The following is a 109,813-nucleotide window of genomic DNA, read 5'->3' on the forward strand; positions in this document are numbered from 1 at the left end:
GTTGTGGTTTCCCAGACCTGGGGCATGTGTCGCTGCCAGAGCCCCCGTGCCAACACAGGGCCAGGGTTGTGCCCTGCTGGGGTGGTCTGGAAGAGGCCAGATGCCCCAGGTGCTCCCAAGACCACCCTATGGTGTCCATAATTCCCTGTCATTCAGCCTGTAAATCCCACCTCTCCTTGCAGCAGGTGATCTCTGCTGTCCCCCAGCCTGAAGATAAGACAGACAAGGCCTGTTATCCTTGTGTAAATTTAATGGGTCAAGTACCAATGCAGATACCTTAAGATCTGCAGATACCTTAGTATCTGCTTGCTTCACCTCCACATAAGAGTGTGTGTTGATTTGCTTGCTATTCATATATATATGTATATAGTTGCTTATATATTATATATAGTTACGCTGTTCAGACTTTGTCTTTCTAAAATTGGTTTCTACCAGTGGTACACAGGTCTTTGTATCCCCAGTAAGTTCTGGTAAGTAAATGTAAACTAAGCTTTAGTTGCACAAGGTGCCTCCTCTGGTTTAACAACATTACATTTAAAAAAGTCCTTTATGAAATGTATGCTAATTTTCTTATAAGTGTCTTTTTTTATTGACATCATATTGACTTTGTTGTTTGGGGCGGTGGTTGCCACTCAGATTTGTGCCTCTGCCACTAAAACAGCAATTTTTGCTGCAAAATTACAACTCAGCATTAAGGATCTTCCCTGGTCCCCGGTGCTGATCCCCGTGGAATGGGGTAGGTGTGTAACAAGGACCAGATCCATCACGGATGGGATTTCCCTTTCTGTGGGAGGGATACAGTAAGAGGAGGCATCACTCGAAAGAGAGAAGCAGGGGACACCCCGAGCTGGTCCAGAATCCCTCAGCCCATCTGCCCCAAGGCAGCACCAAGAAGGATGGGGTAGCACGGCCAAAAGTGACAGCTTCCAGGCTGCCAGGGGACAAGGATCTCCCCTGCAACACGTCCCCAAGGAGCTGGATCCTGCCAGCCCATCTTTGCGGCACGGCACTGCAGGAGAGCGGCTGAGCTGGCCGTGTCTTTGCAGATAACCCACTCCTGACTGGCTGAGACCAAACAGGAGAGGGAAAAAACCCGGTTTGGGAGGACTTAACACTCCTGAAATGGGGTTGTTGGCAAGTCTGTGCACTGCAGCGCTGAGAGCAGCAGCAGGAAGTGTGGCTGCATGTGAAAACAAGCAGATTTGAAACAGCGTTCACTCCAAGGGATTACACAAATAATACCCCAGTGACAATGGAGCTATTTACACAGTTGACACGATGAAGAAAACATCTCCTTTTATCTACTTATGGTGGTTAGCGGGTTCGTCTCTCTGCAGCCTCTGTTGCTACTTGCTGCTTCCCTCGACGCTTCTCTCTGGTGCTGCTGCTCCAGCTCTCTTTACAAAGCTGTTTATTTGAGGAGGGCGCGGGCTCCGTGCCAGGGAAGGGCAGCTGCGAAGGCGCACAATGAGCAGCCTGAGAGATGCCTGAGCCTGTGCGTGTTGGCTGCCAAAGACTTTTTGGCCAACGACATGGCTCTCCTTCAGCCCACACCACGCAAAGGTGAATACACCGCTGGGGGTTTGTGATGTGGTGGCAACCCCATCGGCGGTTGTCCGTGCTGGGGAAGTAACCCTCACCATCCGCAGGTTGGTGTGTCTGGCGTGCGCCTACGCTCCCGGTCCAAGCTGTCCTCTGGGTGTTTTCTTGGGGACAGAACCAGTGGTTTGCTCCCCGTGGGAACCAGAGGGTGAGCGGACAGCCATGTGGTGTGGATGGTTGGGGTCCCAGAGCCCGGGAATGAAGCACAGCACACACCATGTCGTTGTGTCCCAGCGCACTTCCATTTTGCAGGGGCCAAGGGGGAGATTTTTATATTAGCAAGTGAGAAATTGTCTGCGATCCCACCATGGGGATGAAGGGACTGTCCCCAGCAAGTATGCGAATCATGTCTGTCTTCTCAGTAGCAGTGCTATGAAAGGACCCGAGAGAACACATGACCCTATCCTCTCTATGTGTCTTTCTCTTTATTTTTTTTTATTATTTTTTATTTTTTTTAGTATTCTTCTGCTTTCTTTTTAGATAGCTTCTTAGAAAGCTAGGGACTTTTGCTGACTTTGCATAAGAAGTGTGTCTGAAGACATGGCTTTACAGCATCTAAGGCAGCATCAGCATCCAAATCCAACATCTGCCGAATTGTGATGGCAGAGCAGAAGGTGCTCCAGTGCCAGCCTGTGCCTCAGCCCTGGCACAGCAGGACCTTATTCACAGAAAAAGAGTTAGTTCAGTGTCCATGCAGCCCAGCTAGGACCAGCATCAAAGACGTACTTTTACGATGGGATCCACTGCAGCATTTGCCAGTTCAAAGCCACCAAAACAGCCATAAGAGGCAGAGGCTTTTGGTCACTACAGGTCTGGACAATTTGAATAAAATTTATTACGCTAAATTTAAGCCATCTGAAAACTAGAGATCAAGGCTAAACTAGTAATTTTGGGTTCCTCTATAGACAATTTGTGGTTACCTCCAGAAAGCAGTTTAGGTAGGCTCTGAGACTTCTAGGCTGATTTGTCCTTTCAAGGTGCCATTCTCCATCGCCTGAAGTGGAAGCCCAAACGCCTTAGAAATCGTAGGCTAGACAGCTAATTTTAAATAGCCAAAGGTAGATAAAATGAGCTCCAGTGACTTTCAGTAGTGACTGGTACGGCCAAATGAAAGGTAAAAAGTTCAGCTGCCCATGCACCGAACCACAGAGTCTCTCTTGTGCAGTTAATTTTGTCTGAGGTTAAAGACAACCTTTCTGAATTGACTTCCCTGCTGCAATCATCTCCCATTATCTTAAAAGGCCTCTTTCTGGGAGAATTTTTTGTGCTTTACTCTTGATTTTAAATTAAGCCAAAGAGAAAAAGAAATGGTTAGCAAGCATCAAAATAAAATAATAATAGTAAAAAGACTTCACGGTTATTCCACCAAACATCCATGAAGTCAAGACGGATTTTGCTAAAGCATCTTCTGGTCCTTCCAGCTTCTGAAAGGATCCATTGAGAGCTCTGTGATACGCAATGACCTCCCCACTCCCACTGCCTGGCTTGGGGTCCTGGAGCCAGTTATAGGTTGCATTAGGGGGTTGTAAACATAAAGAAGTGCTACTCTTTCAGCTACTAGAGACAAAAATACTGGGTCTTATGACTTCCTGCCAATAGAAAGGCACATGTGTTTTCTATCTGCTGATAAAGAATCCAGTGATACCGAGCTTTGCTGGAGGAACGTCTGTGTTTTTTACTGGACACATAAAACCTTTCCTTCACGAACCGAGATTCATTTCGTATCCAATATGTAATTCCACCAGTCTGCAGAGAGTTCTTCTGCGGCTGGCTAAATATTTCTCATATATTTTTCAATTCGAAAAGACAGATCAAGAAATGGAAAACCCTCCTCCCCACCCCACTCCCCAGCCGACTGCGGGCACTTAGGGGAACTGTGGGTATGGGGGAAGAAAGAAATGTGCTCGCATACAGAGTTGTGGAGCAGCACATGGAGAATCCTGATGTAGGTGAGCTAAGAAAGCATGGATTAAAAGGAATCAAAGAGTGTAACCATGGCTGGCTGGATAGAGAGAGAAGAAAGTCTCCATCTGTAAAGACGGAGTGACTTGAGGTAGAGAAAAGGAGCTGAAGCCCACCCTGTTCTTTGTGCACATGCAGAGTTGCCCTGAAGGGAACAGCTGGAGACGGCTCGTGGGGAAGAGGACAGGCTATTTAGAAGAGAGCTGCTCAGAGGGACGTGAACAGATATATGTGTCGGGAAGTAATTTAGGCTGGAGCCATTGCTGGGGTAGAGTCATTATAAATTGGGATAAGAGATGGAGACCAATATGTGAAATCCGTGCTCCAAATGGGAGTGACTAAACTGAAGCAGTGATGCGATGAGGACATGACTAACAACGTAGGATGGACCCAAACCACAGACCTTATGCCTGGATTCAGAGCTGAATTTATCCAAGTGCCATGGCAGTGAGAGCCAGCCAGTACAAAGGCTGGATACAAATGAAAATTTCCAGAGTTTGGACCCAGAAATTTGGGCTTGGATTCTCTTTACTGAAAATGACATTTATTACGATAAATAGCTGTTGATTCTCCAAAAGCGTGAAGCTGAATTCTGTTCCCACTGCTTGCATGTTTACCTGGAACGAAGCTGAATACCTGAATTTGAAGCACAGCTCAAGAAATCCCACAGGAAAAGAAAACTTTCAGTAAGAACCAGAAATATGCAGGAAGCACAGCTTCTTTGACAGAAACGGGCTCTTTCATCACGAATCCCATCCAAAACCCCAACATGCAAAGACAAGTGGATATGGGCAGAGACTCTTCCGCACTGAAATGGAGTTCATCTCGGGGTCAGTACTTAAAATGGTGAAAAGGTGGAGGAAGAGGCACCCCGTTTTATCTAGAGTTTTTATCCTTTAATGCCTACCTTGCATCTTGTATTTTAAGAGCCAGATAAGTGAAGAACATCCCCTATGGCTGCTTATATATATTGAGTTACAGCTCATTATGTGGAGGTGAGGAGCTGGTAGCCTACAGCACTTTCAGGCTCTACATACCATAGTGGTGAATGAATTAGGTGGTCTCTTCCTGTGATTCACCAACCCTTAGGCATACTGTCATGAAGGAACAGGAGGAGAGATTATTTAGGTAAATAGTGGATACCGTTTTAATTAAGGAGACGTCCATGCTGAGGCATCCCGATCGAGATTTGAGTCTCCTCCTCGCAGCTCAAAGAAATTTGATAATCGGGAATTTGGCTTTGAAAGCAGCCCCCTACGTTTCGCTGAGTGTCTATAAAGAACGGCAGTCCTCGGCGTAACCAGGCAGAGATTGATTCATCTCATCGCTCATTACTTTTATTGCCAACTTCATAGCCTTTGATTGCACAATGTAAAAGTGATAACAACACTGCAGGGCAGCAGAATGACTCATCAGGCATTACTGCTTGCTGTTAGCAAAGTCTTTTCTATTTACCTAGGTGCTTATGCGGCCTTCATCTCCATGGTGTTTGAGTGCTTCCCAAACAAATAAACCCCCGTCTCTATCCCTGCTCCCTCTGCAGACCCAGCTGGAGCCCAGGGATGCCTTGCAGCAGCCTGGGGAGCTGTGGGGTGAGCTGGGACCCACTGCCGTGCCCCAGGGTGCTGAGATTTGTACACCACAAGGCATGTCCCGTCCCCACCAGACCCTGGCGTCTCATCAATGCGCTCCCCCAGCAGAGAGGTAAACATCCAAAAGACACGGTGCCTGTTGGTGGCACTCACAAACATAAATAAAGACTCCTTAGATTTTTTTTTTTAGATAAATAAAACTTGATGCGCTCAAAAAATTCCTTCCTTGGCACAGATTTCGCAAGGTGGAAGGGAGCCAAGCTCAGCTCCTGGCTCACCGGACAGTAGGTATGCCTTGCACCTTGTCCCAGGATAACAGCAGAGAGAGCAGTGCATTTGCCAGAAGCGTGGGTCTTGGGGGAAAACTGAGGGTGGCAGCGAATGGGACAGATAAACACAAATCTCCTCTACATGTGGATCGTGACTGCTCCAGGATGTGGCTCAGAGCAGGTCTGGAGTGGGACCAGAGAGCCCACACACCCCACAGCAGGGCTGCCAGAGGGGCAGGTATTAGACATGTTTAACTTGAGATTGTACTATTTTAAGATGCAAATTTTCCCAAAGGCCACAGCTGAAAAAGGACTCAACCTGCTATTCTAGTTTATTTTTCATAAAAGGCAGATTTTATCCTTCATTTAAAAATGCACAATATTTCTATACTGTCATTATCTTCATACCTATGTGGCACGGATTAATAAGTTTCTAACCAAATTTTGTACCTCCCCAGACTCTAGCCTTTGCACAGGACTAGAACCGTGTCTGACCTTGTGATGGACTGGAGGAATCTCACAAGGTTGGTCTCAGCATGGGGTCCCATTTGAGTCCTTGTGGGCAACGGGATGTGCAGGATCCCATAGACCTGCACAAGGACCGATGTCACCCAACTGTGCTGCTGCAGAGCCACCAGCGGATTCCTGCTCCCTTCCCACTCCAGACATCAAAGGAAAACGTAGATTCTTCGTCTGCAGGAACAAGATGATCCTGAGATGTCCAGGCCCTGCGCAGAGGCAGTACGCTACCCAAAATTATAAAGCACGGGGAAACAACTGTTTTGGTTTGGTTTTATGAGAAAATTGAGTTTGAGGTTATGGGAATTCCGTAAGGGACAATGTCTCACAGTAGTAAAAGATTATAAAACTGAATTACAGTTCAAACCAGTAAGTGTTACATTATGCACGGAGACACGGAGACTGTAAAGCTTAACAATACACCAAAGCCGCCAACGCTGGAGCAAGGCGAAGGGCCTCCTTTTACAATCCGGTTTAATAGCGCCTGACACAGAATGACTAATAATGTTAAGCAACACAGAGCGGACCATAAAACGCTGCTATATGTAACATTTATTATCCCATGTGCTAATCTTCATATCACATTATTTCCTCCAATAATGGTGATATCGCGCCAACTGCCCCTTCGTTTGAGCTCATTATTTTTTGGGCTCCCTTCCTCCACCAGGACCGTGGCTCGGGCTAACAATGCCCTCCGGGTCCGAAGGGGAAGCAGAGCGTTCCCGTACAGCCACAGCAGGGGAAGTCTTTTTTCGGCCCATCTGACTGGCCCTTTCCTGCAGTTGTCTCTGATTTCTCCCTCACGCCGTTACGAGGTGGTATGAGAGATTTCCATATAATAGCACAAAGAAATCCCTCATTATCACGAGTCTTTCCGGCACTGACCACTGCTCTGTTTTGGCCCCCTGTTACATGTTTTTCTCCTTGTTCTCACTTGCCCATCAGCCAGATTCCCACATTTGCATCTCTCTTGGTGCAATCTCTGCTCTAACACTGTACAACATGTTACTGCTCTTAACTACGAGTTCTTACCTTCTACAAATTAAAAAAAAAAAAAAGCCTCTTGTCATTATTTTGTCACACTGTCAGATTCCACTAAATAACTAATTCACGACAATAAACCTCCTGGTTGCCATTAAAGGCAGGCTGCCAAGCAGTTCAGATGCAATCTTGCGTTATGCTGCTTTTATAAAGGTTTCCCAAACCCGAATGTGAATAGACTTGGGCTTTGTGACTTAAAGCAAAACATTTGCTTAATTTTATATTAAAAAATATTACTACCCGGAGCTGGAAGTACAAATGTAATGATTTGGGGCTCTTATGCCAGCACAAACAAACTTTTTGTGCAGTTCATACGCAAACCCAAACGTCTTTTAGCCTGCATGGACTACATTAAAACAACATCACCCCAGTCCTTCTTTGTGTCTCCCCATCTCCCTCTGTGTGTCCCCCACTGTCTGGCCTTACGTTTCAGCTCTTGGCACAGGATCTATTATTTTTTTTTTTTGTTGGTGTTGGTTTGGGTTGGGCTTAGCTTTTTGTTTGTTTGTTTAATTATTATTTTTGGTGATTTGTGCAGCACCTAGCCCAACAAGGAAGGGGAACGATTTGAATTTGGCATTTGAGACTGCAGTGGGTGCAAGCATCTTCCCTGCAGCCCATGCCAGGGAAACAAGGCCCAGGGCAGGAGGATGGGGTAACGCTGATAAGGCAGAGGGAGGGGAGCAGGGCCCGTGGCGAGGTCTGAGCAGCCTGAAGTCCCCGGTGGGCTGAAGGTGCTGAAGTGGTTTGAAGCAGCATCAGCATCAGCGTGCAACCTGTGTGTTGGGAAGTTTCGTTTCGGTGAGCTCAGAGTGTGTAAAACCATCCCTCACGTGTCCGTGCACTCTTGTTTATGGCTTTCATCACAACACCATCCTACTGACCAAGAAGGAATAGTTTAGCAAGCTTTTTCTCCCACTTGTGTATTAACCAATACATTGACTCATGGATCCCTGTTCTGTCCGTCTAATGACAAAACTCCACGAGTCTTTGCAGATTTCATGCAATAAATGTGGCAGCCATTAACTTTCCCTCCTGTTGGGCACTTGAGAAGATAAAAATCACCCCCTCCTGCTGTAAATTTCTGCTATAAATCCACAGATGCAATTGCACACAATCTAATTTCTGGCTCCTGGGCCCACATTCATCCTTGTCCAACTATTCCTCTTGACTGAGCTGATTAGATTACAGACAAGGGCAGGCTCTCCAAATGCAAGGTCATGTAGCTTAAATTAAATCTAAAGGAGCTACGGTAATATATATAATAGAACTTGGACATCTTTACTATTAAAGAGGTGCGAAAAAGGCACTCAGCTGGCTCCACTTTGGGGTCATTTGGCCTTGAGAAGTGTGGGTGGCTTGGTCCTCCTTTGGAAATCCCCCGGGACTTAGTTCCCAGATATGCTCGTACTCTGATCGTTCCCAGAAAACAGGTTTCCGGAGCCATTTGGTGTATCTGCAGGTACTGTATATCCTGCAGGCGACACGCTGTCCTCACCACTGTCCTTGGCCATCAGAGCGGGAGGTAACGGGGTGGATACTGCAGTAATGGTGCCTCCCATGGTGGCTCCTGGGAGCGTAGCTCCCGCTGCAGCTCGCTGTGCACACATCTGGAGTGCAGGGTACAGCACAGTGTGTGACAGCGCCCCGGACGCAGAGCAAGTAAGCCTGGGCTGAAATCCAGATGCTTCGTTCATACACGGAGGTTTTTGTCTGCTGCAAAGCAGGTTTAAAACCTGTGCTATCTTAAAAGGCTTGCTAGCCTGGTGTATCATGCAGTTATTTCATCTTGCAAACAAAGCAGCTTGTGATTTTCTGGCTATTGTTTTTTGTTTTTTTTTTTTTTTTCTTTTAGAACAAATGGATGATGGAGTTGCACAATATGTGACACACGCTGCTTATTTACCAGGAACATAAAAGGCCCCTGTTTCCCAACACGCAGCGTGAACTGAACATGCTTCTGTGCTCAGAGTTCCCAGCCTTGGTCTGGCCAGCCAGCAGCCCAGGAGCGCTTCCTTGCCACTGCTTCTCTGGCTCTTCCTCACCCCAGTGTTTCTGCTCTTCCTCCTCACTCCACTGCATTCAGCCTCACCCAGCAAAGCATTTTCACCAGGAGCCCATCGATATTGTCATACAATATTGTCATTGTTAACAAGCACTGGGAAAAAAAAAAAGAAAAAAAGAGAGAGAGAGAGATTTCATTCATTACAATGAGACTAAAGTGATTTGGCAGAACTAGAGCAGAGTTTGAACTGAAAGGCCAACCTGCCAAAGCAAGGAGAACAGGGGCAAGAGTGGTATGGAAAGGGTAGCTAAGTTGCATTTTTCTAAGCTGATCTATCCACAGAGCCAGGAGAAGCAATTCCTAAAGCAGAACAAATGTTGAATGCTGGTGCATTTCTGAAACATACCATCATCGGCTTACAGCTCAAAAAAAAAGAACTGTTCTGGGTATTTAACTGGGAGCAACCAAAATTCTAGAGCAGGATGTGAAATCCTGCCTCCAGGTAGGAACTCATGCCAAATGAGAGCTGGGCTGCTGCACAAGGAGTAGAGTAGGAGCTGTAACTGTGTCTTCGCTAAAATAAATGGCATTAGCACTGGACCAGCAGCCCTGCCAGGCACCGTGGCCCAGCCACCACAGCTGAGCTGTGCATGGGGTGTTGGGGACAGCTGCTGCCACTATTTATCTGGCAGGCATGCCAGAGTTGCTCGGCCTGGTGGGGTACTGGTGTAATCAGGAGGAGGGATGGTTTTCTGAAGTCCTCTGATACCGCCCTGGAGTGGGGAGACTCCAGCCATGGAGCCCCAGGTTACAGGTGCCTTTTCTTCTCTTTCGCCTCTCTTTTGACACCAGTTATGGATCATGCTCAAGGTTTTAAAGTCACAAAACTCACAGAGGAATGTTTCTGGGTCATCCTTCACACTCTGGCCAGTCACATCAATGAAAATCCCGAGCAAAAGCCATCTTTTCGTTTGTTCCAAGTGTAAAGGTCAGCCTGGATGAGGCTAGGGAGACAGCACAACACACACTGCCAAAAGGAGAGAGAGATTCAACCCCAGTGGTTCATGCACAGGTGGCTTTTTTAAATTATTATTTATACCCTTCATGGGATAAAATGAAGATGCACATCTTGGGAACAGCTGGCGGCTGCTGATGCATTGCTTAATGCCACGTCTCCACTACCACATCTTGCCAGCTCCGGCCCAGCCAGCTCGACTCCCACCACATAGATGCAACTTAAACCAGCATCAAAGTCCTGCACCAGACAAGCTCTGTGTGTCTGGGCAGATAGGCCCTGAATAGCCCCATTCAGTTTCCGAGAATGCTAAAAGTTCATCCAAAATATGCCTTTTATCACACACCAAACGCATCCGTGTGAGCATTTGCTGGCAGGAGTCTGACTGCTGGCATCCCCGTGGATGCAGGATCACAGTGTCACAGAGTGGTTGAGGTGGGAAGGGACCTCTGGATCCACCTGGTCCAAGCCCTGCTCAGGCAGGGACACCCAGAGCGGGTTGCTCAGCACTGTGCCCAGACAGCCATGGCAGAAATGATGGAGATGCCCCTGCTCAGGACACACTGGCTAATCTTTATGTCCACATAACGTGATCTGTGGTGCAGGGTCCCTGGTGTCGGGTCTGGCACAATATTCTCAGGCTACCTTGAGTAGAAAAGCTGATTCAGCTACTGGTGTAATTAAAAGAAAAGGGCAAAAGTGTTCCCTCTGTGTGCATTAACTGTTTCCATCGATGGGCTGGCAGGATTTCAGCTGCTTCGCTACATGGGAACAGCCTTTGGAGCTCATGCCCCTGCCTGTCACGGGGTAACGCACCCCTGATGTGGAGAGCAGAGGAGTCCAAGCTCCTCTCTTTGGTCACGGTCCTGTTAAACGAAGCAAACCTCCGTGGCAATCGAAGGGAAGAGAGCAGTGAGTGCAAGGACCAGCAGAAACACCTTGGAGCTGGGCCGGAGCAGGTCCTGGAGGCTTCACGGGGGAAACCCAGCGGGGTCTTAGCACAGCCTCAGGAGGGGAGGCTGGGGACAAGGGAAGGGCACCAAGCACCAAGGGACTGAGCCCTCCAAGCTCTCCAAAAACCAACCCCCAGAGCCAGGCAGGCTGCGTGGGCATGTCTTGGTCTGGGAAATCCCAAGCCACGATCTGACAGCCCATGCCACCAGCCCGGATCAGGCACTAAGTGTGCACAACCCGCACAGCTTGACAAAATGCAGCCCAGCTCCAGTAGATCCCTGCTGAGATCGTGCCGATGGAAACGGGCTCAGAAACATTCCCGTTTGCAGCCCTAAATCCTCGATCAGCTGCAAAGCAAACAGTTTGGTCTCTCAGGCCAGGCAGTTCCCGTCGTGCCACAGCTCCTCCTGTTTCTGCCAACCCCTAGCACCCACCCAGCTTGACTCGGGTTAAGGCTGGTGGGACAGGACAGGTCCTTTCCACATAAATCTTAGACCTGGCTTGAGCCCGCCGTGAAACGGTGGTGATTTATGGGGGATTAACAGATCAGAGTGGAAGAATGTAAAGAGGTTTAGGCTCCGTAAGTGGGACGCTTAGAGCTGGGTCACGGAGAATTTGATTCAGACTCAGGACTCTTGCATGGTGTGCAATAAAAAGGAGAAGGGGGAAGCATGCCTTTCACGTGCCCCTTATAGCATGGAAAGACCTTCTTCTGTGTTGTAGTCTGAAGAAAATTACTCAGGCAAGCTTCTGTGTGACGCTGTTTCTTAGTTCCTAAAGGCCTCATAAATGTAACACTAAAGGTGCGCTTATTTTTGGTTTGTTTTTATTGTTTTAGTTGTACTCTCACAACAGGTGGGGGGATAGGATGGTAGGGAAGGTAGAAAAGTCAGGAGGTGGTGAGTTTATGAGAAATTAAGGGTAGTGCAGTCAAGAAAGGGTTAACAGCTCATTTCTATGGGGATGAAAACTGAGCCCCCCCGCCAAAAAAAAAAAAAAAAAGAACTAGGAAAAGTGTGTCTTTTCACTCAGGAGAGGGGAGCGAGGATCAACCTCCCCATGCCTCGCTTGGATTTTTCTCTCGTTTGCAACTGTGATTCCTGCGGCGCAGCCAGCAAGCGCCGGCCGCTCGCCGAAGCTCAGAGCTTAAATCCCAATCCCCAGGCTCAAAAATCATCATCTCCTCGCTGTGCTGCCCAGCAGCTGCCTTCTGCTGCTGGCTCAGCCTCCCGCAGCCCCCCGGGCACGTCGCAGGCCCCGCACAGCCGCAAGGCCGCGGCCTGCCCTCCCTCGGTGCGTGGCGGGGAGGGCAAGGGAGGACATCAGCCCGGCAACCAAACCCCGAGCTCCAGAAGGCCGGGAGAATAATTACCGATGGGCTAGCTCCCGTAAAGTTGTTGGGGATGATGCAAGCTGGTGCAAAAGAATATACGTGTCAGAAGTCCTGACAAAGCCAGTGGTCTTACAGGGGTTGCTCATGTGAACTCGATTACGCCGAGCTAGGCCCTACTTATTGTGTAACATTTACGTACCGTGCTGCCCCGTATTAGAATACTCTATTTATCCAACTAGGGATGAATATTTCTTATGTGTTTCGCAATAAAACTTCAAAACACTGACAGACAGTTCTCTTCCAGAATTACACCTTTTTTTTTTCTTTTTTTTTTCTTTTTTTTTTTTCCGTAAGGCCAAAATTCCCTTTAATTTCACCAACTACAAGACAGAAGAAGAGCAATTAAGTTCAACCATGCACACTTTTTAATGTGGTTTCAGGGGGTTCTTTAATGTTGGTAAGTTAGCAGATAAGCCATGCATCCACCCATCCACTTAATTACAGGCCTGCTACCTCCAGTCGCTCTGTTTTTTAATTTAATTTGCTGCCCAGTTAGAATCTGAAGAAACCTTTGCCATAACACGCCTACCACCCGCATCTTCTACCGCCTTAACTACAAACTTCCAGAATGAGCACTTCTTTACCTACTTGCAGACACTGCAAGTAGGTTTATTTTATAGCACTTCCTTCAACTTCCTTCATCCTTACCAAGAAACAGCAGTGCTGTATCCTGAACTCCGAGCAGAGGCATATATGTTATGTCAGAGGGTTAAATGATTACATGTCCCCTCCATTAAATATCATCAGTACCGACAGCGGTGATCAGGGATTCTCACTTGACTTTGCCTCCAGGTGCACAGTGCAAGACCCTTTCAGAAGCCCAAGTCCTCATGGCTGGGGTGGGACTGAGGAACCCTGAACATCTCAGCCTGGACAACTTGATCCAGGTTCATGTTCATCTGAAATTAGGGAGAAAGCCCAGGGAAGGCTTGGGAGAGCCAAGCAGAGAAACCCATCTTCCTGGCAGCAGGCCCCACGGCTGCCTGAGCAGGGCAGCACTTCTATTTCCAGTTGCTCTATTAATTGCAAATTGTTCAGACAAGCTTTATGGGCCAGTGGTTTTTCAAGCCATCCTTTAGTGATACAGCGACGTGTGTTTGAATGATAATCTTCCACTCACTGTGGACTTTTAGCAAGGTTTCTTAAGGGGATGTTAGCAAAAGCTTGAGGTTGGTGTGATGCAGGGTGACACATTCATCATGGAGATGCAAAGGTCTGTCACTGCAGTGTAGCTTTTTGTGTCAACTGAAGAAGACAACCGTTGCGTGGATATTAGAAAAGAAACAGACTCAATTATGCACAGGGCTCCTCTGGTCACGCTCTCTGTCACTGCAAAAATTGTCAGGGATCACATATCCGACCCAGAGGGCAGCAGCTACAACTTGTTAAAATGTATTTCACTTTACCCAAAAGAATATTATTAATATTAGTATAAGTCATTAAAGAATGATGGGGCTGGAATGAGGTGTCTGAAAGAGCTGAGCAACGGACTCTCCGCAGCGATACCTTGTGCAGAAAGCTGCATTTCTGCCAGCGCACGGGGAATTTCTGCTATTTCGCACCACTGTCAGCAGAGTCAGAGCAAAGCTGAGAAAGGTCTGCGAATATCTGGCTGACGAGAGGCAGTCATGAAGGGTTTTTTTTCCCTCCTGCATCAGCAGCTCCTGGGGCACTAATGCAAAATGAAATGAAAAACCCATCCGGGGAAATCCAAACAGCTTGGTGCTTCAGACTTTGAGTCTGCACCTGTACAAACCTTGAAGCAGCATCACTGCAGCTTGTACTTGGTCCACTGGGTCTGGGCGTAGAGCAGGAAGGATTAGGCACAGAACTGGATCCAGCAAACAGCAACGTAAACCTCAATTTGCCTGAAGAGGGGACAGGGTGGGAGATGCTGCAAGCCATGTGAGATGCTGCTGTGACAAACTTCAGCTGGTGTCACTGCTGGGACGTGCAGAAGGGACTTGGGGAAGGGCTTTCATACCTTCACGGGTCATGCTCCATCTGGGAACAACCTCACTGCTGGGTCCTGGGGTGGGAGAGGAGGAAGCTCTTCAGATATGGCCCTGCGGGCACATATTCCAGAGGGGGCAGAGAGGTGCCCTGCATTGGGAAAGGTGCACGGTGACACCAATCTGAGAGAGGGCAGAGTCGTCCTATCCCTGGCCCTCTTGCTGATGCTGGAAAATCTTGTCACCTCCCAGGTGAGTTTCCAACATGGTGCACATTTGGGCCTGACCGTCAGGAGCCAAAGCCATTTGTGTGCCTGGCACCCCCATGCACAGGGCCTTACGTGCCCTGCAAGGTGCCTGGATGGGACCAGTCAGAGGCAGACAGACAGACAGACACGTGGAACCGACCAGGATCTCAGGTCCTATGGCCTCAGCTTGGTCTCACCAGGAATGTAGTTAGCGACCTCAGACCGTATCACTGCAGTTTCTATTTGCCAGAAACCCTTTCACTTTCAGGCTTTCCCTGCCACTGAACACGTGCTTCTTCTCACCCAGGCTGTGAAAGGGGCAATGTTGATATTCCCCTCCAGAGATGACTGTGAGGCACACCTAAGATTTCGGGGGTATTTGGGTGCCCAACACCTTCTGAAGACTTATGCAAGGTCCATAGGAAATATGTGGTGGGACACACAGAGACTTGGAACAGCAAAACCCGATCCAGGTCAGGGTTGCAATGACCAGCCCTGCTCTGCACGCTGGCTCTCTGCTAACAGATGCAACGCCTGCAAGGTTTAATTAACTAGTATCTGTAAAGACCCTTGAAAGAAAGTTTCTCTAGATGTCAATAGTCCCAAATTGGTCCCATACTTGCTTGTCAGGGCGACAACTATGGTAACACGAGTGTGTTTGCTCTGCACTTCATGAACAGAGCCTTGGCTCCAGCTTGGGATCAGGGTCCTACTGCAATGTAAATACAGAAGAGTAATGATTACCAGGAGAGGGGCTCTTGAAAGACTCCATCCCTCACCGCAGGGATGTTTGACAGCCAGTGACTCAATGTTCTGTCTTTCATAACTGTAATGACTCACAGCCCTAGGATGGAGAATGAGTGCAAGACAGGGTGTACCATTGTTCAGAGCCCATCAGAATAAGCAAGGTCATTTTCAGCATTTAAAAGAAATTGGCAACCCTTTGGATTAATTTTCGGGGAAAAAAAACTGCACAGGAAAATCAAAATAATAATGATGAGTAAATCTTTAGAGGTTAAAGTTCACAAGGAGATGCAAACCCGAATCTTATAACCACAAGCAAGACAGAGCAGGAGCTTGACTTTGATACCATTTGCTGAGCTATAAATCAAGATTAATCCCATGTGGATTTATAATGGGGTAAGTCTGGCATAAGTGCATCTGTGTACCTTCTGCATTGCCTGACGCTACCAGGATCAGAGAGACTTCCTCACCACCGTGCGGCCTTACAACTTAGAGACACATCTTAGGATAAGTAAATTATCTCTGTACATGTAGGAAGGATGGCTTAAACACAAAGTGCAACTAGCATCAGCTGTAACGCACCCTGGAGCATGTCCCAAACAATCTGCAGCTACTCAAATCAGATCGCAAGGTTAAAGTTTGTGACAGCTGATGTGATACACTTTGGAGGTTGTATTTAAAAACAGCATGTGTAATGACGTGTGTGTAATCATCTCTAGATGAGAACCTGGAGGCAGATCTTTCATTGTCATGAGCTGGTGAAAAGCCACAGGTTTCCAGTTTACCTTAGCTGAGGACACAGACAGTAGCCTCCACCAGACTACAACTAACTCCGGGCCTTAGCTTTTATAAGGTAGGTAAACTAAGCACTATGCTAACTGCTGAGCAAGTGGACTGTGATTTTGACCGTGATTTTTACTGTCTTCCTAAAACAGAAACGCACCTAGATGGTGGCTGAGTTTCTCAGAAGTGCTAAGAATAGCCCAGGAGGTACCGGGTACTCAGTGCATCTCAAAGTCAGACCATTCACACGGTGACATTACAGATCAGAGCCTCTTCAGTGGGATCATTTCCAGAATTCTCACCTGATGGACAACATTTCTGAAGTTCAGTGGTAGCTCACATGCAAAAACAGTTTTACTCATGGACGTTGCCTAAAAAAACAGCCTCGTCTCCTTCTGTTGCAGTGTTTCTGCACAGCGTTTGGTTTCTCTTTCCGAGGATAAGTTGCACCAGAATGAGTAAATGATCCAGCTTGGCTGATTGACAACTGGGCAATGTTTGTGTCCTTCCCACAGGACATGCGATACTCCCTCCCCATCAGGGAAGCCATTCCAGATGGCGTTTCAGCCAGTGGCATCACCAGATCAGTTTTCCAGATCACAGAGAAGCTGTTCCTTCATGTTGGTGTCATGTGGCCTGATCCTGCTAGCCTTGCTCAGGCAAAATGCCACTGATGGATGCTCCACAAGGTTTGGGCTCTTCAGAGAAAAGAGAATGCTTTGGAGTACGATGACAAATGCCAAGGGGCACATGCCAGGTATAGCTTTCCAGCCTTGCTGGGAGAGCAGCATGCCCAAAGGAGTTTGTAACTGTGACGGGCAACCCCCACTGAGACCTCTGCCACTGGAGAAGGCTTGTTCGACCTCCCACTTACCCTGATACCTCAGAGACAAGGCTAGAAAAAAACATGAGATGTAGTTTAGATGGCCACTGATTAAGCACGATGCCTTTTAGGGTTCCCTGGTGCTGCCCGCAGGACAGCGAGCCCTGCGTGCTGCCCTTTGAGAGAGGAAATAACACCTTCAGACTTCAAACAAGAAGAACGAGGGGCAAGTTCGACATTTGATTCCTGGTGGTAGGCATTACCTAGGCAAATATTTGTGAAAGATAGCCCTGTCTCTTTGAACAAGGAAGGGAAGCAGAGGGGCAGGTGCTGGCCCAAGGTCAGCCAGACAATCGGCGGCAGACCCGGAGACCTTCGGGTCCCTACCCAGCCCCCTTGCTCCATCCAGACAATGCCAAGACCCAACAGCTTCATGCCTGGATTTGAATGTGATCTCTTTTCCTTTCTCTCTTTGCTCGGGCCTTGCTTTGAAAACCTGGATGTTCTTCCAATTTCCTGAGGTGTTTATAATTTCCTTTTATTGTAGTGAGCACTGCTTTTGTATGTAGTTGCTTAGGACATTGAATCCAAAACATTTGAGATCTAGGAATAATGTCAAGCTTCAAAATGTTTAATCAGCAAGTCTTCCTTCTTGCCAACTGACAATGCCGTGAAGCTGATATGGTCCTTTTCTGTGGGCAACCTGAAGTCCTCAGTGGTCTAAAAAGACTGGCATACAAAGAAGCATTTCTTCAAGGCCAGAAGTTGTTTCTCCATAACATATGGGGTAGCTTGCTGGGATTTCTGAGACACGATGCTCTACCCACAGTACAAGGAATGGGTCAAAATACCTAGAAAGAGCATTGACTTGTTTCCCACTCCCCAGAAGAGAGAAGGAAGCAAACTAACATTTGGATGAAGGCAAAAGCAAGCCAGATTTTTCCCATGGATCAGTTATGGCTGTAGGTCTAACATGACTCAACAAAATTTTAGCTGAAAGCTGTGGGATTTTCCACTGAATTCTCTGTGCTTTGCATAGCTCAAAGCCTGGAAGGACCAAAATGGTACCAACCTGATATAAACACTTCACAACCCCACTGGGGAGGTTTTACTTCTGTTTTTTACAGTCTTTCCTTAGTGGGAACCAGGTGCTCCGCTAACAGTACAGAAACCTCATAAAATCCCACATCAAGCCTCGGTTATCTAAATACGAGAAACAGCTCCTGCTCCGCGATACTTTCTGATCGACATCTCACCTGAAGCCTGCAGATAATTTGCTATAAGACGCTCTCAGCTCTTTACACCGGCCGCCCACTCTCCCTGCCCACTCCCTGGCGCACCGGAGCAGTGCTCAGCAGAGAGCAAGAGAGCTCCCTTCTGCAGAGAGGAGCTTCCAGAAACTGCTTTTTCCAAAATAACTGCTGCTCGGCACAGCCCTCCTTTTCCCAGATTTTTCCTCAGAGCCCTCTTATTTTTTGATCTGACATGCAGAATGTCTGCAGTGCTGGGGCATGATCATACCTTCATGGCTCATACACATTCCCACGTCATCCTCGGGGGGTTGCTGTGTCCTTGGTGGGCTCACTGTGTCTCCTGCATGAACCAGGAGGCTCCTCGTGGTCTAGAGCATATCCAAATGCTGCTGGCAATGCTGGCACCTCTCCGGGCTCCATGCCTGCCCACCACCAAGGGAGAGCTGAGCTCAGGTCTCTGCACACCCAGAGGCTGTGAGCCAGAGCTTCACCCGTGTTCAGCTTCAGCCTGGGGCTGCCAGGTGCTCTCCTGCTCCTCCAGTGCAGGCAGCAGTTCTTCCCGAGTTGCATTTCTTCCTGAATCTTAGCTTAGATTTGGTCTCTTCGTACTTACTGCTGACATCTGTGCCTTTGCTGACTGTCTGTCACTTGAAACCAATTAAAATAACCGGCACGGTGTTTCCAGTGTTTCTATCCTTTCAGGGGGGCGGATTTCTACACAGGACAGGGATTTCTTTTTAAAATAATTTGTGCTTGCATTTTTGACTGACATGGGGGAAATCCTTTCTTGCGCAAGAAGTTGGGGTTTTGAAGCAAGAGTGCCCAGCTTTGGCATTGAAAGGCCTTTTGGGAGCAGAAAGCTTTGCAGCACTTCCCGAAGAGAATCAGCCTCTGAACTCATTTGGAGAGGTTTGTCAGTGGACAGTGCCACCACCAGCACCCCACTGAACCCACCTCAGCACACAGCAGCAGAGTGTGTTGAATGGGTCTGCCAGCACCTAATGGGCCCTGCTCACAAAGTAGGGTGGACATGTTGCTGGTGGCCTCCTAGGGCCATTAGCCATCTGGAATGAGCCCTAAAGTCACCACTGGTAAGGTCTGTGGGTGGTCCCAATACAGCCAGAATAGCGAATAATGATGAGACCGTTACACAAGGCAATCAGGATCCATCCAAACAAAATACGTGTTAATAAAGCCTGATTTGTGTTTGCCTGTGCCCGGAGTAAAGCTAAGATGATTTAGAGCCAGAGCTGAAGAGCATCTCCCGAAGCCCATAGCAAGAGGGTTTGCATGACCTTCGGATATTTAAACAGGAGCATGATGATTCCAATAAGGAAGGTGATTCCACCTCTTCACACGGATTTGATGAGACCAAAACCATAAAACTATATTCCAGTTAATTGTCAACTTTTTAAAAGGGCTTTTGAAAAATCGTAGAGGCAGCAGAAAATACTCACCCAAACAATGCAAGGGTAAGGAGAAACTCCTGCAGCGAGAATTATGTGAGTGTCAGGCTGTTCAGTTTATCAGAAAGAAAGCTAAGCATGGGAAAGACCCCTTGCCAGGAGAAATGGAGGGTCCTGGCTGGCCGTTGTGCTCAGCACGAAAAGGCACAAAAAGCCAGGAACCTCCACCCAGGCAAACGAAACAGAAATCATAACAAGCCAGGCATGCTATACCCCGTTATAAGTAACCGGCCTCAATAAGCAGCAGCAAGGTAATTACTCAGTGGCCCAGGACACGCAAATGACTAAACTTAAAAAAAAAAAAAAAAAGCTAGATGAGCTTTAAGGCCAATTAGCTGACCTTCACCTCCAAACATGATATTGGGGATTGCTTTGTTCAGTGATAGGCACTGCTGCACAGAGCAGGGTCCGGATGGGGCCCGGAGGAATAGCACACCACATCTGAGACCCACAGCTCTCCTCCTCCTCCTCCTCCCTGTCCTGCAGACACAAACAGCACAGCTAGAGAAGCAGTAAGCAAAGCCTTTTCTTTTCTCTTTTTCTCACAAAACAGCACCAAATGTATTTTATATCAAGTAGCTGAAGGTGTTGCCTACCTGGCAAGCGGCCGCGTTTCTCATGCTGTGGTGGAAAAGGTCCTCAGCAGTGAGAGCAGCAGAATGGGTTTCTGCTGTCCCGTCATGGGACAGCCATGGGGAGCTCAGCATCCTGACCTTGCTCATACACCCTGCGCTGCTCTTCTTCCTTCATCACGTTAACGACGCTCTGAAGCAATTTCTGAGCAGCAATCAGCACCTAAATGTAGACGGGGTTGTCAGTGACCTGAATCACGCAAACAGGAGCTGGGGGACCTTTCACTGGAGAAAAAACTGGTTCTGAGCTCGCACCCTGCATCTCAGCTGGGAGTTAAAACCCAAGGGCAAAAGCAGCTCCGACACCAGTTTGGGGAGGTCTTGCACCAATTACTCTAAGATTTTCCTGTGTTCCTGTGTGTAATTTCATACTGTCAACCTGGGAGATTTCCAAGCTCTCAAACAAGTATTATTTCCAGTGTTTGCTGTGCAGTGCACACTGATGAAAAATCTAGCACAGGCAAGTAAAACATCTGAAACAGCTAAATTCTGCCTGCCTATGTGATCAAGCAAGGTAGCCCCTGTTTGACTGAAGCTGGCAGCAATAAGCAGTGCATATTTTCCTCTCAAGGCTTAGGAGGACAACCTTTAAAGAAATATCTAAAAGTTGATAGAACTTGGAGTTCACACACCTAGAGCAGATTTTGCTGTCATATCTCACAGGAAACTGATTTCAGAGAGGGCCACAGTCAATATTAACTGCAGGCAATATTTCAGACTGGGCTTACTTGTATGCCTTTTCCCTTACGTGAGCCATCTGTGGAAGGAGATGGGCTTCTCTTGCTCTCTAAACCCTGGAAGGAAATGTATGGCTGAATGACAGCAAAGCAGGGATCCAGATTCATTATTTATTTTTTTTCTTTCAACATGGAGGGATTTATATCCGTATTTTTAGCTGGGGCTATCACACAAAGAAAAAGCCAGTGAGGGAGCTGGGGTCTGCACCAGGGCCTTGTGTAAACTGCAAGATGGTGGCACTGGTGGTTTCTACTTGGTCTGTTCTTCAAGTTCCTTTCATAACGTCTCGTGGCACAAAGCAGGGACAGTTTTTGTGGGTGGGCTTACCAGATTTCAGCTTTCTTCTTTCACTTTGGTGACATGGTCCTATTTGCATCTTCCCTGCTTACCTCCGGTTCCTTGGCACTACCTGTTTGTTAGACTTAAGCAAGATGAAGGCTGCTGTGAGATACGAGGGCAAAGGGAGATGGAAGACCATGGGGTGGCCTCACACCTTTCCCTGGCCAAAGTCTCGCTCGCGAACCCTTCCTTGCCAAGCGGCTCAGTGTGGGGTGGTGGCCTTGTCACCAGGGATATGGAAGCTCTCCTCCTTCCCTCTCACCGGGGCAGTCTCCAGGCTGAGCTGTGTAGTTTAGTGGTGCCAACAAGGCCATAGGACCCTTCAGCCTGTGTCTTCAGCAAGCTAAAACTGGGAGCAGAAAAGGCTGTAGGTGGCTATTAAAGACAGGCAAGTCCAGTAACTGCTGAAATGAAAGCACTTGTCTGTTTCTTGTTTCGTATTCCTCGCTAAGAACTGGTATTTGCTGAAGCAGAACTAGTAAAACGAATGTTCTTTCGGTCCCACCCTTGTCCCCATGTGTCGTCCGCTGTATTACCACTACTTAGAGCCAACAGACACACGCCATTCTGGCTGGAGCAGAGGGCCGCAGTGCGAGGAGCAGAGGAACAGCCTGCTTGTGTGGCACCATCCTTACCAGCAGGCTGAGGGGTTTCGGAGAAGCAAGAGGGGAAGTAAGCGCCTCTCGTCCATGACCGTGCACCAGCACAAGGCAGTGAGTCAGCCAGAGCGATCCCCACACCTCCATGGCAGCGTGGCTCCTGCCCTCGCCCCGGGGCTGTGAGCTCGGCCCTTCATCTTGATTCGTGCCCGTGGTCACCGCAGGCCGCTGCGGCACAGAGCCTGGACCGGACGGTCCGAAGCGGCCGGACAGGAGGGTAACCGCTTCTCTCCTCAGGTGCCAGCATGTCTTCACCACACCAGCTCGTTAGACTCCCAGGCTTGGGATATCCCTTTGACTTATCAGGCATTTGGTACAGACAAACTACTGGCTGAGGAGGCTTAGAAATGAACTTTTCTCATGGTGGATTCTTCCTAGCAGGCTGTCTTACGCCTTCCCCTGAAGGAGCTTAAGTTTCTTTCCTCACCTGTGCCACAGTCACAGAGTGGGGGAGCCTGAATGTTCATGAAGATGACAAGAGTGAGTGTCCAGGGTGATGCTAATGGCCCAAAGCCCCTCTGACCTCAACAACCACTTGGGCTACATGAGCAGACTGCCATGCCAGCTCCTGTGCCTCTTGGCCACTGGCACCTCGCCTCTGTCCTGAGGGATTCACAGGAAGCTAATGGGGGGCCCAAGAGCACCATCTCCATCAGAGTATGTAGGATGAGGCACCCAGACACCCGCAGAAGATCAAAGCAGGGATTCCCCAAAGACCTTTGTTGTGCTTCCCACCACCGCTGCTGGACCACTCTGCGTTCATCCCACACAGAGGAAGAACGCACCAACCTCAAACCATATTCCAAACATTCCGCCAATTAAATAGCTTTAAAAGCAGCAGTAATAGCTAAGCACTAAGCACCAGATCCTCTGTGATGATTTAGCTGAAGGAATACCAGACATGTAACGGGATCTCTAGCTGCAGTCTACAAAAACATTGGCAGTGTGCGCTAAGATCCTCAGTTTATGTTCTCAGGTTGCCATAACATAATACACTCTTTTCAGTAGCACAGAGATAAAAACTTGTTTGTGGGAGTTGTTATTCCTATTTAGCTTTGCACACTGGCGATCCAGCCAAGTGGGAAAGCACAGGGCTGCAGGCAGTCTTAATTTCTTGAGCCAAACCTGAACTCTATAAACCCAGACTTGGACTGGCAGTGTTTATGTAGGACGGCATGTGGTCCTTCTGCTCTGGTATGCAAGGTAAGCATCAGGACTTCTCAGCTCTGTAGAGAGGAAATAGGAAATACTTTAAATGTATGCATCTTTACTTTCATTTCCTTTATTTTTCGGAGTATTATATGCAGCCACAAATCTTTATATTTGTTACAGCCTGCTACTGCTAGCAGAGAGACACAGGCTTTCAATGCTCTCAAAAAGTTTCTTGAAGGTTTGTTTTTTATTTTTTTTTCTAATTTTTCTAATGGTTTTCTCTTGCAGGCAAAATTTCAGCTTGTATCTGCAATGGGTTCACATGGCCTCAGAACTGCATCTTGCCTTCTGTCCGTGTCTCACTCAGCCCCACAACTGTAACGTTAGGGTAAATACCCCGAGGTCAACACAGCTAATTACTTTTGGTAGAACTGGGATCAATATCTGTCCTTCATATGCACTTTCCACTCTCTGTTGAAGAATTCTTTATGGGCTGCCAGGGTCTCTTCGCTGGTGGGCTGGCTTTAAAATGTTTCTCTTCTTGGTAGTAAACTGCCTTTTCCAATGTTTCCTCTGGTAATATCTAGATTTTGTAGGCCACCTTCATAGGTGGTCTAATTTAGGCCAGATGCACACACTTGTTAATGTGTCCGTGATGATATATAAAAGTTCTACATTTAGAAATGCCTAATAAGGTAGTTCAGTAGTAAAAATTAAGAAGAAAAATAAAGAAAAATAAAGTTCTGTTATACAAGTGCATGTGACACCAGTGAAAGTTTAGCTAAGAAAAAGGTGGCTTTGGTGACTGCTGAAACCAGCATCAGGTCTTAGGTGCAACCAGCTAGTGGGAAGTCACCCTGAGAGAAAATAGCCTCAAACACGGATGCCCAGTTCAGCTCTGTAGAAACTCAGAGAAGCTTTAAGCTGAGACCTGGGCTCACCAAATCACTCCAGATTTCGTTGTCATATTTATTGGGATAGCATCTCAGGAGACATAGAGAAACAGGCTGATGAATCCTACTTGAAGCATGCCAACTATAAACTTAAAATTCCCTTTCATATAAGCCATTGGTGACCACAAGAAAATACTGCAGCTGATGAAATACAGTAGTCTTGTTGAGTCTACATCCTCTTGAGATGCTGGACCAAGTCTGGACACATTGCCAGGAAGGACAGAATTTGTGAGTGCTGGTTTGCAAGCTCAAATTTGTGTACCTGTTGAGCTTAGCTACCTAACGAGACCCATCCACTCCAAGTGGCAGTAGGTATGAAACTGAATTGACTGCATACTTCAGCAAGGCTTTGTTCTTGGTTGCACTGCAGTAACTCTGGAATACCTCTACGATGCCCTTGGTGTAACTGAGACTGATTGTTAGGAATGGGATTAGATTCTGCAGGGTTGGGATGGTCACGGATTGCCCCAGACAAAATGGAAATCTTTGAAAACACCCGTAAATGACTACCTGATTTCTCATAAAGCTGGGAACCACTGCAGTAGACTTTCAGAGACATCCAGCTGGAGGATGTCCATCCCGAATTACCTGTTCTGGACAGCAGAACTATCCCACTGCTGCACCTGTTCTGCAAAGGTGTCCTCATGGTGGCAAGGAGAGCAGCTGTTCATAAAATGCACGAAACTCTTTAAACAGCAAATGCTTCCCAAGCTGCAGCCACCTCAGCCCCCAGTGCACATACATGGAAGGGGATACCAGAACTCAGACTTGCTCCAGGACTACCTTAAAGTCTTGGAAAATTTAAGCTGCCCTTGATAGCATAAAGGTTATGGTGAGTGTATCTGAAAAAAAAAAAAAGGCAGAAAAAAGGCAGAACATGGGATTATAGCCCATTTTAGTACTTTTATTATTTTCCTTTAAAAGTCAAAATGACTGCAAACCAAACTCCAGGTAAGAATGTCCAAGGGTTTGCAATATTTGAAATTCCCCAAAACTTTGCCAATTACTTCTTTCCTTCTAAAGCCAGGAAAAATACATCACCCGCCTTGAAGTGACTTTTTCTTACCCTACCCCACCTCAAATGGGGCAGTCCAAACATATACCTGGAATAAAGCAAGTAACTGGCTTACAAGTAGAACTTTTTTCTAGCCACTGCTCTATCAGTACCAGTGGGGAGCTAGAAATAAAACCAGAATAAACCCATGAACTTCACTCAGCTTTCTCAGCTAAACCAAACCAAAGGGTGAAAGCATCACCTGCCTGGCTATTCCACAGGGACCCGCTGCGCAAACCTCCCTGAGCTCTCAGCGTATTCCTTTTTCTTAAAGTGGTCTTCAGCTGCTGCAGATTGGTGCAGCACTATCCTAATTCACCCCAGATGGAGATCTCCCTTTTCTTTCCTTTCTCCTGTCCCTTCACCACAAATTTTAACCAAGCCCAGACTCCTGGAGCCTCTGGCACCACTCCTGCAAGCCTGCAGAATTTACAATATTCAGAAGCTGCAGTAAACAGAGTCTGAAGATAGCGATGCTCGCTGCTGATCCAGCGAGGATTCACAGTACAGTAGGAGCCTTATGGTAAAAGCATGTGAGCAGAAGCAGATGACTGTAATGGCACTGCATCACTACACTGTTTTCTCACATTCAGACTGTGATTTGTAAAATACCCAGCTGCCCAGCTGGCTCACAGGACCAAAAATACTCAAAAATACAATTTCAGGATTTTAAAACAAACTATGGATTGTCTGCATTACTTTAACCTTTTGTTGTTGTTGTTCCCTGCTTATTATTCTCAATTGCAATAATAATCCTTATGTCTTATACCTTTTTTGCTGCCATTTTCCTTCTCCTTTTAGTAATTTACTGCACATACAGTACATGTTGGTTTTGGGTTTGTTTGTTTTTGTTTTTAACCTATGTTCTTTGTCAAATTAAACTTGGTATCAATGCCTCAACTTCAGTGATTTTGCTGGCTGGGAGCTGAGATGATGTAGGGACGTAGTAGAATACCGATATTTTGTATTCTTTCTATCCCCCCACTTCCATAATCCTACATGTTACTCAAACTACCTTACCAAAGCACTGGTATGCCTCCTGTCCTCCTAAAAACTGAGCGTATGCCAGAAGTCCAGCCTCTTTTGTGACGGTCCTTTTCACATGTTTTAGCACAGAGCTGTAAATTCAAGCAGGGCTCTGGTCTAACACTGATTTAATTACGATAACACCACTTGCTCTCACAACGCGCTGCATTTCCACAGGGCTGTTAAGCAATGATTAACTCGGCGTGGAGTCAGAGTAAAGCAGCTAGGTAGGCGCTTGCTGTGACTACCCAAACGCGCAGCAGTGATGCCGAGCGAGATGTGGCAGCAAAGCATCCCTAGGAGAAGTTCTTCACAGGAGTGGGGACTTCATGAAGACATCAGGCGCCTTTGGCCCAGCAGGAAACAAGAAACAAAACAAAAAACTAGCAGCAGTGCTGAGACCAGCACCAAGCACCCCGACCACAGCCACTGTCTCTTACATACGTGGTGGTAAGGTTTCCATTGTGGATCTGGGCACGGTGTGCTCTGGAAATGACTATTTTCACAGTGTGGGAGGGTGTTAGCAGCCAGATCACGAAGGTGGGAGAGTTTGCAACAGAAAAATGTGGCAGGTCACTTGGAACTGTGTCTTCTGTGTGTTGGTCTTACAGAAGAAAAGGAACCAGACCGCTCTCATTGAAAAGGAAAAGAAAAGCTACAGGATAGGGAAGGGCAGTTTATGTTTTTTTCTACTTCTGTCAGGATAATGGCATATAAAATATTATAACAGGATATAACTTACTAGTGTTGAAATTACAAGTTCGGTTGGTAAAGGCCATAGTGCTCATCTGAGAGATTCCCAGAGAGCATCTGAATTGCTTATACGTGCCGTTTTGACTCAGACACAATGGGAAACACAGCACAGCACATGGTTGAACATGCGTTAAATGACAGCAACGACAAGGTTCAAATGTAAGTTTAACTGTGGAAGCTCATCAGGAGGATTCCATAAGGTCCTACACCTTTGTCTTGAACTCGTGTTATTTAACATATTTAACCATGACCCAGAAAGAAAATATATTTAATGAAGTTCATCGTATAAATATAGAAGAAACAGCAACTAAGAAGGCCAGCACATCACTGACAGAGTAAATACCTAACAACAAAAACAAGTGGTTCCACCTATGGGCAGGGGGATGCTATGGGGAACAACGACTAAGACCACAGATGAATAAATAAAAAGTTGTAGCCAAAAGCAAATGAAGCCAAAGTGATTGAACAAACACAGAAATGCTGAGCTGGAGTCCAGAGATTATACTGTCTCTGGCTTGACTGTCAGCTTTGGTGACCACATTTTAGGAGGAATTTCATATGATTGGAGAGTGTTCAGAAAAAAACTCTGAGGACGACCAAAAGAATTGGTTGAAGACTTGAGGTTAGATCTTTCCAGGCTACAGGAAAAGGGATTAAGCAGGGCCTTGATGATACCTGGTAAGTTCCTCCCATGCAGGAACAGGGACAATAAAGGGTTCACTGTTCTCAGGGACAAAAACCTCCAATGTGCTCTAATGTCTGTGAACTGACATTTGACAAACTCGGAGTAGAAAGAAGACGAATTTTAATAGTGAAAGGATTAATCATTGGAACTACTCACAAATTGCTACGGAGAATTCTCTGTCAAAGGCTAATTTAAAGTCATGGTTCTTGCTTTTTGCTAAAAGTCATGCCCTATTTTTGGTTGATTCATGGGCATCACAGCTTTACAGACTCTGGCTTCAATGAGTGGTCAGAGCTTGCAGTAAGACCTGTGTTACGCAGGAGATCAGATTCTTGATATTCTTTCTAAGCTTCACAGTCTCTTAATCGACAAACCCAGCAGATGACTGTCATCCAATTATGTGAGCACTGGGGTTTGTAGGTGTAACCTGAACTGCAGCTAACGACAAGGTAAGGCTTGGCTGATCAGTAATAACTCCCTTCTTTCTCAAAGCACTTAAAAAACATGGAGAGCTAGAAATTCAATGGATTCAGTGAATTACAGTGGGATTTTTAGGATAAATATCTATTTCTAAGGTGGGATAAATTTCAGCTTTCATCGTCTGAAAGTTAGCAATGGGGTTCAGTTGCAGAATCGGGTACGTGCACAAGCGTGTCTGCCATGTAAGGGGCACACATGAGTCGGGTATCCCAATTCCTCCACAGCCCCCTGAGATGCTGCTTTCAGGCAATCTGATCCCGACTTAGTACTCAGTGTAAGTTAGTTGTCCAGGTTCTCTGGATCTCTGATGAAGACTGACAAGTACATTTGGAAGGTGATCAATCCCACCTGCTTTAGACAACTCTCATAGGACCACTTCTCTTATAGTACACCAGCTTCACGATGTGCTATTGGCTCAATCTAATCTTGATTCAAAAAAAAAAAAAAGTTGATTACAAAACCTCTTGTACAACTCTATTTTGCTCACTTTCTATCTGCTTTTTCTTCTCCGAGAGCCTGCTTCACATTGAGAGAACAAATTCCTGAAGTCTAGCAATTGGCCAAGAAGTCAAATATGAGTTGACATTTGCAACTTTTACCTTCAACAGGATGGGAATAAATTGCTGAGTTCATGCAAATGGCTCCAGGCATGTTATAAAGGAGGTATGAGAAGGGGAAACTGTTCAACAAAGGGCAAGCATTTGGGGAAATATTCATTTCTGTGGTTAAACCAAAGCCCACACTCAAATGCAAGGAGGTACAAGAAATATTCCTTTAGCAAAAAAAGGGAAAAGGAGCCCTTTGGTGGAATTCTTCCTCTCCCAATGATGCTTGGATGGGCTGACCACAGTCTCCCTGCTCAGCACAGCCAGCACTCTGCCACGTCACACACCTTTGGGCCCCAGCACCAGGTCCCCATGGTCATGACTGAAAAGAGCACCATGGATCCAGGATAACCTTGCTTGTTCACACATGTGGGATTCGTATGCAGTGCTTTACCTTCGTGAACAGAGACCACCTGGTGCCCCAGCTGCTGCTGAGCAGTTTCAGCATCACCTTGACAAGGGAATACCAGAGGACGTGCTCTTGACAACGCTGCTCTGGCCCAGGAGCCACCCAGCTTCGCCGGCCAGACCCCCAGCCAGGTCTGAGCTGGGTGTGCTGCGTGGATTCACCACTGAAGCCCTCGTTAACTCACTGCAGAGAGCAGACATGCCCTGTGCATTCAATCCTGGCCCTAGCAGACGGAAATAACACTGAGAGCAGCTTCATGGCCACCAGCCAAGAGTTATATCATTCAGTTCTTTTTAATAGGAAATGTATGTATGTCTTCATTTGCTTGCTGACGTCCAAGCTTTTAGAGCTCCTCACTTCATTTGTAAGCTTTCTCCTCAACTTTAAAAATTAGATGTTCCCTTAAAACACAATCCTTGATATTAATGCAGAATTACATGGCTCCGGGAGCTGAGGCTTTAAGGCAGCAGATAGTACAACTTTAATCAATAAAATTTTGAGCCGTCTCCCACACAGCCATTGGTGTTGATTTGGAGGAAGGACAAAGAGAAGCGGACCCACAGTCCTAAACCCAGACATGGGCTCATGTGCAAACTGCAGATCTGATGTTCTCTGTCACCTCACAACCTAATGCTATGTTGAATCTGTTTTGACTTTAGAAACTTCTAAAGATCTTAAACGTGCATGCTAGCAGCCTCCCATTAGAAACGGCAGCATTTGCACTAGTCATTTTGCTAAGTGTTACGTGCTTGCCTACGTACCTGAAACACATACGCATGTTTATGAAAGAGAAAAGAGAGAAATGAAATTTCCCTCCTGCTCTGTTGGCTGCAACTAGCTTTTCATGATGAGCAAAATAAGGTCTTGATAAAGTACAAAATGCAGTGATCAGGGCTCTGATAATCTGTATGCTGAAAGCAGCACACAAAGCTAAAAATACAGAACGGGAAAAACCAGTGATCTCAGCACAGCAACTGCCAGTAGGTGAACTAATGAAGCAGACACAAGATGAACGTCAGTTCTGCAGTCCCAAAGCCTGCAGTCCAATGCGCTCAGCTGGCAGTGAGGGGCAAGCACAAGGGCTTTATTGACACAAATACTTCATAGCATGGGCTATGAATGACAAAGCAAGGTCTGGATCCACAGTCTCTTGAAGTATGTGGAAACCCTTGGCTAAGACACTAACCAGTTGATGCAAGGCACCCTAAAAGGGGCCAATACTGCCTTATGCACCTCAACTCTGATACCAATTTTGCACATCTTCCATCCACAAGAGGAAATCTCTTCAGCTATTCAGTTGGACTGGATAATGTCAACATCAGACATTTCTTATTTAGCCCCTTCTGTGTAGTGCTAAATCTTTGTTTCCATAAGGTTGACTGCACAGGACTAAAAAATAAAAAAAAATAAAAAAAATACACCAATAATGAATTGTAAACATCTCTAAAAATCATCTGAAGGAGGTTTTCTGGAGCTAAAATGCTCATTACTTTAAAGCCTGCTAGGTCTCAATTTGCCAGTCAAAGAAGATGCTGGTGGTCCCATAAGAAAGCTGAGAATTTTGCTTTACCATTCATATAAAATTCCTTTTTTCAGTCCTGCACGGTCACACAATAATCGGACCTCAAACTCGCTTTTGGCCCAGGACACAATACTGTCTAGCCTGCATTTCTATGGGTAATTATAGGGGGGGTGGGAAAGGAATTTCCCACCGGGGGAAAGGAGGGAAGCAGTTCTGCGGCAGGTTGACTTCACTTCAAGGAACAGCGGCTGCTGGCAGCCACGGGGAGGTTTTGGAGCGCCCTGAAGAGATGGATTAGTGCGGCGGAGGTGGTCAAAGGTGCACGATCCATTTGTCAGGATCACTGCCCCGGATTGTGTGTGTGCGTGCATGTACATGTGCTTTTATGCGTGTATATAATGTCATACATTCACGTTGCTGGTTAAAAGGATCATTGCTATCTAGCCAAATATTTCATAATTTTTTATGGTCTGCTTAGCCTTGGATCGGCTGATACATTGACTTGAACCAGTAAGTGCTGTATAATAGATTGCAGACCTCTGTGAAAAACCACTATCAGTGTTTCAGCAGCGCACTATGCATGTGTCAGAGAAGTGCACTGTCAGCAGGATAGAGCCTGGGCGTCTGTCCACATTTTCCTTACTTTTAAAAGAGCCATTGACCTTCCAGAGGCCTTGATCGAAGTGGGATGAATAAAAACTAGGTTAGGCATTGTAGGTCTTGGTGCAGCTTCTTTCATTATGCATAGAATGGATTGTATGTCCATTGGTGGACATAGAAACTGAGCTTTAGCACTTCTTGGGCACTTAGCATGAATTCATACACAAACTCTGCAATCATGATGCAAGGAGCAAGACGCTGTGGTGGTTTCACAGACGGGCAGCTCAGCTCCATCAGTGAGCTCCCATCTCTCACTGCCCCTCCTCAAAAGAACAGGGGGAGAAAATACAATGAAAAAAGGCTTGAGCTAAGGATAGGGAGATCACTCCCCAGTTACCATCACGGGCAAAACAGACTCAGAATAACAGAGGTTAAGGTAATTTATTGCCTTTTACTCACAGACTAGAGCAGATAGAACTGAAAGCAACCTAAAAACACCATCCCCCCCATCCACTTTCTTCCACCTCCCCCCTCCACAGCAGCTCTTCAGGAACTGCTCCCACACGGCTCCGTACCACGGGGTCCATCCCCCAGGAGCAAACTGCTCCAGCACGGGTCCCCCACGGGCGGCAGCTCCCCCCAGACCCCCTGCTCCTGCGTGGGCTCCTCTCCACGGGCTGCAGCTCCGGCCCGGGGCCTGCTCCTGCGGGGGCTCTCCATGGGCCGCAGCCTCCTCCAGGCCACATCCACCTGCTCCACCGGGGGCTCCTCCACGGGCTGCAGCGTGGAGATCTGCTCCGTGTGGGACCCGTGGGCTGCAGGGGGACAGCCTGCTCCACCAGGGGCCTCTCCACGGGCCGCAGGGGAACTTGTGCTGCGTGCCTGGAGCACCTCCTGCCCTCCTGCTGCACTCACCTTGGGGGCTGCAGGGCTGCTTCTCTCTCAGCTCTCACCCCTCTCTCCCAGCTGCTGTAGCACAGCAGATTTCCCCTTCCTTCAATCTGCTCTCCCAGAGGCCCAACCAGTATCTCTCGTGGCTCGGCTCTGGCCAGCTTTGGTGGGTCCCTTTTGGAGCAGGTTGGAGCTGGCTCTGATCTGACCTGGGGCAGCTGCTGGACTCTGCTCACAGAGGCCACCCCTGCAGCCCTACCCTACCACCAAAACCTTCCCAACTGAACCTGATACAAGAGCACCTTGTATGACAAGCTTCCAGAAAATGATCTGGAAAACTACAATACATACAAGGCAAAAAATAAAAATATTTTTTTTTTTAAAAAAACAAAACCTTCCAAAGCACAAAAGCCAGCCCACATACCCAGATTGTTTTTCGTTTTAGTTCCTGCTCTCTCTGCTCTCCTGCAGCCTCCTTGTGTGAAGGTATGGGCAGAATGTGCCTGCTGCTACATTTTGGGTGTGTTTAGAGCCAACGTGTTTACAGAAGATATAAAAAGCACTGGGTGCAGGGGAGGAAGAGGCAGAAATAAATGGAACACGGAGTCTGAGGAGATGCAAAGTAAACTTAGAGGGACTCTAGAGACCTGGTGTTGGGGGCTTCTTCCAAACATTGGGAATTTGGCTGGTTGAGAGCCATCAAAAAACATGTTACTGGCATTACTGAGGGACATGGCATAAAATGTGAGGAAGGAAAAACAAGCATGAAACACTCCTTGTGGGCCTGGTCTGAAGTCCCCCAGAATTAGCGGAAATCCTTTTACTGATTTCATTGACTTTTGGATTAGGTTGTCAAGGCTGGAAGAAAGGCTGCAAAACTGGTAACTAAATTCGGGTTGATACATTGCTGTGGACCACCCTGAACTTCCCCAAGTGTTCCATGTATCTGCCCAAGTTGCAATGGCTCAGAAATCACTAGGGCTGCTCGCCACTATAAATCCTGCTCCTTGGCTGGCCATGGCAACTGGTTCTAGCTACGTCGGTGAGTTGGGAAGTACCAGACCTTGAATGTCTTGCTTCTTGTTCCCATATCTTGCATCTGGGATCTACCGCCTGTTTGTTCTCACGGGATCATCATCTCCACCTGGATTTCTGCCTGGGGAGGAGGCACAACCACCCCGCACTCCTATGGTAACCTTTCATGCTCCTAAGGTGGCCTTTCCTCAACGCCTGGTTCAGAGCAGCGACCCACACAGGGACCAGAAGCAGGGGATGGCCACCTTGCATCCTCATCAACACCTTCTGAGGTGCATGGGCTCCGCAGAGGAACAGTAGCAGAGAGAGAAATCTGCAAATGATGTAAAATGATGTATTGCTGCCAAAACGGATGGGATTTACAGACTTTTAAAGGAGGCAGCCCATCCTCACAGAGCACCTAGGACAAGGGATGCCTGGCTTTGGAGGAGCTCAGCGTGTTGATGAAGTACAGATGATAAATGCTGACTTCGGAGCTTGCTAACAAAGCTGGATGCACAGCAGCAGGCACAGACCTCACCACACTGCAGGGCTCACGTCATGCTTCCATCAGGAGGCCTGAAAGCACTTCGGGAGGATTTGCCCCACTCACGAATGGGGAAACTATGGCAGGTGTGGGACAGTGGCAGCTCGTAGCCACCCAGAAGGCTGGCCAGCACAAGGAGCATCTTTTAGCCTTCTGCTAAAAGATGGGGTAGCAAAAATAGGCTTTCCTAAAGGGAGCATCCCATCCACCTAGGGCTTTCCTCCTAGGTCTAGTACTACAGATTAACGTACATCCTCCTTGCTCACTGTATCCCATCACAGAACAGAAATATTCCTTTTCAAAGGCCATTAGAGGCAGAGTCTGCCTCAATAAAATGTAAAAGCATTGCCACAGGCGCAGCAAGAGCTGCTCAGGAAGCATCAAAATTACCTGCAGCCACCCAGGGATGAGCTCAACGTGCTACTGACATGAAAGCACCCAGTCTGGGTATGGTGCCAGTCACACACAACTGCAAGGAACAGCTATTTAGAAACCCAAAGTCATGTTACAGGTATTGTACTGTTCATTTTTTTGTGCGTTTTCTTCTAAAGCACTCTCTATAAGGATATGACAAGAAGACAATAAAGAAAGGAAGATGATCAGAGGTAGAGTTTTTCACAGGTAAAATCATAGGTAACTTGGTCGGCAATGAGTGATCTACAGTATAGGTTCCCCAGGTGCTTTTTTTCCAGTTATCATCAAAACCAATGTTTCCCGTGTTCTCATGGGCCAGGTACCACTCTGAAATGGTTTCTGTTTTTCCAGCAGTATCTGTATCACACGCTGGGCTTTGCTTACCGTTCAAGCAGCAAAGGAAATTTGTTGAAACAAAGAAGATGACATTATTCAAAGGAATTTATTTGCACAATGGCTTAAATGGCCTGTGCAACTTTGAGATAGCATTATGTCAACAAACTTAGCAGGATTAAAAATCATAAAACTGTTTTATTGATAAGTACACAACCTGCAATTAGCGGAACAACTGCAATTACTAGCAAATATAAACAGCCTCCACCTCAGGATATTGCTTCCAAGCTCGGGTAGACGTGCAAAGAGTGTTATTTCTTTTCCTGCAGAAGTGGCAAGGGCATGATAACATTACTTTGTCCTAAACAAGGAAAAAAGATCAAAATCTCAAAAAAAAAAAAGTATAAATATGAGCAATTAATTCATATTGGCTTAATGGAAAATGGAAAATTATTTCTTTAATACTGATCATAATTATGTTTATGCAAATTGTATTAGCATAACTACATTTTTCATCCAGATGGTGGAGAAATTTGATGGGACTGTACTGAATAACATGGAAGATGTTCCAAAGACTGGACTTAGCTAAAGAAAAAATCCTGATTTCAGGGTGTGCCTTGACAGGTCAACTTGGAAAAGCATCTCAAAACTCAACTTAGACCCAAATATTTGGGATTCTTGGAGTGCATTTCCTCTCCATAGCTTGAGTTGAATGCAACAAATGTCCATTGACATGAGAGCTAGCTGTTTAGACACCATTAAACTCTGCAGAAATAGGCCCCACCAAAGGGCAATGTATCCAACCTATGCAGGTGAGTTGTACCCTCAAACTGTCTGCTTCTCCCCACTGATGTGAAAGGAGCTCTGCTACCTGTCCATGTGCAGATGTCACCTTTGGGGTGTCTCTTCTGTCCCCATTCCCGGCACACAACAGTTAGCTGTGGTTTGTCAGCCAGTAGCTGCAGATTTTGAAAGTCATACAATATGTTCCAAATCAACAGCTCATTTGAAAGGGAAAATCCAACTTTCCGATTCCAAATACATCAACCATTTGAAAATGTCTCTTGTTGCTTTTGAGAAAATATAGAAGATCACAACCATTTTCTGTGAAAAGGGGGAGAAGAAGGAGGAAACATGGTTATAAGAACCTCGATCGGATCTAGTACTGTGTGCTAAGGAAAATTCCCCTTGAGAAAAGGGGAAAATGTCTCATGTGCCACGGGCACCGGCAGGCCTCCTGCACCGCCGTCGCCTCGCCCATCCTCAGCAGAGGCTGCCTCCCTGCTCCTGCTTCCCTCCTTGGCTCTTCCACCCTTCTCCAGGATTATTCTCCTCTCTGCCCTGTCCTCGGGCTCCTACGATTGCCCTCTCTCCAGCCTTAACCATTACTTTGGTGCGCGCTCCCCATTCTGCCCTTCTTGGGTGTTGCCACCTCCTGCTACCAAGCCCGGTGCTTGAACAGAGCCAGCGGAAGCCTCTCCCAGTGATGGGATACTGGGCATGCTGGGCAGCCTCTCTGCACCACTGTGTCAGTGCACACCTGTTTCTGTATGAGCACTGGGCCCTGGTGTATGAGATGGGGGCCCTGGTACCCACCCAGATACGATACTGGAGAACCATACAGGATATGGTTACGTGCAAACCTCAGAAACGAAATCAAGAGGTATTTTGGCACTGCCTTCTGTAGGGCAGGACTAAGCTTGTTGAGATTGAGCTGCTTTAACTCCATTTTCTTCAAATTCTGTTTTTGATTCCAGTCTATATTCAGGGTGTAAAACTATGACAGTCAGACCTGAAGAGAAGACTGGGTATGTGCAAACTGGCTGTGCCTCAGGGCAGTGCACTTCCAGCAGCCGAGGGTGGCAAGGATTAAAGCGATGCAAGGAACCCCTCCATCTTGCACAGCTTTTATTTCCTTTTCTGCCTGACCGGGAGGGTGCAACTTGCTCTTTTTCAGTAAAACACACTCAAAGGTAGGCTAGCCTTTCCTTGCGGAGCGCTCGTCTTCCTCCCCCACACCCCTAACCCCTGCCGAACTGGATGAACTGGATACCTTCCCAAGATACACCCCAACTTTTAAGCGCAGTACTGCTGACATGGTCTAATTCGTGTCTCCGTTCTGAGTACAGTGACACAAACTCTCCTTACTCCTACAAGCATGGACATTATGAGCTTGCCCGAGCTGCCCCACAAACCGCAAAGTCTGTGCCACCGAGAGGACCTGGGCAGACGTTTCTCTGGAGGCCATGAGCTGATGTGATCACTGCAGGACACCGATTTGGTCTTTTGTTTTTTATATTTACGATTTCCACTAGGATCACAAGCAGTTTAGGACACGTTTTTCAGAGGAGGATGGGGTCTGCAGACTAGTACGGATGTAAGGGTGAGAGAAGAGTGAGCAGGGAAGAGCAGGGAAGGTCTTTCAGCTAATGGATGCAGTGAGTCCGGGGATGCGATCAGTGGGCCACTGGGAGGGGAAGATGGGAAGATGTGTTCATGGCTGAGAAACCAAAGGGGGACCAAGGGGCTGTGGCATGCAGCCTCTGTTTGCAGTATGGTCTTGGTGCCCTTTACTGGGAGAAGGTGGTCAGTCTCCATTGGTGTAGGAACCAAATGACTCAAAACTCAAGAGTTTGAGTCAACAGGGGAGCAAAGAGCTGCTCCAAAGCACTCACCTCTCTTCTCTTGCCAGGGAGCCCTGCTTTGCTTTCCTCCTCAGAGACCCTTATCTTCTGCACCCAGAACTCCCCGAGGACAGGACTGCAGCACCAAAATCCACAAGGTCCTGCACAGGATTCGGTCTCTAGACAGTCAAACATAAAAGAGCGATTTTTGGTCACGTAGCCTCAGTATTAACTTACTCAACTGAAGTGAAAAGAAATTGGGTCATATTTTGAGGAGAATAGGATCTGTGTGTAAATAATAGCTCTGAAAATTCAATTTATTTTTTTTAGCTTTCGCTATATTTGATCTGTGACAGTCCAGAACCCAGACTGACCTTCAAAACAAACATGTTGCAGATTTACAACAAACAAGTGGCTGTACTTTTTCACTCAACACGAAATTAAGTTGGGGGACTCGGTGGCACGAGATGTTGTGAAGGCCAAAAGTGTAGACAAATTCATAGAGGACAAATCTGCTGAGAACTGCTGAAAGTAATGTTCTGCACGTAACTTCCAGGCCAGGAAGATCTCAGACTGCCCTTGAGGAGACAATTTGCATCTTTCCTTAATCGCCTGTTATTGACCAGTGTGCGCCGGGTCTGAGCTGGGTGGACTTCTGCTCCGGCTGCAGAAAGCCGTGCTTCCCTCCCTGGGCATCCATGAACATAAAGTCTTTTTCTGCGACATACATTACACAGCAGAGCCACGCTTTAAGGTCAGACGTTGTTTGCTTGTTCTGAAGGGATATTTGTTTGCCTGGGTTTTGGTTGGCTTTGTTTTGAAGAGCGATGCGGTTAAATAAAGAAAGGAGCAGGCTGGACTCTTGCATTATTCATCAGTTAGGCAATCCCAAACAAAAGCCAGGTTGGCATTAGCAGGAGCTTCATGCGTTACTTGTTCCTCAAGGAGATCTGCTCCAACAGCATTAATTGGTAGCTTCCACACCAGCAGTCCGTGTCTCCGTCTCCGTCTTTCCCAGGGTATGACAACACAGCAGTCGCTGGCGGCTGTTGCAGCGACCATCCAGCGTGTGCCACATCACCTCTCCCACGGGCTCGAAGCGGGATACAGGAGCAGCGGGCCAGCCAGCCCATGCTTGGCCTTAAAGCCTGTGCTAGACTGCAAGAAAAGGGAGAAGAAGGCGAGATGAACAGGTGAAATTTTAGTAGGACGCTAGATTCACTAGGGTGTATTTTCTTGTCGCTTATAGTGGCACGCAGCAAGACTTAGGGGAACGTGGAGAGACAGGAGAGAGCCCAGCAGAGAGCGCGTGGGGCCAAGGGAGATGTGCTCAGATGTCCCTGCTGGCTTGCGGATGGGTGATGCACCCTGGGGTGACTCATCCTAACGCTACTTTGGTGGATCCCCTTTGTTGTCAGGGCAGCAGCATCAGCACAAAACAAGGCTTCACACAGCAGGGATTTCAGCAGCCGGGGAGCTGGGTTTCCACTCAAATCACCCTCTGTTTGCCACGGTCTTTGCTGCGAAGAATAAAGAAGGCTGCAGCATGAATTGAACTTTTAAACCCAGGCTGTTCAAGTGGGTTCGCGATGAGGACCTTCTTTGCTTAATTAAAAATGAAAGGCTCTTTACAGCATTAAGCTACCCTTTGATACAGTTAAAAATGTAAGAAGGGAAACAAACCAGAGTCTTAGCTGGGGTTTAGAGATGCAGTTGTTTCACCTCAGTGGAGCACAAGTTGTTTACAAAACTGATGCCTACAATAGGAACAAAGCACCCGCACATAAAGCAAGAAAACCCCGTTTACCTGCGGGGAGAACTGGTAAGAGGATGCCCGAGTTAAAATCCTTGGTTCAGCAGGGCGTACTGAAATGAGTTATTTTGTGCTGCTTTCTGTTGATTTAAAATGAGATGACACAGAGACAGATTAGCTAAAACCACAGACATTATAAATTGCAATTTGGCCTCAAAAGCTGAAATGCTTTGATCTGTGACTCAGTTGGGGCCAAACTGAAGAGCATTTAGAGAGGGGGAAACATGTACAAGGGAAAAAAGAGCTTGGACATAAACAGCATTTTCTCAAATTACAGTAGCTGACCTGAATAAGTCTTTACCATTATTTTCATCAGAGTTTAATCGTGTCCACCAGGAGAGGTGCCCAGCAGCATCTGCACCCGGAGGTTCCTGTAAGGCAAAACATGACAGCCTGCAGGATGTTCATCAACCGCAAGTCTAGAAAGTGTTTCTTGCTTGCTGCCCAGTTTGGGGCTCATATTTGGTCTGGCATTTCTATGAGAAATGTGGCAAGAAATTTTGGAGCTGATATATAAGCAATTGGGTTTTGTTGGTGGTGGTTTTATTACTTTTTAATAGAATCAGAGAATCTAGGATTTGGCTGCTTTGAAAGCCAGTAAGCGTTAAGAACTTGCTGAAGTTAAGTATACGAGAGCGTGTGTGTTGAAGCGGGAGCAAAATGGTCTTGCCCTCTAGTGAAGAAGATTCTCCATCTCTTACTCCCTCCGTTTGGAAAGGTTTCAGTTCCAGGCAGCCTTTCCCATTCAACCCAGTGGATTGTGGTGCAAAACCATGGTTCATTTGCTCAGCAGCAGGAGCCTTTCTCAGTGCCATTTACGCAGTCTAGCAGTCTCTTGCAACATCTATCTTTAAAATAACTTTATTTTCACCTTGTAAGCAATCCTCCTTTGTGCTCCTGATTGCCTCGATGAGTGTTTCACAATACCTGCTTTCTATGGTGCGAAAGAGATTTCTTTTCCAACCTTAGGAAAAGAATTTCTTTTCCAACCTTAGTGATTCTCTGAGAGGACGAGTCGCACAGGGGAGGCTTCCTGCTGGGGACCAAGCCTGGCCGAAGCACGGAGCTGGCCCCTGGGCAGCTGGAAGTGCCCCCAGGCAGCATCTCCAGCACTGCAGCCGGAGGTCCACGTCTTTCCTCTCCAGCTGAGCAAGCCAGCTCGAGGCTCTGCTGCATCCCAGCGTTGGAGGGCATCAAAGGGAGCTGCTCCGGACCGGTTTGTTTCGTCGGGAGTTTGGCACAGGTAGTTTAAAGCCAGAGGATTTTCCTGCTTCCTGGTGTGTAAACAAAATGCATCTCTAATCCTTCCCTCGTTGGCCTCGATACTGCCTAGCAAGCATTAGCACAGCTGTGTGAACAGGCCCTCCAGATCCATCAGCGCTCCTCTGGTCTTTCTGGGATGTGCAGTCATAACCTGTATTCATCTGTACCGCTTTTCAGAGGCTTCCCAGCACACTGTTGCAAACCCTGCCTTTAACCCCCCCTCCCTAAATGTCTTTCCAGAGGAAAAAGGAGCCCTGGGCTTGCTGGGATTACCCCAGGCTGGAGGCAGGAGGCTCTGGGCTGCTGTCTCTGGTGGTGGCATTCGGTGATCCAGCACTCCTGTCCTGTGTCTGCCACGCCACTGACTGATCCCCTTCACACTGTAACTCACTTGGCTGCTCTGACTCAGCTTCCCTTTGACAAAAAATAAGCAGTCGTGTTTCCCAGGGTAGTTGTGCTGTTTAATTTGGTAGAGGCCCTTGTCTCCTTCTTCTTTAATTGCTTCTGCTGAAGACAGACCCACCACCAGAGTAGGACGAGCAGAATTTAATGCCGCATTCGCACAGACCTCAGGGATGGAAGGCTGCAAGGAAAGTGTTTGGGTGGGAGAGTAAAGATGACTTATCCTCCAAAAGACTCAATTTTGAGAGGTCGATAACTTAAATTTAGATACTGATTCAGTGAATTGCGGAATCAAACGCCACTCTTTTGCGTGTAACTCCGATCTTACCACTCATGTGCTTAAAATTAAGCATACGCTTAAATAGTTTGCCAGCTGAGGTCTTCAGAGCTCCATTAGCACTGTATGTTTTTGCTCTAAATTCACAGTAATTGTTTCTCATTGAATAGATGCTCACTGAGTAAGATATAAAAAGAGCATGGGAACAAAGGGGCCCTCAATCTGAGACTTTGATCCACATATTATTCAAATACATAATGACTGCTTTGATTTATGGATTTATAATTCTATTGAGGCATTCCGGAGATTACCCAAAACATTCCAGCTTGAGTTGATGCTGGAGGGTGTTACCAGAGCCCCTGCCTGGAATCAGAGGGATGAAATTTAGTTGCCAGTTTGCTGCTGCAATTACATCACGGCTTGCAGGAGAAGGGCAAGCTGCACGGCAATGCACTCACTTCTGTTTGGTGCTCATCACAAAGGTGTTTTTTTTTTCTCCCCGTGACCTAAGAAAAGCAGCTAAAAGTACAGACTCTCTTCTACCCGCAGTATATAGAGTTTTGGCAGTATAACAAGACAGCAGACGACATAGTGGGTGTGTTGAAAGAAGGAGCAGATGGTAGATTGCTAGCACAAGGATTTAGCAATGCATTTAGAAAACAGATTATTTTGGAAGATGAGAAATTATGAAGTATGATTATCCCCCTCTCCCCCTACTCCCACTCCCCTCCCCAAACATATCCCTACAAAATGTTAGCTTGGCCGTGTACCGTAGGAATGACTCAGCTCTGATATTCTGTAAGACTTCTGCAAGAAATCAAATAGGTGGCAGCTGTGATGAAAAAATGCCCGGCTTTTCATCCGCATCCATACCAGGTTGGATTTTTAAGTCTATTTCACCTTACACAGCAGACCCTGCCTGTTGCTAACAGAGAGGATTACTAGTAAAAGGATCTGGCTTGCAAGAGGGATCGTTCCCAGATGATGGAGGCTGAGCAAACTGCTCAGGACCTGCTCTTGCTTTTGGCTGCTCCCCACCTACCACCAGTCTTGTGAGTAAGGTTGTTCCTGAGTCCGTGGGCACTCCGATCTAGGACGTGGACTTCCCTTCATACCTCCCTGGCTGTAAAATTTCCTCTCTCCCATTCATCATCTATTGCTTATGTCGAGAGATTCAGTTGTGTGATAGACTGTGATGGTCCTGCTGTGTGAGCAGCCAGGAAGAATAAGACTTCATTAAGCGCTGAATCTCCTACTGTGATCCATGTAGTCTGCTTTCTGGGAGAGAAAGAGCAGCTTCAGGAACAGGAGCAGCACGTACTGCTAGACCCCAGGGAGCCTTCTATATACACAAGGAGTCTTCTCTTTCTTTAAATGTGGTCTTATGATGGGGAAAGGATAGATGAAGGGCTTTCTGTTGTGAATGGGTGAAACCCCTGACAGGCTGAGAATGAAGAGTTTGGAGTTTCTCCTCACTGCTGAGACTGGAAGCAGGGCTTAGGTGTTAGCCAGTGACTGGCTTGGGGAGTGACCGTGTTAATGTTTCTCCTCACGTGGCCATAGTGAGAAATGGGATTTGAGAAGGACATAAGAGGGGCTGTAGAATAATATCTGCAAAGCACTTCAGTGTTAGACAAAGAGCAGGAGCTGGGCAGGAAATATGAGTGCTTTTCTGGTATGGTGCTAGGAGGTCACTCTCATTACTCACCTGTAGACTCACAGAGCCACAGCATGGTTTGGGTTGGAAGGGACCTTAAAGATCATCTAACTCCACCCCCCTGCCGTGGGCAGGGACACCTCCCACCAGCCCAGGTTGCCCAAAGCCCCATCCAGCCTGGCCTTGAGCACCTCCAGGGATGGGGCATCCACAGCTTCTCCGGGCAACCTGTGACAGGGCTTCACCAACCTCTGAGTAAAGAATTTCCTCCTAGCATCTGATCTAAATCTCCCCTCTTTCAGTTTAAAACCATTCCTCCTTGTCCTGTCACTGCACCCCCTGACAAACAGTCCCTCCCCAGCTTTCCTGTAGCCCCCTTTAGGTACTGGCAGGCCGCTGTAAGGTCTCCCCGGAGCCTTCTCTTCTCCAGGCTGAACAACCCCAACTCCCTCAGCCTGTCTTCACAGGAGAGGTGCTCCAGCACTTTGATCATCCTCGTGGCCCTCATCTGATCTCATTGTAATACTTCCATGAAATATTTCTCTGCTTGATAGCTGCATGTCCTCAGTGGCTGCCATCACTGGTGCAATAACAGGGACCCATCCATACAGGAGTCTGGTGTCCTCAGTCCCTGTGGCATCCTGAGATTAGGTAATGACAAACAGCAGAGATAATACAGATCCTGGACTAGAGTTTAATTTTGGCCCTTTTCAGTTCATCTTCTCAGTATCTCAGAGTGTTGGGACACGTTGATGAGGTTCACCTAGAGACCTAGATCACTCTGGGTGTTTCAGTTCAAGTCATCCTAAATAACAGGTCTAAAATAAACCAGCTGCATTACATCCTGAAACTGCTGGTTTCTCCCAACAACTGTGTGAGGAGCCGAGGGTAATCGGCTCAGACATAGATGTGTCCATAGATGTTTAAGCTGGGCCATATAAATGTCACCCAAAGATCCTAGTTAACTGCAATAAATGTTCTGTTGGTAGGAAAATCAGCCACCTGTAGCCCAACAAATAAATGTAGTTGGTTACCCATGCATGAGAATAATATTGGATACAACAGTATACCATGACTTAAAGGCCAGTAGGCAGAAGAGGAGGGTGTACTGATCATGGAGAGAAGATTCTTGTTGGATAGGAGAGAAAATGTCAACTTCAGCATGAAATGACACTGGGTTTAGCGTGTCATTTGCCCATGTGCACCATCAGATCAGTTCTCATCCAGTGCAGTGATGTTGGACATGCTCAGCCCCGGCACGTGCAGCCTGCCTGGAAATGATGGAACTGAGGAGGTAGCTGGAAATTTGCTGTTTATCAAAGCAGCTATGTCTCAGCGATTGCCAGCAGCTGAGTGTTCAGATCTCCTTTTTGGGTTGGGAGCGGAGTATAGAAAACTGGATCTTACATCATGCATCAACCACTACCTCAGTGTTTGGGAGCTGAGGTGCATCGCTCTGTAAACCACCTGTTTTCCATTCGTGCTAAGGCTGTGTTCTTTTTGCTACCCAGAATCCTGAGCAGAGGTTTCTTCTGGTTTTAGGTAGACTGGTAAGTCTGGATGGTCTCGATCGCACAGCAAAGCCAGGTGCCTGTAAGGAGGAAGGGGTTGCTTTTTTGTGGATAAGGCTGATTGGTGGCAGAACAAATTCATAAGGCAACACAGTCCTCGTTTTCTTTGGTGGAGTGTGCACTGGAGGTGGTTTTGAGATGCTGTAGATTTTGGAAGAACCTCACTGAGCAGGCTTACATTTTGCATCTTCATCCACTGTGGTGGGTAATGGCTGGTGGAGAAGTACCAGGCCCCCAAGTTAGCATTGCATTTGAGGAAGGTGGACTGATTCTGCTCTGAGGGCATCAATAAGGTGCCTTTGGCTCAAAAAGTCATTGCTGAATCCTAGTGACTATCATCTATAGCATTTTGTTTTGGGATCAGATTGTGGAACAAAACGCCTTTGATCTGCTTCACCTTCCTCAGTCTCACTACAGCCCTGTCTAAAATGCAGAGCTGGCTTTAAAACCTCCTTTTGGAGACTTGCTATCGCCAGGGGCATACTGCTATCGGGCTGAATGCTGGCTGCAAACTTTCCAAATGGGGTGTTTTTTTGTTTTTTTTTTTTTTTCTTCCCTGAAAATGCTGATCTGACACAAAGAAAACACTGGGAATGGGATGATTTTGACAATGCTCTGACAGAAACCAGGCAGGTTTCCAGTGCAGCCCCCACTTGCCAGGTGGGTCTCCTTGTTTCTTGTCGGCTCACGCACACTACCCCTGGCAGTTTGCCCTGCTGAATCCCAGGCACGCGGCTCATCGGTACAGCAAATTCCCAGGGCTTCCAGCTACTGCAATGAAAGAACCCAGCAAAGGTGAACGATCCCTGGGCTGCAATGCTGAGGTACCCATCCTCCCCGAGTCTCCCCTATGGCACTGGGAGTATTGGGGATGCTTGCAAATGGTTGGCACAAAATCCTGCCTTAAAGTTTTCACAGATGACTTCTGAAACTTTGCCATTTCTAAGTTTTGCTTTCTTTTGGAGTAAATATTTTTTGATTTTATTATATTATTAACAATAACAATAATAATTATAATTATTTAGGTCTCAGCTCTGGAGCTGAGCATGGAATTAAGCATAGATCCATCTGCTCAAACTACTGATTAACTTCTGCTAATGGGGAGGTGTCACTTGAACTGGGAATGGGTGTGACCTCTCTGATCTCTTCTCTCTGATGACCAGTGATAGATAGGACATGGGGGAATGGCTTAAAGCTGCTTCAGGGGAAGTTCAGATTGGAAATTAATAAAAAGTTCTCCATTGAGAGGGTGCTCGGGCACTGGAACAGGCTCCCCAGGGATTTGGTCACAGTACCAAGCCAGTTGGTGTTCAAGAAGCATTTGGGCAATGCTCTTAGATATACGGTTTAACTCAAGTTGCTATGTGTGGAGTCAGGATTTGCACCTGATGATCCTCATGGGTCCCTTCCAACTCAAGATATTCTATGATTCCACGATCTTCTCCTCAGCAGCTCTGCTCTTGTTCTCTGGGAGGGCTCCCCAAAGGGTCCCACTCCCCACACAGCCTCGCGAAGGGCTCTTGGTGGGGCACCACAAGCTGTTAATTCTGTCAATCCCTCTCATTCCTCGTGGCCATGAGGAAAGGCTACTCAGTAAAACAAAGTTCTCTTTTCTTTTATCAGACCTGCCATGGTCAAAGGCAGGTCCCTGCTTCCTCCGGGCTGGGGGGCACAGGTCAGCCTCAGCCAGCCTCTACGTGGGACCAGGGCACTGATGAGGACAAGCCAAAGAGAACCCACGCAGGTGAGCAGAGGGTGGTTATGGCAGCCTGGAGACACGGTGGAAGCAGCATCAACAGTTCTGACTACAGGATTACACATTCCCATAGTTTAGGAAAAATCTGCAATTCAGAACTGATTTTAGACTCCACCTTTGCAGTGCCCAGGTCTGCCTAACAGGTTGTGAGAAGGAGCAGCCTGCCTTTCCCATGCTTTTCTCAGCTGGTGATCAGGTGGCTGCAAAGCCCCAGTGTTTTCAATGGGATGCTGCTGTCAGAGCCATGCAAGAGCTGGTGCCAGTGCACGTACACACTGAGTATGTGAAACCTGCTGGTCGTCAAGGGGAACTTAAGAAACCCCAAATACGAAACAACAACAACAAAAGTCTGGTATTTTTTAAGCTGGTCTGGGGTTTTTGTGTTGAGGGAGGGGTGGATCTCGGGGATTTTGCAAGATGCAGCACCGAGCGTGGCCAGGGAGCATCCAGGAGCCCTTCACTGCTACTGGGCTGGGCTGACAGCTGCCTGAAAGCACTTGGTTCCCTCTTTAAAGAAAGACTTGAAAGGATCCACTATGGGAGAAGAAAAATGCAAAAGCAGTGGAGGAGCAGGCTGGAGACAGGCTGCAATTAAATGGGTAGCTCAATCAATAACCCTTTTAATGGGAGGGAAAGATCAATCTTTTATCTTTCCCTCCACGGCTTACTCCTACCCATGTATTTACTTCTTACAGCCAGGCAAATTTGGGTAAGCTGGAAGGCAGGAGGCAGGATTTGGCCCACAAAGCTTGCACTGGAGCAGGATCCTGCTGTGCTGTGCTGGTCGTGGTGGGGTCCCCACTCCATCCCAATCCGGCTGGCTGGGGCTGTCGCATGGCACCTGGGGCTGAGCAATGGCCAGGTTGCACGGGCAGGGAGCAGGGAGGACAGCAGGACAATGGCTGTGGTCATACCGGTATAACTCGGTAAAAACTCATACTGATAGACAACAGTCAGGTACAATGCCTGGTTTTGATCAGAATCAAGTGAAAGACATGTCCTTCTGACTGACACCCGCGGCTGAGAAGGTCGCTCTCCCATTTCCCACAGTGAGCAGTGCCGGAGCAAGACAGGCCCAAAAGCTCCTCAGTAAGCAGATGTGGTCTCTCCTAATTAGAGATTAGCTTCAGCCCTGTCGTGTTTCTTCAGAAATGTTCCTAGCAGCATTTTGCAAGGATCCGGGACTTGTCCACAGGCAAGCAGAAAGCCTGCGAGCCTCCAGAGCCTGGCCTTCAGCAGGGACCCATCCTCTGCCCGCTTCCATCAGAAAACTCCCAGGCGCAGGGCAGCGTGCCTGCCTGCGTGCACAGCCCCCGCAGAAACGTGCAGTGCTCCAGACATGGTTTTTATTCAGAGCCATGAAAATAGTCCACCCAGGCAGACAGGCACAGCTTTGTATTGTTCGGAGCTGGTTCCACTGGGGAATTTTTGAATTCAGATTGCCCAACTCTAGCTCTGCAGGGCTGGATGCCAAGGTATTTGGGCACAAAATGGCCAAGTGAGGTTTCATTCTTTTTTTGTAGGCAGACAATATTTTTATGCCCCGTCATGGCTGGGCAATCAAAACAGCAATTAGGTTGCATCAGCAGATGTGCTTGCTTTTAGTGACTGTCGGTCTCAGCAGCGCACAAGCTATATTCTGTTTGGGACAAAGATCTTTTCATTTCCAAATATAACTTGGACCTTTAAAGTGCTTAGTCAACCATCTGAAAAGCTGAGCAGGGGTGGCATTTGCTTTTAGCACTCTCAGCCCAGGAAACTGCAGATGTTTATCTTCAGCCCTCCTGTAAGGTGAGCAGAAAATGGAGGCCTTGCATCTGCTCCGTGAAGGCGGGCAGAGAACAGCCCATGCGATCCCTCACAGTGAACAACAGAGCAGATTTTGTTTTCACGTCAGCACAAAGCCAGCTCAGTTTCCCAGGTCTGCAACCCCACCGTGGCCGGCACAGCCCCACAGTGTTGCCCTCCCTTCCCTGGCCTGGCCTGGCCGAAAAGCTGAGCACCTGTCCTGAGAGCCACACAATGTCCCTCCCTGACTGGGGACAGAGGCGAGCACTGCTGGAGGTCCTCAGTCACGAGCCCTCTCAAGCCAGCGGAGAGAAGCGGTGCCTCTCTCCGTCCACAGTGTCTCAAACAGATGAGACAAAACATCTGCTGAGGGAGGGCCCCTGGCTCGGGGGGTGGCCAGAGAAGGCGAGCAGCCGAAATGTGGCACCTGGCTTTTGGATGATCAAAGCTAGGTGACATGACTCCTGCTTCTCTGCCTACAATTTCCCAGCACTCCCAAATCCACCAAGCAGCAGCTGAACTTGCTGGTACTCGTCACTTCGGAAAGTCAGGTCTCAGCCATGCCTCAGACTTCACAGGAATTTGTGCAGGTTGGAGCAAAACAAAGGGATAAGGTACAATACACATGAATTTCACTCAAATTAGCCGAGATAGACGTGGTAAGTGCTGCTTTTCTGACCAGGCAGACAGCTGGGACAGGGCTCTGCCTTCGGCTGGGTCAGGTCACCATTGGTGCAGCCACATGCCCACCCTGGCACCAAGGGAGGGCAGGAACATCCACCTGGTGGCATGGGCACCTTGGGTTACAGCATGCCACCCTAGAAACACACGACAAGGAAACAGCACAGAGAAACCTCAAGGTCTGAAAACCACATAAAAAAAATAGGCCTCCATTTTCATTTGAGGCTCTTTGGCATTAATAAAATATGAACAGAGTTTAATAGGATCTCACGTACCGCAAGAGTACAACCTGGTCATCTTCAGGTTGTCTCCAAAATACCAACAATGTTTGAAACTAAATTAGAACCCTTATTTTTCCACATTGCTCTCACTTTTGTTATATTCACTTTGGTGGGGGGGGGGGATGTTTGTTTTCCTCTCTCTCTTCTGGCCTACTGGTGTATGTCTGAGCTGAGGATGATCAGCCTGCAGGAACTAAATGATTTACTGGACACTGCTGGAGCTGCCTCAAAAATTAGTCCCACATCTAGGTCTTGAATCAGACCAAGCAAAGGTCACCTGAAAGTTTTTTTGCTGACCTGAGAAGAATGCTAGATACTCTGCAAATGTAAGGCAAAGCAAACATACAAACAAGAATCAAAACACAAAGAGAAGCAAATCCTGGGCCTTACATGGACCTCGGCCCATCAGTCACTGCAGGCTGCGGTGGCTGGAGCGCCAGCTGTGTCACAGACATGGGGCAAGCTGGACGAAGGGTGACGAGGTGTAGGAGGGCAGGGGCTTCTCCTCATGAAGTTACGAGGGCCCTGAGTTACGGCTCAAGGGGTGGCTGTGGTGGAAGAGCTCTGCGCTGAGAGCCAAAGGTTCTCTGGGGCTTTCTCTCCAGCGTGTCCCTTGTGGGCAGATTTCAGCAGATGCAATTTAAAAGATATCAAGCTCTTTCCTAACTTCATTTGTCTGTATAAATAATCACTCCGATTGACAAAGGGCTGTTCCGGGATCACAAAAGGGACGGGAATTAGTGCTCAGAGCTGGAAATGGGAGGACGGACAGGAGGGTCTCCAGTCTGGGAGGGGTGTGCGCTACAGGAGCTGCCTCCTCCAGGGCTGGGGCAGGCAGGCCGGCTGTGGGGGGCAAACATCATGCTGATGGAGGATTTCAGCTCCCTTCAGAGCTGAAAGGACAGAGGTCTGGGACTCATTGCTACCCTTCCTGTTCTGTTTCTGTCTGCTAAAACCCAGACCGATCATCTCCACATTACCAACCTGCACAACCTCCTTTCTGAAGCAGGGCCACTGAGGCACAGGGCATTAAATGCCTACCAAAGTAGTCCCCACTGCAGTGTGTCTCCTGCTTTCTCCAGCTTACATCAAGACCTCACCAGCACCAAGACCTGGACACCAAACAAGACTTGGGTTATCTTCTTGCCCTAGGCCCAGGGCTGGGGAGAGGCTATCAATGGCGGCCTCAAGTGCCTGTGTTTATTGAGCATTAGGGACTGAACTGCCCAGAGCCCTGGGGAGCCTTGGTGATTCCTTACGTGCTGTATGCTACTGGGGATCAGGACTTGGCAGTGGAGCAACATAGGAGCCAAGGGATGTCCCCAGACCATGCTGACTGCAGCACCAGGGAGGGCACAAGACAACTCCATAGTATTCACATGGATACTGATGCCTAGGCTAGTGGGGGAATGTACAGCTCAGGCCCAGTAAACTCTGAATACTGACATACTCGAGAGCTTAGACTCATCCTACATAACCCAGGTACCTGAGCTATGCCCCTGACCTCTCAGGATTTCAAAGGATGAGTGCAGGAATTCCCAGCCCTGCCCAAGAGCTGCTGGTGACGCTGCGCCAACACGCACCGAACTACAGGGAAGAACACGCCTCTTCCCTCATTGCTCACCCCCCGTGCTCCTAACACCAAAATAAGCCGAGAAATTGGACTTAAGGAACAGCAAAAGGGCAGAGGCATTTTGAAAGACATGGCAAAAGGAGGGTATGTGCTGCAGAGGAGGAGGCTGTTGGCTTTTGGGAAAAAAAAAAAAAAAAAAGAAAGAAAAAAAAAGCCTGAACTTTTAAAATTAAATTTTAAAGTTGCCTTTCTTTTTTGCCTATATTATTCTTCTGTGATGGACAAATGTAAGAGGGGAGCAGTGGAACCGCAGCACCCGCTGAATACTTTGGGAGCCCGCTGGTGTCTCTCACCATCCTCTGCGCTTCTGAAGCCGCAGCAGAGGTGACCAGGTGCCCACCGGCGTGGCCCACAGCCAAGTGCTGCCCATTGCACATGCTCATGAAAAGCAGCCACTCGGTCACCCTGCTCCTTTCTGTACATTTCAAATATGCTAGCCATCCGAGGACCTGCTTCATTCAAAACAGCGGAAATAAGGACTTCTCATCGCAGTGGCTGTGTTAATAGCCCAAATCTCTGCAGCAGCAGGAGGCCTTGTCCAAAATTTATGGTCTTATGGCTCGCCCGAATCCCGCTTCTTGAAGTGGGGATGGGAGTGTAGCCCCTTCATCCCACACAAAGAACCAAAATAATGAGTGTGGTTTCAACAAGGGCAGCGGCCTTTGAAGGGGAATTGCTGGATGGGGCCAGAGGCATGTGGGTGATGGCACAGGGCAGGGATGAGCTCGGTGGCACGGGTGGGCAGTGGGGACATGTCCCCCACGTGTCCTCCCTGCGAGCCACAGGGAGAAAGCAAAGGCAAAGCTGGGGCAGGGAGCAGCCTTGGGGGGCACGTTATGGGGTGCCACGGCAGGGCACGGTGTGGGGTGCCTCGGGCAGGGCCGTCGGGACGCCTTTCGCCACCCGGCTCTGGCCCTGCTTGTCACAGTGGGAGGAGGGAACAGGCCCAGGCGCCGAAAGGTCTGTGACTCTGCTTAGGTCACGCTCATGGTGTTTTTCTGCAAAGGGATCTACGTAAATAGAAAGAAACCATTCATCTGGGCTGGGAGGACTGGCAGGCTTCGGAGTCGCCCTGTCCACTGATATCCAGCCACCTTCGTTTTTGATTTCTGCCCTCCTCCCCCCAGCAGCTCAGCTCCCAGGGCATCGTCCTCATGAAACGGCCTTTTGTTCCCGGGTGCCTGAAGCCGACGTGCCTCCCTGACTCGCTGCTTCGTTTCAGGGCTGACGCCCTCGCCGCTGGTTTCACCTTCCTGGTAGCGATTGTCTCGGACCCAGTTTCGGTATCGCTGTTTCTCATCTGCGGCTCGACGGCCCCGTATTCACCAGCCAGAAGCCCAAACCCTTGCACTTGCCCGGCCTCTGCCCTCACCGGCGGGCCTCCTGCTTGCCGAGGGTTGACCGGAGCCGGGGCTGCACCGCCGAGCCACAGGAGACCTGGAAGCAGCGCTGGGTTTGTTTAAGATGTCTGGCTCTGTCATTCGGATTCACTGCTGTGATCTGACTCGCTGCGCAGCACGGTTTTGATTGCAGCCAGCCCGTCCTCGCCTCTGCAGGGTCAGCTGGTTTTCCAGTTTTCCTCCTTAATCTAAGGGAAGAGCCTCACCACTCCAGACTCGAGGATCTCCGTGGGCAAAAGGCATTAAGAGAAATGCAAAGAAAAATAAAATATAACCATTTGGGGATTTCTTATCTCCAACGCATATTTATACAAGTGCACACAAGTCTCTCGGTGCTGCTCAGGACACTGCTAGATGCACGTTGCCTTTGGTTTTCATTGTCCCAAGAAGTATTCTCCTCTTTTGATAGCAGCAACAGCTTTCAAGGATGGATGCAACCACTGAAGGAGAGGGAAAATCTGACACAGCTTTTCCCCCGCACTAACGAGAGTGGCAGCTAATTAGATGGCCAATGTCCCACCAGGCCTTTTACCTCTCCTAGGACATCCTGCCTTGGCTAATCGCTCCAGCTCGAACCGCAGGGAAGTGTTGATAGCAGAAGAAAATGAGATCACACTAGAACTATTGCACTGCCTTTCGTGGTGAGAAGAATAAAACGTTTTTCCGTCAGTCGCTCAGATGGCTACAGATACGCTGTGCTGAGCCCTTCCCAGTGATGCCATTATCAGGAGCTCAGCAGTCACATCAGCTTTGTCCTCAATTTGAGCATTTTCCGGTTTTACTTTCTCTGCAGCTTATCGAGCGGTAGACACTGTTCTTGATAACTCCCGAGATAACTCGACTTTCTGACTTTTATTTTCACTCCTCGGCACCTTTCGTGAATGGATCTCACGTACTTCAGGAAGCCCACGTCTAAAAAGCCCTGAAAGGGGGGTGCAGGAGGCAGAAGGGGTCTAATTCTCCAGTGCCTCACCTTGCCCGTTACAACCACATAGAGCTTGAAGACCTCCGAAACAAGTCCAGGGGTGGGACGGGAGGAGCCAGTCTGACAGAACTGCAAATTAGGGCTGCGGCCCTGCTTTGGGGCAGGTAGCTGTGGCTCTGCCAACCCCAAGACGTGCCTGACGCCCCTCTCTCCCAGCCGCAGCCGAGCAGGTTGGTGACGCTTTGCCAGCAGCTGCCCCTGGTGGCTCAGAACACAACCGAGGAAATGACCTGGCAGGCTCGCGAGCCACCCGCCGCACGGACAAACAGCTCCCAGTCACTTTCTTCTGCCTCCCCTCGCTTAGTCATACTGCAGGCACCGCTTACAAACCACATCCTTCTGTTGCAGGATGACTTGCCCCTGCCGCCCGTGACACATTTGCTGATCGAATGGGTGCGGGGCGTGTTTTGTCGCGGGGAGACGTCGCTGCCCCTCGCTCAAGGTGCCAGGACAACCTCTGCCTTTACGAAGCACTGCCCTTGTCCCATGGCAGGCTGCAGGGAGCTCCATCTCCTGCGCTTTTGTCTGACCCACCGCTTGCACGGTAGCACATCGCGGCTGCTTAACTGGAAGGGAATCTAAATCCCCTGCCGGGGAACTACGGGGGGGAAATTTGCTTTTCATAAACTGGCTGGGAAGAGGCAAATTCCCTGCCCACCAGCAGGAACGTGCCTATGAATAGCCCCTGTGTAAACAGGGGCTGCATATTGCTGAACGGCATCGAGCGTGCTTACCGCCAGCCATCTCTTCCAGAAATTCAATAGACATTGATATTTATATCCAGCCCTTATGGCTTAGCATGCTTCAGCACAAATATACGTTTATTAATACCGCAGTACGTTGGGTCTCACCGACTCCTGTTGAGTCTTATTTCACCTAAAGGTACGCTCTTTTTCCTGAAATAAGCTAAGCCAAGAGCGAGAGATCTTTCGGCAGAACAAGTAATGTGCTTAAGGCTACATTCAGCAATATTTTCCTTATTTCACTTGATCAAAGTGATATTTAAGCAGAGGGCTGCATTCTGCCCGGCAGTGCGGCGGTGTTAATGGTACGTGACCGCAGCGATTGCAGCGGCGTGGCTCTCAGTGTCGTTCGACAAAGCAGAGAGCGGGGGCTTCGGCCCAGCGTTCTCCAAATAAGAATACTGGGGATGGAGCTCTGCCAGGGACGAATCTGACCCATACTGTTTCTGAATTGATGGAGCCAAATAACACAAAAATGTAAGTGGATCTGTAACCCATTTATAAGAAAATCCATGATTTCCAGTGATTTATAGAGCCCCGCCAGAGGAAAGTTAAGTTTCAAGAGCAATATAACATAACTAAAAGAAGTTATTTCTCCCTGTAAAAGGACATTTTAATAGAAATGAGGACGAATAAAATTCTTAAAACATGACCTTGCTGTGGAAATACAATCCTGTAATGTTTTCCATCTCAGATCATTCTCCTGTGCTGCACGAAGGGCATCATCTGCTTACAAACCAGCTGTTTCTGTGATCCCGCTGTCCAGCATTTTCCTGAATCTGTATCAATAAAAATGCTTCTGTAGCAAGGGGAATTATCCAGGTCTGCGTGCCTGAGGTTCGGTGAGATCAGGCGTAGCCGGCAGTTAGCAAAGCAAGATGCAAAGTTATTATGCATGCATTCGCCCAAACAGGAGCCAGGTTCCACCGTTTCCTGATGCGCCGCTGCTGAAGCTGTGGCTGCCAGGGCTTTGCCAGCAGAACGAGGCGAGCTGCTTGCACCCTCCCTTTCCCTTCTCACGGCATCACAAACAGGGCTCGTGCCTTCTGCAAAGCCGGCCTGAAATAGGGCAGAGTCTCTTCAGAGGCAAACCTGGAAGCAGGAGTCAGCCGTTTCCACCGGGCAGCGGACAAGGCTGGAGGAGACAGGGGAGGAGAGGAGCTGGCTGGTGCTGGTCCAGGGAAGCAGCAGAAGCTGTGGCTCCTTTCCTCTTGCTCTGCAGCACCAGATGGCCGGGCCCGGTCTGGTTTCTGCCTTTTTGTACATGACCGGAGGCACTGCCCGGCCTCGCGGGAGGGGAGGCGGAGGTGGAGGTGCCAAGGTGCGCGGGTTTGCACGTCTGAGGCACGCAGCCGCTTCCCCCGGAGCGGTGTTTGTTTGCGGCTGAATTGCAGGATTTGGGACTTCTCCTGTCCAAGAATGTTCTTGGCATCCCGGCGATGGTGTTCGATGAAAGGAGAAACACGCCATGCAAACGAGCCTTCAACGCGGAGCCTGTTTTGCTGGGGAAGATTCCATGTGCTAAGTGCCTTCGCTCACACGCCTAATTGCTTTTAAGTGTGGTACCTTCTGAGAAGACCCCGCTTCCACTGACACCCTGCTTTGTCAGGGTGTAACCCTCAGAAAAATAATGAAACAGGGTAAAAACATTTTAAAATCAAAATAAGCCAACTTCGTAACAGATGCGAATCTTTCAGCACTTCGGCTCTTCTTTGTCCAGAAACAAAGAATAAAACTGTGTCATAACTCAGCCTGATCTTCCAACATGCTTATGTTCATATCTTGGGGGCTTCAATGGGAAATGGACCTAAATTATGTGCCATATCCCAAAAGCTGCTGAGTTTTGTATTTGTTGTGAAAATAATGGAAGTCATAACATTGTCAGTGAATACAGGAAGCTAATTTCACTGATCAGCTCTATCCTTAACGTGGCATCATGCCGTACCATGTGTTTCATTTGCAAAAGAGGAACAGACAAGTTCTGTTGCTTGAGAAATTTTATTTTTTCTCAGCAAGACAAAGACATTTGTGCAGTTTGCACTGGCCAGGCACAGAACCGAGCCAAAGCAGTGGAAGGAAACAGGCAGCAAGACCTCCATTTCCAGCTTGCCGCGCAACCAGCAGGCATCCGGGTCAGCTCCCTCTTGCGTGCCCTCTTTTTGGCTCCTTGGCTTTTGAACTCATGGCTTCATGGTAGCCTGGCTGCAAAAGGAGGGCTCGAGGTGGTTGCCACCAGCCTAAATTCTTCCTGGGGCTAGGCTGCGTGCTCCAGTACCGGGCGATGTAGTTGGGGGCCGAGGGAGCCCAGACCCAGAGCACCTCCGGCTCCGAGATGTCCCAGCAGCGGCCCACGTTCAGGGGTACAAAACAACGCACTCAAGACTAGAGATGTTTGAGTCTGAAGTCAACAGTCAGGTGGCACCTTCAGGGAAGTAACAAAATCCTGGTGGATCACTAGCTGTTTGCCAGCATTTGCTTGCGGGGTTCAGTGCGTGCTCTGACAACCTGCACGGCATCGCCATGGCTGGAGAGGGGAAAGGCGCTTCTATCACCAAAGCTAGTCCTGCTGCGGTCATTAAATCTGCTCAGCAGGACTATCCCGATGCTAACATGAATACATTACGCAGAATTATTTATAATTCTCCTGAATCAAGGGGTAAGACCACTAGCGAAGCTACCTTTGCCCCGCTTTTTGGCCTTCTTTTAAAAATTTCCCTGCTGCATCACTCCCCAAAATTGTATGAGCCAAAATACCTCTAAAGTTAACTTGAATACTTCCAAAGCTAACTTGATGCAAAACCTATTTTTTCCGGATGATCCCTGTTTACAGTCTCACAACGCCGGCCAGTGTGGTCTCAGAAGGCTTAAGTGAAGTAAACAACATGCTGAAATATATTTAGCGAATTATCATGCAAACCACAGAAGAACATAAAGAGAGCGAGGAGAAGGGACTTCTTGTTTGGGTGGTGATTTAATGTTTTTTAGAGTTACGTAACCATCAAAGAAATTAGATATGAAAAAGGCCTATTAAGGCAGGGAGCTCAGCTCTCCGGGGCCAGGCCGTAATTGCTTCTTATGATAAACATAATTTTGAGTGCTTTATCTATACGGGGTTTAAATGCTGCGAGTCAGAAGGTGTGCGCCCCCACCCTCGAGGAAGAATTCCACAGACTGTCACATCTGACTCTCTCAGGTAATTACCCGAGCACTCATTTTGCAAATTAGCATGCGTAATTTTAAGGATGGGAAGTCATTTCATAGTGTCGGGGCACAAACTTTATCTGCTTCCTCTAACAGTGTAACACAAATCAAGCGCAAGCGATGCTAAATGGGCGCCCTAAGCCTGCTGGTAACGAACGCAGGGCTGTCACTTGTTCGACGTGCTGGGAACGTGCTGCCTTTTCTGGCCTTTGAGAAACCACATCAATTTTCCTATCTATCCGTGTTTCGTATGGCTTTCCTGAATGATTCATGGACCCATGAAATGTGAGGCTTGTGACAGGTGCCAATCACCTGTCTCACGCTCGCACCGCGCTTTATAGCTTCAGTCAGACAGGGAGAGTGGGTGAGGCTCCACAGCTAGGTGCTCACGTGCCCTCTTTTTCCTGATTGTTTTTTTTCTGAACAAAATTTGAGGATCTTTTAATTTCATATGGGACTTCTAGTCCTGCAGCAATCCATTCGGAGCTACTGCGTGGCAGCTGCCCCCTCCTTTCCCCTCTCCCCAAGCTGCTGGAGGTCTGTGAATTGCAAACACATTCACTGCGAAACTAGTTCAATTTTACAGCACTGACCTTGCCAATCCAACCAAGAAGCATCAAGCTTTTGCATTAAGGTATGGACAATGAAAGCACTGCACACTTTTACGGCACGGTCATGTCTTAGGGAAGAACCGTGTGGACCTACTGAGCACTCCTGGAGCATCTGCATGCGCACTGTGGCCAGGCAGACGTTTCCAGGACACAGCTGATCAGCGTCTGATTTACCAGCTTGGTTTTCAGCTGAGAGCAGCTGGGTGTGATTCTTGCTGGGAGGCAGCGGAGATGCACCATACAGCTCTCAACTTTCTCCTTCGGAAGGTCCAGGCAGAAATACGGCAGCCGCAGCATGAGCTCAAAGCTGGTGTCACACCACGGTGTAAGTGCTCATTCAAAAACACCAAAAATGCATCCGATTCCTTCAGAAGGCGGAGAAATCCCTACTTCCTCTGGAAGCGTGTTCCTCCCTTGTGTTGCATTACTGTTTGTTTCCTGAACTTTGCAAAAGTTACGGTTGTTGGCGATAAAAGTCTGTTTAAACCAGGTCTCTCTCGGCAGGTCAGCAATCCTTCCGGAAGGCTGTGATGGTCTCTGTGACGGTCTGAAGCCAGTGTGCTCCATACCGTCAGGAAAAAAATCCCCCCCTTTCCCATACATGGCAATAACTGGCAGCCTCTTTAGGTGATCTCAGCATAAAGGACTGGTGGTGTTTACAGAATTCACCACCTTCTTAACATTTCTGGGCAGGTCAACATGCCAGGCTGCTTGTAATTAAATTACCTCTTCGTTTCAGGATTCTGCTTTCCCTTTCCATTCAGTATCTGGGCAAAAACTGAAGGGAACGCACAGCATTGGATGGCAAGGGGTGTACGGCCGGATCCTAAAAGCTGCCAGACAATTGTGGAGGGAGCACCGAATACTTTTCATAATACTTCTTTTGAGAAATAGATTCACAGGGAGGACTTTCAAGAACGTGGCCATGCTCACCAAGAAGTCAGTCTGTACAAAGAAAGGCTTTTATTCTGCAGAACTTACGCACTTGTTTAGCCTGAAATGGAACAAGCTGAGGGTTTAAAATTGGCCGCGCACACGCACACGTCTTTGCGGGCAGCAGGACTTTGCAGATGGTGTAAGCTGGGCACATACATGGCCTTTTACACATTTTACACATGGATCCCCACAATTCATTTCAAAACACTGCACCTGGTCAAAGACTTCGGGTATCTTCAAATTTTTGAAATTTGCTCTGCGCACCGATTTTCTGGTACTGGATGCGTGCTGCATTTGGCTCTGCTAAGTGTGTTTCTCATTTTCATTAGGCATTAAAACATTTGGGGAAAACAGAGAGGAAAAAATGAGCTTCAGAAAAGATATCCAAGAGATTTCTTGGGGGTGCAGGAAAAGATTTAAGTCAACTTCCATTCACTGTATTGTTTCCAAAAACAATGAAACGCTTTCAAGGCTTATGTTTCTCTTGACAGCTCTCAGACGCTACAGCACTGAAAGGCAAGACTGAGAGCCACAATGGTACTTAAGTGTTTATGGTTTAAGCGAGAGTTAGTCCACTGAATACTTCAGGGATCTGGGCAATACGTCCCGCCTCCTTTCATAAGACGTCTGTGGCGGAACAGAGACGAGATATCCAATTTCTCCAAATTTAAGCCGCCTTACAAGTCAGCCTAACTCGCATACTTGGCGAATGGAAAATGTTCCCATTTTTAACGGGCTTTGCTAAAGCTCCGAAGTTGTCACTCGAGGTGGGAGTAATTTCAGCGCGGAGGAACGGGACCCAGCCATGCTTCTGAATATGCCCAGTCATGGCTACTTGCCGCTGTGGGAATAAAAGAAATTAATGCTGTTATTGAAATCTGAATAATTGCCAATGTCCCAGCGTTAAATATTAACTCAATCAAACCCGTTCTCTTCCTTGTGCTTCAAACTCGCCTGCTACTAGCCTCACCGATGTGTTTGAGTTTTGAAGCTGGCACGTTGACAGCAAATGAAGTGATCTTACGTGTGCTAAGGAGTCAGCTCTGCTGCTTGTGGCAGTAACTCGGCTCCTCTACCATTTGCTTTAAAACTCCTCACTCAGATAACATTGTAATGGAGTTCAGCCCCAAATAAAAAGCCATTTACATCCTCCGTGTTGTTTACTTACATTTTAGCTTTGCATTCAGATTAGACGGTGGAAACTAACCTGTTTGGCTTCCCTTTGTCTGCTGGGCTGTAACAGCGCCGTGCTGCAGCATGTGGGATGCAAACGCAGCACGGCGAGTACCTGTGCTCGGGTAAACAGGGGCTTCTCACGTCGGGATGCCATTTCTGTTACACTGCTTGGGAAAAACGAATACTCTCACATTTATTTATTATTCCAAGCGCCGTGCGTTATTGCCTGTGACCGTGGTGTTTGGACACTTTCCACGCTGAGCTGACTAGGCTCGGTGTGCCTGCCTGCCTGCTGAAAGCAGCTCTGCTTCAGGTACAGATTCCTTCGGAAGCTGGTGGCAGAGGCAGAGGATGCTGCTGTGGGTTTGGTTTTGCTTTTGGTGGAGAAGTTTGCTCTGAGAAACTTTTCGGGAGTTCTCGAAGACAGCCGGAGCTGGGTTCAATTAATCTCCTTAAGCTTGAGAGATGTAAATTGCTAATTTCATCGTGCCCTTTTTAGCCCAGCCAGTTGACTGAATTACACAACGCTTCGTTTTGCAAAAACAGAAGGTATTCCCATGGATAAAAGCAGACAAAGCAGATCACGGCTCCCCGAGCAGGCAATTTGCAGCTATTTTGCCAGGAGAAATCTTGAAAACAATGCGTGCGACATCGTAAATCTTCTCAGAAATTTCAGCGGGCTGTAATGTTCAGTTCCCATAACACGGTGAAGTCCTCCTTACCATAATCTTTCAAGATAGGCATTACGTAGCGCCCGATATTTAATGCGTAAACTTTTACTGAGCGGGGCTGTCGGCGCCTGCGGGACTGCTCGCATTAACGCCCAGGTGCGCGTGCCGCAAACCGAAAGGGCGTACGAGAAGGGAAACTTCAGCGATGCCACGATGTACGAGAGAGGTTAGCACCCCGAAAGGGGGTTGTGCCTCAAAAGGGGGTTGTGTCCTAAAAGGGGGGTTGTGCCTCAAAAGGGTTTTGTGTCCCAAAAAGGGGGTTGTACCCCAAAAGGGGTTTTTTTTGCCCCAAAAGGGATTTATGCCACAAAAGGGGGTTGTGCCCCAAATGTGGGCTTGTGCCACAAAATGGGGTTTGTGCCCCAAAAGGGGGTTTCTCCTTCAAAAGGGGCCTGTGCCACAAAAAGGGGTCTGTGTAAAGGGATTTGTGCCCTAAAAGGGGTTCGTGTCCCAAAAGGGAGGTTGTGCCCCATGAAGGGATTTGTGCTCCAAAAGGGGGTTTGTGCCCCAAAAGGGGGTTTGTGCCTCAAAAGGGTTTTGTGTCACAAAAGGGGGTTTGGCACCTCAAAAGGGGGTTTGTGCCTCAAAAGCAGTTTGGCACCACAAAAGAGGGTTTGTGCCCCATAAAGGGGTTTGTGCCCCGAAAGGGGATTTGTGGCTCAAAAAGGGGGTTGTGCCTCAAAGGGGGTCTGTGCCTCAAAAGGAATTTGTGCCCTAAAAGGGGATTTGTGCCCCAAAACGTGTTTGTGTCCCAAAAGGCAGCTGTGCCCCGTAAGGGGTTTGGCACCCCAAAAGGGGGTTTGTGCCTCATAAGGGGCCTGCACCCCAGCTACCCCAGCAGACGACGGCTTCTCCTGTCCCCTAGTGACACCCTACAGCTCCGTGGGGTAGCGTGGAGCCGGGTAAACCCCACCGACCCCACACGGACAGACACACGGACACCGCACACCGACACACAGACAGCGACCCCCTCCCCTCCCCTCCCCCCCCCCCGCCCCCCCACAGCCCCGGGGAGGGGGCGGAGCCTCCCCCTCCTCATTTGCATACCTCCCTCCCTCCCCTCCCCGATTGGCTCTCCCAACCCCCGGCCCCACCCCCGGCCCCTCCCCTCTCCCCAACGCTGCCCGGAGACGCGGCCTCTCCCCGCCCCCTCTCCCCTCCCCTCCCCTTTTTTTTACCTTCAGGCTGCCCGGAGATGGCAACGGCCGAAGCCTCATCCCATTGGCCGGCGGCTCGGCGGGGGGCGCTTCCCATTGGCCGGCCCGCCGGTCGGTGGGCGGGGCGGGCGGCGCCGATTGGCGGAGAGCTTCAGGGGGGTGTGCGCGGGGGGCAGCGGCCCGGCGGCGGGGCGCTGGGGGGCCGCGGCCGGGCGATGGGGGCGGCCGGCGGCTGCGGCTCCTGCTGCTGCTGCTGCTGCTGCTGCTCGCGCTGCGCGCACTGCTCGCGCTGCTCCCGCTGCTCCCACTGCTGCTGCTGCTGCTGAGCGGCGCGCGGCCCCCGCCCCGCCGCCCCCCGGCAGCATGAAGAGGGGCAGCGCCGCTTCCATCGCGGGTGGCGGCGGCGGTGGCGGTGGCGGCGGCGGTGGTGGGGGGGGAGCCGCCTCCGCCGCCGGGCAGTACCGGGTGTGCGGGAACTGCCGCAAGGTGCCCAGACAGGTACGGGGTTGGGGGTGGGGGTGGGGGGGGCGTAAAGGGGCTGGGGAGGGGGGGAGGGAGAGGTTGGGGGGCTGGGGAGTAGGGTGGGGGGGGGAGGAGTTGGGGGACCCCCCTTAGGAGTTGGGGGACCCCACTAAGATTTGGGGGGTGGGACCGCACTGTGATTTGGGGGGTGTGCCTCAGTAAGATTTGGGGGGGGGGGACCCCGTTAGGATTTGGGGGAGATCGCATTAGGATTTGGGGTTGCACCCCACTAGGATTTGGGGGAAGGACCCCACTAGGCTTTAGGGGGGGGACCCTCCTAGGCATTGGGGAGGACCCCTCTAGGTGCTGGAGGGAGACCCCACTAGTCTTTGAGGGGGACCCCCAGTAGAATTTGGGGGGAAGACTCCATTAGGCTTTCGGGGGAGACCCTACTAAGCATGGGGGGGACCCTGATAGAGTTTGGGGGAGCACCCCGCTAGGCTTTGGGGGGATGACCCTACTAATCTGTATGAAATGACCCCACTAGACTTTGAGGAGGACCCCACTAATCTTTGGGGGGGAACCCCACCGGTCTTTAGAGGTAGACCCCACTAGGCTTTAGGGGGGGACCCCACTAAGCTCTGGGGGAGAACCCCAGCAGTCTTCAGAGGCAGACCCCACTAGGCGTTGGGGGGGGCACCCCACTAGGAACTGGGGGCACCCCCCTAGGTGAAGGCCTGGGGAACCCCCCCCAGGCAAGGTCTAGGGGCTCCCTGTGGGTGAAGGGGGGCCCCAGCTGGGTGTAGGGGTATCAGGGCCCTCGGGGTGTAGCTGCAGGTGGGCCCTGCCACCCCCACTCTTTACCCACCAAACCCCATCCCACGGGGGCCCCCAGTGGCTCTAGGGGCCGGGGGGGCTGCTGGGGGTCACCCCGCACCCAGCCCCGCTGGGAACGTTGCTCCGCAGCGGAGCCCTGAGCAGCAGTACGGCTCAGGAGAGGTTCCCAAATCCCAGCTGATTAAAAAAATAAAATAAAACGGGGTTGGGGGGGGGAAGCCCCCCCCCAGCCCGCCCGTGCAGTTATTAAGAGCCCCGCGGAGGGGACCCGCCGCATCGCCACCTCCGCTGGCCATCTGCGGAGCTGGGAGCTCGCTGAGGTGCTTTTTGTTTGTCCAGCGCAAATGAATTAAAATTGCTGAGCTGTGCAAACGCCAGTCCCGGAGCCCGGGATGAAGGCGACGATGCCGTCCTTTAATCCGGTCCCTCCCGATCCCCTTTTGCACCGCCGGCTTCGTTCTCGTCAACGCTAAGAAAGCCTCGAAGTCACCGAGCTCAAATATTTGCGCTCTTTGTCCAAAAACTGTTTTTCTTCCTCTGTGGGTCAGGCCAAGTGCCAATCAAAGTTGTTTTTCAAGCCTCTCTTCCCTGCAGTAGGACTGCTTTTTTTTTTTTTTTTTTAAGGGTTTGGTTTTTGGAAAGGAGGTGTGTGTCTAGAGGCAGGGGGGAGGAGAAACCTTCCATCTCGGTCGGAGGGAGAAGTAGGTCTTCAAAAAAAAAAAAATCATGTTTCTCGGATATTTTAATGGAAACAAAATCTTATTAAATGTGCATGCTTGGTATGCGCAGTTATTTTTTCCATAAACTCTTGGATCATGTTACAGCTGATACTTGGTGCTGGGCTCTGAGCTCAGCTTGCGAGAAATGCAGTGGATCAGAGAAGTGCACATCAGCAGCGCCTGCCTCTTAACCGTTTCCTTCCAGCATCCCGGCCCTCCTCGGCGGCAGCTCGCTGCCTTCAGGGGGAACGGGTGCTTAAAAAGAGAGAAGTTCTCCGGGGTTAAAGCCCGAAACAGCTTCAGACTTGACATACGTCTGAAGACACACGAATTAACCGGTGCCAAATACGTCTGTGGAGAGAGCAGGGAGGGAGCGGGCTTTGTTCTGCCAAATAATCAGAATGTTTTGTTGACAAATAAACTGGTGCTTGGCAGCGCTTCTATATCTAAAATTAAATTTAAATTATTGAGTTGGTTTTTTTTTTTTTTTTTTTTTGAAGCTGCAGCCTCATCGTGCTGGGGAGGTCCTTTTATACCGCTTTAACATCGGGGTGGAGGGGGCAGGATTAGGTTTTACTTCCCTGCTAATAGGAAACTTTCTCAGATTAGATGTGTTTTTTAGCTATTTAGGGGGGATGGTGGTTGTATGGTAAAGCAGAGGAGCCCAGATGGGTCTCTTGAAGGCAACTCACTGCTGTACTGGTTTGTCTATGGTCAGTTGAACTACTTCTGTTGCAAAATTGTGGAAAGAGAAGAGAAACCTAACAGCAGCCCATGAAACCCAGCCGATCTCTTGTAGGTGTTTTGTGCTTGCACTCGGGCATCGTTGCATCTGTTTTTCCTAGGCTGGGCAATAAACAGAAGTATAAAGCTGCTGGCTCCATCTGTAGTCATTTAAAAGTTGGGCTAATGAAATCACTGTAAATTTTAACCTTTTGCACTTCACCGGCAAGCAAACAAGTAGAAAACGGGGCGGGGGGGGAAGGGGGCAGGCTTGGTGGAGCGAGACGTGAGTGCGACCTGAGTCTCCGAGTAACAATCTTCAGATAAGTGCTGCCTCATCTGTTCTTTTGATGGCTTTTTTTTTTTTTTTTTAATGCTCATGTGATAATACGCTGGGAGAATGATTGGTCTTCAAACGTGCTGAATCTCTTCTGCCCTCCTCAGTCTTAAGGCTTGAGCTGAAGGCACTCGAACGCTTGCAGCGTCGGCAGCGCTGTTGGCAAATGTCGCAGGGGGCAAAACAAGGCTGCTGCTCCCTGCCCTGTAACGAAACTGGAAATAGCCTAGCAGATTTGGGAGGCTCACAGGCGAAGGTAAGTTTCTCTTTCAGCAGGGAAACAGGAAAAGCCAGGTGCAGCCGCTCAGGTTTCGGCTAACTTCAGATTAACCAAAGTTACTTCGTGCTGCAGAAAGTTCTGCTAGGGTAGTGCTAGCGCCTGGGTAAGGATCCGATAGTCACATGTGCCTCCGAGGAGGATTTTTCGTAACAAAAATTAAATTTTCCAGGTGGATTTATTGTTACAGGACCCTTCAGATAGGCAGGTACCCTTGCAGAGCAATCGCTGCTGACCAGGAGGGCTGAGATGGACGTGGCCGCGAGAGCTAAAGCAAGGGCTGGCAGCCAGCAGTAGGCGATGCTGTTCTAGGTTCTGCGAGTCAGCCCGTGGAAAAGACAACCAAGGCAAATGCTTTGATTCAGCTTGAAATGAATGGAAGAGTGAGCAAAACTAGATCCGTATAGTTCCAGTTTGTGGGCCTGATAGGTGTGCTTTTTAACTGAAATGCAGCGGGTTTGGCATATTGGGAGGCAAAAGCACTTAAAGTGTCGTGCGAGTGCTGGAGCCAAGTATTGCACAGAGGTGGCTGAGCGTTGCTGCCATCGCTAGGGCCTGTCCTCCAGATCTAGAGGTGGAAAATCCTCCGCTGGGTGTGGGTGAGGAAGTCCCCTGGGCTGGGGAGCTCAGGAGCACAGACCTGATGGGGGCTGGAGCTTGTCTGAAATCCCAGGTTCTCGTACCAAAAAGAAATCCACATCCCGAGCCAGCCAGAAGAGCACACAGAGGAGGGGCTCGGTATGCCTTTGGACAAATAACTGCCTCAGGAAGGCTTTCAGCAGAAAGCAAAGACTCTTCAGGGGATGGAAAAATCCTGATACGCCAGGAAATGTAGGAGCAGGGAGGATTTGCCAACTGTTGCAGCTTAGTTGCAAATTGCAATGCTTATGAAGTAAAAGGGTCTTTTTTTTTTTCGTGTGTGTAAGAACAGGTCGATAGGATAGAAAAGAAAATAAGTTTAGTTCCAGAAGTAAACATTTGTTTTGTGCTAGATTTCAGCGGGGGACATAGGGGAGCAAGGACAAAATGGATGATTTTGAGTATCCCTTACTGTTGGCCTGGTGAGGTGAAGCCAGCTCAGACAACCCAGCAGGCCTGAGCCCATCTCCATGCTGGTGTCCTGGGATTTCACACAGTTTTTCCAGATCTGTTCCTGGTTTTTCAAAGAGCTGTCAAATCAGGGTGATCCTGTGACAGGGAAATCGCGCTGCATGTGATGGGCAGAATTTCCGTGCTCCTCATCCCCCATGCCAGGATCCTTCTTTAACGCGAGTCTCAATGCTAGACGAGGTACTAAAACAAATGTAGAAGGAAAAGCGTACAGATAAATGAAAAACATGTATGATACAACCCAAAGTAGGTCGCGATAAGCTAAGTAGTAGTCTTCTGCGGGTAAGATCTGTAGTGTCCTCTTCTGAAAGCTATATATTGACTAAAACAAGTGTTTTTTTTTCATTGAATGTCTGAAACAATGCCACAGGCTGAATTTTTTGCTTCAGCAGTAAGCCAGCTGAAAGCAAGCTTTGGGATTTACTGGCACAAAATGTCTTAATCGGGACCTGGGGGGCGGACGGCGGTGGGCCACGACGAGAGGGGACTTCCAGTGGGTTTTCTGCTGGTTGTTACTGACAAATTTTGGCAAGAGCAGCAGCGAGGAGAAGGGTCTCGGTGTGCAGAAGGACCCCCAGCTCCAGTCACCCTGCAGCTGGGGAGCAGGGAGGCCGGGAAGGATGGCTCTAAGCTCAACAGGCACAGAGGTGAGGATGCTTGTTTCACAAAAAGAAGCTAAAAGAGTTTGCTTTTCTAATCCTGCAGAAAGAAAGGCCGAGAGGGGATGTGATTGGTGTCTATAAATACATCAGATGGCAAGAGCCAGTGAGGAGAAATAAGATGAAGAGCAGATGGATATAAAAGGGTCGTAAATACACGTTTAGGCTGGAAAATTAAGTGTCCAGAGTGGTGAGGTTCTGGAAGAGTTTGTTCTAGGTCTAGAGCGGTCAAAAATACACTTGACAATACATTTCAAAAATACTTTTAAGATAGAAAGAGTTGTGAATGTCATCAGATGATGCAGCGCTTGCAACAGCACTGGCCTAGACTCAGTGAGCTGAGGTCACGTCAAAAAAAAAAAAGAGAAAGAGAAGAGACACTTTCATTCACTTGATTGTTCTACGTGGGTGAGTAAGAAAGTAGCCCGAAAGTGAACCAAAAATAGTCTAATGTCAGGTCTCATAAGGCTGTGTAAGCGAAAATGTGTGTCACCGTGAGTCATGGAGGTGCATGGAGGTGCTGGTACCTGTTCTGTGGAAATCAAAAGGCCTCTCAAGGACGTCTCGAATATTTTAAAGAAAGCCACCCCGGTTCAATGTATTCTGAGCATATGCAAACTAAAGCTGCCGTGCCTCTGCTGGAAGAGCCCCGCAGGTTTTCCGTGGCGTGTTATCGCGTGGTTGGCCTCGGAGGTCTGGTCGTCAGGCTTGGCTGGGGCAGAGAAGCTTACTTTGTAAAATCAAACAGCATCCTCGGCAGTTCTAGCTGCTCTCGGTAATGGTCCCGTTGCCATGCAGCTGCCTCCGTTCGCAGTTGCCTGGATAACTTCAGGTCTCCGGTGGGCCTCTCTCTGAAGGGGTTCTCAATGGGATTTGCAAACCTCGGCACGGAGAGCTAACTCTGGTTTTATCGCGTCTAATTTTAGCGACTTTCTGTTGTCTGAGGCACTCTGCGTGCTGCCGGCGTTGTCCTCCTGTCCTCCTGTCCCCAGCGCTGGAGCTGCTTCTGCGTGCTCAGCTGGGGAAGAGGTGGAGAATGTGGCCTCTGAGGGGCCAAAACCTTAACAAGACCCTCACCTTCATCAGTTGTTCTTCTTTATCTGGCTTAAAACCAGAGCGAACAACAACAAAACACACTCAAAACAAAACTTAGAAACCAGGATCCTTTCCTGTGGAATATATGCACTGAAAACCTGGTGATGACTCTGTTTTCTCTCTTTCTCCATCCTTGCAAGTCTTGCAAGTAATTCATATCTTTTTAGAGTCTGACCCTTTTAAGTAATTGTTTTCCTGGCTCCCTGTGTTAATTATTGGCTTTGGTGTCTGGAATCGGAGAGCACTATTGCTGTTCTAGCATTTCTGCTGGTATTGAGTGTTCCTCCACTTGTATCTTAAATGGTAATGTAAAACATATTCCTCATACCTTTCTAGTCTCATGTGCTGAAAATGAGAAGAGAGATTTTCATTAGACCTGTAATGAGAGTGACATGAGTGGAGCAAACCTCCAGTGGAGGACGATGTTTTGCAATGACAAGCCTGGCAGCAACCCTGCTCATTTGAAATAGTCACTTTTATTTAAAAAAAGGAAAGAAAATGTATTCTCTGAATTACAGGGAACTAGTGGAGGCAGGAGGGGAAAGAAAATGGGGAGGAGGATTTTTCTTCAAAAGAAACCTTGAGGTTTAATGTTCAGAGTGAGTTAGCCAAGCGTGGAGGTTGTCCTCTATTAAGACTTACTGTTGCTGGTAGGAGTGGTGCATTGCATTAGCCAAATCGCAGGCTGTGGTTTGGAGATGTGGATTCTGCGCGCATTTGCTTTAAATTTATGCATATTACTTAATTAGTGCTTCAAATTTCATGTCTCTTTAAATGACGATGTTTTGAAATCTGAAAAAAAAGAGATGGTTCGTTAAGCATCCTTGGTTTTTCGCCTCTCCCACGTTGGCGAGGGAGATGTTGATACTCGCTCGGTTCTGTATTAGAACTATTTTTTTTTTTTCCTGGCTAGGAAGATTTGAGAGAGAAGATATTGGTGTAATTCCCCCCTGGTTTTGCTTAGCTAGGGGAGTTTGTCTGGAGATCTTATTATCAGATTTCCATTTCCAGGGCTGGAGAGTAAGAATGGATGACAGGCGTGGTTTGCTTGGCCAGACTGAGCATTGGCTTGTGTCTAAGTGGGTCAGGATAGGCTGGGGGGAGAGGGGTGTTTGCAGCAGAAAAGAGATTCAGGTTGTCAGGAGGGAGACCTTGGTTAATGAGAAATTGCACGTTGTCAGCTTCGGAAAAGCCTGGATGGAAATAATTTACGCTGTTTAATTTCTCTGTTCTTTGCAGGTGTTCCTGTTTGTATGCGGAGATCCCTTCCGTTGTTTTCTCTGCAAGCCAGCCTGGTAGTCTGTGTTAAGTAGAAGCTATAGGGAGCATATAATGCAGATGAGCCAAATGTTTTGTGAACTGCCCTTCCGGGGAGGTAGGGATGTTCTCCACAAACAAAACTCCCGTTTATCAGTCAGTCCATTGAAGGCATTGAGGATGTTTCAAGTATTCAACCCTGTCTTACGGGGTTCTCTGTACAACACCCTGGGCAAACCAGTGTTACGGATAACACAGGGGAGGCCCTGATCGAGGACTGCTAATTCCCAATGTCTCTCCTAACCACTGGCTTCACACTTTTATTATAGGATACTTCCTGCATATCAGACATCGGATAACTATCAGCTGGGGCAGAACACCACTGTAGATGAGAATTCTCATTGCATGTTTAGGATGCTGAGAAACTAATGGCTTTGTTCTTGGTATAGACTGTATCAACCATTGATATATTCAATTATCTTCATTCTCACATCTTATTTAAATCGAGAGGTAGATGTTTTGAAGCGTAGGCTTTTTTTTTCTAGGGCATAGTGCTTGTGACAACTGCGGGCTTGACCAGATGCAAGGTAGGGAGGGGCTGAGCAGGGAGTAAATGATGGTACTCAGGGCCAGAGACAGAAATCGGTGTTCTTAATCTCGAAAGGTGCCATAAATCTTTCCTGAACGTCCCTGGTTATCTGAATTAGAGTAAGATAAATAGATAGGTACAATCTCCTGATTAAACGTCTGTTTTCTTTCTTGTTAACGGCTCTCTCGTATTTCTCTCAAGGGTAAGCATCTTGTCTTCACAGACCAGCAATGGATTTCTAATGGATTCTGGGCTTAGCATCCAACCTAGTGAACCTGGTAACACAGTTTGAGGCTACCTGCGATCCCTTTACTCAGGGCAGTGTGTGGAAAAAAATAATTTTAGAGAAATATGAAGTATTCCCAGCTTCGTTTCTTAGAAGTAGGCTGGAACCGAAGGGGATAAATAACCTGGTGTCACACAACGAGTAAGTTCCTTGTGGACTTGCTCCATATTGTGTGGTCAGCACGTGGACCACCCTTAGGGTTGTGTTTAAATTTTCGAACATACACAAGTGTTAGGTTCACATATAGGAAAGCCAGGAAATCCACATTCCTGACAATTATGTGGAACCATAGCTCTCTATTATCTCTAAAGGTGCAGAAGGCGATTGGAGGAAAAGCGAAAGGTGACTTTCAACCCAGCTTTTCATCTATTCAGAGTGAACAATAAACTCATAAATACATTCAGTATATCTCAGTTACTGCACTTCACAATCAAAATACATAATTGTATATCTGCTTAAAAGATTATTAAATTTGAACTTAGTTTTGACAGCAAAGCAGAGAGGACTGTAAATTCTTCTAAAAGCATCAGTTAACTCTAAAAGATCAATTAAATTCTTCCTGAGAAGAGAGGAATGACTGCAAAGACATCTTCTCACTTCCACATTTAATGCTCATTTGCATGTGAAAATGTTGACTTAGAGGTAACTTGGGAATTAAGAACTTGTGCTGCTGAGCAATTCCACAAAACCAAAGTCAGAGTTATATCGACGGTAGGAAGAAGTGCTAGCTGTCCTGCTGTAAACCATTCTTAGAGCAGTACAGGGTTTCTTACTCAAAATCATTTTTTATCTGTCTCTGGGCTATTACGGCATTGGATTTGCTCTTGCTGATACTGACAAAAAGATTGAAAGCCAGCATATGTTCTCTCTCCTATATGAATTGTGCAGTTAAAATATTTAATAAGGCACTATCTTAACAGCAGTGAACTTAATTTAATAGCTTGTGCTTGTAAATATGTTTAATATCTTCTACTTTAGCATGTGGTGAAGGGAATATAGTTATATTATTGGCTAAATATATCTGGAGGTGTTTTGGCCATATGGTTCTAAATCTGTTTTAATGTAATTATCTCTATTAACTTTAAAAAAATAAAAAAAAAAAATCCCTCCAAGTTGACTGACATTCTTCTCAGTAAAGCACCCTCATTGCTGATTAGAGGTGTGGAAATAGTAATTTGTTCTAGCGCTTAGAAATTTGATTAGCCCTCTAATGAAATGGAGCGCCTACACGCTGTCTAAATACTCTACCTGACACCAGTTGGATCTCATCCAGGGTGGAAGAACACTTGAAATGTTGCTTTACTACAATATGTTTTGTGTCTTGAAATCAACTGTGCTGCCTGCATGCAAATACCCCCTGGCTGTTCAGCAGGCGAGTGAACCTTGACCCTCCCTGGAAATCAGCATCAGGATTTGATTATCTGCTGAGCGTTCATTGCCTCGCTACAATAACTAGGGTAGAATTAGAAAATTAAGGAAACTGTGTATGTGGAAACACCCATGTTACTGACTGTAAGGTAGGCTTGAGCATGGCTGTACGCATACGCAGTACCTCTAGTATAACATGCAGATGATGTGGAAGCGTGCTGCTAAGACTCTACAGCTGTTGCTATTCTTGTGAAGTAATGAGCTGGTAAAAGCACACTGTAAATGAAGATTAAAGTTACAGAACTACCCCAGCGCTCTCCCCGTTACGAGCCAGCTTGTTCTGTGTCCTCCAAAGGCTGATAGAAACAACTGCTGGGTGCCATGGCAGCTGTTGTAGCACCCATATTTTAGACCCTCTTTAACTCAGCTGGATATAGTTCTCGTTCAAGAGCACTACTGCTGGAGAAGTCTGAATCATTAATTAACATCCTGCAGTGGAAACTTCCAGACTTTCATGGTAGGAAACAAGTGAAAGCAACGCTTCAGGTGCATGATCTCCATTAGTCAACAACAGTTCATTTTGACCGATCAGCTTACAGAAGACAAGCATTTGAACTAGAATCACATATAGCATTTTGTATTCTTCCTTGTAGTTCTTTATTACCTGTTTTCTCCACCGTTGTGGACTTCAGTATTTTCACTTTTTGCAATCTCCATTTTTCAACAAATCCATTGGAAGGGTGTTGAACCAAAAAAGCTGCAACTGGTTTATGCCGTTTTAATGCTTCAGGAGACTCCAGAATATTTTTTTTTCATCTTACGCTCCCTCCAGAAAACCCAAACAAGCAGTTCATTTACATTAGTAGTTCACATTTTGCCCGCAGGATATTACTGGGGGAAAAATGGACAAGGCAGTAACGTCGGGGATCGTGTAAGTAGAACCTGCTTTGAGATAAGTGACTTTTATTCCAGCAATTTAAAACTCGTTGTCTGTCCTCAACACGGGTGCTTCAAAAGTAGTTGGAAGAAAGGGTGTGTTGGTTGAAAAGGTCATCTGTAGCATAATTAAAGGATGAAGGAACCTGCAGCCCATGTTGTAGTTCTTCAGGGGAGACGGGAGTTTGTACTTGTTACACATGAGCAGAGAATAAGTGGAACAAGAGCGGTCGTTGGCCATGCTGGAGCTGTCTTTGCTCTGAAAAGCAGAATGGGAATGGAGGTGGAAGGAAGGTCTCCCTCTGTGCCCCTGTTCCTTAGGTCACTTATGCAGAAGATAGTAGATAAAGCTGTAGTTACTTGACCTATTTATCCAACAGAAACTTGCAGTACAAGCAAAAGCAGTTTGACTATCCAGTGCTGTTGCTGTTTCATATGGGACACTCCTTTGGGTTAAGCTGTGCCTCATGAATACTTACAGGCAGCATCCAGCCATCCAACATGAGTAATTCTTGTTTTAGAAGCTAGGTCTATGGCTTCAGTTCATATTTTGCAGAAAACTTGGAATACCCATTGCACAGTCTTAATTTCTGTCCATACAGAGCTAAGCTGGGTGCAAATAGAGACTGTGAATCTGTCTCTTAGGAGCTGGGCCTATTCCAATAAAAGGGTTTTCATTTGGATTTGGTTCCTTCATACGGAAAAAGGATGAGTAGGCTGGAATGTAACGGAGGGTGGAAGTAGGCAGTGCGTGTTAACCACTCTTGCGTTGCTGCAGGAGAGGTTATCCAGGCAGGGTATAAAATAAGTGCTTTTATTATTTCTGTAGCACTTGCTGGTGATTTTTTTTGTAGTCGTTTAGTCACTAAAATATAGCCAAAAGTCCTCTTAGTAAAAGTGTGGGCAGTAATCTGAGGAGACGGTGGAGCCCGGCAGCGCTGAGGTTGGCGGTAAATCTGAAGCCCTGCCAACCTGCCGGGCCGCACGGGACATGTGCTTGTATTTACACACAGTACATTTTCTATACAAGTTATGAATCTTCATTTTTAACAACCAGCATCTCTTTGGCAGGAAAATACCAGCTATGTACCATAGGTCTTTGCTGCCACCAGCTCAGCCACGTTAAGTCAGCGTAGTTCAGCGATGGTATCTTGGCAGTGACTCACTTGGGTAAGACTTAGATTAAGATGCAAAATAATATTCATTTAAAAAAAAATGGGAAGAAAGAGGAAGAAACTGCTTGACTGCAAGTATTGTTGTGGTCATTCCAGTAAGTCAGTGGCTTTCATTTATGCTACCAAGATGAGGCCTTTCCTCTGTCGGTCTCCTGTCCAAACCTCTCCCAGCCTAATCAAGCATGAAGTGGTTGGTGTGTCAGCTCCTTGCTTATTGTAAAACAATCTCCAGTCTTTCTCTTTGGAGAAATAATTTGTTCTAATTGACGACTACATTAGGATTTCCTATCGGGTGAAGAACCACAAGGGCTCACCCATGGTTTTCCATCTGTGGCCCTGGCACCCATAACTTTTCTCTGGACTTCTTTTAAGGAGTCTCCGAAAACTTGTGTAAGAAAACTCATTCCAGTAAACGTATGCGTGGTGTAGATAACACCTCCTTCTGAAAAATGCTTAGGAGTCAATTAACAAAAAAAGGCTTAAGCCCCTGGCTTAGACAGCAAGGTGCTTGCTCTTGGAAACTGTACCTTTAGGCTAGAGTAAAGCACGTTAGTCAGGGAGATTTTATTTTTCATCTGGCACGTTCTTTCTGTTTGAGTCACCGACCAAATAAAAATGGCAAAAAAAAAAACATGCTTCTCTTAAAGCAGGAGGACACTGTTCGTGTTGGACATCCAGAGGGACTATCCTTTTCCAGACAGAGCAGGGAGAACAGCGTCAGTGTTTCTTACATTATTTGAATTGTAACAAAGATGCTCAACAGTCATCAATTGTACATGAGCATTCAGCTGAGAAACTTGTGCTGAGGGGGTTTCTCATTGTTACAAAAGCTTTGCAGTGGATTAACTTCTGAAATTCTGTGGGTCATGTTAACATTTCACTGAGTGGAATTTTAGGGAACCATGGCCACAAGTTCTCTTTCCTGTAAACTAGAAGCCTTGTGTCAGCATCATATTATAATATTTTTATGGTGGCTTGAATTTTGATGTGAACAGCTTAGGTGAAGATCTTCATGATGAGGTAGCGTAGCCAATGCCTGCTTATATTCTTCCAGGTACATATGGATCTAAACAAACATCCTTTCCCCATCAATGAGTAGGGAGGGTACATACTTATGTTGTCTTCACGTTTTAACTCTTCAGGGCTTTTTCCTTTTTTCAGATCTAAATGGATGTAATTTCTGATAGGGCACATTCAGAAAAGGGGATAGATATTTCCTTCCTAAAACCAGTATTATTAAACAAAGTGTAAGGTGCTCAAAATTACAAAGTATATGATGCAATACCATCTGTGTTGAATAGATAGCCCAATAATGTGCTCACCCAGGCAGCTGAGGAGCTGTCTGATGTGGGGTGCATCCTTTAGACTGGAGTAGCAGGACCTTTTTGTTTTCTGCAACAGTCCTGTGTAGCTAAAATGCTTCTCTTTGTTTGGGTGATGCCCATTCATACCTATATTGGAAACTATATCTGAGCAAGTTCATGGTGACGTCCCCTTGGAGCGGCCTCCCAGTCTCCAAGTATTTGCAACTTGAAAACTTCCTGAGCTGGGGCTGGTTTCTCCATATTTAATAACCGTTCATGCATTTCTCTTCCATGAGCTCCAACACTTTCCTTCTGAACACACATAAACTCCAGGTGTCCCCAACATCTTATGACAAGGATTTCCACAGCTTAGTTGCACATTTTGGAAGGGGTTTAGTAGCTTTGTCTGGCCTTGTCACTCGCTACTCAGTTCCTAATCCTTTTTTTGGAAGTGTTCCATGCTATTTGTGGACTGTGACAGCCAGGAGGCCGTAAATTAAAATATCTTGACGTGCTTCTGACAGCAAGCTCAGCAGTTCAGAGTTGCTTTCCAAGACCCAAGCTACTGTAATCCTGTGTGAAAAAGATGGCAGAAAGCTAGTTGTGGAGGCACTAGCACTGACCTGAGCACGTCTTCCTCTGTTTTTAATGATCTGGATGAGAAGGTTTGTTTTTCTGAATTTTGGCGAGTTACTTCCATAAGTCTTAAGATAGTTCCTGCACAAAGATTTAAAATAACCCGTGTGATCATTTCGTACATGAAATGTGTGGAAAAAAGCAGTTAGAAAAACCATGGTTCTGCCATCTGTGTGACTTTCCTATGTCTCAGAATAGAATTTGGTTTTATTTAGTACCTGGTAAGTGAAAGGTGCTTGAAAGCATTTTTCTGCAGCAGCGTATTCTGGGACACCATTTATTTGCTCAGTAGTAGTTTTTATCCAGCTGAAAATACTGCAAGAACACAGGCTTACGGAGAGAGAGCATTAGCAGGGATACAGGATGGGCGTATTTTTGTAGTATGGGGCTTCTGCAATTTTAACATCTCTTTGAGATGCCACAAAGAAGCATTAGTGATATCCTGCAGGTGATGAACGTTGCTTGACAAACACAGCGGCCATCACGCTACTGGTGTGGCCAGTGCAGCCTTGTTTCTGCAGATAGTCTATCATATGAGTGGTTGAAGCCGGGAAGGAAATAATTTCAGTGAGGTGGTATGGGGGTCAGAGCCCAGCTTCCTCCCCTGCAACTGTGGGGGGATTGAGATTCTAATCAGAGGAGGAAATTATTGTTATTTTTTCCATTAAAGTGCAAAGATAGAACTTGTTATACTCACCATGAGCAGATCTCTGAATGATTCTTTTCTGTCCAAACTGTCTAGCTTCATCAGTTAAACCAAAAGCTGGGCAGCAACTGAATTAACATTTGTCTGGTTTTTCGAGCAGGTTGCGCAGCTGAGCTCCACGTGCCCACCTGCCCAAGGAGCTGCCAGCCAGAGACTTCTTTAAAGCTACCTTTAACTATTTCTGGAAGAGCTGCAGTTGCTCTAGTGACTGCAGTGCAGACATAACCTTCAGAGTCTTATCCTTGGTAAAAATCTAAGTCTTTACGTTTCAAGGCATGCAGTGCCTGATTTTTTGTCTCTGTGCTTTGTCATAATGAATGTGGCGGCATTGCCAAAGAGGAGAGGTGAGAGAATGCAGCCTCGGTGCCAGCCTCTGTTTAAACAATTCTCCCAGTCTGCTTTTATAGTAGCTTGCAGTTAAGTGCACCTTCCTGCAAATCCTTGGTGGGGATGATCTCTGCTGGAATACTGTAGCACTTGAAGATGTTCCAGCATAGATTGCAATGGAATCTGTTACAGGTTTTCTTTAAAATACATTGTTGGAGCATTTTGATGTTTACAGCCCTTACATTAATCTTATATTTCAAACAACATATTTGAAATAGAGTTTAAAAAAAATCAGCCACTTCCTTCACAGTAGAAGGACGCTGTTACGCATTTACAGTATGGATGAATACCATTCAATTTTGCTTGCTTACAAGGCATGTATTTTCAGACAATACTTCTATTAAAAATTCAGTGGAGCATTCTTAGGAAGCAGTTCTGCCAGGGATACATGATGGATTTACATAACCCTAGGGGTCTTTCTCTCTCTTTTTTTTTTTTTAATATCCCCCAGTTATGCCTCTCCAGTTGGCAGTGTGCCCAATAACTGTGTGCACATTTACGAACTGAAGTATTTAACTATTCAGTTACTGTATGGTAAAGAGGTCGTGCTATCAGTGTAATAAATGTTTAGGTTTAATTAATTCAGGCCTGCCAAAGCAGCCACTGTTTATCTGTGCCTTCTGCCAGCGGTCGGTTCTACCCCTGGCCGTGGTCGCTGCTTGCTCTCCACAAGAAGATGGCGGCCTCGTGCGGGACCGGCCCGCCTGGGTAGGCCACGCTTGGGCAAACCGTGGCAGTGGGTGACGGGCTGTGCCATGCTGCCTCTGAGACTCGTTATCGGCATCACCGGCCCAGCTGCTGCTGAAGCAGGTTGACCCGATGCCGTTTTGCCGATTCAGAGGCTAAACGCCGCGTTCTCCAAGCTCCCATAATGGTGCTCTGTCTCGGGATGTCAGACTCGGGCTAATTCTGAAGGTGGCAGTGGGCCAAGGCACAGATAAAACAAGTCCCAGCTTAAAACGCTGGAGTTTTTCACTGTAACTTTTGCCCTTGATATCTGATGCTATTGAAACAGAAAATGCTCTTCTGCCGTGCTCGTAGGATTTTGAGTCATCCCAGCAATCACAAGAACATCTTCTGTCCTGAGGGCGTTTCCTGGGGACCATACAAACCTCCAGTGTTAGCTTTGGGTGTGCAGGGAGGGCAGGAGGCGAGGTTGCCTTGCCTGCTCCAGGGACTGATAAACAAGAAGCTTTGTTAGTCTCTCGTTGTATTTACTCATTTCTTCTGGAGGCTGAAGTAGGCTATTTGTTGTCTCGCAGCAGTACAGGTCTTGCCTATCGTCAGATCATGTCATCTGACCTGGTATCCCACGGATTCCTGTTCATCTGCATGGGGAAAACAAGCCTTGCTATGGCACAATTCATTTCATCTAGAGCTGGACACCAGCTTTCTTTTTTTGGTTGTTAGTTGGCTAACTCTGATTCGGGTGTCAGTGTTTGGTCAGTTGAATTTCACCCATGATTTTTGATACGGATTGGGGCATGGATAAGAATTTAGGTTTTGAGTTTTGGATTAAATTAGATGGAAGTGATTCTCTAGCAACAAGTAAACAGAAGAAATGGCTGTTTGTCTCTCATCCTTTTCGTGTGTTAATAATCAATGCTTAGGCTTAGTTGTTGGCACCTTTAGTTGAGCAAATCTTCTCATGAAGAGTTTTCATTTTTCCAGTCAGGAGCCTTACCTTCTCAGGTAGCTGTACTCTGTACTTCAGTTATATTGCAGTTAAGTGACAGGTGTGATTTCTACATGATACGTTCATATCTGTTCTTGGTTTGGCTTCTTAAATAATTGTTTTGCAGCAAACAGAACAATCTGATGTTTGACTTGCAGTCCTTGTCTGTCTGCTTCCAGTTTTAGTTGAATGTTACTTTTGGTTAGTAGCTGCAAACAACTTGTAAACTATAGGGTGGAGAGGGTGATAAAACACAAGTGGGACTAGAAGAGGATGTAGGTAGGTTTTCTTCATGAAAAAGGAGAGGCTTTTCTGCCAGTAACTGTGTGTTCACTTCTGAGTTTTTCTCCTGTAGGTTGAGTGTGCCGGATATCTTTCAAAGACTGAGGAACTGCTCTTGGACTTCTGCTGCTTGGCCATCCATCTTGGGTTGGGTAGAAATTGCTGCCCTTTAGTTTCTAATTAGCGTGGATTGTGTTGTTAATAGCTGGTTGAGGGATGGGAACTTGGGATAGGCTTCCTTTTATTGTGTGAAATCCAGAAGGGCTGTAACCTGTTACCAAAGCAAAAGCTCCACATCAATTGTACTGCACTGGCTCTCTTCCCAGCTCCTTGCACCACTTCATCAGCTGTTAGGCACAAAGATGCTGAATTCTTAACATTAAAAGTGACTTTTAAATATTTTGAAATGCCGTTCCATAAGAAAAAAAAAAATCCTACAGTTTGACTTCCTCTGCTAATTTTTATCTTTATCGCTTAGTTTGCTTTTTTGGAGTTGTACAGTCTGTTAAGAGGAAGAAAGCATTGCAAAACCACTTGAAGTACTGTTAACAAATGACTGTAGGCCAGGACTTTTACTTCGTGAACCCTAACATTTTGACATTGTTTGCTGTGAACATCTCTTCTATTACTTCTGGACATATGTCCTTGGTTTAACCCATTTTAGGAAGGGCTCAGTCCTAAAGACGAGTTCTGCACTGTCAGCAAATAGTGTTGTGTATTACTTAAATTACTCCTCTTCGTGTTTTTGCTTTTGGCTTGGTTTCTTTTTTTTTTTTTTTTCCTTTACATAAATAGCTTTGAGAAAGAGAACAGCAAGTTTATGCTTCTAATGTGCATCCACATTTTTGAAATTGCAACAAAATTTAATTTGAAATGGCTTGCAGATATCTTCTGAAGCTGCAAAACTTCTGATTTATCACCTTAAAGACCGTAAGCAGATTTTATTTCATTAAAAAATGATACATCAATGAATGTTTGCCAATAAATTCCAAAATTTCACAGCTTTGGTGTGTAAGCTTTTTTGTCCTTGTCAGTCAGAATCTCCCAGGAGCCCTGAAATGTGAAGACAAGTAAACTGTGTCCATCTTTCCGTCTAGTCAGCAAGACTCTGTGTAGTTTTCAATATTATATTAAGCCTGTATAAATTTATGAGAAGTATTAAAGTTTCCACTTGAAATGAATTGGACATGTCATAAACTGCCGCCACATTTCTGAACTGTTCTTCTGATGGTGGATAAATTAAAATGAAACTTGGCGTAGGTAGAAATAAACAAGGATGGCTTTGAATGATAGTGGAAGCTAGGACACGGTCAGTGTTCAGATAACTTTTTTTTTTTCCTTGCTTTCTTCTGTGAGGACAGAATAAGCAGGCAGTCCAGTATAGCCCTGAAATTGTGTTAGGTATTGCTGAAACCCAGAGCATTTGGCTGTGGTCAGAGCACGTGGAGATGGACCATTCTCCCAGCATCCAAGAACCGAAAGTGGAAATGTATTCAGTAAGCAGTAATAGGGGCAGTAGGATCCAGTTTGGAGGTAAGGTCCTAACCAGGAGCAGTAAATAATGCTGCCTATGCCACGTGAACTAAGATGTGTTTGTGTGTGCCAGGCTCAATAGCAGGGTTCTGCAGCATGAAATCTGAGATTTAACCAATGTATTTCCATTTTGAAGAATTGTAAGATAAATCTGAGATTGGGCTGAAATTGATGCCTTTGGGGTGATTCAGCCAGAGATAGGGAGCCCTGAACCCAGTTCCCCACTCACACCCTCAGTGTCCAAATGCCTGGTGCAGCTGACAAAGCCCATCAGATAACCTGGTTCACAGGTTTAACCTGAACTGCACTCCATGGGCTGGGCCACAGTGCTCAACATAGGCATTAGGTACAATTTAGGATGCTTGAGGGTATCCAGGGCATCTGTAGGGACTAGCAAATACTATAGAGACGTGTGGGAAGCCTGTGCCCTTTGGGAAGGTGGTTGGGTGCCAAGTGAGAAGCTGCAGGGAGTCTTTAGTGGCCCTCAACTCTGCTCTTTAACGCTTCTTCACCTTGTTCTCACTCTGCTGGAAAAGGAGTTGAGGCTCCTTGCTGAAATGGAGACACCTCAGCGTAGGTGTCCCAATGAAGGACTCAGCTCTTGGTTGTTTCTGGAGATGCAGAATAATGTGTATTTATGAAGAGAGAGATCACTGAATTTAAATAGCAAAGTTCCTTAGAAATGCTAGATGGTAGCAAAATTGCTTGTAGATTGTAATACAAGAGAAGGTTAAAGATTCTTCTATCAAGAAAGAAGGAAATAAGTTTGTGGCTGGGTAACGTACCTGCAGTACATCTCAGACTCTGAGTGACTAGTAATAAAAAATTTGAGCATGGGAAGCGATCAGAAAACTCCTATTAGTCAAAAATTGAGTTGGTGAACTTCTTCAAGTGCTGACCAAGAGTTGAAGCATGTTATTAATACTGTAAATGATTACTTTTTAGAGCAGCAAGTCTTGGTGCTTGGAAGATGGAGCTATAGTATTACTGGAAGATTACCAACTAAATTATTTTCCTTTCAGAGAGCAACCTTCTGAATAGTATCTATTGAGATTGAGTAATGAGAATATATATTCCTTCTTCCTTCAAGATCTCAGAGAGAAAACAAGATAGACTCTTGATTGGACAATGTCAAATTGTCAAAGAAGATATGGAGTAAATCTTTATTCTTTAGTTTAAAAAGTCAAGCATGTCACTTCCCTGATTATCACATTTTTTTTAGCATATTGTTCCTTTTAAATTGCAAGCAGAGACAAGTGCTGAACATGGTTACAGGAGTACAACAGAGCAACAGTGACAGTACAGGTTTTTGTTGTAACTGAATGTAACGTTCACAGGATAGAGTAGCTGCAAGAAATTTTTGAAGGGCGGATGTTGGATATCTAATGAAAACATTTCTCAGCATGCTAAATTGCAAAGATTTATGTGTGTGTACATAAGTAAGTTTTTATGGAGTGTAGTGGAGCTTAAGAGGCAATTTAGTAAATTGAATTAAAAATACATATGCTTTTGATGATTTTCTGATAGGGAGACAATAAAATATGAATAGGCAAATAATCCTAAACTAGGAGCATTTATGTTCCTATGCTGGGAAGTTCCTATGCTGGGAACTTGCAGGTATACAGAAATGATTTACACAAAGTACCAGTAAAATACAAACAAGAGGGGAAAAAAAATCAAAAACAGGAGGAAAAACCATAAATACAATCAAATGCTTAAAGGGAGTAGATGAAGTCTGCTGAACTTGCAGAGATTTAATTAACTCTTTGCCCTTCTGTGCAGTAGGAAGACTGTAGGGACTTTCCTATTCCAAACGCACGTTCTGTGCAAGGTCAGGGAATGGCCTTGGCAGAGAGAAATATCTGAGGAAGAAGTGTCATAAAGCAGCAGAAAAGCAGAGTAATAAAGCGGAGGGTGAATGGTATTTACCCTTTGGAAATCTCGGAGAGAAGGCGTGAAGCAGAACAGCAGACAACCTGGGTATTGTGCAGCAGGACAGCGCTTGGAGATGGGAGGGCTTGTAATGGCTTTCTTTTAAATAGATAATAATGAGGGCCTAAGAAATAGTTGGGGAAATGTAACCTCAGCATGAGCGTGGCTTAAAGTCACAAATAAAACCCATTTTCCATGTCTGGGGGGGGACTATTAGGGAAAATCAGTAAATATAATAAATAGGAAATAGTTATTTATAACTGTTCCCCCAAAGAAATTCCTGCTTATTTAGGGGAAAAAATTTTACTCCTCAGCAGAAACTGATTTTGGGATGCCCTTAGGACTTATATTTGATCTAGTGCTATTTATTATCGTGGTGTCTTTCTTGTGGTTGGGATTTTTGTGGAAGTAGTGACTCTGAGCCCTTCACCAGCCTTTCTGTGCTGCTTGCACTGTTCTGGGACCCCGGAGGACCCAAGTGGCAGCATCACTGCAGCTCACAGAATTCCCTTTTGAGGTACAAAATGTTTCTTTCCAGTGATTTTTTTTTCCCCACTCACAGCGTGACCATCTTGATGCGAAGTGCGGGATGAATTAGCTCACATGCACTACTTCTGTGAGAAGCCTCCATACACCCGGATCGCTCCAGCAGCTTTCTGCTTGCCTGTGCTTTCTGTGTTCACGGATATTAAAAATGTGCTTTCTAAACCAGCTGCTTGATCAGCCCTTCCAGATTACAGCTCCGTTTTCATCTGCTTCAAATAAAATTAGCCTCTTTTTACAGCTTGCTAAAAATAGTCTTTTCTTTACAGCCTCAGGACATGGTGACTCATGTGATAGCGAAGAGGAAGAAACTTTATTTCTCTAAACTTCAGCCTCCAGCAGGAAAGCTGCTGCAGGCCGGCCTTGCTCCCAGCTACCACATGTGGCTCAGGGCCTTGCTGTCAGCCAAGGGGCTCCGGCTGCCCTGTCCTCACCGCCATGTCCCAGTGTCTCCTTGGTTCTTGAGGGAAGGTGTGAGGCCACCACGGTAACTAGAGTAGAGCTTCGAGATGATAGAATCACAGAAGGAATGAGGTTGGAAGGGACCTCTGGGTCCATCTGGTCCAGCCCCTGCTCAAGCAGGGACACCCAGAGCAGGCTGCCCAGCACCATGTCCATGAGGTTTTGAAGATCTCCAAGGAGGAGACTCCACAGCTTCTCTGGGCAACCTGTGCCAGTGCTCCATCACAGCACAGAAGTGCTGCCTGGTGGTCAGAGGGAACTTCCTGGGTGCCAGTTTGTGCCCATTGCCTCTTGTCCTGTCACAAGGTACAGCTTTTGGCTTTGGGGTGCTTTGGCAGAACACATCCAAGGAGGAAGATGTTTCTCACTGCTGAGTGCAAATTAGACATTCACATGGAAAATAGTTCCGCTTCACAATCCTTAAATTCCCAATATTTGGCTCATGACACTGTTCCAAGTACAGCTTAAGGACAGAAAGCAAGTCATGGATAAAATTTCCTCAGGGCTGACACGTAGGTTTGTCTGTCCATCACACCGCAGCGTGCTGCTGTGGAGGTTGCACCTTGGCGTGCAGTGGGCTCCCTCTGCCAGTAACCTTCCTTGGCCTGCTTCTCTCTGCTTATATTTAAAGCTCTTCGTTATCATTCTCTTTCCTAATCAGCACCCCCAGAAAAGACTCTTCATGTAAATGGAGTTGGTTGCAAACCTTTTGAGATCACTTATTCATACTCCAGCAATGCGTTGATGGAGGAACACGAAGCAGAAATGGCTTGTGGACGTGCATATGGTATTTCAGTTGCTGAGCAACCTGTTCCTTGGTTCAGTCATTTAGCATAAGAATCCAATTTCAAATAAGATATTTGGGACCCTGCGTGACTTAGTATGCACCAGCCAGCGTAACCTGCAAGGACGAGTTGAGCAGGAAATTGAAGCAGCTTTCTTGGGAAACAAAAAAAAAAGTTTTGTGAGAACTTCTCATAATGAAGGACCGTATATCTAAACCATTGCTTTCTAATTCCCGTGTGTAGCTTTTCATGTTTGAGTCCTTGGGTAGGTCTTAGATCCCTGCTCCATATACAGCATGCCCAGGAGCAGTGGTTTTTATCTACACTTTGACAAAGACAACGTTATCTTACTGAGTGCTTGCAAACTTCCCGTGTTTTTATTAATAGCATCCTAAGAACAAGCTCGTTTTAGCTCGTTTTAGTAAACCAGAAGCTTTGGCATGAAGGCAAAATAAACTTTTCCGCTGGTGGAAGCGAATAGTATACACCTCCAGTAACTTGCCTGAAGGGTTGAGGCAGCCATGTTGAATGGGGAACGTAGGGGGTGGAGGCCATAGCCCACCAAAAGTGGGATAATAATGCTGCTTTTTGCCCCAGTCTGGCCTAGATGGGCAGCTGGGCAGAGCAGGGTATAATTCAGTGAGCATACTGGTGGAAGCAGTGGTTCAGCTCTGCTTTCGATGTGCCCTTATGCCAAAGGCTAAAGGTTTGCAGCTGTCCAAGTCGTCTCCCTCACACATGCTGTTTCCTCCAGATATTTGGTATGAATTGAAGGCTTTCAAAGTCTAATATCCAAATAACCCTCCTAAAACAAGAAATACACAACATTCAAAGTAATTCGGAAAAGATTTCTTTTTTTGAAGGGTGATAAAGGTGACTGACTGCTAGCAGAATTGTACGTATCCGAGCCTCGAACAGCTATGTGGAGAAGGGGTTGCACAGACAGTTATCCAGTCCCTGTACTTTTTTCATGACTTCAGACTGCATATACGTGATTCATAAGGAGTATGTTGCAGTGCCGTAGGGCTGTGACAGCAGGCAGTGGTCACAGTGAGTTGTCTCCTTGTTTTTATGCAGTGGATTCAGCTCATTTCAGAAAATAAGTGAAAGCACGCATGAGTACATTCTTCATCATTTAACAGCTAATTATTCCAAAGTAACAAATTTAATTGTCGAGAGAGTTTGTTTTGGAACATCTTTCCTGAATAATCGCTGCTGGTTTTTGCATGTTTTTTCATAATCTAATTTTAAAAAGGACAGGATGTTTTTAAGACACAAAGCAGTTGTTACGCATTTCTAGCATCTTCATGTTCCTGTGTGGAAATCGGTGGCACGCTCGCTCTCAGAGCCATGCTGGTCTTTGTGTACGTGGCCATTAAACGTAAGCCTGCCTGGTAGAGTCATTGAGGTATTTAAGGGTCATTTGTTATGGAAAACCTCAGACTTTTACGTTAGGGGCATGAAATATTTGGCATGCAAATCTGATACTGCTGTTGATGGGTAACTTATTAAGAGTCGCTTGCACTGCATTGTCATTAGTGACCTTAGAAAAACGCGCAGCGACAGTGTCCAGATATGTGGAATATAGCTGGAAAGAGGAAAAGAAGGAAGGCAAGAAGTAGCTGTTTTAAATTACTGCAAGGGGAATTTAGATGAGACATTAGGAAAACTTTGTGGTGATCAGAGGAGTTAGTCACTGAGCTGAGAAACCTGGGGAGACAGAGGAACCGCTGTCTCAGGGTCTTCAGGAGCACGTTAGATGGATGTTGGTCAGGAGTGGTGCTGGAAGGGCTCCTCTTCCCTCCAGGTGGGTCAGAGAGCCAGGAAACCTCTCCAGGTCCCTTCTCACCTTCTCTCTGTCAATGGCAGCAGTGTGAAAGCCTCCATAGCTTTTCTTAGTTCAATTTCGTATCCCTGATAAATCAAAAAGTACTCTGGCTCTTGTTACACTGCCTGCCTATCATGTGCTTAAAATAACATCATCAAAGGGAATTTAATAATTTTTAGGCTCTGGCCATTTTTCTAGCTGTGGTTGGCACATCAAGATCTGTATTGCATGTTTTATCCTTTCCTGGGCTTGGCAGCTGAGCAACGTAGTCTTTTTGTCTTTTGCTTTGGAAGGAGTCTTTAACTGGGTCTTGCTGGTGCATATGTGGGGGGGGAATGGGCTTTTCAAGACGGGATTTGGCACACAAAGTGCTTGTACTCTTCTAAACACTTAGAATCTAATTAGATTCTCATAATGAAAAAACAACTTTTTGATTATAATTTCCCAAGTGTGGGCTTTGTGCACATAGTGGTGGTGATAGTTTTTTTTTTCCTCCCCTCTGCTTTCAGAACTTCAGTCTAGTAAATTGCCAGTTTTAGCATTGTGCCACATTTTTGATTGCTGTTGTCCACGTATCTTTAACCCAACCTATAAAATAATCAGGATCAAATTTTTATTATTTTTTTGTCTTGTCCCTTGCCAAAATTCATACAGTTCTTTCGAGCAAAACACGGGAGACGCAAAGGCATCGTGGTGTGATGACTTCACCTGTTCACTGGGCTGTAAAACATGCAGGTGGCCTTGGGAAGAGAACCAAGTCAAGGCCTTTAAGATCTAATCTTGCAAGATAAGGCGAGTTAATGTGTTATTCCTCATGCTGATAGAATTATGTGTCTGTTTTGCAGGAAAAAAGAGTCCAAGTCTCTCCACCGTTAACAAGAGGACCAAGTGCCTTTATACCAGAGAACGAAGTAAGTTTGAGCTGAGCTGGTTGTGTGGAAGCTTTTTTTTTTTTTAATGGAAACACTGGAGGGCAGTTTTACGGCTTGCTTGCCCAGTGGTAAATACCTGGATGAGTCCCGTTGTCAGCACAAGCAATGGTTTATCCAGAGCAAGCTCCAGTGGATAAGAACCGTGCTGTCCTTTCATATGAGTGCTGCCAGTGGTCTTGCTCTCAGTTGTCCACGCTCCCTGAGACAGTTGTGAGTGCTGGCTCTGCTCTTTTTGTGGGGGATGATCAGTTCTTACTCCTAATGTCAGGCCTGAGGGGAGACCTACTCGGTACTGCAGCAGTACGGTTATATAGCTCTCAGGGCAGTCTCTGACCTTCAGTCTGAGTGAACCTAAAAATATGACTAACTTCTTAGACTATAACTGCGGCTCTTTAAGAGAATTTATGGTCGAAAGGAACAGTTTGACTTCAGACTCGAGATTTCTGTGCATGATTTAATGTTCAACTTAAGCCTTGGTTTGCACCTTGCTACAGTAAATAGAAACTTCCCTTTGCTGTAGTTGTTTTACCCTGATGTTAATCTTCCCAGAGTATTATTTATTGATTGATGAATTGTTTAGGATGGCAGACTATAAAACCAGGGCCTTTTTTGTTTTGCTTTTAAGTAGTTACTAAAGGCAGATAAGTCACATGCTAGAAGGGCCAAAAAGAAATTTTTGAAAGATAAGATATCTGTCCTTTGAGTCTCTCTCTGTTTATACACTGTGAAGACTTGAAACTAAAACCAAACGGAGTCAGTTTAAAGCCTGGCATCAAGAAACATAATGAAGCAAAAAAAGATGTCAAAATGAGCCTTGTAGACTTGAGAAAGGGGGAGCGGAATGAGTTGCAGCCAGCCAAACTTGTGAGAAGGACTTCACTTGTGTATAAAACATGAACGTGAGATGCTGAACCTCATAATGATTTGATTTTTCTCATTAAGATAATGATAACACAAAAATGAGAAAAATGAATGTAATTAAAATGTTAAAATATAACGTTTTGAGAGGATTCTTAATGAATTTATTTCACAACCAATGCACTTGGAAAAAAAGTGCTAGCTAACGGTGCACAAGGAAAGCACTGAGCCTTCAGAAGGAGTAACCTCAGCAGCTAGCAGGGGTGGAACCTCCACCTGTAGGAATAAAACAGTTAGGCAGTGTCACAAACCAATGTTAAATATTGTTCGCTTAGCAAACAACTACTTTTTTTCCCCCTATTCCTTGGCATTAAGTAATGTAGTGGATAGGAAGGATGTAGCTAGAGATTGATCACCCATTCAGCGTCTCACAAATCTTGCTAGGAACATTGCTGTTATCAAAGCCTGCTTTATTTTCATAATGAAAAGAATATGGACAGAGCCACAACAAATTAATTGTAAAGCTTCCTGTTAAAAGTGCCATGAGGCTTTACAAGCAGAATAAAAAAGTGTTTTTGTAAATCCATGGATGGTAATAAATCAGGAGGAAGTACATACACAGTATGAAGAGGATAGTAGTATAGGTGGAGATAAATCTCAGAAGCAATAATGCTGCATATTGCTGTGCCTCACATAGCAACGGCGCAGTCCTACAGGGTTATATTTCAGTTCTGCCAGCAGAATTTCTTCTCAGTGGGACTGAAATGTGGAATTTTCCCAAGAAACTACTAAATGAAACAGACATATCTTGAATACCTGGAAAATAAACTTGCTTAAAAAATACAGGGGAAGCCTTAAAGTGGAATAATGGATATGTAATAGTGAGTGAGATAGAATGATCTCTAATGTATGAATAAAGTTCTGTTGGTAAAATCGTTCCTAAAGAAAACTGAAGAGGCATCATTTTTGGTACAAAACAAAGAAAAGCTGTAATAGTGAAGAGCAACACGTAAAATTTATGAGGCTGCCTGACTGTGTCTTCTCTTTCTCTCTGGGCCCACAAATTAAAACAGGGGACTGCAGTGGTGAAAAATGGAAAGGTAGTTCATGTTGTTCATGTTTCTTTGCATATAAATGAGATTTGATGGAAAAAGATTTAAAACACAGTATATTCATGAACCTATCACAAAGAAGGAAGACATACTTTAAATAAAATAGCTCGGCAAGAGCTGTGTCTTCTTGGTTTTAGGCACTTTCTATCTTCATGTGCAGTGAACTAGCTGAAATGCTTTCCCATTTCACAGCGTTTGCTGGCCTGATACTGTGCAGTTTCAGAATAGCTATTTTAGCCTTTTGCTTGTAGCTTCAATGGTGAACATGTTTAGAATGGCTGTTCTTGCTGATAAACACTGAGTAATAGCACTAATTCTGTGTCAGGGCTTGCAGTTCAAGAGCTACTTACTCGTACTGCTTCATTTCATCTTGTGCCCAAGATTTGGATCGGCTGGAATAATTAATGAACAGCTTTTGTTTAAAGAAAGCATTAAATTCCTGTTCTAAATAATACTTGAATGTTATGGATAAATTAGCATTTGATCTCCTCTTCAATTATATGAACACAGAAGTAGTAGATTGCCAGACTGTTTGTATAATTTGGTTACATAACTCCGTTCCTCTCCATTAATTTTGAAATTGTTTTTAGGGCTGAATGCTCGGGTGGTGTGTGTCTATACAGGCTGACATCCATAAAGACTTTACCTTCCGTTTAGCTTTTGCTTCCTTACAGATCTCCATACAAATTTGACTTTAAGCATCTGAGAGTTTAGCCTTTTTGGAGAGCTCTACAGAAAAATGTTTTTGTTTTTTGTAGAAACATATTAAAATAACAGAGATACAGTGTAAAGTGTTCTTCAGTTCCCCGTATACAAATAGCATCTGTATGTGCATATTCACATGCAAACAGGCACGTATATTTACATATATACATCCGGATCTCCAGAATTAGCTGCAAGTTTTTTACACAAGCAAACCTTTCATAATGCAGTATGTTTCTCTTCAGGGCTTAAAGTTGGATAAAATCTCTTTTTCTGTTAAATTTGTCCACCTTATTTTGAAGGTTATGCAAGCAAATGGTTTGGATGAACGTACTAATCTTCTTGTGGAAGAATACTCTACATCTGGTCGCCTGGACAACATCACGCAAGTCATGAGTATCCATACTCAGTACCTGGAGTCTTTCCTCCGCAGCCAGTTCTATATGTTGCGCATGGATGGGCCCCTTCCTTTGCCCTACAGGCACTACATTGCTATAATGGTATGTACCAACAGGCTATGTATTTTCTCCTGTGAACTTGACTTTCTTATTTTGGAAAAAAAAAAAAAAGGAAAAAGGAAGACTTAGAAAGAAGAGACCAGTGTGATATTTTGACAGGGTGTGAATTTTTCGGGTTGATTTTTATCAGAATAAAGCATGCCTTGCTATAAGGTTTTCAGTGAGAAGGGAGATGGGCAAAGTGTACATTCCTTGGAGGGATGCACTTCTCACATGCCCATGAGAATGAGGTTTTACAAAGCTGTTAAAACTCTGTCACCTTACTTCTGGGCATTTAACCATCAGCACACAGCAGCAGGGTGAGATGCAACTGTCTGAAGTCACAACAAATTCCAGGTGGGCGCGTGGAAAACGGTTCTTACCATGAGGATGCTCAGACATTGCAGCGAGGACCAAGAGAGGCTGTGTGATCTCCAAGGATGGACATTTTGTCTGGACAAGGCTCTGAGCAACCCGATCCAAGTCATCCCTACTCTATGATGAGGTTGGAGCAGACGTTCTCTAGAGATGCCTTCCAACCTCAATTAGATTTTGTGATTCAGAGTAATCCACTTAGTCCTAGTGGAGAACCCTCCCTCCAGTGTAGAGCTTTACAATATAAAACATGGCCTTTTGCAACTAAATTTATTTTTGTTTTGTGTTAATATCCTGCTTCCACCTGCAACAAAACCAGATTACATGCTAATGTGCTGACCTTTTCCCTCTGTGTTTAATTATTTTAGGCAGCTGCCAGACATCAGTGTTCCTACCTAATAAATATGCACGTTGATGAGTTTTTGAAGACTGGCGGGATTGCAGAATGGTTGAACGGTTTAGAATACATTCCCCAAAGACTGAAAAATCTGAACGAAATAAACAAACTCCTTGCACACCGACCCTGGCTGATCACAAAAGAGCACATTCAGGTACCTGTTAAATCGTGCCTTGTAATAGCAGTAAATGTCCAATAGTGAGAACTGCTAAGAGCTACTCTAGTGTCGGGTTAGGCTTCATTACCTTGAGTTAAAAACTTCAGGGAAGTACTAGAGCATTGAATAAACCAATAAATTCTTCTTTGTGACAAAGGCATCAAGATTTATTTTTTAGGAATGGCATTGACTATGATAACCCCAATAGAAAAGAGATAATATATTAGGTTTCTCTTATCTAGTGAGAGTTTGTGTGCAAGAGGAATACGGTGTTATTGGAGGAAAGGAATTGATCCCTTTTAAAAATACATATAGCATTCTTATACAAAAGCTGGGGCCAAAATAAATTTTATATTTACACTTTTTTTATTCTCATTTCAGAAACTTGTCAAGACTGGGGAAAATAATTGGTCTCTTCCTGAACTGGTGCATGCTGTTGTCCTGTTGGCACATTATCATGCCTTGGCAAGTTTTGTATTTGGTAGTGGCATTAATCCAGAGAGAGATCCGGATACATCTAATGGAGTCAGACTTATAGCAGTCAACAACTTCTGTGTCTGTGATCTTGCCAATGACAACAACATAGAAAATGCATCCCTCACAAGTAGCAACTTTGGGGTTAGTGTTGCAAGAAGGTTCTTTTGCTTGCCTCTGTTTTGCATTAGAAAGCTTTCTTCCATTCTTTCCTGTTTAAATTTCAGGGTAGCTTGAAAGTTTTTGTCTACTTTACTGGAATGCTTGGGTCTGGTAACTCTTACATTAGCTACAACAGCTTGCCGTGTAATCCATTTCAAAACCACAGTGAAATGGAGGATGATAGTCAGAGTAATGTGATTTTAATAGCTAATCTCACAACCCATTGAGCAAGACTAAAACTTTGCTTCCAGTTGAAAGCTTAAAGTCCCAGTGTCTGCAGATAGTGTATCACTGACTGGAGCATTGTGTCATCCGTGTTCTTATCGTGTGGAATGAAAGAAGAAATGGGGAAAAAAAAAACAGAGGTCACAATATTCATTTTGACTTCAAGGCCTTCAATCACAAAACAGGTCAATTTTGAGGCGTTTCCATGTAGATGAGAGGAAATGTCTGAAATAAAATGGCTTTGTTTTTCATGCGGGTGTTCTGGTCTTGAATCAACCAACAGAGGACTTTGATTACTAGCTAATTAACTTAAATGTGGATTTTTTTCTGAAAGCGCCTTTGAAGAAAAGTCCTTGAATTAATACCGATTGCTGAATTAGCCTCATCTCCTTTGATGGAAGATAGGGATTATGAGCAGAGTCACTAGATACATTTGTAAAAATTAGCAGGCAGCTTACAGCGTGAGCATGTGATCCATCAGTTCAATTACTGCATCTGAGGTTTCTGGGTTGCAGGACACGCTAGCTTAAATCACTGGGATGTCTTATTCTGCATTTGTAGCGGGCAAAAGGCTGCTGCAGACTGCGTGCTGCTTTTTAAGCAGTGAATGGTACACAATAAAGCATTTATATCTGTGAGCAGAAGAGCAGAATCAAAAGGAGAAGATGGAAAAGGAAGACCTAACAATTTACCTTATGAAAAATGTGAATGGCAAATAGAGATCACAGAGCCCGAACTTTGATGTATTTCTAGTAAAGAGGCCTGTTTTCTGCACAAAAGCAAGAAAAAAAAAGTCTACACGATGGTTGTTTTGAGTACATGTAATGAAAGTAAATGAAAAGAAGAAGAAAATGCTGATTTTCTGTCTCAGGTTGTGTTCCTGTATTGCAGTGTTGTGCTGTATCTCTTCAGTAAGGTACTTAGCATTACCAGTGTACTGAATAAAGGTACCTTCAAGTTAAAAATTGTTTTCTGATACACATGGGGCACGTAAATGGATTTTCCCAAGCAGTCTTTGTGGTGGAACGTATGTTTTAAGCGGTTTACACATTCGAACACCACCCCTTTTGCTGTTTGTCTTGCTGCAGTAGTGTAGCGTGATAGATGAGAGTAACACCACCTCCCTTCTTCTGACTTTCTGACAGCTGTTTGTCTGTGCTCTCTGTGACAAAACGCATTCTGGCTTGAATTCTTATGTTTGCTGCTATCTTTTTTTTTTGTTTTTTTTTTGAGAACGTTCATTGTTGAGCATGAAATCTGAAGATGACACATGTTGTCTATCTTCTAATTTTGCAGAATGTCATGGTGTTTTTGCAGATTGCCGATTCTTTAAGCGAGCTGGAGGCCTTAATGGAGAGGATGAAGAGGCTACAAGAAGATAAAGAGGATGAAGAAGCCTCTCAGGAAGAAATGGACACTCGCTTTGAGAAGGAAAAGAAGGAGAGCCTGCTAGTAATTAGTGGAGGTATTTGTGCTTTTCCAGTTCTGTTTTGTTTGTGCTTTGCAAGAACTAAACACTGACTCCAGTTCAATGACTACAACTCCTTCTGTCCATTTTTTTATTCTGTCTCTTGGCTTAGTAAGGATACAGTAAGAGTGACCTGCTTCATCTCCTTTACATTTCTTGATGGGCAAATACCAACATCCATTTTGTTTCTTGAAATTTAGCTTTTCTGTGTTAAAAAAAAAAAAAAGAAAAAAGAAAAAAAAAGCCTGAGAAGCCTGTAGACTTCTTTAAGAAGGTGTGTGTAAATTCCTCTTTCCTTGTGTGCTCTGTATATTCAAATTAATTCATTCATGCCTGGAAAGCACATCAACGAATCGACGACTTGCTGTTTTGAGCGATCATACTGCTGTGCTTTTCCATTACCTGTACTATGTCAGAGATTTCTTAGCATTCAGTTTATTCTTAAGTATTGTTCAAAATTCTGAGCCAAAAGATTCTTTTCCAGTGTTTTTCATACACTCTGAAGGCCTTCATCTCTAACAAACCATGCAATGAAATGTTTCATACAGCCAGCAAGTTGTTTTTTCCAAAGAAATCGTTTCAACCAATATTTTTAATCCAATCAGAATCTCAGATCATCTCCTCATATTAGAGGTTACCTGAAGCTCGTAGTTTTTATCTTCTTAAAAAATGACCCATAAAATGCCACTTATCACATGAACACTGTTCTTTGTGATTTTGGGGCATCAATATGTGTTATTAGTAGCTTCAGAGAAAATCTAGTAAGAAAGTTGAAGCTACACACTACGGGTTAATCAAATCTTGTTATTCAGACCATAAGCCAGACCAAACACGTTTGAAGGTATTAAAGTTTTTGTGCACCAACCCCAAAAGGGAGGAAGAACGTGCTATGAATCAGCGAAGATTGTTTTGTGGATTACTAAGTATTAGTAAAATCTCTGAAAGAAAACCCATCCAGCAACATCATTGTTGGATTTTTTTAAAATTGGCATTGTCCATTTTCAGTCTGCTTTAATTTGGTCAGACAGTCTCAGTGTTGTAGATAAACCAACGCTCATTGCGGTTCCATTATCAAATCAGGACTTCCGTGAGTCTGCAACGTCAAGCTTAGAGGCACGAGGTGTTGTTTGGGCCAGGAGGGTTTTGTTGATGTGGTTGCTGATAGCCTTGTTGACTTTCCTCCCTTTTTTTTTTTTCCTTTTGCTGAGTTTGAGCCCAGGAGTCTGTATGCGTTGTGCCTTTACCCCTCCATGAAATCCAGCCATTGCCAGGGGAGAGGAGTGTGTGCGTGCAGGTTTTTCATTCTTCACTGAGGACTCACTGTAGCAGATGCTGTGCAAGCTTCTTCCTACGCAGTTATGTTTTGATTGTTTAATGAGGCAAGGAGGAGATAAAGCACTTCTGCAATTCTTAGATTAACTGACTTTTTAAGGTGCTAACAGTGGACATATGGCAACTGTTCTGTCGATGCATGTGGAAGCAAGCCAGGGTTTTAACATCAGGGTCAAATGCAGTCAGCTATGCAGTAGTCAACTTCTGCAAAGGTAGTTACACAATCGAGCCACCTGTTTATTCAGGAGGGAAAGATTGATTCCTGATAGAAAACCTGCGCTTGCTTAGTGACACGTTTTGGAGCTCTTTGAAGATGCTTAGTTACTAGAGCTTCTGGCGAAATTTCAGCCTGATGTTCTGTAGACCTCTTTGCTTTCATGTAATTTTTCGTTGATATTTACAAGCAGAGCGTGGCGTTGCTTTCTTGTTGCTCATATTCTGGGTTACAGAACAGAGCTGGTGTAATTCTGGACACTATACCTGTTCAGCATAACAATCACGTTGTCAAGGGTACGGTTTTTCTATTTCTTATCCTAGCATAATAACTTTTCTAACAAGACTCATCTTGCCTGATTTAGGATATGACTCTGTGATATCTAGCCTTCTTCAGGAGTCAACAGAGAGAGGAGCACACCTCCAGAAATACAGACTATTTTGCAGAAATATCTTAGATGTCTGGTGTAGGCTGACATTTAGTTGGCTTGATGAAAAGGATGGATCCCATACAAGTAGATTGGGATTGATTTTTTTCCTTCCTTCATACCTTTCTTTTCCTTTGCACAATTTTTTTAGTTGTTCTCTAGTCCAGCAGTAGAACGGTAGTTGGAAGTCAGTACTAACTCCTGTGCTTGCCTAAAGCAAAGCGTTTTGCTTTTTTTTTTTTTTTTTTTTTTTCTACAGCATTTGACGATGAAATAGTTTCCACAGATGTCTCCCGCTATATTGAAGATCCTGGGTTTGGGTACAAAGACTTTGCAAGGCGAGGAGAAGACCATCTGCCAACATTCAGAGCTCAGGTAGCATCTCTTTAAAGTGCATCACTCAAAGAGTGTATGTATATGTCATTACAGGACAGAGTGTAAAGTAGTTGTAGTGGGACGTGTTTGTTGCATGTGCTTTTCCTTGCTGTGGTCCATTAAATAACTTGCAAGCTTCTATAAATTTACCAGGGAAGAGTCTTTTACTATTCATAAATCTCAAACAAGGGGATATTTAGCTTTCAGTCTCGTTCTAGGAGACTCGTTACCAGGATTAATATTTGAAAACTGTAAAGCACATCAATCAATATGGAATGAAACTGAAAGAAAAGAAAGAATTTTTTTCTGTCCCTCCAAATGTGAAAAAAAAACCTGTAGGAAGAACACCTTATTCCTGCCATTTTTATCAGGTGTTCTCTGTCCCGTGGTTATCAATAAATAGTTGCATATATGTCTGTGAGAGCAGTTCAGTGAGTCATTCCTATGTACACACCGTATCACTGGACTTTGAATGTCTGGAAAGAAAAGAAATATGATTACTTATATTTACTTATTATGATTAAATATGGTTACTGCAACACTGAAGTTTTTGGTTCTTCATGAATACATATATATTTTAATGCTGTTGAAAGAGTTGTCCTTTTGTTTATACATTGTCTCACATGTTGGCATCTTCATCCATGACCAGAGTCACAAACCTCTTCATAATATGTAACATCAGGGACGCTCTAGGTAATTCTGTTCCAGGTTATAGAGCAGATTAGTCAGCAGTTACAGATAAATTGTAAATAATGGAGTAAATCTTAAACCAAAACTGAGAACTTCAAGTAAAATACATTAGGTTCAGGAATATTCGATGGTCAGAGGACGTATCTAAGGCTGAAAAATAAAGAATCTGTGATCACTTTCAGGAAATGTATTTATCTATATAGCAGCCGTTGCTGATCTGGATAATTTACTCTGTGGTCTTTATATGAGCCTGAGGTAGGTAGATATTGCCAAAAAGAGAAAGGCAGAGTCAGAGCCTGTAAATCAATGCTGCTTAACTACTTTAGGAGCAGCAGGCTCCCATGGAAAAAAGCTCAGCAGAAGTTGAAATTGGAACTAAAATGTCTCTGCTCTTAAATAAACAGAACAGCTTCTGGCCTCCATTCAGAGGAGTCACCTTAGTGATTTAACTTTATTAGTATGTCCTACTCTCGACCAGTGAGATGTGTATACCCCCAGCCTCCCAGATGCTCTGCTATTAATGTTGCTTAAATTGAAGTAGCATCCCAAAACTCTGCAATAAATTCAATCCTTAGTCTGTTGAAGCAAGACTATCGTTTGTCTCTGCGCGTTTAAATTCAGCAATAGGAAAAGGTATTTCACGCACAACAGAATGTCTTTCAACTTTTTGGTTTTCCTTTTCCATGTTTGGTATGAATCAACTATGTTGTTAGCAAACACTGCTTTCCCCATCCTGGGGCTTCTGTTTTCAGGGGCTTTTATGATGCCCCCTGGGTGTCCTGCACACCTTTGCAGGGCTGGTAGATCCGGCGTATCTCACAAGCTTTTTATGGTAGTTTGGACCAGCAGCTGAGAGCCAAATGAGATGTTGTGGGGCATTTCAGATGTCACTCAATTCCTCTTTTAAGCAGCTGAATGTTGTCCTTGATAATATTCCCCACAATCCTAAGCAATTGGGTTCAGTCCAATAGATGAGCTCTGCAACACGTGGGTAAGAGCCTTGGCCCACGGGTACTTCTTGAAAACAGTCTTACGCAGAAAAAGACATGGAGATCGTAGAATCACAGAATGGTTTGGGTTGGAAGAGACCATAAAGCCCACCCAGCTCCACCCCCCTGCCATGGGCAGGGACACCTCCCACCAGCCCAGGTTGCCCAAAGCCCCATCCAGCCTGGCCTTGAACACCTCCAGGGATGGGGCATCCACAAAAAAAAGCAGGCAAACATGAGATGATGCCCTTGGTTGTAACGAGGGTATGTGGCTGAGGGATTGAACACTTGCCAAGGATGTGGGCAAACTAACACGTTTTGTGTAACTGCAGCGTGGAGAGTGCTTGTGTGCTGCTCTGAAGCAGGGTCATTCTCCTCTGCTGTTGATGCCATGCCACCGCTTTGCAAAGATTTCCCATTCCTGATGTGAGCAGGTGTGTTTTTTCCTTTGCAGTCCAGGTGCTTGTTTAAAACCAAAGCATCCTGGATTTTATTACTTTGTTCAAGGACTTTTCAGCACTTTACCGAATGTCCGTCCTGGGTGAAAGCACATATTCCACCTCTTCTTAAAGTGAAGCATCAAAGCCTCCAAGAGGAATACATCTGGAAACTTACAAGCCCATCCCACTCAGAATGACACCGGTCAAATCAGCAGAGCAAAAAGTGGAAAATTGCCTCAACACTTCAGAATAAGCTTGTTTTTTTTTTTCTCATGTAGGCTAGTGATGTGTTGTTGCGATGTGACATTCACTGCCAGGAAACCTGGGGGAATGGAGAAGGTGATATAAATGAAGGATTCAAAATACAAATTCCTTGAGGAGAGCAAAGTTACAACTAGTATACAACAAAAACTATTGAGCTATAGAGAGGATCGAGTAGGAACTTCACTTCACTTGTGTATTTATATGTTTCTTTCCTCTCCTGCAGGACTATACTTGGGAAAATCATGGCTTTTCCCTTGTAAACAGGCTTTATTCTGATATTGGGCATCTCCTTGATGAGAAGTTTCGGATGGTGTATAACCTCACGTATAACACTATGGCAACACATGAAGATGTTGATACAACTACTCTTAGAAGAGCTTTATTTAACTATGTCCACTGTATGTACGGAATCAGGTATGGGAGAAAACCCCCTGGCTAAGGAGTGCATTTAAAACTGTGGAAACACCAGATGAAAAATTAACTACTTAACTATGTGAGAAGTTAGACTTAGACTTAGACTCCAATTTAAACATGGAGGTAGTAGCTCAGTTTGAACATTAGAGTGGTGGGTTTTTTTGCTGTTACATCAGTACAGCTTTCACTTCCAATGAAGAAAATGAGTATGAATCAAGATGGAAGTTGTTACAGAAATGTCTTCCCTGAAGCAAGTCTGTGTTCAGAAAAAAATAGGATCCCGGTACTAAGCCTTTCCTCTGTTAGCAGGTTTTATTCCAGCTTATATAACAAATGCTTAAGAAATTAATGCTACAAAAGACCATGCTTTTAAAAACTTATATCCAACAGAGTGATTGCCTGTATTCTTTAGGTATGATGACTATGATTATGGAGAAGTTAATCAGCTACTTGAACGCAGCCTGAAGGTTTACATAAAGACAGTGACCTGCTACCCGGAGAGAACTACCAAGCGCATGTACGATAGTTACTGGCGTCAGTTCAAGCACTCGGAGAAGGTACGTGTTTCATAGCCAGACTGGCTTCACAGAGACCCATGTGTGGTTTAAAAATGAAAAAATTCAGACTCCTAAAAATGGCTGTATCTGTCACATTGTTTTTAACGAGAGAAGAACAAGCGAGGTTAATTTAATTCATTAAATATCAATCTTACAAAAATACTTCTTAGTGTACTGGAAATACCGATTCTTCTCTTTTTTATTTTGAGTGACTTCTCTGTAAAATTGAACTGACAGCTGTAATAGAAAAGTGGATAAACTTGGGAATACAGAAGCAGTTAACCATGCCGATTCTTTGGATCTGTGGATCAAAAAAGAGCTTATTCCATACAAATACAATCTTCGTGGTGTTTTTCATCAATAAAAATGTCAGCGTGTCTTCAGATATCTAAGTTAAATGCTTCCTGACAAGGGTTTGGTGTTCATGTGCCTGCTAGCCTGTCTGGCATATGAACTGTTCCTTGTTCTGTGCTCCTGCGTGGTGATCACAGGTGGTAGTAAACAAAACAAAATATAATTCATGAAGAATGAGTACCATTAGGATACAGAAGTGGTTTTGTTGGGACTTCTGGGATGGAAGATTTCTTAAAGCAGGTGAGGGTAGTTCCTTGCAGTCCTACAACGTTGTCTGGTGTTGGACAGGTTTCCCAAAAGGAACAGGAGCCTTGCAGCAGGGTACAGGGAGAAATTACATGATTTCATGCCACATTACTAAAGGTTACAAATGTTAGCATAAATGAATAAATGATGTTGCGTTCCAAGGTAAATTAAATGTCTGATTTAATTTTAACAGGTTCACGTAAATCTACTTCTAATGGAAGCTCGTATGCAAGCAGAACTTCTGTATGCCCTTCGTGCCATAACTCGTCACTTAACCTGAAGCAGTCACTGGGAGGGAGTAAAGGAATTTTTACCGAGTATGTAAAGACCTTTTGAAATAGATACACACCAGAAGCTGTTTGTGATGTAGCATCAGGTTATTCAAATTCTCTAGTGTCAAAGTTTAGCCGTGTTTCTTGACGGCTGTAATGTGCAATGACGTGTTTTATTTTCTTGATGCTTAACATTACTAATGATAACAAAAGTAACACTGAGGAGCACTACTCTGCATTGTTTCCGGTTGGATTTCTGCACAGTGGTCAGAATCCTAAAACTCTTTTTATTATATTCGATTCTAGCGCTTTGTTCTTTAAGCACCGGAGTGAAGTGCTTAGAGACTTCTTTTCCAAGCAATCATTTTTCAGATTAGTGGAGTCCACCAGAAGATCGGTTCTGCCTGTTCCGAGAACATACCACCATGTCATAACTCTGACAGAGACGCACACGCTGTGTTGCATTGAATTGCCCACTGGATTCTTCTGTGTCTCCTGGAGACTGCTTGCCAGTCACTGTCTTACTACAGCAATTGAAGGTGATGTGAAATGTGGATGCAAACGTTGACCACACTTTAATGTGAAATTAATCGTGACAAATTCTACAGCATGCTACTGAAGTGCAAAATTCATCTGCTTTATCATGCCTCTTCCCAAGAGAAGAGCCCTCACAATTTGTCATTTCAGCTACACTTACCGTGTCTCAATCATGCATAATCTTGTTTTACCGACAGTCACCCTCAGTTGTCTTTACAATATCCATGCTCATCCCATGTTGCAATTTGTTTAGTTGGCACCTATAAAGTTGATACACAGGCTGACCAAAAATAGGGTTGTGGGTTTTTTGCACTCTCTTCTTTCTCGATGTTTTAAGTAAGGAAAGTAAAGGAAGGCTAGCATATCTGTTCTTTCATATTGGGTGTGTAGAAATTTATTTCCCATAACTTCTTCATAGCATGAAGTCTTAATATTCAAAGTTTAAAAGTTTCTATGCATTAGTGTGGGTGAACAAAAGAAAAGTGCAATATTTAAAAAGAAAGCAAGCTTTTTTCCCTATCGTGTCACTGCTAAAGTGTCCTTTTTATATAGCCATAAAGAAATTTTGAAACCAAATTTCTTTATTGTCTAAGGCCTAGCAGTTTTGTTTTAGTTTTTATGGCTTAAGACAACCTGATACTGAGATGCCAAAGCATCCCCAAAACAAAGCATTCTTGGACAACTGGTAATATTGGGGAAGGGAAGAAATAAGCTGCCAAAAATGTCACACTTTTGTGCTGTTTTCTGTTGCTTTTGACTAATTTTAAGAGCACAAAATGTTGATATTTATAGCTTTATTTTGTATTGCATTTAATGAACCAGTGAAGTGCCTAAAGAGATGCTTAAGCTTACCCAGTAGGATGCAAGTTGTCACTGCTTAAACTTTTGTCTGTTGGTTTGGACCTTTCATAGTACTTTGAGGAGGGTGACCTTTGTTTCTGTTGCATATGTGCAAAACTAACTGGATAGGTTTATTTTTAATATTCCATTGGATTGTAGAAGATAATACAAGATTTTTTTCCATCGATGATTTCAGAATAGTTTTTGGAAAATGGTAATATTACCAGTCATACTTTAACACTTTCCATTGACAAAATCATGGACCACTATGCTTTAAAGTTAGTTTTCTTGCCTTTTCCTGATACTTTGCTGTGACTTCGCATGTTGGATTTTTCGCTTAATCTGTCTGTTCCAGATTGGAAAGCTAAATGATTGTACACTTCTCTGCACTTTCAGACTGCAGATTCTGCATGTGAAAAACCTTTGAGGAAAAATCAGTAATTTTTTTTTTTTAATTTAATGTAATGTTGGCTACTTGGAAAAGTACCCTCTAGACAGCATCAGACTGTCTTCTAGAGAGAGCACTGGGTAAAACATCAGATTTATTTATCTTCAATAGCTAACTGCAAAGATTTCTCAGAAGTGTTGAGACACTGATACGTATGAACTTAGATTAACTTTCTAAGTTGCTGTAGTTCTTTTTCCTCCCTGTTGTAAATGTAGTGGCCATACCGATTGGCTTTTGTGCATAAAACAGTTCTGCTGAGAGAACTTTTCATGCAATACTTTTGCTTTTTTTTTGAGTGGTGGGAACCGTACAGTACTACTTTAAATTCCTTTGCTTTGAGAATTCAAGTAGTTCTCAAGAAGCACAGTTGAGCTCTGGAAAGGGGGTGAAACTAGATTTGGGTAACTAATAGGACCGCTTAGTTTCCCTTCAGAAATGCAAAGACTCTTAGAGTAGGTTGAGTTTTATGTTTGGAAACATGAGTGCCTTTACTTCTTTCCTTATGAAATATACTTGCCAGCTCAAATGCCTTCAGAGCAAAGTACATGAGCAGATTTGAAATATAGAAACCATAAATGGATTGCTTCATAAAATTTGTAGTAAATCAGTAATATTTTTTTTTAAAGGTGCCATATCAAGTCACATATGGCCTGCAAGACATTCCACCATAGGAAATGTCATTGTGCAAGTAGTTTGCTATTACTTTTTTTTTCCTTTAATATTAAATGCAAACTTGAAACTTTTGGAGATATTTTCCATGTGGCATTTTTTTTTCAAAGTATTGCATTTACAGTGTAACAATTTATAGCCTAGTTTTTATACTCAAATTTATGATTTTTACTAGATGTTTGTTCAGAATAGGTCTTTAAAGTCATACAGCTATACCGTATGCTTTATGCACGCTTTAGGCTCACACTGTGCCAAATGGTAATGTGCAAGTGTTCTTGGAATTTTTACATTCTTAAAGCACTCATGAATGTGAATCTTCACACTTTGATCATTCATTTTATCCTGAAGAGTACCGTAATCATTGGAAGCGTAGATACTCTCCCTCTGTTTTCCTTTATTGGAACTGATATTTACCAGCATCAATGTTAGTCCACAAAATGTGGCTGTGACCAACACACAAACAAAGTGTGCAGTCTTCTGTCTACTGACGAGAAAGCTTGTTAGGTACAAATTAACTAGCCAGCACAGGAAATGCTGTAAGTAGGGAACAGAGCTTTGAGCAGGGACAGCTTCTTATCACTGCAGAATCACTCTAAAATGTGTGTTCTGGTAGTGCACGTTCTCGCTGTGTGGAAATCGCTCCATTTTTTTGGTAATGAAGAGAAGTGAAAAAGATACCAGTTGGAGAAAGCATTTGCATTTCCCAGAATACTCCGCCTGCAGCTGATAATCACAGGAGTGTCATCACGTTGGAACAGAAACCATTTTAAACTAAGGTAGAATTTGTACGCTTAGCTACTAAAACTAGCGTTGAGGTACCCTATGAGAATTTGGGTAAGCTGCAGATGGGTTTGTATTTAAGTGTTCATAAGACTGAACTGAAACATACATACTTGGTCCCAAAAACTTGATTAAAATGAAAAGGGTGTACTTTCAGCTTTAAGAACTAGCAAATTGCCACATCAGCTCTTCCTATGCATTAAAGAAATCTTAAAGCACAGGAAAATCCATGATTATAAACAATTAGAAACCTGGTAGGCCTCTGTATAAATTTAGAACAGATTAGAACAGAACAAAAAGGAAAACATTTTGCTTCTCTCTTACTTTAGTGCAGAAGGTCAAAGCACCAGATTCTTCAGTAGTATTTTTGTTCGTAGCAATGCTGATAGATGCTTTTGTGGGATTTGGGAAAAGCAGTTAGTTGCCTGAATTTCAATGGGAATTTAAGCAGCTAGGCATTCAGCAAAACCCTACAAGGTGCCCACTTGCATTTTTGAGTCAGATTTTTAAAGATACTTAATCACCTAAATTCAATAGAATAAAAGCAGTTTCCATAGAGATTAAAGGAATAATATGTAGCAGATCCATGTGATTTGCAGCGGTTGTTAATGAAATGGGTTGTTTGGGGGACTTAATATAGACTCAGAGAAATCTTTTCAAAAGAGGTTAAACTGTAAGCCGCTGCTCTTGCAGAACAGGTTCTCGATGTTTCTCATGCATGTGTGTTTTCCATGCACATTGACATGCATTTCAGGCTCCTATTCCAGAGTTCGGGCTCCCTTTTAGAAGAGCTGGATTATTTAACCTCTGCTGGCAGAAAAGATTTATCGGGATTAGCAAGTGGATAGCTTGTGCCAGGACGAAAGTTTTGGCCAGATGGATATATTCCGAATCTTCTTGATTAAAACTGATTTTTTTTCAGATATTTTCCTTAGGCGTTCAGATCCTTGTCCTGTAAATAAGAGGTGATGTTGCACAAAAACGGGGTGGGGGATTCATAGTAAATGAACTTTCCCAGAGCTGCTCTGAATATAAAGCTGCTAGAATTGGCTTGCCATTAACTATCATTCCAAGAGCTGGACAAAAATGTCAGTTTTCCCCATCTGAACTTCAGACTTATTCTCCCTAATGTCCCTGGCACGTGTGATTGTCTAAAGAGATGCACCCACCAGCTTTTTCACATTGGGAAGTTATAAATGAAGCTTTTTATCTCCAATCGAGAACGAATTCGACATTTCATACCTGCTGCATGGTTCATGGGTGTGGGACATGAAAGGAGCAAAGCAGCACGAGGAAGCTTCAGGGGCATCTTGAACAGCGTTAATTTTTCTCTTAGAGCAAGGTTTCTTGCCACGCAGTCATGCGGCTGCTCTCTAAACACACATCAGGCCTCTCTTGCGGACATTTAACCCTTCTGCTGCTCGCTAGGGGCCAAAACTGTCGTTGTCCAGCCCGCCACCCCACATCACGCACTGCCTGTCGTCCCAGCTCACAACCCTAGCAGTCTTGCAGAGGCAGCCTCTTCACCGTAACCTCCTGAAACAGTGTTAAGTTCCTAGATTGCCATTTGTTACTGAGCTCAGAGAATCTTTCTCCTGTTCAGAAACACGTAATTCCAGTATTGGGTTGTTTCTGGGCAGGAAAATGCTAAATCTGGTGTAAAGTATGACACTTAGTACTTGCTTAAAACATTTAAGTAGCGATTGCTAGTAGCGTGTCATGTTCCATCGCTGGAATTACAGTAATAATCCAGTGGATCCACTAACAAAATGCTTTCTTTGGCAACACTCCCCTTGCTTGAGCCTTTTAGCTGTGCAGGCTTCTTACAGGGAATTTGTAGTGGGGAATTTCGAGACCCTCATGTGCAGAGTGGGTGGGAGAAGGGCAGGAGCCCACAGGGTCATTTTTTTGGGGCTGCTCCTCGGGTTCCCTGTAGTCAGACAGCCTTCCGAACAAATGGGTTTGGTTTTTCATGTATTCAAGGGATAAATCCAAAGGCAGACTTCGTGGTTGCTTGAAACGTAGACACATTTGGGTGTTCAGCAGAGCTCGTGGAAAGCAGGGATCTGAATTCTGCCCTTGTTCTCGGCCATAGTCAGAGCCAGTATTTAAGACGCCGATGAATATACTGGAAGTGGGCAGCAACTTGTACTGTAAGCAGCAGGAGAAGACAACGGGCTTTCTCGGGGGGACGCAACCAGCGTAGGGGGGAGTTGGCATTTCGGCCAGTTGGAGAAGCTGCACTGTTGTGTCCCAAAGGTCCTCGTGCACGTCTGTGTGTAGGGGAGGCGGTAGGGAACACCTGCACCCAAGATTTCCTCAAAGATGAAACCCCGAGCTGCTCTGGAAAGCTTCCCTTTTCTTACTGCGGGGACGGAGGAGGGGCAGGGGGCCTTCCCCTTGCAGCTGCGTAAAGCATGCTGCCGTTGAAGCACGTTGTCTCCTCCACCAGCTCTTTGAAGGGGATTTTCAGGCAGAAGGGGTGAATTCCCAGCTGTCCCAGCCGAGGGGCCGGGGGGACAGTGCCAGCAGACACACGCCACTGAAAGCGTGTTCCTCATTTGCCACTCCATGCTCATGTTGTGCCGCCAGATGCAAACCAGCCTTCCTTTTCGCTTCCCTCCCTGTCCACCTGCGAGGCGAGCGGCGGCCCCGCCAGCACCCGAGGCAAAGAAATGTTCCTGTAGGGAAACAAAAATAATTAGGCTACAGCCCTTGGACTCTGCAGCCACCAATATTTCACGACTATTGACCGGAACTGGATATAAACGGTAGCTTAAAAAAAAAAAATAGGAATTTTGTAAACTTGAAATCTCTCAGTTTTACCCTTTTGCTGGAAAGCTACGTAATGAATGTATACGCTTCATCTTTCTGACATAATTGAAAATCAGACTGCCAACTTCTTGTTTTGTATTAGCCTTTTTTTTTAAAAAAAAAAAAAAAGAAAAAAGTTTGTGAGCAATATATGTAGCATGCTGTGAACGTCTGTTTTGATCTTTATAGTTACTCTTTAATTCATCAGTATTAACACCAGTTCTTTTTTGTGTTTCCCTTGGTACTTTGTATGCAGTGTAATCAGAAGCTGTGATGGGCTTTGCGGTCCCGTGCTTTGTTACTGTAACTCCTTGATTTCTATGAAGCACCTGACTGTGGGCCACCGTGGGCAGGCAGTGCGGCCGTACACGACTGCCACTTTTCAATCTCTTGTACTATGTATAGTTTTAAGTAGAATAAGCTTTTTAACAGAATATTGATGCAGTTTATGATTCACACAGGCTGCAAGCGTCTGGTGAGTGAGAGTCTTTGTATTTATAGTTGTTGGGTTTTCTGTTTTTGGTTTTGTTTTTTTTTTTCCGTTTTTTTGGTTTTGTTTTTAATTCACAAAGTAGCAAACTTGATAAACATAGCCACTTTAAACCGCTCTTGCTAAACAGACCCTGCTGTAGATAAAATACCACTGTAGGTACGGGGAGGAGGGCTGGCAGCGCGGGCAGCCCTGACATGTCCGCCGTCCGCCTCCAGCGCTGCCCGGGCCCTGGTGCGAAGCGTTGCGACCTCCTCGCCTCCGTGCGTGTGTGCTGCCCTCTGACACGCACACACACGGGTGCACACGCAGAAACACCAGCTTCACCCGAGCCTTGCTGGCGAGGAGAGACAGGCAGACAGGCCACCCAGCACTCGGATGGCGGGCACAGTGCGTCTGCGGCCCGTGGCTTCCAGGCCTCCCTCACGTACCCAGATTAGCCTGATTTGACGTCCACAAAGCCTGGCTCGTTAGGGGTAGGAGTTCGTGGCTTCTCCAAAGACAGTCGTGGGTCTGAGCCTCCTGTCGGGACGTGCCCACCGCCCCAGGATTGCAGCTCTCGCCCTCTGGAGAGGGAATAAATCGGACCACGGCCCAGTGCGGCCTGGCCACCGCCACCTTTGTCCCCTTTGCTGCAAGGGCATTTCGGGACGGAGGAGGAAAGGCAGAGCTTTGATCCTGCTGCTCCCTCCCGCGTGTCCCCGCAGCTCTGCTCGCTGCCAGGCGAGGGTGGCACAGGGACACGTCACCCGCGCTGTCCCTTGGGCCACCGCCTGCCCTCAGCCGCGGGGACAGCTCGCAGGGTCCGTGCTTTCGCGGGAGGTTTGCCTGCAGCAAGGCAGCTGCTAGGAGTTAACTGTGGGTGTCCACAGCAGCTTTCACCATTTGTTTTTTTTTTCTGTTGATGGCTGATTGGTATTTTTTTTCTTTTTTTTTTCTTTTTTTTTTTTTTTTTTTGCAGAGAACAGACTGACCTAGTGGGATGGATCTCTTTATTTTGTGTGTGACTTTTTTTTTTTTCTAGTTTTTAAGTTACCCGACTTGAATTTATCTGAACAGATGCAGAAGGAACTTTTTTTTTTGTGAGTTAAGAGACAAAAACGCATTTTTAAACAAAGGAATCGTGTATTAACATTTTAACAGCAATTCATAAATCTGCACTTTTTATGAGGTTTTGAAAAATCTATTTATAGGTACGGAACAATGGGGTTTGTTTAAAACTGTATCGCATTTATACTTGCTGAAATTACTTTCATTGTTATCAGTAGGAATTTCATTGGTTAAATAAAACTGATAAAACATGGCTCTTGTTCAGTCCGTTATTTACCACGTGCAGCAGAGCACGCTGTGTTTTGGGAAGAGCTCCGGTCCTGGAAGTGTCCTTCTCATCCATGCACTTGTGCTGGTCTTTAGTCCAGGTATGTATTGCAAACACAGGTCCTGAAAAATCTACAGCGTTTGCTGAAGGTGATGTCTTTTCAATACATAGTTGTCAGTGATCAGGACTGGGGCGATGGACGTTGTGACCAGACGGACATCACGATCTGATGGATGTCATGGTGTGTCCCAGAAAGGTGCCAACCTGCTCTTCCTGCCGTAAGCCCAGGGATTGTGGTGCAGGGGAGCTTGTTAAATGGGGTAGATTTGGATCTTTCTGGACTTCTCAATCTTTGTTCCTTAACACTGATCGCTGGAGAAAATGTAATTTCAAACACAACACCCTGATTTTGCTTTTTCTGGAAGTAAAGGGTGCAGGAGTGGGTGCACCGGGAGCTGCCCCCTCCCTTTTCTAGGGAGCCCTGGGCAAGCCCAGAGCAGAAGTCCACAAAACCATGAAGGAAATGCAAAGGAGGAAAATCATGTGGGTGCTGAGGGTGATAGCAATGCAAAGCTTACATTGCAGCCGAATTACACCACTATTTCACCCTCCCTTTGTCCTAAAGATAAACCTGGTTAATACAAGCTGTGGAGCATTTTTGGTGTCTCTTTTGTGTATCACTGTTGGTGTACCTTCTGTTCCAGCCGTGGGAAACTCAGCTGGGCTGTCCTCACCTCACTGTGCCCAGGGATCTTCTTCATTTCCATTACTAACCCCTTCACTGGAACACCCCCTCCAAAATAAATAAATAAATAATAATAATAATGATATTTCCAGCTCTGTTAGAAGTAGTATGTGACAGGTGGAGGCCCAGTGCCAGGACAGGAGGCAATGGGCACAACCAGGCACCCAGGAGGCTCCCTCTGAGCACCAGGCAGCACTTCTGTGCTGGGCGTGTGGCAGAGCCCTGGCACAGGTTGTACAGAGTTTGTGGGGTCTCCTCCTTGGAGGTCTTCAAAACCTCCTGGACATGGCGCTGGGCGTTGATCCACAGAGTAAAGAAGCATCTCATGGTGTTCAGAGGGAACCTCTGCTCCATTTTGTGCCCATTGCTTCTTGTCCTGGCACTGGGCACCACTGACAAGGGCCTGGCTCCGTCCCCTGTGCACCCTCCCTCAGGTGTTTACAGACACGGATGAGATCCCCTGAGCCTCCTCTTCTCCAGGCTGAGCAGCCCCAGATTTCTCTCAGCCTCTCCTCACAGCAGAGGTGCTCCAGGCCCTTCATCATCTCGGTGGCCCTCTGCTGGACACTCACCAGTATGTCCAGGCCTCTCTTGTACTGGGAAGGCCAGAACTGGACACAGGACTCGAGATGAGGCCTCGCCGATGCTGCGCGGAGGGGAAGGATCACCTCTCCTGCCCTGCTGGCAATTTGCAGTCAGGTCACATCTGTAAGATTGGGTGGGCTCAAGCTCATCTTTTACTGGGGTCTCCTAGGTCTCTTCCCAGCACGGCCTTGGGTTCTTCGCTCTGAGGCGCTGGGAGGAACTGGTGACCAGCCCCGGACCCTTTGTAGGGCAGCTAATGGACTGAAGTGCAGCCACCAGCCCATGACTTCAATACTGCAACCCAAAGCAGCCCAACAGGTAGGCCGAGTGTGAGCACACACGTGTATTCGTGTATTTATTCCCCCCAATAACTTTTAATTTGATCGTGGCCCAGCAACCTGGTGAGATGCTTGGAGAGCAGAGCGGAGGCTCTACAGATGCAAGACAGGATTGGAGTTGTTATAAATGGCCTCATCCATCACCCTAACTAGCTCGTGTAAATACGCCTGTTTTTGTGGGGTTTTTCTGCTTTTCAATGTATAAAAGAAGAAAATCACAGGATATATATTTCCTGCATAGCTAAAAGCTACCCATGTGTGCTTTTTGTGCTCTGGCTTTTATCAGGCCTTCTGAGCGAAGCTTGAATATCCCTGACCTGCAGGAAGCTGCTTTTCCAAAAGGGAAAAGCCCTCCTTCCCTTCCTGGCTGGGGCTGGTGAGTAGAAAATAAAATTAAATAATAAAATAAAATTAATAAAATAAAATAAAATAAAATAAAACAAAACAAAACAAAACAAAATAAAATAAAATAAAATAAAAATAAAAATAATAAAATAAAATAAAATAAAAATAAAATAAAATAAAAATAAGTAACAGCTGAAACTGAAGTGTTTTAGTAGTCATGACCCCAGTTTCTGTTGCAGGGAGTGACCCCACAGAAGAGGGCCAGCCTCAGCCCAGGCCACCGCTGCCACGCTGTCCTCAGGGCCTGGTGCCTCTCATGACACACCAAAACCTCCAGCAGAAGAGCTGGGCTGGGGACATTACACCGTCTGAGTACAGACGTGTAATTTGCCTTGCTACATGACCTAACTAATCTCTTATGGCTCCTCTGCTACACGGGAGAGACAGCAGACTCCACCAGAGGGTGAGCTCTGCACTGAATCATCTTCTGGGGGAGCCTGATCCTCCTCCACCCCACGCGTCATGGGAAATACTGTTGGGTTGCAGCGTTCACCTTACAGGAGATTAAACTCCTGCTCGCACCTGCAATACAGAATCACAGAATTGTAGGGGTGGGAAAGGACCTCCACAGATGATCGGGTCCAACCCCCCTGCCAAAGCAGGTTCCCTAGAGCAGGCTGCCCAGGTAGGCGTCCAGACGGGTTTGGGATATCTCCAGAGAAGGAGACTCCACAACCTCCCTGGGCAGCCTGTCCCAGTGCTCCGTCACCCTCACTGTGAAGAAGTTCCTTCGCATGTTGGTGTGGAACTTCCTGGGATCCATTTTGTGGCCATTGCCCCTTGTCCTGTTCCCACAAACCACTGAAAAGAGGTTGGCCAAATCCTTCTGTCTCCCACACTGAAGAAATTTGTAAACACTGACGAGATGCCCTCTCAGTCTTCTCTTCTCGAGGCT

At 45.9% G+C, this 109,813-nt stretch overlaps 1 protein-coding gene and 2 long non-coding RNA genes across 9 annotated transcripts; 1 reads left to right on the forward strand and 2 right to left on the reverse strand.

Annotated features, from left to right (window-relative positions):
* Positions 1-5,513: 5,513 nt before the first annotated feature.
* On the reverse strand, positions 5,514-14,542 carry LOC310884021. The gene is made up of 3 exons (XR_014573983.1): positions 14,337-14,542; positions 14,109-14,220; positions 5,514-9,143 (listed from the first exon to the last, which is right to left on the reverse strand). It is a non-coding gene; the product is annotated as an uncharacterized lncRNA (long non-coding RNA).
* Positions 14,543-34,544: 20,002 nt separating this feature from the next.
* Positions 34,545-60,932, reverse strand: LOC310892459. 4 transcript variants are annotated; one of them, XR_014578152.1, is made up of 5 exons: positions 39,166-60,932; positions 38,859-38,944; positions 37,426-38,209; positions 37,103-37,230; positions 34,545-35,531 (listed from the first exon to the last, which is right to left on the reverse strand). It is a non-coding gene; the product is annotated as an uncharacterized lncRNA (long non-coding RNA). The 4 variants fall into 4 exon arrangements; XR_014578153.1 differs by having other exon boundaries at positions 39,150-60,932; XR_014578154.1 differs by having other exon boundaries at positions 34,545-34,788; positions 38,859-60,932.
* Positions 60,933-61,286: 354 nt separating this feature from the next.
* SESN3 (sestrin 3) lies at positions 61,287-106,830 on the forward strand. 4 transcript variants are annotated; one of them, XM_083821671.1, is made up of 11 exons: positions 61,287-61,611; positions 85,862-85,927; positions 88,923-89,120; positions 89,861-90,043; positions 90,428-90,664; positions 92,204-92,372; positions 94,608-94,723; positions 97,330-97,520; positions 97,933-98,077; positions 98,871-98,994; positions 99,256-106,830. In XM_083821671.1, exons 1-10 carry the CDS (start codon positions 61,477-61,479, stop codon positions 98,955-98,957), a joined length of 1,527 nt encoding a protein of 508 aa, XP_083677797.1. In that variant the 5' UTR covers positions 61,287-61,476; the 3' UTR covers positions 98,958-98,994; positions 99,256-106,830. The 4 variants fall into 4 exon arrangements, with proteins under 4 accessions (XP_083677797.1, XP_083677800.1, XP_083677798.1 ...); XM_083821672.1 differs by having other exon boundaries at positions 61,292-61,611; positions 92,225-92,372; positions 98,871-106,830; XM_083821673.1 differs by lacking the exon at positions 61,287-61,611 and adding an exon at positions 64,150-64,447 and having other exon boundaries at positions 98,871-106,830.
* The last annotated feature ends 2,983 nt before the right edge of the window (positions 106,831-109,813 follow it).

This window comes from Anser anser (assembly GCF_964211835.1).
Source record: "Anser anser genome assembly, chromosome: 1".
NCBI lineage: Eukaryota > Metazoa > Chordata > Aves > Anseriformes > Anatidae > Anser > Anser anser.

Excerpts from the sequence above, each read along its gene's own strand:
- SESN3 (XM_083821671.1), top strand. The coding sequence starts at position 61,477 with ATGAAGAGGGGCAGCGCCGCTTCCATCGCGGGTGGCGGCGGCGGTGGC. Across the intron at positions 89,121-89,860 it reads GGCACTACATTGCTATAATG|GCAGCTGCCAGACATCAGTG; the intron begins GTATGTACCAAC and ends TAATTATTTTAG. Across the intron at positions 90,044-90,427 it reads TCACAAAAGAGCACATTCAG|AAACTTGTCAAGACTGGGGA; the intron begins GTACCTGTTAAA and ends TTCTCATTTCAG.